The sequence below is a fragment of the Ovis canadensis genome, chromosome 1 (genome assembly GCF_042477335.2).
Source record: "Ovis canadensis isolate MfBH-ARS-UI-01 breed Bighorn chromosome 1, ARS-UI_OviCan_v2, whole genome shotgun sequence".
In the NCBI taxonomy this organism is placed as follows: Eukaryota; Metazoa; Chordata; class Mammalia; order Artiodactyla; family Bovidae; genus Ovis; species Ovis canadensis.
In genome coordinates, this window is record NC_091245.1 from 44,468,048 (window position 1) to 44,612,226 (window position 144,179).

Genomic DNA, 144,179 nt, shown 5'->3' on the forward strand with positions numbered 1-144,179 from the left:
GGGTCTGGTCTCCATACACAAGGGTCTTCTCAACCTCTGAAGCCAAAAGCCTGGTCATTGAGACAGGAGGCTCCCAGACAGTGGGTGGTTCAAGGAGTGCCCAGATCACTCTGATGTCAGGAGAGAAGAAAGGCATTGCTGACACAGTCTCAGAAACCAAGTCATCCCTGTACAACCTAATCAGTCACAAAGCGAAGTGTGATGGGGTGAGAGCAAGCAGCCAACGTCAGAAGGATTCCCATAGCATGAAAGGATGATGGGACCTTCGATGAGTGAGGCATAGACTCACGGGAGTCAGGCTGCATCCACACTTAAGCCGAATTTACCGCATTAAAATATCCTGGTGCAGAAAGGCTGTGAAAGGAGCAGGGTCTGATTGAATCAAAGGAAGGAGGAGTCCACAACAGTCAGAGAGACTAGGATGAGCTGAGGTGCGTTCACTGGTTCACCCAGCAACCCTCCCCAGCTGAATTCCCACACTGCGTTAGGCACTTTCCAGGGAGCTGTGTGTATTGCCTTTAGAAGTACAGGGATGATCCCTCAGGCTTTATCGTGGTTGAGATGTTACTTCTTTCAAGTGCACTCATTCCTCTGTACTTTTATTGTTTGTCCACCAAAAAATCCCTTTGTACTTCCTCTCTTAGCCTCCATGGTTACTCAACAATAGCAAGGTAGAATGTGCTGGAAATGATGGAGACACAGGACATGGTGAACTCTTCACTATAAAAGATTGCATAGGAATTGTCATTCCTTGAGATGCCCCAGTGTGGCCAGGCAGCCTCTCAGAACTTGATCTGTTTGAAAGAGTTGACAATATAGAGTTTCTGGAACTGATAAGATGAGGATGAGACCCATAACCTGCCTTTTAACATTTTTGTAGATTTTCTCAAAGTACCTGCAGGGATCCCAGGGGTGTGACTTCCAAAAGCTTCACCAGCTCTCAGTCATCAGGATTGAGGCATCCTCTCAGTTCTGAGAAATGATTATAATTACCTAGAGGCTGTGAAAGAAACTATTTATTTCATTATTATAGACATTTTCTTCCCCTAAGGGGAAAATGTAGGATTAACACCTGGTGAACCCAATAAGTTAATATAAAACTATTTTCTATGGGAAATATCGATTGTATTTTACCTGTTTGTTGCATATAATGGCAAGTTTAAGGAAATGGCAACCCACTCCAGTATCCTTGCCTGGAAAATCTCATGGACAGAGGAGCCTGGTGGGATGCAGTCCATGGGGTCGCAAAGAGTCAGGCACGACTGAGTAACTAATACTTAATGCTACCCACCCCTTTTCTTATTTTTAAAAAGCAGACAGTTGGGGAATTTTAAACTTATTACACTTATTACTATATTCTTCAAAACTACATAAAAATTTTAAGACAATTCATAAAACATATACATGACCAATAATTAATTTTTGCTCTGGGTTGATAGTCCTTTATTAAAGGCTTTTTCTCACCTCTTGAAGTGTTTCTTGAACTTTCTGCTGATTTTTCAATTGTATTCTACCTGCATTGTTGAAACCAAGAAATTCTTCAGGACAACTGCAAGCTCATTTCATGTTCAAGGAAGAAAGAGAAAACAGAATACATAGAGGGACAGGTTGCCAACTTCTCTTCTTTGACCTCAAGTTTCTCCTCCAGCATCCATTGGTTATTTCTCTCCTATCTCTGGATAAAAGTGACCTTTCACTCTGTCAAAACTAACTCATCAGCTTGTGTCCTTTATCCCAAGTCTCTGACCTTTCCTGGGGCTTCAGCTACTTCATCATCATCTTGACTGCATGGCTGACTCTCACCCTCAATGTCTACAAATCCAGTCCCATTTTCTCCCCAGACTCTGGTTTCTCCTGGAGCCACCATCCTATCTTCCCATCACGAGCACTCACTGACCTTATTCTACATCTAATTTCTGCACTTGCCATGAGGTCCCACATATCAACGCCAAATCCAACATGCCTTATTCAATCTTTCAACACTGCTGAGTTTTTCTCAGGGTGTCTAACTTTCCCTCTTGAATCTGGTTCTTTCTTTGGCTTCGTTGATACTTGGCATGGCTGTGATCACCTACCTCGATTTCTTTCTGTCGCCTCTTGAATGCGGCCGTGCCTGGTTCACCATAGTTATGTGATGTTTTGATGCTCTGCCAACCTCAGCTTCATTCTCAGTGCTGATTGCAAAGCCTCCTGCCCTGACTGGTCTGTTTCTCCTCTTGCTTCTGTTAGCTTGTCATTTCTTCCAGAAGACAGCGTTCAAAACCCAGCCCAAGCAAATCCAAACTTCTCATCTGGCCCACTGTAGTACATCTTTTCTGACTGTGTGCCAGCTCAAAATGGACTCTGCATTCTTCAGAAACTGACCCCAATCCACAGAGTAATCTGCTATCAGCCGTCTGACTTGCTTTCCTGATCACAGTTGATCAGCAAGGGGTAGCCACTTGCCTGAGACTGAGCCACTCCTGTACCTCCCCTACTTCAGAGGCTAGAGAGACAGACAGCGAGTAAATGGTACTGTTTTAGTGGAAAGGTCCAAGAATTACTGGTATTGGTGCTCTTGGAAAGTTCTGCTACAGTCTCTTTTAGGTAAGCTTGCTAGACTTGACTTCTAGTATTGACACAGAGCCTTAGGTGATAGACTCACTGACGCTGCCCCTCCAGGAATCCTTAAAGGGCCAAACCATTCTCTCTCCTCGAAGGGCTTGACATTGACTCTGCTGTTGCTTTTCATGTCCACATTCAGAATGCCCAAACCTTGCCACTTCTATCTCCAAAACTAAGCTGCTCTTCTCCATGTCCTGTACTATTGCCCTGGTTTCAGCCTTTGTGATCTTTTTCCTGGGCTTGTCCAGCCTCTCTCTTGCTCCAGCAGTAATTCTGATCATATCACGTCTCCACATAAAACCCTAGGTAGAGTCTGATCACTCTTCCCACAGCATTAAGGACCCTTCTCATTTTGGCTCACAGATGCATGGGGCTTACCTTCTGCTATTTCCACCCCTTCTAGATGCCAGCCAGGCCTGATGACCAGCCTTATCTAAACATTCTCCATTCTTCACTTCCTCTGTTTTTGTCCTGCTGTTCCCTTTGTCCTTCAGCCCTGGTAAAATTTTACTATTTCTTCTACAAGACCTATATCAGGCCCTTTTCTCATCTCCTTGGAGAAATTCTGCCTTCATCCTCTGGGGCACAAGATTACTTGTCGTATTTTAAGTCTGTCTTCCCTTTCAGACTGTGAGACATGGGCTACATTTAAAGCCTGGCACCACAGTGATCAATCAGAAGTGGATGCTGAGTGCACTGGATCAGACACTATCAAATGTTTACCAGGAGAGGAAAAGGCCTGAGAGATCAGCCAAAACCAAAATATCTCCTCCCATCACTATTTACCACGGCTTTAGCCAAAATCAGGGAAAAGAAGGGATAGAGAAGCAGTGCTGGGTAGGCAAATTAAGTGGATTGTGTCCCAAACCTCCAGGCATCGATGTCTGAAAAACAGGATACTCATGAAAGTGTCTTTAGACTCCAGAAAGAACATATTTACACAGTTTTAGAGTTTAAAATGCATTTCCATACACATTAACTGATCTAATTTTGCACTGCCACCTCATGAAGCAGTTAAAAGTTCATGAATGGCAGTTTGTACATAAGGGAACAGCCAGGTCAGGTGGTTTCAACAAGGTCACACTATGTAATAAATGTCAGACCTCTGCTAGGAAACACTTCTAACCTCCCACCCACTGTTCTTTCTCTGCTGTCTTACATTGCCTTTCCAATGGCAGAGTTAAAGTACAATGAAACAGTCTACTTGGGGAACTGGGCATAGTAGGGGAGTCATAGTCTACTTCTAAATCATTTAACTCCCCTCCCACACACATCCTTTTTGCCACACATGCCATCCAGTGGAGGTTAACCATGCAGTGCAGAAAATGTTACCCTGTTTCCAGAAATATATACTGCCCCCAAAACTTCGATGACAAAATATTTTAATTTTTCATAAAGCTATTTCCCCCCACCCCATAGACACAACTCGAAAAAAGAAATTGCATGCGTGTGTTGTGGCTGAGCAGGAGGACGAGGTGTGCATATACGTACATGCATATACATACAGGTTTATTTAAACGATCAGATCTACACTTTTGGAGGCTGTTTGAAGCATCTTATCAAAAGAAAACACATTTTAAGCAAGAGGTTAAAAAAGTTTTTTAGACCCAAAGGCCATTTAATACAATAAATCCTACTTGGATAGTTTAGCAAACAATTTTTTTTAAAACCCACATCCAACAGACTGGTTAGTACTGGATACTCAGATTTGGTTTCAAAGCTGAAATGCCCCTGGTGTAATAGATCTTCTCATGAAATTCGTTTATTTTATATGATGCCTTAAAAAATAGGGACACATATCGATTGACAACTTAAATATTAACTCGATAGGCTACTTGGTGATATAAATAGGGAAAAAAGTGGTCATGGATTAGGAGTGAGAAGACTATGACACCAGCCTGTCATGGACTGCAAAGAATGTTAAATTCTATCCTAGAACCTAAAACAAGAAAAAAGGAGTCAAATATTCCACTCCATATAGACCCCATCTGGCCCAAACCATTCCCCAAGGAGTTGCACCCCCAACACATGAGGCTTACTAACCACCTGCTACAGATGTTACTATGTCACTAATTAACAATGATCACAGAAAATGTGTCATACCAGAGGTTTTGTTATCATACACAACACTTTAGTGGCTGCAGGAGTCTTTCTCCGAGAACTACTTGTCAGAAGGCAAGCTGACAAATGTCCACACCACTGGTCCAAGAAACCACAGCTAAGAGACAGAGCATTCGTTGGCACGTGGAGCTCTCTGGCACGCTCCCCGTTCTCGTAAAAATGGCTGGGATGTGGCGGACAGTCCCAGTCGGGTGCTGAACCCTCCTACTCCTGGGCCTCCTTGCGGGTCAACTTGTAGATCTCAGTGGGCCCGTCCACGTGGGTGATAGTGGTGGTGAGCTGGAGTTCTTCCCCACTGTGTACACCCAGATCACCTGAAACAGGAATTTTGGTGTTAGATGTGATCAAGGAGGAAGGAGAAAGCAGGGATTTGCCTCACTAACAGCTGCCCAACCAGACCTTTCACATTCTGAGCTTTGAGAGAAAACTATGGCACAGATACCTAAAACTGGGGCTGACTTCCACCCTTTGCACTCAGACTTGGCAGTAATTTCTTAACATTTTTGTCTTCCAAAAAAGATTTTAATAACAGATGAGTCAGCTTACTGCTTATATTATTTATGGTAATTATTAACATTTAACGAGAGCTTACTTTGTGCCTAGTGCTGTTCTCAACACTTTATACACGATCTTTGTCAAATGCTTCATGCTGTTTCTGCATCTATTGAGATGATCATGTGGCTTTGCCTTCTGAGGCAGGCATTCTGGTCTTGCCAGCTTTATAGGTGAGGAAGCTGGGAGGGAGGCCAGGAAGAGGTGCAGACACATGATGGAGATAGGAAGGAAGGTCTGATTCCAAGACCACATACACATTTGCTGTGAATAATTTACAAAGCAGCTATGCCATGTGAAGGCGAAGAAAACCTGCCTATATTTACCAAAAGATTGGATAGGGTACTACATGTAATGCCTTTAGGAATAATTAGGGGGTTTCTCCACCAAGGAAAAAAGTACCAGAAATGTGCTCTGAATTTTCTGTTGCCTCCAGGATTCTATATAACACCAGTGTTTTATTCCTCTGCTAAAATGGCATAACGTGGCCTCTTCTCAACTATCAGGAGAAAAATAAGTTTCTGTGTTATACCCTTAAAGTCTGCTACCTGCCATAAGACATTTAAGTGAATATATAACTGCACGCATGTTTAGCTGCTACAGTCATGTCTGACTCTTTGAAACACCATGGACTGTACTCCGCCAGGCTCCTCTGTCCATGGGATTTCCCAGACAAGAATACTGGAGTGGGTTGTCATTTCCTTTTCTGTGAATATATAACTGGCAAAGGGAAAATGAAAAAACCCACACCCAATGCTTCTCAATTAGACTGTGTATGGGGTGCATGTATATAGTCATATTTGCAGAGAGGAGGACTGGAGAACAAAAGGTTATGGTTATATCTGGGATTTTTATACTTACACATATATACATATGACTTCATAGTTTTGGGGATTAAAACTTTTCCTAGTTCAAAGCATGGAATTAAATACACAAGCTCTGGTTTCCATTGGGATTTCATACCTTTACTTAGAAGAAAGCTCTAGCCTGACCCTCAGGACTAACATCTTGTCACTAGCTTGGACCTGCTGCGCATCCATGAATCTGAAGGCCTTAGGAACCCAGGGACCACCCCACTCACTGGCCCTGCAGGCTGCCTGGCTGGTGCCCTTCATGCGTGCCACATGGTGTTAGGTTTTCACTGCAGACTCTTGGAGGCTGTGGAACTACTTCAGTCTTATGAAGTGCTGGCATGGCAGCTCTCTACCCAGGAGAATCCTTTGTCCTCGAAGGAAGGTCATTAGTTTTGCAGAGACTGCTAATGGCAATTTGGGGCTGTATTAGCAAGTAGCCCACCACCTTCCTCTTTAGTATAGTGGTGAGTATCCCCACCTGTCAGGTGGGAGACCAGGGTTTGATTCCCTGATGGGGACACAACGCGCCCTTTTGGGCTTCCCTGATAGCTCAGCTGGTAAAGAATCTGCCTGCAATGTGAGATACCCCGGTTTGATTCCTGGGTCAGGAAGTTCTCCTGCAGAAGGGATGGGCCACCCACTTTAGTATTCTTGGGCTTCCCTGGTGTCTCAGACAGTAAAGAATCTGCCTGCAATGCAGGAGACCTGGGTTCGATCCCTGGGTTGGGACAATCCCCTGGAGGAGGACATGGCAACCCACTCTAGTATTCTTGCCTGGAGAATCCCCATGGACAGAGGAGCCTGGTGGGCTAGAGTCCATAGGGTTGCAGAGTCGGACATGACTGACTTAGCACAGCACAGCAAGTATCCCATCAAAGGACATGGGGTGGAACAGGTACCAAAGGGGTGTCAATCCAGCCTCCAACACTCCTGACCCTTGGCACAGCACTAATAGGTGGAAAGTCTGCCTAAAGGTTTTACACAGAGCTGCCTGGGGCCACACAGAACCTTTCCCAGGTCACTAACTTGTTTTCTCACTGCTGCAACTTCTGGCTCACTCCTCATTCAAGAACAGGTATAAACCTCAAATTTCTTGCTCAAAGCTAGTTCTGGATTTGCATATCTGGCTGAGCCACCAAAACTTCAAAGCAGATTCCATGATCTGCATGTCTGAAAGTCATCAAAATTTCAAAGAGAGTCCTGACCACCTGAGCAGACCCATTAGCAGCTCCAAGTGTTTACCTAAGAAATCCCTTTCATTGAAGACTTCTTGGAAATAGACATAGAGTGTAATTCTACTTCAGTTTTGAACCGAAGGTGTCAAGTATTTAAGCTTAAAATGTGATTCCAATTAGCAGGTCCTAGAAAATGTGTCTAACCCTACAGATTACATCACATGAAGGAACAAACAAAATTACTTGTTTTGTTTATTTTAACAAATACTGTCCTATGTCTGACTCTATTCTAAACACTTTACAAATATTAATGCATTTAATCCTCATTACCAACCCTTTGATAGAGGTGCTATTTCATCATCCTCATTCTTTTGAAGAAGAAACTGAGGCAGAGAGAGATCAAGTAACTTTCCCAAGGCCCAAGTGGATAACAGCATGTGGGGTTGAAACTGGAGCAATGAGGCTCCAGAATCCAGGCTCCTCAACCTTAAGCTATGCTGACTCTGAAATATTCAAGTTTCCAACTGCCATTGAGACTGCGGGTGAAGTATGAGTCCCCGTGTAATGCATTATCATCATAAATACATACATACAACAACTTGGATGAATTGTTCAGCATATTAATTTTGCTTTTGCATCTGATGAAAGAGAATTTATAGCATACCACATCAGTGCACTGATAGTAAAGAGAGCTATTATTTATGAGTATTTACCGTATACACGATTAGGGGCTTAGCATGCCCAGTATTTCCTACTAAGATGTGAAGACACTGAGGCTCAAATAGGCCATGAATTTCTATAATGTGACCAGGCTTGCTCCCGGCAGAGCTGGAATGAGAGCCCAGATCAATGGGATTCTGGTTAGCAAAATCTATGATCATGCATGGTTTTACTGTATGTACCATGAAGGCCAACATTTTCCCCTTAGGGAACGGATGGGAATATGGCAGTGACATAGCAGTAGTGGGGATCCCATCAAACTCCCTCTTCTGCCAAGGTCTCACTCCATCTGTTACCCTCCCTCTCTTAGCTTCTGCGGCTCAGCACACAAACATGCTCGAAGTCTTTTCCCTTCCAAGCCAAAAAAAAAAAAAAAAAGCCCTTCCAAAAATGTGATATGTTGTTTATTAGGGAGGAAGGGCAGAATAAATGGAAAAGAATAAATTATGAAAGGAAAAGAAAATAATTCTTCAGTTTGCAGTAAGTCTCTTTCCCTAGTTATGGTGTCAATTCATCTCAGCTAATCAAGAATAAGATGAAGGCTTATTTCTAACCATTGTGAAATGAGACCAATCTCTGGCATTGAATGTAATCTCAAAGGACTATCAGTGGATCCATATCACATCCACACATATGCAGCTGCTGCTGGATTTTAACTGCCTGGAATGCATACTGGGGCTGTAGAAAGCTACACAAAATGCACTCTAATGATATAATAAGGAGCACAGCTTCCTAAGATTGGCAGCATTCTAATGACAATCATTTGTATATCTCTGGATCCTTTAGTCAAAAGAAAGGGAACTCCTAATTGAATTTCAAGGCTGTTTCACAAATTTGGGAGAGAGCCACCGTTTTCTAATATTAATATGGGCTACCTAATTCTGTCCTCACAAGCACTAGGATAAATTAACACCTCATTATCCAGATGTGGAAGCCAGACAACTCTTACACCATGAGTTCATATTTATTTCTTGAGGTCACAGTATATATTGGAGTCAGGATTCCAAACCATCTGTGTCCTCTTCGAGACTTTATGTTCTTTCTATAACAGCCCTGCCTTTTCTGTGGAATTTTTTCCCACAACAAATCTCCTCCTATTCACCTTCAAAGCTAAGTTCAAATGATGATGATGTCCCTGGTTCACCGCAAAGTGAAAAAAATCAAGGCACGAGTAATGTTTGTAAAGCAAAATTATTTCCATATCAAGCACTGTTGTTTACTCTTAAGATTACATTCTTTCTGCATTTTGGGTGTTAACAAACTGGTGAATGGTAGGTTTTCTAAATCTTTAAAAAAAAATTTTTTTTTTTTTTTAAGAATGTAAATCACCAGGACAGTATCTGGTATGTAGTTAAGTGATCATTAAAATACCCACCAAGACATCCTTGCATGGGCTGGTCCAGCTGCTCCCTGCTCTGCCTGGTTTCTCATCCCACACCCGAGCACTGGGGTTCCCCACCAGGGCTTAGGGACAAACACACAGCTAGAAAACAGGTGTGCTCTGGGATGACTCAGCCTTTGTGATCCCTTCTGGGCAATAAGGCAGAGTGAGATCTTGGTGAGATAGGGTTCAGGAACCCCGGGTCCAGCCATCTCTCAATTCCTTTCAACCATCAAGACAGTTTATAACAGGCTTGAAGTGTGCCATTTCCTGTCTCCAGACACTCAGCGCCAGGCCTAAGAAGGGAACACATAAAGCCTAGACATTTTGCATGAAATCTTAGCATGATGGCCGGAATCATATGCCATCCCTCTTCATTTGTTGAAGTCCTATTTCCCAGTACCTCAGGATGTGAGCGTTTAGACACAGGGTCTTTAAGGAGGTGACTAGTTTAAAATGAAGCCACTGGGGTGAACCCTAATCCAATGTAACCATAGGGCTATGATTTTTCCAGTAGTCATGTACAGACGTGAGAGTTGGACCATAAAGAAGGCTGAGCATCTAGGAGAATTGATGCTTTCGAACTGTGGTACTGGAGAAGACTCCTGGGAGTCCCTTGGACAGCAAGGTGATCAAATCAGTTAATCCAAAAGGAAATCAACCCTGAATTGGAAGGAGTGATGCTGAAGCCCCAATACTTTGCCACCTGATGTGAAGAGCCAACTCATTGGTAAAGACCCTGATGATGGCCAAGATTGAGGGCAGGAAGAGAAGGAGGCGACAAAGGATGAGATGGGGGGATGGCATCATCGACTCAGTGGACATGAGTTTGAGCAAACTCTAGGAGATGGTGAAGGACAGGTAAGCCTGGCGTGCTGTAGTCCATGGGATCACAGAGTCGAACACAACTTAGCAACTGAACAACTTCTCACGAGAAAAAGAAATTAGGATATAGACACACACGGGGGGAGAACATGTGAAGACACAGGATGTCAAGCCCCACTTCAGAATCCGGGTCCAGTCCAGGGGGCAAGGCCCAGGCTATCACTGCTCACAAACATCAAGGGGAAGCCAGGGAAATCAGGGGTGGGTCCATGTTATCCAGCACACAAGCAGGGGAAGATCGCAACAAAAAGCAGCCGCTGCTTAAGCCTCACAACTCAAACCAAACCTTTACTGAGGCAGCAAAGGCCAAAGCCACCTTCTCCTGTGAAACAAGCAGCTGGAGACCTCAGGGGCCTCCAGAAGCTAAACTGCCACCAAACGGTAGTTCCGAAGGCATGCGGCCCGGGCTTGCTACTGTGGCTTCCAAAAAAGACAGTGTGTCAGACAGAAGCCATTCAGTACAAACAGAAATAGAACGGAATCTGTCGGCAACTAGTGTCTCCTGTTCCCTAGGTCATCCAGTCAGGAACTCCATTTCTTTACTTTTTCTCTAAAACCTTCTGACAAAAATTTCGTAGATGAAATAACACAAAAATGAAACCTAGTATCGAGAATCGTCTGACTTCCTAAGCAGCTCCAACTTTTTTCTCTACGTGAACTGGTAACTGAGGGAATCTGGTCAGTGTGTCTTGTGTGCAGGCAGGGCATCGATGTCGCACCCCTGGGATATGAAGCCTTCTCTAAGGGTTACCACCAGCCTGAGCTGGAGTTCGTTTCTGCCTGGGAAGACATTAGGGATGAGTCACAGAGCGGTTATGGAAACAGGTAAAAGGAAGAGCAGCCTTCTCAGGTGGCACTAGTGGTAAAGAACTCGCCTGCCATGTAGGAGATGTAAGATGCAGGTTCGATCCCTGGGTTGGGAAGATCCTCTGGAGAGGGCATGGCAACCCACTCCAGTGTTCTTGCCTTGGAAATCCCATGAACAGAGAAGCCTGGTGGGATGCAGTCCAGTGGGCTGCAAAGGGTCAGACATGACAGAAGCAGCATTAGCATGCACACACGCAAAAGGAAGAGCTTTAATGAAAACCCAGGAGCAGCAGGGCAGAAAATGTGAATGGTCCTTGAGAGAGAATCTAAAGTATCTTTGCTAGATTAAAAAAGAAAAAGTGTATTATGTTGACTGTATATATGAATATATGCATCCTTATACAGACTAAATGATTGTCTGTAAACAGACGAACACATTGATCGTCTCACATATACAGACTGATCTGAACGTGTTTATTACACCAACAGTGTAGCTACAGTGGATCAACCAGCAGTTTGGAACCCAGAACACCACACCCCTGCAGCACCAATCAGCCGCTGACACATGAAAACATTCTGGCTCGGACAGTTTGGCTGGAGCCGTCCTGCCACGTCCCGGGTTTCAAGAGGCAGAGGAGGAAGTCTCATCTCCCAGACCAGGCTACTGGTTCTGTGAGAGCAAGGACTGTGTCTTTATCGCTCATCCTCTCAAACCCCACACAGTGCTAAGCACTGCGGCACCCACTGCTTCTATGGGTCGCTTTCCAAGCCACACAATAAAGAGAAACAGAATTATGTGAGAGAAAATGTTCTTTGGAAAGCAACCCCTTCTCAAACATGCTTCCCACTTCGTTTCTCTTCACCATTCCTTGACGGAACGAGAGAAGCAAAAATCCAAGCTCTCTACTTTCACTTTCTTCCTACCCATTCCCTCTCCACATATACATACTCCTCGGCATCTCTCTCCATCTCCCAAACAAAATGCTCCTTAATGTCTCTTTCTCTTTCCTTAGCCTCCCTGGCTTCCGCTGCATCAGAAACTGCTTACCAAGTTCCTGGAAATAAGCTTTTTTCCAGCGGTCCACCCAGGATCCATCTCACGAAGGCAAGAACACAACACACCTGGGATTCATTCTCCATAGCAAGAAATCCGAATTCTTGGCTCTGGACCTTAAAAGCTAGAGTGGGGAGGGAGTCCAAGCCATTTAAAAATAAAAACTTTCCACAAGAAAGGGAAAGAAGGCTGGGGGGAGGAGGAAGAACGCCATCCAGAGACGCAGAAAATTTAAAAATACAGTGTATCCCTCTGAGAGTTCATTTTCTAGGTTTCCACGTACTATTCCAAATTAGCTCTTTCCAAGGAGCTCCAAAATCTTGGTAAATGCTCCATAATTCCTGTGATACAGTGTGTGGTCTGGCAGCGGATGAGGAGATGAAAAGACAGCAGAGAAGGAAAACGATCAGAGAACCCAACTTGGATGAGCCCTTTCCAGACACAGCACTGCCCAGGGACTTGAGAAGCACAGAAAGCCACCAGGGGCTCGCTGACTGCTGCAAAGTCACAGCGGGTCATGTCATCGCCACAGAGATGCTGAATTGTGTGACTATTACGTTTATGATCAGAACAGGGTCCCCAAAGAGTCTGCCGCTGGACTGCTTGAATGGTTTTCAACCAGGGCCCTACTGGCATGTTGGGCAGGACCACTCTTTACAATAAAGAACTGTTTTCCTCAATGTTGGACATAGAGCACCCCTAGAATGTAGCCACTACATGCAGGCAGCACATTCCAGTCGTAAACGACAATCCAGAACAACCATGTCTGTTTCCGAACACCTCTTGGCGTGGGATTCGGGGAATATGACTTCCTGTGGAGAACAGCTTTTAGCTTTCTGTGAAATTGCAGATCTGTGTGTTGTGTGGTCTTCAACAGCAACAAATCTACTGGGGAACAAATCAAGTACTTTCCTCAACTGTAAGGTTTAAAGCCTAGGACGGTGGCTGTTGTCCTGGGTGAGAAGTCCTCATGGGAGCCGCCTAGCACCTGGCTCACAGGTCAAGCATCCAGTGTCACTGGGTAGAAGGCAGTCATCCTGCCCCTGTAGGCTTGGCTGCAGCTCTGGCCTCGCATGTGCCTGAAAGTGCTGGGCTTGGGTGAATTCTTACCAGTGTTTGGAAAATCCTTACATGTGACAGAATCACCCCCTGGATGGCCACTATATGAAACAAGGTGCTCGTCTGCCCCTTCCCTGCTAATAGGAAGGAAGTCAATCATAGAAATTTTTGTTCCCAGAAGACTTTAAGAGATTATGTACAGGTGGGAAAAGTGGTGCACAGGGAGGGCAAGCAGTTTGACGAGTCACACAACAAAAACAAGCAGAGCAGTTTACATCCAAACACTGCTGCAGCACACCCTTAACTTTTACCCACTAGGATTATCATTCCAACATCCCGGGAAGTCCAGCTACTGCTATAGGTGTCATTTCCCTGGAAGGTAGGAACTCTACCTACTAGGTTCCTGCTTAATACTCTCAAGTCAAGGACAGGTCCATATGGTTTCTGTCACAGTCCATCCTGTCATGTCCAACAGGACGGTCATGAAATGAAACCGAGATTTTTGTTAACAAGTCCAGAACCTCTTCCTCTGGCATTTTAGAAGGGCATGGGGAGAGAACTGTGGTGCTGAAGACTCTTGAGAGTCCCTTGGACTGCAAGGAGATCAAACCAATCAATCCTAAAGGAAATCAACCCTGAATATTTATTGGAAGGATTGATGTTGAAGCTGCAATACTTTGGCCACCTGACGTGAAGAGCTGACTCATTGGAAAAGACCCTGATGCCGAGAAAGAGTGAAAGAAAAGGAGAAAGGGGTGGCAGAGGATAAGATGGTTAGAGAGCATCACTGACTCAATGGACATAATTTGAGCAAACTCTGAGAGAGAGAGGGGGCAGAGGAGCCTGGCATGCTACAGTTCATGGGTCACAAAGGGTCAGACATGACTTGGCGTCTGAACAACAACAACAACAAAAGAGACCACCTGCTCCCAATCACCATGCATATGTAAAACACAGAGTTCTAGCAGTAGAAAGGAAGCTGAAGCCTACCCAGCTCACATGCTTTCTAGAAAGGAAGCCACTCAAACCAAGAAGTGGGCAGGTGGATAGGTGAGCCAACGGTCTTTACACTTCCCCAGGACCTATAGCCAGAGATACTGAGTATGACAGGAAGTCATGGAGTAGGAAGGAAGAGAACCTTGGTGTCTAGGATGCTTTTGTTTGGAGAGTCAGGTGTAGTACTGCAGACAGTGGGTGAGACCATTCCACTACCCTTGACCCTCAGCACAGATGCCCTCTTTTCCCTGCCCTCTCTCACGTCATCACAGCCCTGTCTCAAGATCACTGGCCCATCTGTGAAATAAGAAAGCTAATCTAGAACTCTTATTTCTAAAGCATTAATGCAGGGCTTCCTTGGTGGTCCAATGGTTAAGAATCCTCCGCCAATGCAGGGGACATGAGTGTGTTTTTTAGAATATCAAAAAGATAGCCTGGAAAAAGGGTTGCAGGGCCAAATGACTTAAGAATTTGGAAATGCTGTTACCCCTACCTATTTTAAAAGACCTAACAGTACAAATTAATATGCTAAAGGCATTAATATATTCTACAGTGAATTACAATAATGCTGATTAAAAATCCAATGATTCTCAAACTTATTTGACCACTAAAACCTACCAGCATCCCATGGCAACAATATTCTATTGAATATAATTTGCCACACGCCAACTGGAGTGATCAGGAGGAAACATTTTGAATAGACCCAAAAGATGAATAGGGTTTTGTCAAGCCCAGATGGAGGTGGGGTATGTCTGGGGAATAGGCATATGGCCAGGGCTTTAGTGGCTCAGACAATGCCAATGCAGGAGACCTGGGTTCAGTCTCTGGGTTGGAACGATCCCCTGGGGAAGCGAATGGCAACCCACTCCGGTACTCTTGACTAGAGAATTCCATGGACAGAGGGCCTGGCAGGCTGTATAGTTCATAGGGTCACAAAGAGTTGGACATGACTGAGTGACTAACACTTTCACTTCAGGGTAAAGCAGGTATGAGAAAAGAGAAGAAAGAATAAAGGTGGAGCCAAACAATGTAGGCTTAAGTATGCAAAGAAAAAGCAGCTATCAGATGCGCTGCTTACCAGGCCACCTCGTCCACGTTACTAGCACTGGCCCAGGCAGCAATGTTCATTTCCCTCTGCCACGGCTGGTAGAGAAGTCCCAGGCAAGTCCCTCCCTTCCCTTGGGTCTCAGTTTCCTCGTCTGCAGAACCGCTAGACTAAGTCCTCCAAGGCTCCTCACAGCATCAGCACCACAGAGAGCACATACCAGCACGTAAGGGGAGGAAGGTGGTGGGGACAGGAGCATGGCCATTGGTTTGGACAAGTCAACAGGCTTACAGGAGAATGAGCAGGGGAAAAATGAAGCCAGTTCCACTTCAACTCAGGGCCCAGTCCCCATCTACCCAGTATCTCAGATCGTGGTTCTCAAACTAGAAGAATAAATTTGGCACAGTCAACTTTGTTCAAATAATTGAGAAAAGCAAATTTAATTTTTGTACTAATACTGGGAGATATTGTAAACTAGAATGTAATATTCCCAATTCATTTTACATATTTTTTCAAAATAAGGATTCATAGAAATATCAGCCCTGTATTGGCTTTTTGTCTTATGGCCCCAGAGTCCCCAGAGGTGCTTGTTCACACTTGGAGAAAACATTTGACTAGGGAACCTGGAGCCTTTGCTGCCTGTCTTGAAGAGTCAGAAGCCTACTTATCCTGAATAAAGCTATGCCAAAGAGACGGGAACTCACCGTTGGATTGGTCTTCCCCATAGTTCTTATGGGATGGCGCGTACAAGAACATCAAAGCAAAGACATACAGGTTCCACATGCCGTAGATGCCAGTGAAAAAGGCACTATTCACTTGGACTGTGACACCGCCCCACTTCCAATGGCCTTCAGTCACCTATGGGAAAGAGAGGTGACATTCAATCGGAACCAATAAGAAACAACTCCAACGTAACAATCACCTAACACAAACACCAAGTCTCTCCCATATACGGAAAAGTGAAGGGCCATGTAAGATTCCATTTTTTTAAAGTTTTCTTTTTAGAAATTTTGGCTGTGGTTGGTCTTCATTGCTACACATGGGCTTTCTCTAGTTGCAGTGAGTGGAGGCTAATCTCTGTTGCAGCGTGCATGCTTCTCATTGTGGTGGCTTCTCACGCTGCAGAGCACAGGTTCTAGGCGCATGGACTTCAGCAGTTGCGGCACATGGGCTTGAGAGCACCCGCTCAGTAGCTGTGGCGCACAGGCTTAGCTGCTCTGCAGCATGCGGAATCTTCCTATACCAGGGACTGAATCGGTGTCCCTTACACTGCAAAGTAGATTCTTAACCACTGGACCACCAAGAAAGCCCCAAGATTCCATTTTTCAATCTGAATCATACTAGGATGAATTAAGGTTAACTGAGGGTTTCCTATGTCAGGCACAAAGTCAATGGTTCTCATCTTGTCTGCACATGAGCATCACCTGGAGAGTATTTCTTTCTGAAACAGTAGTACATTGTTACACCTAATTTAATGAACCTGTATTTGAGTCTAACACTTCTCCACAGTTGTATTTCCTCCCCTGCTATCCATCTTCCCCCTTCTGCAAGGTGGATGTAAACACCTTGCAGGCAAGACCAGTTCTGGTTTGTTTTCTGCCGTATCTTCAGGACCTGATGTACCACAGCATTGATTAAATAAACAAATGGTCCTTGGACTGAGTAGTTTTCCTGGGTGGGGCAGTGTAGAGAAGCAGAAAGACACAGGCTTGAAATCAGAAACCTGGCGTCAAATTCAGGCTCTCCCACTCCCTTTCTGTTTAACGTAAGAGAAGTAAGATTAAGACCCTAGACTTCAGCTTTCTTAGGTACAAAACAAAAACTTGCAGGGTTAACCACTAAGTAGAATTAGGTAAAAATATTTTTAGGAATTTCCTGGCCCACAGAAAACATTCAATAAATCTTATTTTATAATGTTACGTTTATAATTTTATAAGCCACTCACGAAGGTAATTATGAAGCTTTCATATGCTTTACAATTTGGCAAGACTGTTTTGAGGCTGGTTTTGTCTATGTTGATGACATGGTAATTGTTTTAAGGGCTATCTGATGACATATGGATTGCACTAAGAACTGTCAAGAAAACTGTGGAGCACAGGAACTAAAAATTTGTGCTGGTTCTGAGATCAATGAAATGATTTTTGACTACTGCCTGCTACAGGATATCTTGAGAGTAAAAGTCGCTCAGTCATGTCTGACTCTTTGCAACCCCATGAACCATACAGTCCATCGAATTCTCCAGGCCGGAATACTCGAGGGGGTAGCTTTTCCCTTCTCCAGGGAATCTACAACCCAGGGATTGAACTGGGGTCTTCCGCATTGCAGGCGGATTCTTTACCAGCTGAGCCACAAGGGAAGCCCACAGGAAACCTTAAATGGAAATAAAAGAAAGTGTTAGATAGCTGTTTCTGTGATAGCTTAATGAGGCTGGATTACATAATCCATCTCTAGGAGCCCCTCCTTATAGCAGCTAAAGTATAAGATGGCAAACTATCTCTAAATGTTAATAACTTATTCAAGCAGGTTGCTTTCACCTCCTGTTTATGAGGCTGTGGGTCTATATTCATTTGGTACCCTCTGTATAACTCATATGACTTACAGAGCCACCAGGAAGAATAAAGCTATAAGGGCAGGTATTTCCTTCTGAAAGACCTGGAGTGTCAGTTAACCAGGTTAATGAATCATAGACTTATCACTTATTTACTTTTAGTTTGACCTTGGTCATACAGAATTTTTCATTTTTGTGATTCATAAACAAACCACCATCACTAAGCTATTTCCTTTGGGAAATAATTTGCTACATGACATGCTCAGGGAAGTGTTGGCAAAAAAGGATTTCATTAGTGATTTTAGAATAATGCACCAGCATTCAAGCTATTTGGGACTGCTTCTTAGAAACATCACCAAATATCACTCTTCTTACTTTTAAGTACAGTATTCCATGCGTATGGAAGATCTCATTTAGCCTTAATAACAGCTCTATGAGGTAGGCAGGTAACATCTCAACTCATGGGTAAACTGTGACACAGAGAGTATCTTGCCCAAGACTATTCAGCTAGAAAGTTATGGCTCTGACCCACCAAAAGTGGTGGGTGTTCCTAACTACTATACAACACAAGAGTAGGAATATTATCTTAAATAGGATGAGTCTCACTTAGAGAGATTAAGAGGCAACTATAATGTCAGGTCAAATTTCCTTTGAAATTCACTTAATTGGGCATTATGTATATATTTATACAGTATACATATATAGAGAGAGTATATATGCATTATATCTATATTCTATATATATAGTTTGTATACTCCAATCTGTATAAAATATATATGCACTGTATATCTCAGATGTAGTAATGTTTGGTATATAACTGTATATACATGCAAAATACAATTTTACAGTAGAACCACTGAAAATGAAATGCTTATGAGGGACACACTGGAGCCAAGATTGGCTGAAGAAACCGTAGATTCACACCCCCTGCTCATGCCTGCTTCAGGACACGTGCACTTGTTTAGAATGGAGTTGCAGAATTACCCATACTCTGTAATTTGTAATCCCTAAATGCATTATTTCCTGCTGAGGGCAAAGAGTTGAATTTGCATAACTGGACTGTATACATAACGCCACTCTAGTGTTAGGAGACCCCATTGTGCCTTCTTCTCTCCTCTCTCAATTATTTATGCTTGAGACATCCTGAGCTCTGAGTACATTCCCGCTAATACATACCACAATGAGCAGCCTCAACAGAGCAGGCCTTGTGAGTCCAAATCTCATGAATGCTAAGGCAAAGAGGTGCCAGTCACGCCCTTTAAACTTTCAGAGAGAAAAATCAGGTAGCCCCAACCACAAAAAGAAAAAGGAAAATAATCTCCCCTCTACCAAAAGTCTTATTTCTAAAAGTCCCCGTTTTTCCTGATTTCACATTTGAACAATTTACTTCTGTGTGAAACCACCCAATTATACCCCTGTAGCCAAGTGAAGGTCAAATCCCTTTACACCCAGTAGTCTTGACAACCAGCATTCCACTTCACAACAAGATTTCCAGATCCCAGACACAGGCTCTCTTACTGGAAACATTTCCTCTATAAGTAACAGAATGAAGTGATGACATGCCCACCCTCCGCACCCCCTCCCCCCAAAAAAACCCTGCAGACTCACTCTGGGAGTTTGCGCGTATGACTTGACCTGAATGTCAGGTACCTGGAGTCCCCTTCGTGAAGGTCAGCGGCCTTCTCTCCTGCATTGCACTTCTGTTCCCCACTGCCTGCCCCATCTAAATGGAGCGCCTCTTTCTTTTCCAGAGTGAAGGGGCTAAAATACCAGACTGTGCTGTGCCATCGCCCGGTTGCTATGACTGAGGCCATTAAAATGGCAGGCATTAAAGACTGCACCTCAGTACCCAGCTACAAAGCCTCAAGGTCACTGCATTCCACAGCTTCCATCAGCCTTTCATTCCTGGCCTCGGAGCTTCAATATCCTGGCGAGATCCCCTTGCATTATATTTCATGGGGCTTAAATGCAAGCTCTCCCAGCAAGTCTGAGAGTATAATGGGAGTTTTTAATACATTCCTTTTACCTAAGGCTGGGATCTATTTCAAAAAGTTACCCAATAGGTTTCCTTTCAGGTGAGCTCATTGCTGAGACATTCCAAAATGACATTAAAAAATAAATCCTCTGATGACTGTATTAATACAGTACCTGTGGCACTGAGAGTTATGCCTGAAAACGTCTTAGATATCTAAAAATAAACCTTTAAAAAAAAAAAAAACCAGCAGGAGGACTGTAAGGAGCTAATGGAATCCAAAAGACCTCACTGCTACCCTCTTAGACTTGAAATCCACTCCAGGCTGGACTGTTGACTGTTGCAGCAGATATAAAAAGCCAGCCACAGGCTGGAGCCCTGCTAGAAAATACTAGGGCAGTAGAATATCAATCTTTTTCTAAAAGCCACCAAGTCTGCAACTTGGAAGACTGGCCTCCTTTGCTTCAAAAAGGTGCACTAATTAAATATGTACAAGATAAATTTGGGCAACACGTAGCCACCTTCAACACTAGCACAAAGTCCCTCTTGACTTCAGGTGGGAGGGACTCTGCAGAAAGTGGGGTGGGGTGGGACTGTGGGGATGACTTCAGCTTTCTAAAGTTGCAGGGAGACGTCCCTGGCAGGCCAGTGGTTAAGACTCTGTGCTTCCACTACAAGGAGCATGGGTTCAATCCCTGGCTGGGAAACTAAGATCCTGCATGCCACACAACGCAGCCAAAAATAAATAAGTAAGAAAATAAAGTGGTAGAAATACGTGCTGGGAGCAAAAGTGCCCTTTCTTTTTGTCTCCCTGAGAACGTATCTTAGTAATACCTTTTAATCCTCAGCTACCTTCCTCAAGGTTCTGTTTCTCCAAGAGCGTGTCCTGCTCTCTCAGCCTTGCAGAACTGGCTGTATTACGTGTCACCGTGCATTACTGAGGGACTGGAGGACTACAAAGCTTTTTGGCCACATGAAGGAATCAACCAAGGGATAAGTCTGGTCTGAGGCTCTGTTGGAGCCTCAGCTGGTTGAATAAAAAACTTATTCAGAATTTGAAATTCTGAGTGGTAAGTAAAGTTTCCAAAGTTTTATAAACAAACAGTCTGATACAAACACAGCACTGTTATAGGTCAAAGCAAAGGTGGTGAACAGAACTTCCTAAGATATGTATGCGTATTTATTTTTTTCTACTCACTTCAGCCTTCAGCAGCAGCACTAGCTCTGCCCAGCAGACATAGCCAACAGGGCTCTAGAGGTTAGAGGCACCCTTGAGTATCCCTGGATAGAATTCAAGGGTCCATGAACTAGAGTGAGAAAAAATTATATCTTTATTCTCACCAGTCTCTAACTGAAAGGTTACCATTTCTTTCCACTGTGAACAAATAAATTTCCGTAGTATTAGCACCACCTGCAATTTTGTCTCCAATAGAAATCATATTTTCATATCAATACTACAGATCTGAAATATCTGTAAAAGTATAATTGCAAATATATACCATCTATCTATATGATTCACTTTTAAATCCAAGTATTCTGTTTACTTAAAAACACTCAAAGAAGAGGCTTTTGGATATTTGGAAGGTCATGGCCTTCACCCAAGTTTGCCTAAGGGGTCCAGAACACACAAAAAGCTTAGGAGCCCCTCTCCTAAAAGGAAGCTTGCTAGCTGAATGGGGCAAGTCTTGTCATAAGAATATACCTGCACCACTAACATTCTTAATTTTAGCCAAATATAGGGATGACAGAGTAATTGGTAAAGAAAATCAGAAAGATTGGATTCTGGTCCCTAACTTACTGGACATCCTTTGACACGACATTCACCTTGTTGCTATTCATAAGAGGACAGCTATTCATGCTCACAGTGTGCCAGGCAGTCCACAAATCCCTCTATAAGCGTTACTTCATATGGTCCATACAGCCACCTACTTCAGGTGGTACTGTCACCACAGTACCACCATTTTATGGATAAGAAAATTAATCCTTGGAATTGTTAAGTAATCCATTCCAGCTCACCCAGTGGAAGACAGCATCAATGGGAAATGTCTCTAAGGCCATTAAATTTCATATTCTCGCAAACTGGGATATCCTACTTACCCAAAAGACTTCTGTGAAGCTCAAAAGAATGATAGATACGTAAGCTTCCCTGGTGGCTCAGATGGTAAGGAATCTGCCTGAATTCGGGAGACCTGGGTTCAATACTTGGGTTGGGAAGATCCCCTGGAGGAGGGCTTGGCAATCCACTCCAATATTCTTGCCTGGAGAATCCCCATGGACAGAGGAGCCTGGTGGGCTACAGTCCATGGGGTTGCAAAGAGTCGGACTCAACTGAGCTACTAAGCACAGCACATGATTTAAACAGTAGTTTCCACTTTCCAAAACAAGTTACCGATATTTAAAAATCATCATCATGACTGAGATTTTCAAGTATAGCAAAATTTTGAGTTTTGGAAATAACTAGCAAAAGGATCGGAGAAGGCAATGGCACCCCACTCCAGTACTCTTGCCTGGAAAATCCCATGGATGGAGGAGCCTGGTGGGCTACATTCTATGGGGTCACACAGAGTCGGACATGACTGAGCGACTTCACTTTCAGGCACTGGAGAAGGAAATGGCAACCCACTCCAGTGTTCTTGCCTGGAGAATCCCAGGGACGGAGGAGCCTGGTGGGCTGCTGTCTATGGGGTCGCAGAGTCGGACATGACTGAAGCGACTTAGCAGCAGCAGCAGCAGCAAAAGGATAAAGCTCTATCAAGGGGACTTTTGAAATATATTTCATGTTGTAAGCAGCAATATAATTATTATAAAGAATGGCTGACGGACTGTAAAAGGATCTATGTTAATGCTAGATAAGGATCAAATCAAATTAATACTTGCTCATTGTTATTCTTCTATGGAGCTTGAAAAGTTATTCTCTTAAGTGAATGAAACAAGTGCCCTTCAATCTAGCAGCAGGCTTTTATTTACTAACTTTTTCCTCCCATGAGACTGCACTGAAAGGAAAATTCAGTCTGCCTCTGGAAAAGTGATAACAAGTCCTAAATCAGAACAGCCTAAAACAAACAGCTTGATGAGCTGCCCGGCCTAACAGCTTCTTCACTCCTTTCACAGCAGCTTTCTAGAATCTGCTGTAAAGTGCAGGCACCTTTTCAGGACATTCTCATCCTGACCTCCTGGGGTCCACTTACCTGACTAACAATGAAGAAGATGACAGTCATGGCAGCACAGGCCAAGGTGATAAGCATGAGGAACTTGAACCGGAAAATTAGCCCCTGTTAGGAAAGAGAGAGAGAGCAGTTTAACACTCTACCACCGATCCGTTCCTCAAAATATAAACCTATCAAAAGCTAATTTTAAAGAAATCTGTAAAACCAATCTCTAAGAGTGACAGTAAAATAATTTCACATCGTAACATTTCTCCTGCAGAGGTGAATGTGGCCGAAAAATTTATTGGGCCAAATATTTCCTAGCTTCTTATCTCTCATGAAACAGTGATACCAGAGCCTGGGAAATTACATTCACAGCACGTCAGGAGGCTGCTAATTTCCCTGCTAAGCTGGTTATGCTTCTCTGCAAGGGTTCAAAGTTACCAAATCCAAGTTTTCTGCGGTTGTAATAAAATTCTGCTCCAGTGAACAAAAAGAAATGTGCATATTAATCAACATGAAGTGGATTTGGTTGCATTTTCTCATGTGTCATTCCAGTTCGAGTCACGGGCAAAGCTTCTGAAAATACCCCCGCTTTCCAGCAAGGAGTACTGAGGGCACCTGTGTTTCGGGGAGAGAGGCCTCTTATTCAGGGGCTCTTATTTCTGCTGTCCATGAAAACCCTGTAGTTCTGCTGTTTCTGTTTCTCTTTTCACAAAGGAATGAGGCCCATGCCTCCAAGGAAGTGGCATGAGCCCAAGGGATCCTTGAAAAATTAAGAATGTGTTGCCTGCATCAGACATGTCAGTCTGTCTAGTGCGTCTCTTGAATAGGGGCATGATCTGTAAAAAGAGATCACTGAACTAACTCTATGTGAGCACCTGCTGGATATTTTAGGGAAAAGTTGGCTAACTGAAATCAGATCACCTGGGTTGAATCCTACTCTAAAGGCTGATTCTCAGCAAGAGAATTTTAAATAAAGCCTCACTCCAAGCCAAATCCCAATTCTACTAGTCAGGTCTCCTATCTAGTTCGCACCCACATTCCATTCCAAAGCTGAAGAACCTGCTGAACAAGTTTACTCTTTATTGAGGATAGAAAGACATTTATACCACAGAAAACTCTAAGACCTAGATAAGCCAGAAAGCCAGATGCCTCTCAGAGCAGGATTTAGCCTTTTATTTTGCCCAGACAGCCTATAACACATGCGAATCTCTGTGTATTTGAAATAGAGGCTTCCATATCCCCCACATCTCCAGGCATAGTGGGGTGTGTGTGGGTAGGTGGGTGTGTGTGTGTTCTTATCAAGCAGGGGTCAGTGAGCACCAGTTTCTCAATGAGTCCAGAGATGTGCTGTTTCTGGTGAATCTGAGGTTCTTGTTTCGTCACAAAAGAATTCAGACAAGTGATGGATAAGAAGTGAAGTTATTTAGAGAGAAATACTCTACAGACCGAGTGTGGGCTATCTCAGAAAGTGAGAAAAACTTGGGAGAAACACAATCCACAGAGTCTGCTCCAGTTCATAAGGCTTGAGAGTCCCCAAATAGGGCATGGTTAGCTTTTATGGGTTGAGTAATTTCATAAGCTGATGAGTGGGAGGATTATTCCAATTATTTTGGGGAAAGGGTGGAGATTTCCAGGAATTGGGCCACCGCCCACTTTTTGGTCTTTCATGGTTAGCCTCAGAACTGTCCTCGTTCTAGTGGATGTATTACTTAACGTGCCAATGTACTACAATGAGCACATAATGAGGCTCCTACTGGTCTTGGACACTGTTATTTCTAAGTCCTTGTCATATCAAGAACTAGGGCCATATCATTCTTTTAAGGGTTGTGCCCTGCCCCCTTCCCTTCTGCTCCATTCCCCTCTCAGTTTTATACTCATACTCTCATGGGAAGCAGAGGGGCAACTACCTGCTGTAACTGCTTCAAGGCTGAGTAGCGGTGTCGACCCTGCCTGTCAGGGAGTAAAATTCTCTGAGTGCCTGATCTAGGGGCTGCAGGGGCAGGATAGAGTCTTGTTTTAAATTGGTATGGGCTGGAATCCTCATGTAGCCATCATCTTGATGTGGAACTGTTGTAACAGCTTCCATAGACTTTATATGAATCTCCTTGATGATGAAGCACTTTTTGTAACAGCAACAGAGTACAAAAATATCTATAAATGATAAAAGACTTAAAAACACAAGGTTAAACATCTGATTACAGTTTAATTAACAATGAAACTTGGTTACAGTAACCAGAATTACAAATGATTCCGTTTAAATTAACATACCAAATAATCCTAGTCAAATATTTCTCTTTGAGATACCTCAGGGACCCTCTAAAGTATCCCAAAGTTAGCTGGAAATCAAAAGAACTTCAATTAAAATTCAATATTTGGGAAGCTTGTCAAAAAGTTTTAAAACACTTGATCAAATAAGATCTAAGTCACTGTGAGATAGTATTTGTACCTTAACCAAAATGACAATAAAAGATTTTAAAGGCAAAGAAATTTTAAATCTGTTATCATAGGCAATTCAACATTTTAAGAAAACTTGTCCTTTTAACAAAGAGAAAGCCCAAATTCAGGTCCTACACCAACTTACTTTTAAAATTAATTTACTCAATTACATGTATTCCAAACTTAGTCAATTCTGGCCATGGAATTTCCCTTTTCTCAGGGTCCAGTTTCCACAAATCCTCCATGACTGTCTGTATCCATCACTTTATATTTTTCCATCCAGAAACAACTAGAAGACACACTTTCTTTTCCCTTAATAAAATGCAATTCTACTGCTTATAACTTTTTTACTGAAAAGACACAACCCACTTTAAAAGCTTTTTTTTTTTTACATCAAGTTAATTTTCTTATTGACAAATTTGTAAAAGACAGAATGAGGTCTTTTTTGACCTCTAATAAATCTAGGTACAATAAAGGTATTATATTTAATGTTGATGACACTAAAGACATGCCTATATCAATCAAATCAATAAATTTAGGCACCTCCAATCCCAGATATCTGTTTAGTACTGAAAATCTTACAGATGACACGAACCTGAACTTCATTCTGGCCAGTCTTCTGAGTGTTCGTATTACTATAAGCACTTAATTTCCTTTTGGCAATACCATACATCTACAACACAGATATATACAAACATGCAAACACAGATACCTCATAGTTCCCATTTCAAAATTTCAGCCCTGAGTCGGTTACAAAAATGTAAAATCCATCAGTTACAAGGGGTTGGATTCAAACTGGGCTTCTGGCAGTTGGAACAAATCAAGGTCACTTATCTAGATAGCCAGGAAGATCCCCTGGAGAAGGAAATGGCAACCCACTCTAGTACTCTTGCCTGGAGAATCCCATGGACAGAGGAGCTTGGTAGGCTACAGTTCATGGGGTCACAAAGAGTTGGACACGACTGAGTGACTTCACTTTCAAACCCTTTCTTACTGGTGTTTACAGATACTTAGGATTTCCATTTATCCTTGACTAGTCAGTTCTAAATTACCTTACCCCCTTTTTAAAAATTTGCATTTAAAAAGATGCCAGAGATAAGGGCTCCTGAAGACCAGGTAGTATTTGCCGTATTACAGGGAGATTGGCATGGCACCGAAAGCCTGTATTCAATGAATTTTTAGATTAGGGGTTGGGGCCTCATCGAACCTCTGATTTTATGGGGTATTGGTGCCTAGAAGGGAAGTGATTCATTTCCTTTGAGGTGATTTTTATAGGAGTGACAAATTTTGCCTTCCCTGGGATTTCCTATGGATCTATGTTTTTCAGATTCTGAGGGAATATTTTGGATTGGATCATCCATGTCTCATATAATACACAGTCCAGTCAAAAACACTCCTTCACTTTGGTCTTCAGAGAAAGTAAGAGTTGCCCCCAAAGCTAAGAAAAAATCACTTCCCAATAATGGGTTAGGGGTATTCAGGCAAGACAAGAAACTTGAAAGTTTTGAGAGTTAGGTACAAGTTAAAAGGGTGGTAAAATGCTTTAGTATTAGCTTTCTTTTTGCAAAAGAGCAGGTTTCAGGGGCAAGGGACCCAGTGTGAGAAGCCTGGACAGAGTGTTTCCCACGTCCACTAGAAATTGGACAAGCTTACCTGCTAACATCAACGCCCCACCTGTAGTACCTCCCATGTGGTGATGACTGGCTTCTCAGAGCCCTTGGGAGGTCCTAGGTCCTGTCAATCAACCACTGCCATGACCAGCAGGGGGAATTTCCTCACTTCCTTCAGAGCTGGGGGCAATCCCCTCCTCCAGTGCCCCATCTTCTTACAAACTGGGCATGGCAGCTAGGGTGGAGGCTGGGACATGTTTCCACGGCATTCCTTGATCTAGTGTTTAGCGTTCCCACAGCTAAAACATGCTCCCTTTCCTGGTGGGAGTCTTCTGAGAGTACTTCTGGGGTAACCGGAGGTAGGTTAGATCTTGTCATGACAGCTGCCAAAAGCCTGGCTTGTTGTCCTTCCTGAAGTCCTGCATTTCTTCTTTTCCTCCTCAGCATGCTCCTTATTGTTGAAAACACTGAAGGCTGGGTCTATAAGAAGATTGAGAGGGGTCTGGGGCCCCATGGCAAGTTTTTGAAGCTTCTAACAGATGTCAGGGGCTGACTAATGAAGTACGTTGCAAATAATCAAGTCTGAAATAGGGCTGGATTTTCATCTTGGACTTGGGTGATCTCTTACCATAGTTAATAGGTTTAATTATGCATCATTTCATCCCTTTAATGAGGCAAAGGATGCCTACCAGCAACACCAGGCTGGCCTAGCTGATAGTCCCAATTGGGACCCATTAGAGGCGCGGCTCTCAGGCCAACAGGGCATCGATGCGGCTGGGCAATGTGTAATTCATGAGCATATTTTTGAGCCTGTGCCCCAATATGGGCCTTTTCCTCACTGATGCAGCAATGGAAAAGGATAAAATTTACATCCTTCCAGGTAATGTCAAAGGAAAGAGTCAGTGCCTGGAATTCTTCGGTGAACCAGCTAGAGTCCTCTGAGAATCTACCTAAGCAGATGAGGCACTGGTTAAGGTCAGATACGGAATAAGGTGTGTGGAAGCTGGGTAATTCCCTGAGGCATACCTACTATTTTCTGAAGGGGGCAAGGAGGCTCTGGCTGCATTTGTGTGTGGAAATGCAAAGACGCTTTGCATTGAGTGTGGTGGAAGGGCAAAGACGCTTAAAAGGCAGGGCAGAGGCTGAAGATGGCAGAAGAGTGTTGGGACTTGGGTCTTCTCTCTGTGGCTTGTGTTCTTCCAGGGGTGCCACTAGAGGTGGCTTTTGTGTAGTCCGAATGGGTCCCCGTCAGCAAGTTTCCCTAACATGGAAATTGAATAGCTCTGGGTTTTCTCTTAGGGCCATAAAAGCCTGTATAAGGAATTTCTATTCATTTTTCCTGCCTTTTGCAAAAAGATGTCTAACTGTAGGGTGGTACTGTAGCTGAGGCTCCCATTTTCTGGCCAGGCCTCATCAGTTTATACTGGGGCCAGGCTTCATTACAAAAACAAATGAGCTCTTGTGTTTTAAAGAATCTAGAGGGCTTCCCTGGTGGCTCAGTGGTAGAGAATCCGCTTGCCAGTCCAGGAGATGCAGGTTCGATCTCTGGTCTGAGAATATCCCACATGCCATTGAGCAACTAAGCCCGTCTCTAGAGTCCAGGAACCACAGCTGCTGAGCCCACGTGCTACAACCAGTGAAGCCTGAATGCCCTAGAGCCCGTGTTTCACAAGAGAAACCACTGCAATGAGAAGCCCTAGTACCACAGCTAGAAAATAGCTCCTGCTCACTGCATCTAGAGAAAAGGCCCCATGGCGACAAAGGGCCAGCACAGTCAAAAGTAAATAAATAAAATTACTTCTTAGAAAAAGAATCTAGAGAAGACAGGTCCCAGCGACTCAAACTGCACCGCAGGGGTGAGTTCTTGGGGATGCAAGAGGTGTTCCCCATCATTCCTTCAGGGAGAGAATGCTCCTGTACCAGAGAGGAACACTATCACTACAAGATCCCATGGGGGCTCTCTGAGAGCGGACTGGTTCCAAGTGCTCCTGACCACCTATCCTGTCCACTTTATCCACAACAAGTTAGCTACTCGCTGCTGTGGCAGCAGTGGGGCCCGTGTCCTATCCTGACATCCATGGTACCCAGCATGAGTGACCTTCCTGAAGGCTTCTCTATAGATTCTATAGATTAATCCCTCTGTTCCAGGTTATGCTGCTTTTGGAAGGACATCCTCTTGGTTCTGCGTGTGTGCTCACTTGCTAAGTTGTGTCTCTTTGTGACACCATGGACTGTAGCCCACCAGGCTCCTCTGTCCATGGGATTTCCCAGGCAAGAATACTGGAGTGAGTTGCCATTTCCTCCTCCAGGGGATCTTCCCAACCTAGGGGTCGAACCTGCGTCTCCTGTATCAGCAAACAGGTTCTTTACTGCTGCACCACCAGGGAAGCCCCCTCATTATTCTAAGACCTATGTAAGTCCCAGCCTTTTTCTCTAAAAGGCTGGTTAAGTTTTGGAAAACAGGCACTGGCCATTAAGGGAGATGGTGTGTGAAAAAGAAAAAAATAAACCTCTTTCCCCTTCTGTTTTGAGGGCAGCATCCCTGGGGCTTCAGTGCCATCCTCCTCCTGTGCCTTCCCACACGTGCTCTGGTCAGCAGACAGTGGGGCTGGGTGCAGGCACAGATACGGCAGCAGAGGTGGAGACATCACGACTGTAGGTAGGGGGAGAGAGGACCCCAGGACACTGGAAGGACATTCCCAATCACAGGACCCCGAGGGTGTCAAGCACAGCAAATGCAGGTCATTGTTGCATCGTGCCACCCCAGAGGCATAGCTGTGTGTGCAACAACCCAGCTCGAGTCTCCTGCCTTGCCCTACAAGGGCACGGTGGGGTCAGGTGGACCCTAGAGGAGGCCAGCCAACACCAGGAGGGTTACCACCAAGTGGAGCAGGACCACCCCCTGCCGTTCCAACACCCAGAGGTAAAGGGCACCAATGACCTACTATTTGAGGGAGCTCCCAACGGAACTGCAGCCCATGGTACAAACTCTTAGGCTGTATTTCATGCTTTTACACAATTGCACTTGTTAACAGTTACTTATATGGTGGGTAAGGTAAACCCAAAGGGCAAACATCGTATGGCTCGATTCCCATCCTGTGAGGATGGCTGGAGACTTTCCCTGACATGCCCTGTGCATATATAACAGTAAGAAGTGGAAGACCAAGTGGCAAGGTTTGAAAATGCCTGGCAGATCTCTCTTTCCCCATTTCCAGCAGAGTAAGGCAGCACCTCTCAAAGGGCAAGGGAGGTGACAGGCTAAGTCTAAAAGGCGACAGAGTAAGAAAGCAAAAGAGAGAGAGTAAGGGAGAGAGTGGGCAAGTAAGGGCAGGAAGTAAGGCAGTGCCTCTTGAGCGGCATGGAAGCCAGAGGCTGAGGTTTACCCAATCCTCCTGGCTTGCTTCACCAGTATGTTGCTGATGAATTTGAGGTTCTTGCTTTGCCTCAAAAGATTTCAGAGACAAGTGATAGACAAGAAATGGATTTATTTAGAGAAAAACACACTCCACAGACACAGTGTGGGCCATCTCAGAAGGGAAGAGGTACTGAAATATGGTGTGGTTAGTTTTTATGGACTAGGTAAGTTCATAAGCTAGACAGTGGGAGGATTATTCCAATTATTTGGGGAAAGAGGTAAGGATTTCCAGGAATTGGGCCACCACCCACTTTTTGGTCTTTTATGGGTTAGCCTCAGAACTGTCATGGTACTGGTGGGTATGTCATTTAGCTTATACTAATGGCTTAAAGCTCAACATTCAGAAAACGAAGATCATGGCATCAGGTCCCATCACTTCATGGGAAATAGATGGAGAAACAGTGGAAACAGTGTCAGACTTTATTTTGGGGGGCTCCAAAATCACTGCAGATGGTGACAGCAGCCATGAAATTAAAAGACACTTACTCCTTGGAAGAAAAGTTATGACCAACCTAAATAGCATATTCAAAAGCAGAGACATTACTTTGCCGACTATGGTCCATCTAGTCAAGGCTATAGTTTTTCCAGTAGTCATGTATGGATGTGAGAGTTGGACTATGAAGAAGGCTGAGCACCGAAGAATTGATGCTTTTGAACTGTGGTGTTGGAGAAGACTCTTGAGAGTCCCTTGGACTCCAAGGAGATCAACCAATCCATTCTGAAGGAGATCAACCCTGGGATTTCTTTGGAAGGAATGATGCTAAAGCTGAAACTCCAGTACTTTGGCCACCTCATGCGAAGAGTTGACTCATTGGAAGAGACTCTGATGCTGGGAGGGATTGGGAGCAGGAGAAAAAGGGGACGACCCAGGATGAGATGGCTGGATGGCATCCCTGACTCGATGGACGTGAGTCTGAGTGAACTCTGGGAGTTGGTGATGGACAGGGAGGCCTGGTGTGCTGCGATTCATGGGGTTGCAAAGAGTTGGACACGACTGAGCGACTGAACTGAACTGAATGTATTACAGTTAGTGTATAATGAGGCTCAAGGTCTACTGGAAGCCAAATCTTCTGCCATCTTGGACGTAGTTGATTCTAACAGTTTTAGTCATGTGCTATAGCCACACCATTCTTTTACCGTCCTGCCCTCTTCCGCGTTTCCTGCTCACCTCATAGTGCAGCCGCCGGACCTTGCTCATGGCTGGCAGGCTAGACTGCTTCCCGCTGATGTTCCGGAAAACCTGAAAGACCATGAAGCACAGGAACAGGAAGTAGAGGCAGAGGCAGATCCCGGCCACGATGATGAAGGCCATCTGAGGGTGTCTAGTCAAGGAAATGGCCAGCTCGCCATGGACTCAAGCACTCCACTCAAGGGCACCACTCTATGTCTCCAAACATGTAGGCAATTTTCAGGAGGATAAAGTATTAAAACCTGGGTTTCTAATATCAACATCAGAGAGGTTTCCTAACATAGAAGTGCCAGTGAGTGAAGAATGTTCCAAATAGCTTTCTAAGCTGGATAACAAGAGGGACAGAACCTTGTTTTTAGATATACAGACTCTAGGGTCCACCCTAGACCTACTAAATCAGAATCTGCCTTTTAACAAGGTCCTAGGGAGAGTCATATGCACAGTAAGTTTGAAAAGCACTAAAATATTGGATATTTGTTGTAAAATATTGATCAAGTAGAAAGCTGCATTAAAATCACCACATAAGTAAAGACACAGGTGCCCAGGTCCCACTGCACATCTACAGAATCAGGTTTTCCAAGGGCTAGGAAACCAAGTATAACCATGTTTGCAAACCATTGGCCTAGTATCCAGATTTTTATAAAGAGGTTGAGGTACCCTGGATTTGCAGGGCATGGAGTGGGGGTTGGAGGCAGTAGCAGCAACTGTGGCCATAAGGGATGCTGGGCATGAGGCTGAAGGTACTGAAGTGAAACCTTCAAGATGAAGTTCTGTTGCAATCTTCTCTCAACACAAGAAGAATCTTGTCAGATGGAATGTGGAGCAGAGGACACATGGCCAAGGTGGGAGTTGAGGGCGGGGGCAATATACTCTGAGGTTGACCTTCAAAACTTAATCTGACAATTAGCAAGGCTTGGGGTGGAGTGATCTGACTTGGGCGGCAAATGACCAGACTCCAACTTTTTTCTGCTATAACTTCAGGCCAAGTAGCATATTTTAAGAAAAAAATTAAACAAGGGTGAACTCAGCATTTATATTTCACTAAAATGAAAGTGTTAGTCACTCAGTTGTGTCCAACTCTTTGCGACCTCATGGATTGTAGTCCACCAAGCTTCTCTGTCCATGGAATTCTCCTGGCAAGAATACTGGAGTGGGTAGCCATTCCCTTCTCCAGGGAATCTTCCCGACTCAGGGATAGAATCTGGGTCTCCTGCAATGCAGGAAGATTCTTTACCATCTAAGCCACCAAGGAAGCCCCATATTCCACTAAATAATATATTTAATGCAGTTTCTCTTTCTTTCCTTGGAGAAGGAAATGGCAACCCACTCCAGTATTCTTGCCTGGAGAATTCCATGGACAGAGGAGTCTGGCGGGCTACAGCCTATGGGGTTGCAAAGAGTTGGACACAATTGAGCAATTAACTACTACTACACTCCTTTCCTAAAATCAATGGTGCCTTTGAATGAAGGGAAAAGAGTTACTTGCTGCAAGACTTGACTAATTATTTGCCTCCTTGGACCTCCAGCATTTCTGAAAAATGAGGAGTTGAAGCAGACTAAGGATCATAAACAGTCCTCAGGTGGTACAGCTAACTTTTTTTGGTGGGGGGATGGCAGAAATGGGGAGCTCAATTCTCTCATCTTTAAAGCAATGATAATTTTGATCTAGTTTACTCGCAAAGTTCTTGCGATGCTAAGAAGCCAATATAAAGACCATGGCTGGACAAAGCTAATTTATCAGCATATGACAAGATATTATCAAGAAAGAATACAACTCAAGCCTTTCTCTCTTCTCCCTAGGACAGTCTTTTTTTCCTGAAGCACTTAACATATTATTGAGGAAGATAAAATGTTTAAATCCAGCATCCTAAAAGGGATAAGCTAAGATTGTCGCTTCTGCTTCATGAAGATGACTCGGAGAGTTTATGCCAACCAACCAGAAGCCTGGGTGACTCTTCTGGAACTAATCACCTTAGCCTTATCTCCACTTGGTCTTGGAAATGAATAGCAGCGGCATCGGATGCCAGCACACCAAGGTCACTGTGAGAAGTCTGGCACACAGACGATGTCAGTAACGGGGGCCCTGAGACGAACCTCCGTGGCTGCAGGGAAAAACCAGTCATGCTTCAGTCTGTGGTAAACAAGTACATAATAGAGCATTTAGACAGGCAGCGGCAAGACTAGCCACTCCGATGCCTCGGCTGTGTGGACTTGCTGCAACCTCCTTGTTTTGCCTGCTCTCACCCCGGCTTGAAAGCAAGCATTAATTCTCCTCATTATTTGCCTTAATTGTGCTGTTATCATTGGTCTGAAGATCAAAGCCCCGGCTGAGTACACATGGAAAGCATCAGTGAGACTTAGAAAATTATCTTGGGGACCAGGCGGCTACAGGAAGAAACAAAACCCTGAGCCCATCAAGGAAGGATACAGCCAGTTCTGTTCCGACATCTGTAGTCCAGATACTGTAGAAGGGATTCGTCAGTTGTACCCCTCTACAAAGAGAAATGAGACGGAAAAGCAAGACACAATTAATACAGAGGCAAAGGGGAGCTTTCCCTTCTATACACTCTCAGCTTTTCAGCCAGAGGGGTGGTGTCTGTATTCAGGCTAAGTTGCAGAGAATGTAGAGAGAAACAAAGTCTGAAGAATACAATTAGCTCAAATATTTTGCATCTCTAGAGAGCTCTGTCTCTTAATCCCAGTGCTAACCTGAGGATGTGGTCATGTCCATGCTTTCAACCTACAGGCTCCCAATCACCTCCTCCGCCTTTTCAGATACTTTTTCTAAAGAGTTGAAAGCGAACCCAGTGACATGCATTTCCGTCCAGAGTTCCATAGGCCCCCTGCTTACCTCTCACACATGTCAAATATGAAAAGGCAGAAAGAGCCAACAGCAATTGGTCCGACTTGCTTCCAATACCCTGCTATATGATTCCGCTCATGCTGGTCCTGAGGAAAACCAAGTTGAGAAGTGAGAAAAAGATAGGGGAAAGCAAAGCAATTCTACAAGTGAGTCAGTCATCCAACAATCCTTGCTGCCTATCTCCTGTGTATCAAATCATGATATAGATTAAAACAACAACAACACAGTCCTAACAAATGGAAAAAATTTCTCTAAATTGCACATAGTTTTTGATTTTTTTAAAAAAATTACATCACAGAGTCTTATAAATTCTTTCTCAACATCTTCCAGAAATTATCTAAATAACTGATCCATTTGTTGTTTTGCTTTCATAAATACTTTGACCTAATCTCCAGATCACTGACCCTCACCTCTTAATACCGGTCTTCAGCTAAGGACAAAAGATGTTGGGAGTAGTGGTTTGGGACTTCAAAGAGGAAGAAGGCAATTCACGTGGAGATAGAAAAGCAAACGTTTGGTAAACAAATGTTTGCTGGGCCATGCTGAGACAATAAGACAGGTAGTAAACTGATCTTTAAGGCCCTGCCTTGAGTTTTCCTCCACCACCCAGTCCATATTCTTTGCAGGTATCTCTGGTGATACCCTGGTGGCTCAGAGGTTAAAGCGTCTGCCTCCAATGCGGGAGGCCCGGGTTCGAGCCCTGGGTCAGGAAGATCCCCTGGAGAAGGAAATGGCAATCCACTCTAGTATTCTTGCCTGGAGAATCCCATGGATGGAGAAGCCTAGTAGGTTACAGTCCATGGGGTCACAAAGAGTCAGACACGACTGAGCGACTTCACCTTCACCTTCACCTTCACCACCTGGTAATAGCTCTCTTCAGGGAAACAGGTCATCTACCGAAATTCTTTTAGGCAGTTAAGGGGAAGGTCAAAGTTTCTTCCTGTCTTTTTTTTTTTTTGCTCTATTGGGTTTTCATTTCTGCTGGGGCTTTGCTCTGTTGCGGCAAGCAGAGGCCACTCTCTAGTTGTGACGTGTGGGCTTCTTATTGCGGTGGCTTCTCTTTTGCAGAGCATGGGCTCTAGGGCACAAGAGCTTCAGCAGTTGCGGCATGTGGGCTCAGTAGTTGTAGCTCCCGGGCTCTAGAGCACAGGCTCAATAGTTGCGGCACATAAGCTCAGTTGTTCCAAGGCATGTGGGATCCTCCCACATCAGAGATTGAACCCATGTCTCCTGCACTGGCAAGCGGATTCTTTACTACTGAGTCACCAGGGAAGCCCTCTTCCAGTCTTTTGAACCTTGATTGTTTTCAGCTAGAAATAATTCATGCGCCAAAGAGATATTTTGCTTTGTGGTAGCAAATTTCGCTCCCTTACATACCTTAGGTAGTAGAAGTTCTGTGATCCACAAAAGAACCCTTTCAGATTTAAATTGCAATATGACTTATCACCGGTCTTTTTTAAGGTGGGGTAGTTCCCAGAGGACAAAATAAAGACTCGAAAGCATTAAAATATGTTCAAGTGTAAGAGGTTTCTTTCAGTTAGGAAAACAGACAGTCCCCTCCATTCCCATCCATGCTGATGAGGGCTTGTGGTCAGTGCAGCTGCTGGAGAACCCCCAGTGCCACCCAGCTGTAAGAAAAAGCCTCTTTCTCCTCTCACTGCTCTCCTGGAAGGGATGCAAGGCTTCAGAAGCCATAAAATGGAATTTAAAAATAGTCCGTGCTACTACGAGGCTCATGTGCCTAACCCAAGGACCAGGATCCAACTGGCATATCATCCTAGCCACAGCGTGACGGCTGCACCATTCTTATTTTTATCCACGGTATCATCAATGCCTCTTGAAATATGATTTGGTGTCTGTGCAAACTGACACCAGAGAGGTCAGCATTTCTGGGTAACAGGGGTTACTAGGCCACCTGAACACATTGCCAGCTGGAAAGTGCCAGGCCCACATTCTCTGGTGGTTACCTTGGTCCTGGGGATAAGCAGAGCTGAAGTCAAAGGACAAGAAATGTTGATAATCATTAATGTTTGCACATCTACTTGATGCTAAATATTTATTCACATTATCTCATCTAAACCTCACAAAAACCCTACACCTTAGCCTTTAAAACCCATTTTATAGATGAGGAACCTGAGACTGAGAGCAATTAAGTCACGTGCCAGCTAGTTTATAAGTGGTAATGCAGGAAGCTGAACCATGAGTCTGTCTCTGGGGCTCTTGAGCCTCCTCCTATAACCACTAGTTTATTCTGTCTCGCCACTGCCCCTTGCCCAGGGTGCACTTACCATCATGTGCTCACCACAGAAGATGATCCAGAAGGAGAGAAGCATTGCATAGAAGATGCCCTGTCGGATATCACCAAACAACAGCATCCAAGTCCAGTCAAACCCAATGGAGAACCACTCCACTGGGATGTTGATGAAAGTCATGGAAATCCCAAGGGCAAAGATGACTCTGATGGTGAGAAAACATGAGGAAAACTATTTTATTTATCTGGAAGCCAAAACATTTTTTATTTAAAAATCAAAACTCAGTTTTGGGAAATGAGATGCCCCACGTTGGCACTGAAGCCATATGATCAGTTTCTTTGCTCTCATTATAACAAGTATCTACATGGAGAAGCTAAATGTCGTCTTCCGCGCCACTGCAGAATGAACGACTGTTGCATTAATCCTCCTACACAGTAACTGAACCTAACCTGAATGCTCTGAACTTCATCTTGATGCCGCCTCAGATCAAGTGCTTCCTAAATGTTTTCACCCTCCCTTGCCTTCTTACACAGACCTCATTGAATATACCAATAATTATCCTCTCTTACCTATTCAGGGTATCATTAACCTGATCATTAAGAACACTCATTATTATGATATTCTCAGCAACTATGAATCATACAAGCATTTTAATTTCAATAACACATGACTCCAAACGATATGAAATACAAATTATTTTAGCTGCTTGTTTGATTTTTATTTTGCTTTTCTCCCATTAATTGCCACTTCCCTATCAAAATTTCATTTATTTATCCATACTTTCATTCATACCCATGTGTTATTAAACATAAATTATGTATCAGGCATTTTGTTAGGGCCATGGATAGGACCACTTCTATGGTCCAGTTCTAAATGAATAGGACCAGTTCTTTCCTTTATGGATATTCAGTAGCTGAACCAGATAAAGTGTGACAAGCAATATGACAGATGAGTACAATAGATTGCTACCAGGACTTCTTTGACAGAGACAGAAATTAAGCTGAGTTGTAAGTCAAGGTTAGGGAGGTGGAAGGGAATTCCAAACAGAGGCAAGAGCCTGGATGGAGACTAGAAGAGCCTGAAGCATTTGGGGATCTGACTATGGAACATATCAGGAAGTGATAGGCCATGAGACCAGAGAAATATATATAAAAAGGCTGAGCTGGTAAAGAAACTTGAATACCTTATTAGAGAATTTGAAATTTATCCTGAAAGGACTGAGGATCCAATAAGAAGGTTAAAAAATGAAGCAGCATCATTTCATTCATTCACTCAACAAATTCATATTTACTGAGCTCCTACTGTGTGCCAGTCACGATTCTAGATGCTGGGGATATAGAGGTAAACAAAGTAGGCAATGGTCCTGCTCTAGTGATGCTTGTATTCAGATGGGGTGAGCAGAGGGGTAGAGAGGGAATGATGATAAATAGAGAATAAGTATTATGAAGAAGTATAAAAAAAGCCAAGTGGGAGAATGGAGTATGATGGGAGGCAATTTAAATAAGGTAGATGGGGGAAAGCCTATAAGACAGAAATTATACTAGGGCCGAAGGAAATGAGTCATTGAGCCACAAAGCTATCTGGGAAGAAGCATTTCAGATGAGAGGAAAGCAAGTGCAAAGGCCCTAAAGAGAGTGCATGCTGGTCATGTCTGAGCACCATCAAGGTGGATGGCCTGTGGTGAAAAGAATAGGAGATAAAATTAGAGGTGGTGAAGGGCCGGATCACTGAGGGTTTACAGGCCAGAGTAAAGGAAATGAAAAGCCAACAGAAAGCTTTGAACAGAGCAGTTAAATGATCCAATTTCTACTTAAAAGAAAAAGCCTGGCTGCTGTGTGAACAGACTGCAGGAAATAAAATGATGGAAATAAGAGGAGCAGTTAAGAGGCTATTTCAATAATCCAGGTGAGAAATGAGAAATCAGGGGTAGATCAGGGTGGTAGATATGGAAATGGTGAGAATTTCCTGGCATGTTAGAAGAGGGGTGTGAATAAAAGTGGAGTAAAGGATGCCTCCTCCATGTCTGATCAGCTGCTCTTAAACAGCTGAAAGGACAGAGTTGCTATTTTCTAAGATGAAGATGCCCCAAAGAGGAGCCAGTCTGAAGTGGGAGGAAGACAAGTGTTTTTCTTTGTATGTGGTACATTTCTACGTAAATGAAGGTGTTAAGTAAATGGATGAAATACTAGGGTCCAGAGTTGGGAGTAGCTGAAGTTGACCGGGTACATGAAGAGCATCAGAGTACAGAAGGTTTTTAAGGCCACAAGACTAGATGAGATCACCAGGGAAACAAACGTAGCTAGTAAAGAGAAGAGGTCCAAATGTTGCAGGAAGGGGGACCCGTTCCAGGGCCTGAAACTGGGCTCTTGTCTAATGGTCGGAAATGAACTGTCTGAGGAGACACGTGCTTGCAAAGCAAGAGATGTGCCTCCTTAGACAATTCATTTCTGCACATTAGACAAGAGCCCAGTTTTGGGGCCTGGTAGGGGTCCCCCTTCCTGCAACACAGAGACCGAGCCTCAGCTCCAAAGCTTAAGAGGTTGGAAAGATCACTGGAAACAGTCATGGAGACTCAGTGACAGTCAGCAAAAGGGAGAATAACCATGAGAATGTGGAGGAGGCTCTATGAAAAAAAAAGGGAGTGATCAGCTTTGCCAGATGCTGACACTTTAGTTCAGTTCAGTTGCTTGGTCGTGTCCAACTCTTTGTGACCCCATGGACTGCAGCAGGCAAGGACTCCCTGTCCATCACCAACTCCTGGAGCTTGCTCAAACTCATGTCCATTGAGTCAGTGATGCCATCCAACCATATCCTCCTCTGTCATCCCCTCTCCTCTCGCCTTCAATCATTCCCAGCATCAGGGTCTTTTCCAAGGCGTCAGTTCTTCCCATCAGGTGGCCAAAGTACTGGAGCTTCTGCTTGAGCATCAGTCCTTCCAATGAATATTCAGGACTGATTTCCTTTAGGATGGACTGGTTGTTCAAGAGTTTTCTCCAACACCACAGTTCAAAAGCATCAATTCTTCAGTGCTCAGCCGTCTTTACAGTCCAACTCTCACATTCATACATGACTACTGGAGAAACCATAGCTTTGACTAGACAGACATTTGTTGGCAAATAATGCCTCTGCTTTTTAATATGCTGTCTAGGTTGGTCATAGCTTTTCTTCCAAGAAGTAAGCGTCTTTTAATTTCATGGCTGCAGTTACCATCTGCAGTGATTTTGGAGCCCCCAAAATAAAGTTAGTCACTGGTTCCATTGTTTCCCCATCTACTTTCCATGAAGTGATGGGATTGGATGCCATGATCTTCGTTTTCTGAATGTTGAGTTTTAAGCCAACTTTTTCACTCTCCTCTGTCACTTTCATCAAGAGGCTCTTTAGTTCTTCTTTGCCTTCTGCCACAAGGACAGTGTCATCTGTGTATCTGAGGTTATTGATATTTCTCCCAGCAATCTTGATTCTAGCTTGTGCTTCATCCAGTCTGGCATTTCACATGATGTACTCCGCATAGAAGTTAAATAAGCAGGGTGACAATATACAGCCTTGACATACGCCTTTCCTGATTTTGAATTAGTCTGTTGTTCCATGGCCAGTTCTAGCTGTTGCTTCCTCACCTGCATACAGTTTTCTCAGGAGGCAGGTAAGGTGGTCTGGTATTCCTATCTCTTTAAGAATTTTCTACAGTTTGCTGATATACACAGTCAAAGGTTTTAGCATAGTCAATAAAGCAGAAGTAGATGTTTTTCTGGAACTCTCTTGCTTTTTCGATGATCCGATGGATGTTGGCAATTTGATCTCTGGTTGCTCTGCCTTTTCTAAATCCAGCTTGAACATTTGGAAGTTCACAGTTCACGTATTGCTGAAGCCTGGCTTGGCGAATTTTGAGAATTACTTTGCTAACGTGTGAGATGAGCAATTGTGTGGTAGTTTGAACATTCCTTGCATTGCCTTTCTTTGGGATTGGATGAAAACTGACCTTTTCCAGTCCTGTGGCCACTGCTGAGTTTTCCACATTTGCTGGCATATTGAGTGCAGCACTTTCACAGAATCATCTTTCAGGATTTGAAATATCTCAACTGGAATGCCATCACCTCCACTAGCTTTGTTCGTAGTGATGCTTTCTAAAGCCCACTTCACTTCGCATTCCAGGATGTCTGGCTCTAGATGAGTGATCACACCATCGTGATTATCTGAGTCATGAAGATCTTTTTTGTACAGTTCTTCGGTGTATTCTTGCCACCTCTTCTTAATATCTTCTGCTTCTTTTGGGTCCATACCATTTCTGTCCTTTATCGAGCCCATCTTTGCATGGAATGTTCCCTTGGTATCTCTAACTTTCTTGAAGAGATCTCTAGTCTTCCCCATTCTGTTGTTTGCCTCTACTTCTTTGCACTGATCACCGAGGACGGCTTTCCTATCTCTCCTTCCTATTCTTTGGAACTCTTCACTCAGATGGGTATATATTTCCTTTTCTCCTTTGCTTTTTGCTTCTCTTCTTTTCTCAGCTACTTGTAAGGCCTCCTCAGACAATCATTTTGCCTTTTTGCATTTATTTTTCTTAGGGATAGTCTTGATCCTTGTCTCCTGTACAATGTCATGAACCTCTGTCCATAATTCTTCAGGCACTCTGTCTATCAGATCTATTCCCTTGAATCTATTTGTCACTTTCACTGTATAATCATATGGGATTTGATTTAGGTCATATAGTAGATGTGACCTAAATGCTGACAACGAGTCAAAAAAAGTGAGGACTGAGGACTGGATTTGGAAGGCGGGGGTCATTGGTGATCCTGTTAAGAATAATTTTAATAAGGGGTGGAAGGGGCTCAAGAAAAAACAGGAGAAGGTATATACACAAGATTTTTGAGGAATTTTGTTGTAAAGATCAGCTAAGAAATGACACAGTAGCTTTGAGGGGAAGTACACAGAATTCTAACTACAAATGGGGATGGAAGAGTGTGTTTGTATATTAATGGGAATAATCCAACAGAAGGCAAAAAGTCAATAATGTGGGAGAGAAAGGGGCTATCTCTACAGGAAAATCATCCTTGCTGAGAGGGGTTGGGATTCGTGAGCACCAATGCAGTTCATCCACTGTTGCAGAGAAATGTATCTGATGCAGAACGTGAAAGAGCAAAGATGGAACAGAGAGCTGGAAATATGAGAGCAGAAGAGCCCTTAGGATTTAACAATAATTTGCATGTAAAAGCTGAAGGAGAAAAAGGAGTCAAATCTCCAGTCCAAATAACACACTGACCACTTGAACTAGATTCCCAGCAACAGGTGCATGGCAGGCTGTGCCAGTGTTTCTTAAGAGTGCTGCAAAATCAGCTCTTACTTTTCTAGGAGCACTGGGGGTCGAGACATCATGGTGATCCTCCTCCAATACCACACCATAATGATGAAGATGCTGGGTGTAAGGAAGGTCTTCATGGCAAACCACACCTTGGTGAAGCCTCCATTTTGGTGAATTCCCTAGATAGACACCAATCATAACTTTGAAGGTCAATATATCTTGGTGTTATTTTCTACCAGCAGATGCATTTTGAAGAGCAGTAAGTGGAGATCTTTATTGCTGAACTTCCAAGATCAAGAGATTTAACATTCACAGCAGGTAATGTCTTCACACTCGCCTCAACCCCTCCTCAGGCACTGTATAAAACTAAATCAAAAGGCATGAAGATAGCCTCACTCTATCCTAAGGGAATGATTAGGAACATGATCAAAGATTTTTCTCCAAGGTTTGCATTGCAAAATTGGAGCTATCTTAGATGCCCCAAATGATGGCACTGGCATAATATGTTAAGGTGAATACATACTGCGGAAAGCTAAGCAGTACCGCAAAGTATATTTGCATTATATTTATAATATACCATTAAATTTTAAAAAAGCAAAGAATGGAAGAGTCAGTTGAATATGATCTCCTCCCTTTCTTTAAGAGAAGGATTGAGCTCAGTCTCTCAGTTGTGTCTCTCTGTGACCCCATGGACTGTAGCCCACTGGGCTCTTCTGTCCATGGAATTTTCCAGGAAAGAATACTGGAATGGGTTGCCATTTCCTTCTCTAGAAGGGAACAATTTTAAATATATTCATACACATACACACACATAGAAAAAAATCAAGAAGGAGATAATAGTAAAACCTCAAAATGGTTATTTCTCAAGATGGTAGGATACTACAGATAACTTTCATGTTCTATTATGTGTTTATTTGTGCTTCTAATTTTCTACAATAAATATGCAGTTGCTTTTTAGATTAAAAAAAACCTAAATTAGGTTAAAAAAATCTACTCCACATTGTACTTTTTTCCCTACTAAAGAGACAAAATGGTAAGAACCTATACCACAACTGTGATCAGTCAGATTCGCTTACCACCAGCCGAATATCCTTTATCTCTCCAATCCCAACGTTGATTTTCTTCTTCTCATTCACAGGCAGCCGGATATTCAGAAGGTAATACTTATGAGCCACGGACCCAATTTCCATGAAAGGAAGCACATCACATTCATAGTAACGGCCCTCATGTTCTACGGTCTGGAAGAAGAGTTAGAGGGTTTGAGGCAAGGTCACCATTTCCAATAAACTGGGTCTGAATTGTCTTGCCTTTGACTCATATCACCAACTCTAAAAAGCTAAGGCTTAAATGTATACTTCAGAGGTACACATAATAGGGTACCTGGGTTTATATAAGCTGCCACCCTTCCTCCCCAAAATAAAACCCAGCCACATTTGAGGTGGAACCAGAAATCTCAGGTAACAAGTAGGGATTTCTTCTATTTCAACACCTTTCTCAGCTCTTCAGTCCTTATTACAGCCTCACATCAGACTAGTCTGGTCTATAAGGGCTATAAGAACTTTTAATTTACAGCGTACTATCAGATACTGTACAGCTTTGTGGAACAGTCAACTCCTTAAATGTTCAGGAGGAAGTCCTTGCTAATGTTCATCACATTCTTGTATCATGATCATTTATTTACATAGTTTTGGCCTGCAAGAGATGCTACAATAAGGAGGAAACACCTACTTTTTATTGATTTGACCAAAAAAATAGAAGCAGCAACTAAAAGAGCCTTGGAATTGGGGAAGATTCAAAGGGATGAGGGGAATAATGAGATTAGGTTGATAGAGATGACCACTTGGAATTTTCTACCTTTAAATCTTTCTAACTGCCCAAAAGACAAAATGGCAGAAGGGAGTAGAAACTAAATAAACATTTAACACAGTTTCTAGGAAGTCCTTTTTACTTTTTAAAGCTGGCTTAAAACTCAGTTTTTAAAAATCTAAGATCCTGGCATCAGTCCTATCACTTCACGGCAAATAGAAGGGGGAAAGGTGGAAGCAGTGACAGCTTTCTTCTTCTCGAGCTCTAAAATCACTATAGATGGTGACTGCAGCCATGAATTAGAAGACGATTGCTTCTGTGCAGGAAAGTCATGACAAACCTAGACAGTGTGTTAAAAAGCAAAGACATCACTTTGCTGACAAAAATCTGTATAGTTAAGGATACAGACTTTCCAGTAGTCATGTGTGGATGTGGGAGTTGGACCATAAAGAAGGCAGAGCACCGAAAAATTGTGGTGCTGGAGAAGACTCTTGAGAGTCCCTTGCACTGCAAGAAGATCAAACCAGCCACTCTTAAAGGAAATCAACTCTGAATATTCACTGGAAGGACTGATGCTGAAGCTGAAGCTCCAATACTTTGGCTACCTGATGTGAACAGTCGACTCACTGGAAAAGACCCTGATGCTGGGAAAGATTGAAGGCAGAAGAAGAGGGCGACAAAGGATGAGATGTTTGGATGCCATCACCGATTCACTGGACATGAATTTGGGCAAACTTGGGCGAGGGACAGGGAAGCCTGGCGTGCTGCAGTCCATGGGGTCACAAAGAGTTGGACACAATTTGGCAACTGAACAACTATGGCTAGGAAGGCCTCCTGGACTTCCTGCCAAGCAATTTAAGAGGTACCAGCCAGCACATGGCAGTGGGAGATTGGTGAGTAGGGGCACAGCTTGCTTTTGAAAATGAAATTCTGTTCCAACTTCACAGGACACAACACTTTGTGGCTTAGCTGAGGGGTAGGGGAAGCTCACAAGCATGGGCATGGAGAAGCAGGAGCTTCAGCAACTGAGGACTATTTCCCAGTGAACCAGACAAGTGTCTGCCTTCATGCTGGGTTTGTATTTCAGCTTTAAGGTTTGCCTGGTACCTTCTGATGAAGTGATGGAGGGATGGAATTTGGTATTCCTAAGCTTGAATTCTCAGGGCCTCCAAAAGTTTTTGTAAATCTTCAGAGGAAAAAGTCCAGAGGAGAAAGGAAGATAACAAGGAGTCTGTTCTTTCTGTGATCTTGGGGGTGGGGGTGGGGGAGTGGTTTATTAGACAGTCAGAGCTCAAGGGTGCAATAAACATACCTTCATACAGGGACAGAAGACACAAAGGACAAAAACAGGTAGAGTAGGTACAGATCCGGCGTACATTTTTCCACTCTTCCCTTTCCTACTCATGGTAGACATCACTGATTGATCATGATCGTTTTTCATTTTCTAAGGTCTTAGGGGCTCTTATCAGAATGACCAGTTGATTAGACATGCATTTGAAGTTTTAAAAATTCTTTCGTAGAAAGAATCCTTTTCCAAAACTCAGCTGCAAGCTGGGTAAGTCCTCCTATATAGATCTTTCTCTCCCCTTTGCTCCCTTCTCTTCTACTTATAAATCAAGGCAGAAAGGACTCTGCAAAATTGCTGAAAATACAGTATAGGCTCTAATTCAACCTCAGATGAAGGTGAACTAAGGAAGCTGATTACCTACTCTTGTAACAGCAAAAAGTGGATATTCTGATGTGTTTCCAATAAGCTTATTTACAGAAGTTGAGAGTTTGAAGGCAACAAAACTTATTTAGTCTAATGCCACTGTCTTCATTATGTGTCTTACCCAAGGTCCCAAAAGTCATGGCAGAATTGGGTTGAGGACATGAGTCTTGCAAGTCCAGCCTCCAGCTCTGACAGGGAGGAGGACACATGAATGAAGCAGAAAGAAAGGAATGCTGTGGCCTTGGACACGCCTGAAGGTAGGCATTGTGCTATAGTAAGGAGGGCACTGAACTTCAAGCCAAGAGATTCAAATTCTAGTCCTGACCTCACCCCTTACTGGGTAGCTGGGGAAGGTCACCCACCTCATTTGGTATCACTTTCTAAGCATGCATGCATACTTAGTCGCTCAGTCATGTCCAACTCTTTGCAATTCCATGGATTGTAGCCTGCCAGGCTCCCCTCTCCATGGGATTCTCCAGGGAAAAATACTGGAGTGAGTAGCTATTCCCTTCTCCAAGGGATCTTCCTGACCCAGGGATCAAATCTGAATTTCCTGTTTTGCAGGCAGATTCTTTACCATCTGAGCCACCAGGGAAGCCCCCTAAGTAAAGCAAAGAAGGTTTATTTATGTGATCTCTTGATTTCCTTCTAATGCCCCTTCATGGGTCGTCCACTCCCTTGTCTTCCACTCCCCTGTCCCTACACAGAGGGTAACACCACCACATGGGACAAATTTACTTAAATCCAACAGGTCAGAGACACACACAGAGTCCTGGGATCCTGGCCTGTCCTACCTGTCTCAGACAAATTCACCATATCCTGCTGGGGACTTTATGCACTGAGGTTCTGCCTCTGCCAGTATTTAGGACATTTAGAAAGAAAGATTTCCTGCTCTCCCTCCTTTTCCTTTCCCCAGCCCCCTCAGCCCTCCCCTAAATCCAGCATGAGACTGGCTAATTAGGACAAATTACAGCAGGTGGCAACTTGACTTTTATTTTTTTTTTAAACTTCACAATCCACCAGAGACTAAAAAGCTTTAAAGCAATTTCTCATTTAATCTTCAGACTCAAGTCTAAATTTCACTGCAATCAAAAAGCATAGATTTGATGATTCATTTCCTTCACACTTTTCAAGGTTTGGTATCTTTCTTGAAAGAGATCAACATATCCTAAAGATAATCAAGCAACTGTCATTAAGAAGCAGTTTCAGGCTTCTTAACAACCTCCCCTGACTCTGCTTCTCAGTGCCCTCTAAGAGTTTAAGTAAGGTGAGAATGACTTTTTGCTTTTTCTGAGAATGAAATTCCATATGCAAAAGCTTTATATCCTTTAGCTTTAGACATCCAACCAGTCTTACCCTTGAATGATGCAATCAACTTGCAGCAACAGTTAGAAAGGTTTTAATTAATTTCCTCCACTGCATACAAAGATCTACAAATATTACATATCTCTCTTCTGCTACCTCCAGTTCCTCTCTACCATTCCTTTTCATCTATAGATTACCCCCAAGGGCCTACTCAAAACAATTCTGGATCAATTTGGGGTGGGGGGAACCCTACATTTGATCATTAAGGAAAGGATCTACTGAAGTCACTTTCAAACTTTATCAAACTTAAGAGAAGGAATTGAAATCCTATTAAAACACAGGTTCCTTGGTTCTGTGTGAATTTTGATTCTTGTGTTTGGAGTGTGACCTGAAAATCTGCATTTCCTACAAGCTACCAGGTGATGCTGATGCTGTTAATTCTTAGGCCACACTTTCCGTAGCTCTGGTCTAGGAACCCTAGGGAAAGACAGGCTTAACAAATACCAGGTGCCCCAAGAGATGCTTATGTGTAGGGTCATGGTTGGCCCATGAGGGTTTTAGTTAATATGTTTTGTCCTGGTGGCCCATCTAGTGAAACATGTCCCAGACTAGATTCAAGTGGTAAGAGTCGTTCTGTTATCTAGTCCTTACAGAGATTCCACAGGCAGGTATTAATTATTATTTCATTTGGCAAAAGAGAAACTGAAGCTTGAGCAGATAAAGCAAGCTAGCCTGAGGGAATGTAGTCAGTAAATGAAATGGTCTGGAATTGAAGCCAAGTATTTGTTGTTTGCTGTTTATTCACTTGGCCATGTCCAACTCTTTTGGGACCTCATGGACTGTAGCCTGCCAGGCCCCTTGATCCATGGGATTTCCCAGGCAAGAATACTGGAGTGGGCTGCCATTTCCTTTTTCAGAAGATCTTCCTGACCTAGGGATCGAACCCCATCTCCTGCATTATAGGCATATTCTTTACCACTGAGCCACCGGGGAATGCTGTGCTCCAAATCCAGGCCTTTAACCAATGGTAATGAACCTGCACAGCCCCATTTTAGTCCTCTTCAGGGCTGGATGGGGGCATGGTTCTCAGAGGCTTCAACCTGTCATCCTTACCATTCCACAGGAAAACCCAACTTTGCAGTTATAAGCAAAAGGGAAGAACTAAATCGATCAACAGAGCAGGTACTACAAAGTAGCCAAATTCTTCAGCAGCAACTGACCTGAAGTGTCAAGTGATAAACGACATAATCAGGAATGTGCTTCAGTGCAGTCTGGCCTCTCCTCCATTTCATGCAAAGAAAATAAGATGATTTCTGTCCATGAAGGGACATCAGAAGTCACCTAGCTGGTGGTGCTCCCGAGTAACCATGAGTAACAGTAACCACGGCTCCATTTCAACTTCAGAGACTTTGGCAGATGGGGGAACGTGAGTGGGACAGAATCTTGGGGGGGCATGTTTGAGGGCAGGACTTGGCACTGGAAAAGGGCACCCAGTAATTCTGATTTGGTTCTTATACAGTCAAATCCCACTGTCCACTGAGGGTCACTGAGTCCATCCTGGTATTTTAATTCCTCAAGATTCTGAGGCCTTTGTCCAACAGAAAGAGTCTTCCTACACTCAATGCAGGATAGGGACATTCTTCCCTCTTGGTGGTTAAACAAATCTTCCTGGAAGAACCAAAGAAAGGAGAGTCCCACAGACGTGCAAAGAAACTGAGAGGTCACAAGGGAAACTAGACTGCTCCCTCAGGCCCTTCTTTTTGTCTCTGATGTTTGTTCCCTGGGATTGTTAGTCTTCACACCTGCACACTGATTTTGGCAACAGAGATGCCTAAGAAACAGCAGACACACGCATTGATCCAATATGAACAGATTTACCCACCTAAAATTAACTAAGCAACATTCTTCAAACACTTAGCTAATTAACAGAAGAACAAAGAGCTTATTTTTATGGAGGCATTTTAGAGAAGCAACGAAATCACTTCAAACAAACATTCCTTCTTCTGTTCTTTGCTCCTCTGCAGAGACATGAAATATCTAAATTGCCCTCTTCTAGGACAAAGGATGGTGACCACTAATCTTTGTGGGTCATGCATGCTTAGGAACAAGGAATCTGCCTGAGCAAATGTTCCCACATACCTGGAAACCAGATAAAAACCCCATCAACTAGGACATTAAGGAACCCTACCTTGGGGGAGGTGAAGGTACATTTGAGTTTCCGGGGCACTCTCTCATGGGCCATTTCAGTCCACTCAGCAAACATATCATCACGGTAAGCCAGAGAAACATCCATGGAAACTTCTGCATTTTCTCCTGCAAGAGATAAAGGGTGCACAATTCAGAAATGGCTTCTGGAAAGATACTTTGAAAACAGTTTTAAAACTCTTACAGGCTCCACCATGGAAACCAACAAGACAAAAGAGATGTATCAGTTCCTATCAAGCACCAAACCTGACTTTCCAAATTTGAAGACTTAAAAGTCACAGGATGAATGTCTGAGCTGGATGCTGGGTCCCCTCCCATAACCAACTGCTCTGCTAAGGAGTCAAAGAGCTCCCACTGAAATTCCTCTAGAGACGGCAGTCTCATTCTCTCTGAGGCAGTTCCAAATGATCAGGTTCTGACTCAACATGTATCCTCCTTAACTTATACCACTGGTCCTACATCCCCCCATGTAAGTCCCATGGCACATGAGGTCATTTTCCACAAAAGTGCCAAAAATTTGAAACCTACAACTCATCTATTCTCTCCTCTCTGATCAAAATGACAGAGATTTTTTGCCACCTCTCAGATAAATGACAAGTACCTTGGGTGCTTTCTTCAGGAACACTCTAGTCTGAAAGATCCTTTTTAAAATTCCCCCAAGAAGTTCTCAAACGCAGGCTCTCCTGCTTCTCTAAAACTCAAAACTCTTTCTTCAGAGTGTGGACAAAGTTAATTTAAGATGTGAAGGGTTTCTCTAAATTTAAGACTTATACACAGACAAGAATATTAGAATAAGTTCATAATTATGCAAATGAACATTCACATATACTTCTGTATCAGTAAGGACCATGAATGGGTTTAACTTATCACAGAGCTCATTAAAGAGATTAGTTTGATAAAAATTACATCTATCCACTTGGTCTGTTTTATACTTTGTTGAACAAGTTTCAGAACAGAGGAGTCTTAATGGGGGAAAAAAGCACAACTACATTTCTAAAATGATCATGGTGAGCCAGCTCCCATTGGGGTTACGAGACTGGCTCAGTTCTGGGCCCTGGAACCTCAACTCTAGGTCACAAGGGAAACAGGTAAGAATAGCTGCTGTCTAGAAAACTGGGGCTTTACTATCCACTGACCCAGTGTGGCTTGAAGACAATTTGACAGTGCAGTAAATTCCTAGTTCTCTGAGGAAATCTAGACGAGAAAGAAATAACACAGGAAAGAAGGGATCTGAGGCCATTCTGATATAGACAAAACTCTCAGTGAACATCAGTGCCCACTCTTTCATTAGTACCATTTAAATCTTCAATCACTGATAATGAACTATTGGAGAGAAAAAGCTAAAAAAAAAATCCCACTTAAAATGATATCAAAAAGAGTAAAAAAACCTAGGAATAAACTTAACCAAGAAATAAAATAAAATACCTATACTCTGCAAACTATGAAATACTGATGCAAGAAACTAAAGATGGTACAACAAAATGGAGAGATCTCCCATGCTCTTATAATGGAATAATTAACACTGTTAAAATGGCCATGCTACCCAAAGCTATCTACAGATGGAATGCAGTACCTACGAAAATACCCAAGCCCTTTTTCACAGAACTAAAACAAATAATCCTAAAATTGATATGGGACCACAGAAGGCCCCGAACTGCCAAAGCAATCTTGAGAAAAAATAAAGCTGGAGGTATCACCCTCCCAGATTTCAGCTATACCACAAAGCTACAGTAATCAAAAGTGCGGTACTGACACAAAATAGACATATAGATCAACAGAGCAGATAGTGAACCCAGAAATAAACCCACGTACCTATGGTCAATTAATCTATGACAAAGGAAGCAAGAATATACAATGTAGAAAAGATAGTCTCTTCAATAAGCAGTGCTGGAGAAACTTGGACATGTAAAAGAAAGCGATTACAACATTTCCTCAAACTATATACAAAAATAAACTCAAGTTTCTCTTCCGGTCCCACGCGCTTCGGCATCTGAGGGCCCGGGTGCAGACGTGGCCAAGTCCAAGAACCACACCATGCACAACCAGTCCTGAAAATGGCATAGAAACGGCATCAAGAAACCTCGATCACAACGATACAAATCTCTTAAGGGGGTAGACCCCAAGTTCCTGAGGAACATGCGCTTTGCCAAGAAGCACAACAGGAAGGGCCTGAAGAAGGCCGACAATACCAAGTCCATGAGTGCACGTGCTGAGGCCGTCAAGGCCCTGGTGAAGCCCAAGGGGGTCAAGCCCAAAATGCCAACAGGCAGCAGCTGCAACCTCAGCCGACTTGCCTACATCGCCCACCCCAAGCTCGGGAAGTGCACTCCTGCTCGCACCGCCAAGGACCTCAGGCTCTGCCGGCCGAAGTCCCAGGTCAAGACTCCAACCAAGGCCAAGCCACCTGCAGCTGCGGCTCCAAGCTGCCAAGGGTGCCCAGACCCCCACCAAAGCCCTGGAGTAGAGACCTTTATCTGCCAGTGTGAGGACAGAAGGACTGGTGTGACCCCCTGGGTTGCTCTCTGCGTGGGGCTGGTGTCCTCCTGTGCTATTTGTATGAATAAATCTGAGACAGGAAAAAAATCAGTCAATCAATAAATAAACTCAAAATGTATTAAAGACCTAAATGTAGGACATGACACTATAAAGAAGAGAATATAAGCGGGACACTCTTTGACTTAAATCACAGCGGTATTTTTTTTTTTTTGGATCGGTCTCCTAAGGCAAAAAAATAAAAGCAAAAGTAAACAAACTGAAACCTAATTAAACTTTAAAGCTTTTGCATAGCAAAGGAAAGCAATAATAAAATAAGAAGACAACCTATGGAACGGGAGAAAATATTTACAAATGATGCAACCAACAAGGGGTTAGTAGTCAAAATATAAAAACAGGTTGTACAACTCAACATTTTAAAAAAACCAAATAACCCAGTCAAAAAATGGGCAGAAGATCTGAAGACATTTTTCCAAAGAAGTTATTCAGATGGCACATGAAAAGATGCTCAACATCGCTAATTATTAGAGAAATGCAAATCAAAGCACAATGAAATATTACCTACACTTGTCAGAATGGCTAGCACCAAAAAGTCTACAAATAACAAGTGGTGGTGAGGATATAGAGAAAAATGAACCCTGTACTTTGCTGTTGGGAATGTAAATTGGTGCAGCCACTATGGAAAAGAACATGGAGATTCTTCCAAAAACTAAAAACAGAACCGTATGTCACAGCAATTCCACTTCTGGGTATATATCCAGAAAAACCAAAAACACTAATTCAAAAAGATACACATACTCTAATGTTCATAGAAGCAATAGCTTCCACACAAGACATAGAAGCAGCCCAAGTGTCCATCAATAAACGAGTGGATAAAGAAGATGTGGTAGAGGAAGGAGATTCAAGAGGGAGGGCACATATGTATACCTATGGCTGATTCATGTTGAGGTTTGACAGAAAACAACAAAATTCTGTAAAGCAATTATCTTTCAACTAAAAAATAAATAAATAAGATGTGGTACAAATTACACACACACACACACACACTGGAATATTAGTCATAAAAAAGAATGAAATTCTGCCATTTGCAGCAATGTGGATGGATCTAGAGAATATTATGCTTCGTGAAATAAGTCAGGGAAAGACAAATATCGTATGTTATCACTTATATGTGGAATCTAAAATAATACAAACAAACATATGGCAAAACAGAAGTAAATAAAAAAAAGAAAAAAGAAAACTAGCAGTTACCTGTAGGTAGAGGAAACGGGGAGGGACATGTCAGGGGTATGATATTAAGAGATACAAACTACTATGTATAAAACAAACAACAAGGACAATATTGCACAGCACAGAGGATTGTAGCCATTATCCTATGATAACTGTTAATAGAGGATGACACGCAAATGTTATAGCATAGCACGATGCTCATAATGTCATAGCATGAATCTCTATGCTATAAATCTGAAACTAATATTGCAAATCAACTATACTTCAACGAAGAAATAGCTAAAGATAATAAATCCTCAGTCAAATATGGTGAATTGGCCACCTGTGTTTTCTCATCTCACTCCTGAAACTTCACAAAAACAAAACAAAAAACAGGAAAGGAAAATAAAAGCTATTAAATCTCAAGGGGGAAAAATGGTAGTGACATGAGCAGATCAGAGATTGCAACAATTTTTTTGAAGATGAAAAACAGATGAAGTAGGATTTCCTGACAGCCACAAAGATGGGCACAGCTGAAACTCCACAGAAGGGATATTTTGGAAAAGTGAGCCAACGTGTCCAATAGACCGGCAAGCCACTTAGAACTGGAAAGTACCAGGTGTTGCATAAGACAGGAAAGGCAAGATGCTGACAACAGTGGGGTCAAAGTCTATACACAGAATCACTGGAACTCCAATTCTAATCCATCTTCTCAGCTCCACACAGTCCAGGAGGAGACTCTGGACTTGAGGACACCAGGCTGTGCAGAGACCCAGGGCTAAGAATGCAGAATAATAAGCATCTGTATAAGAAACTGTGGGATGCCTGGCTTGGCAGAAGCAATAATCAGTTTGTATATCCTCTTGGTTTAGGAGCCAGAATGACTACAACTGCTCCTTGCTTGGCAGCCTCAGTGGTCCTAAGAAAGAACTGGCCAGAGCTTCCATTTGTGAGTTGAGTATTAGGCACCACGTTACCTCCTTTTCACTTCTAATCCTGGGATTAGGAATTCGGACTGTCAAGTCTGCTGAAAGGGCATTTCCACAGAACTCAATAGTATAAGTATGAATGCTATAAAGGTAGTTATCAGTTCTTGTGTTGAGCTCCTTGGAGGGCCACGGTTCAGGACAGCACTGGCCTTAGGCACAACACAGCAGGAGCAGCCCTGAATCTCAGCCCCAGACTTTTAAAGGGTCCTTCTCCAGGGACTTCACTGCTGGCACAGTGGTTAAGAATCTGCCTTGCAATGAAGGGGGACATGGGTTTAATCCCTTGTCAGGGAACTAAGATTTCACGTGCTGCAGGGCAACTAAACCCATACACAGCAATTAGAGAGTCATGTGGCACAACCAGAGAAGCCCGTAAGCGGCAACCATTGAACCCATGCACTGCAACAAGAGAGGAGGCCACGTGCTGCAGTCAAGAGCACGTGCACCTCAATGAAGGCCAGCACAACAAAAAAAATAAATAAATGAACCAAAGTCTCTCAGTCGTGTCCAACTCTTTGCGACTCCGTGGACTGTAGCCCATCAGGCTCCTCTGTCCACGGGGATTCTCCAAGCAAGAATACTTAAGTGAGTTGCCATGCCCTCCTCCAGGGGATCTTCCCAACCCAGGGATCAAACCCCAGTCTCCTGCGTTGCAGGCAGATTCTTTACCATCTGAGCCACCAGGGAAGCCCAGTGTAAATATATATATATACATATGCTGCTAAGTTGCTTCAGTCGTGTCCAACTCTGTACGACCCCATAGACGGCAGCCCACCAGGCTCCCCCATCCCTGGGATCCTCCAGGCAAGAACAATGGAGTGGCTTGCCATTTCCTTCTCATATATATATATATATATATATATATATATATATATATATATAATTAAAAAACAAATAAAGGGTCCCACTTTGTCCGCTTCTTCTCCAGATGAGAAGACCCTGAAGTGAAAGGGACATGCTCACCAAGAGCCTAACCTCTCCCCCAATTTATAGAACATGGCCCAGGAACTCAGGAATCCAGAACACATAACTCAGACAGCTCTGAGCCTATTTCCACATCCTGGGGAGGAGAACAACTTCCCCAGATCTGGTCTCCCAAAGGGAACTCCACAACCACTTGTGCACCTTTGGGCTCACGAGTGATCAAACGGCTGCTGTTTTTGAGGACACGGACAGAGATTGAGCTTGAAGGGTGGGGTGTCCATACATAAACATAGTCTTTGTGTGGGATGGAGTCAGGGATGGGAAGAAAACACATTGAGAAGCCCATACTCCTTGGTCCATCCCATTTTTGACACAGAATTCCAAGGAGTCCAAGAACCCTAAATTCAAACCCAGACTTCCAGTTCATCATGAAGGTAGATTAGTTACATTTGTGTGATAGGTCTTATTTGGCTCAACAATTTGTTGGTGTGATTTATTACTTTAAAATATGTACACATATGGCAACCATGCCTTCATAGGTACTCTTGCCCTGGGCCCCACAAATGTTAGGGGTGGGCCTTACAGAGGAGGTGCCTCAGGAAGAGAAAGGACCAGACACACTTGCCTCCTGGCCTTCTTCCTATTTCAAGAGTTATTGCTACCTGTTGGGAATCTCCAAACTATTTTAAAATATGTTGTTAAAAACAAAAATTTTAAAGACTGTTTTCATGTACAATTACTTTCTATTAGGCCCTCATGACTTCCGTGCTTTCATTTAAATGACCTCACTAAACAACTCTATAAAGTGGGCATGGGTATTTCCTTTTGATTAGTAAGTAAACCAAGGCCCTCAGATATGAAGTGACTTGCCTAAAGTTGTATTGTTGTTGGTAATATGAGAAAGAGAACTATTTTGAAGCCTTCTTAAAAGACAACCATCTTTTTTGTATTGCTTAAAGAAAATTGGGTTAACTTGTGATGAAAGAAGCCCCTCAAATGAGTCACAAAATATGAACAGGTACGTCTTTAATAAAAACAAGGCTCCATGAGAACACTGTACTCTCTTATCCTCACACCCATCCTATGAGGAAGAAGTCAGCTAGAAAAATTGCCCAAGAACACATCTAGTAAGTGGTAGAGCTGGGCCTTACACCTCAGTCTGGTTCCCCCAGACCCAACCACGCTCTACTATCTTTGTTGGCAGAAACAGAACTCAAAAGAAACCTAATAGTTGAATCAAGCACACTGCAGGCCACTTAACTCTGACCAAACACAACTTTCTAGGGGAGAGAAGCATGCAGGGCTCCCAGGAGACCACTAGGAGCAGGGCTGCAATTCTCTAATCTGAGCAAGGAGAGGAACTCCCAGAACCGACAGAGCTTCAGAAAACTGACCGGAGAAGTGCAAAGGGACCCACCCTGCCTGGAGCTGGAAGCCCAGGGACGCCTGTGTTCCGATCATGGATCTGGCCCTAACTTGGTGTGTGATCAGGGACAGGAGAGCCCTATGTATGCGGGCTGCTGCTAAGTCACTTCAGTCGTGTCTGCTTTCAACTCCAAACCTCAAGAGACAGCACAGGTTATCTTTCCAGACCTGCTGCTTCAAGAGAAGCCAGGTTCAGATGGTTATGCTGCTGCTGCTGCTGCTGCTAAATCACTTCAGTCGTTTCCGACTCCGTGTGACCCCAAAGACAGCAGCCCACCATGCTCCTCTGTCCCCAGGATTCTCCAGGCAAGAACACTGGAGGGGGCTGCCACTTCCTTCTCCTCAGATGGTTATACATCTCTCAACTTTTGAATGTTAATAACTAACTAACTAAAAACAAAATGAAGGGACTTCCCTGGCAGTCTTAGCAGTTAAGAATTTGCCTTGTCATGCAGGGGATGCAGTTTTAATCCCTAGTCGGGGAACTAAGATCCCACATTCAGTGAAGCAACTAAGGCTGTAGGCTGCACCTAGAGAGCCTGCATGGTCTGGAGCCCATGTTCTATACCTAGAGAGTCCACGCATCACAACAAAAGATCCTGCATGATGCAACAAAGATCCCACGTGCCACATCTAAGACTCAATGCAGCCAAACAAAAAATATCTTAAAAACAAAAAAACACCAAAAGGAAACAAAATCTCTGCGCAGGTCAGCTAAGTAAACATCATTCTTTGGGGTGAAGGGAGACACTTTTCATACTGCCCCATACCACTATTCGTTTCTTCCTATTTTACCACCGAATGAAGTTCTTTCTAAACTTTTCTATTTTGTTCATAACATTTGCCACAGGCTCTGCCTAACCCTCATGGATCACCTCCCTACTTTCTGTGCTGTCTAGGGCAGATGTTATCATTCCTGTTCATAAGGCAAAGAAGCCAAGACTCAGCTTCCCCTAGAAGCTCAAGCTTCTAGAAGCTTCAGACTCAAGCTTCTAGAGCTTCATGGCCTGTGGTTCTTATACAGGGAGAATGGCTGGTTCAAGTGACCTGCTAGCCTCCCCTCACAGGACTCTGTGATCTCCCCCCACCCATGGACACTCATAGTTTTTTCACCCTGTTGGAATAGGACTTGCCTCCTAGGACGATGGGGCTTCCCAGGTGGTGCTAGTAGTAAAGAACCCACTTGCCAACATGGGAGACACAAGAGACATGGGTTCCATCCCTAGCTTGGGAAGATCCCTTGGAGAAGGGCACCGCAATCCATTCCAGCATTCTTGCCTGAAGAATCCCATGGACAAAGAAGCCTGGATGGCTACAGTCCTCAGAGTCGCACAGAGTCAGACATGACTGAAGTGACTGAGCACACACCTAGGACTTTGTGATCTTTAAATCAGTTACTACACGAAAAATTCTTAGATCAGTGCTGAAAGCATGACGGGTTTCGGTTCAGTTGCTCAGTCGTGTCCGACTCTTTGCAACCCCATGAATTGCAGCATGCCAGGCCTCCCTGTCCATCACCCAACTCCCAGAGTTCACTCAGACTCACGTCCATCGAGTCCGTGATGCCATCCAGCCATCTCATCCTCTGTCGTCCCCTTTTCCTCCTGCCCCCCATGACGGGTTTAGCTATTGTTTTTATCATTTCATAAGGGATATGAAAGTAAGTCTCATATCTACTTTAATTCAAAATAGTTACTGGGTTTCAGAGACATGAACCTCCCACTATGAACCCATATCCAAACTTGGAGCACAAAACTCAGACAGGAAAACACTGGGCAGAGGACCCAGCAAAGCTTGAAGTCAGCCACCAGTGGATCCAGCCTCCAATGGACCAGAAACAAAGCTCAGCTTTAATGACCATGTTGCAGGTAATAAAGCACGGGTCTCAAGACTCCTACGGTGCTGTTGGGGCAATACTCCCCTCCCCCACCTCCACAGAGAGAATGAAAGTGAAACATTCAATTTGAACTCCTTGGGAGAATGGCAGGAAGGCCAAGACTACCTCTGGCTCCCGGAGAACCTTCTCTATAAGACAAGAATGCTGGTTACACCAGTTCTATGGGGTAAAGCTGTAAAGTATCAGCATAGGGCATTTATAGATTTGAGATGCATGACTTTCCACACCTAAATGAGACCAGCAGCTCTGCTGTCCTGTGGGCTGAGCCTCACATTTCTCAAATGACTTTGGAGATACATTTTGTTTGCATGGAAAATCCATTCTCAATACTGGGAAGGGAGGTATGGAAAGGCACAGCTGGGATTTCCACCCTGTTATGGAAGCCTGACATGAGGAACCTGCACTGCAGGGTTCTGTGGGAGCAGACCCAGACTGAGTACCATTACAGGCAGAAAGATCTGGGCCTTCCCACACTGGGGCACACAGACCAAGCATACCCTTAAGAAGCATTAATCTCTGCATGAGTTTAACCATCCTGCCCTTCATGGGAAAGTGTTTGCCGATCAGTTTTGTGAAGACAAGTAGAAAGCCAGAAAGGTGAGCAAGTCCTAAGCATAAGCCAAAAATGATGGGGGAGGGGGACAAAGAGCTAGGAAACAGTGTGAGCACCCCAAGAAACCCAGGGCAGCTGCTTAATGTCAGAATGGCCCCTGGGAGGAGAGGCTGAAGCTATGAAAGATGAGCCGCCTTTGAGGAATTCATCAGAACACTTCTTACTTACACTTTTGGAAATAGGCATTTGCCAGTCAGGATATTACAAAGAGTGTGGGGGACAAACAAATCCACTTTTCAACTTTATCTTCATGTCTTCTTAGCTAAGTGACTTTTGATTAAGTCTGTTTCCACCTCTGCAATATAGAAACAGCGGGACCTACTTCCCAAGGCTGTTGACAGAGTCACTTGGTATATAAACACTTAAAAATCCTTATTTCTTTTCCATCCAGTCCCATGATGATTAGGTGATATTATTGATCAGTTAAAGAAATTAAAGGGGAAAAGGGGGAGGGCAAGTCACATTAAGAGAAAATAAAGAATTATTTTATGGTTGTCAAAAGCTTGTGAGTACCCTGAGAAACCTTGATTTCCCTGGACCCTTGCCCTGGGAAAAAATTAGAGATTTCAAAATGCTCACACACATTCCCACATTACATAGGGGAGCTGCCAGTCACCAGGTTTGTTTGGGTAACCTCAGAAGGAGGCCGTGCAGGCCAGCCTCCTCCCAGCCTCCTGCAGACATATAATCTGGGGTTATTTATGCCAGCGTTCTTTCCCTGATCAAAAACTCCCTGACCTGGCTTGTATTTTCTTGACGCTTTCAATTAAGGAAATAACAAAACTAACCCTGTCCTATATCCATGGTTAGGTCTGGCAAAAATGGACTCAGCTAATTATAAATTTGGTCCTGGCTGTTTTTTTAAGATGCCCTACAGGCCTGGGTGTGAGGTAGTTATGAAATGAATGAGTACAATTATTTCACAAACCAGACTAACAGTTGAGTTCACCTGTCTCACTTTTACCCCGTCACATCAAGCATTTGCTTTGTGGAGAAATATTTTTCACATGTAAAACATTTTTCTAAGCATTGTCAGAATGATCCCTTGCTATATTCTGAAGCAGTATCTCCTAACTGAAGTAACTTGTCTATGAAAATATGACTAGGACATTGTGGAATGTTCCTCACATCAGGCCCTTTGCAAAGTGACATCTTCTCAGTTAGAAAATATCCACTTAGCCCTACTGCATCCTACTGAACTGCTTAAAGGATATACATTTCGAAAAGTAGCTGGGGCATCAAATGTTTTGTAAATAAATGAATTGGTAGGACAACAGAATATAGAAAAACCACATCCTGGTGTTCACTGAGCTGTAGAGTAGCTCTTTTCCCTTCCTTATTTTATTTAAGCTTCTTGGCTGCATAGCATACAGGATCTTAATTCCCCAACCAGGGAATGAACCCAAACTGCCTGCAGTGGAGATGTGGAGTCTTAACCACCGGACCACTAGGGAAATCCCACTCCTTCCCCTTCCAACTCAGCACACTCATTCTGAGGGGTCTCATCTCTTCCTGGGGCATCAGTCACCTCTCAAGTTCAGATTTCCCTCCTGAGTTTCAAATCTGCATGCCCACTTTCCACTGGATGGATGGCTCTATTTCCACAGTTCACAAAAAAAGCCAAACCACCAAATTCAGTCCATTCTCTGAGCTCATTAAGTCTTAATAGATTTATCTCCCTCTCTGTCCTCATCACCACTCTCCACTTGTTCAAAATGAAAGTGTTAGTCACTCGGTCATGTCTGACTCTTTGCAACCCTATGGACTGTAGCCTGCCAGGCTCCTCTGTCCACGGAATTCTCCAGGCAAGAATACTGGAATGGGTAGCCATTCCCTTCTCCAGGGGATCTTCCAGACCCAGGGATCAAAGCTGGGTATCCGACATTGCAGGCAAATGCTTTACCGTTTGAACCACCAGGGAAGCCCTTATTCAAGGCTAACATCATTTCAGGTCTAGATGACTCAAACACATGCCCCATGTATGTTTCTCATAGATGATTTCTAAAATACTTGCAATGCCTTTACATTGCCCTCAGTCTAATCTTGAAATTCCTTAAATGGCATACAAGACTAAGACCTGGCTCCTGGTTAGCATCTCAGGATCTCATCTCACAACCCCTTTCCTATCCCTGCCTGCTACACTGGTCACCTTAGCCTGCCATCCCACTTTCAGCCTTGAAGATGGGTAAGAGTTCAGGCTCCAGAGAGAGGCAGCCTGGGATCAGGGACCACCTTGGCCACTTGGTGCCTGTGCAATCATTGGCAAGTCACTGAACTTCTCTACAAAGAGGGGGATGACAGTGTGTCCATCTCCTATGGTTGTGAGGATTAAATGTGCTAGTCACTCACACAGCCCTAGCATACAGTAAGTACCCAGCAAATGCTGACTGCTTTTTTAAGGCTTCCCTGATAGCTCAGTTGGTAAAGAATCTGCCTGCAATGCAGGAGACCCTGGTTCAATTCCTGGGTCGGGAAGATCCCCTGAAGAAGGGATAGGTTACCCACTCCAGTATTCTTGGGCTTTCCTTGTGGCTCAGCTGGTAAAGAATCCGCCTGCAATGCAGGAGACCTGGGTTCGATCCCTGGGTTGGGAAAATCCTCTGGGAGAGGGAAAGGCTACCCACTCCAGTATTCTGGCCTGGAGAATTCCATGTACTGTATAGTCCATGGAGTTGCAAAGAATCAGACACAACTGAGCAACTTTTACTTTTCAGTTTCACTAAAAGTTATCTACACTTACTGCACCTGGGGTCCCTGCTAGCACACTGGGTTTTTACCAGGAAGCCTTCTTTGAGAGGGTACATTACAAAAGGGCTTTTCCTCTGGGCTGCAGACAGTCCTCTGAAGATAGTGCTTGGCATCCCCACTCATGCCAGAAGAACACTTGCTCATCTTCTAGAATTCTACAGACTCATTCCCACCTTCCCTCACCCACTAAAACAGAGGGAGGGCTTCTCCCCTTGCTCCTACAGCACCCTATCTGTTGCTGTAACACGTATCCTACTGCAGCTCAGCTACTGACTACATACTTCCCTGTATCGCTTTCCCTGCCCACCTCCCACTTTGAGAGGTTCTGAGAGCCAAGGACTGCCTCCGTCTTGTTCATAGCTACATCACTCATGTCTTTACAAATCATCATTAAATATCTGCCAAATTAATGAGTGAATATAAATTATTCTTTCTCTAAATAGCCTTAGAATCCAAAATTCTCTCTGTCACTCCATCATTTCTATACCACTTGTGTGTAGTCTACAGTCTGCTATTTGAGGGGCATGCACTTTATTTTCCCTACAACCTGCTTCCTTTCTCCCACCCCCATATATATGTGTACACACACACACACACACACACACACACACACACTCAGATAAAAAGGATGTTCTTCAAATTTGGCCAAGGGTATCATCAAGGAGCAATACACCTGCTCTCTAGGACTGGGTGGAAAGAGTGAGCCTGGGGTAGCCATTCCCTTCCTCCTGCTCTATTTGAATTACAACATGGAGTTGTAACAGTGTTCTGCTTGAGAGGGCTAGTAGGGGTAAAGGAGGAGACCACTCCTGAGAGTCCATTGCACTGCAAGGAGATCAAACCAGTCAATCCAAAAGGAAATCAACCTTGAATACTCATTGGAAGGACTGATGCTGAAGCTCCATTACTTTGACCACCTGATGGGAAGATTCAACTCATTGGAAAACACCCTGATTCTGGGAAAAGATTGAAGGCAAAAAGGAGAAGAAGGTGACAGAGGATGTGATGGTTAGATAGCATCACTGACTCAATGAACATGAATTTGGGCAAACTCTAGGAGATAGTGAAGGACAGGGAAACCTGGCGTGTTGCAGTCCATGGGGTCACAAAGAGTCAGACACGACTTAACAACTGACCAACAACAATCATGCCTGTCCACGTCTACAGAGATAAGAGAGTAGACTGAACTACTGGTAAGACTTCAGAGAAGAAAAATCTACAGCAATCATTCAGGTATGACATGTTAGGTCTCTGATAATCTACTCAAGCCAACTTTTCCGGGACATAAAAGAAGTCCATCAGGAACTAAGAAATCGTAACAGCTGATGCTGCCACCAAGATGGAATAATACACCTCTGAAACCTCTAATGCTAGTTGGACCATCCAATCCATGTTTTCTTCCACCAAATGTATTTAAGCACCTACTAGTTTCAAGGCAGACTCATTGCCCTCAATTGTTCACAGTAAGGTAAGGAAGGCAGTTATTTTTCAGTTGCTAAGTCATGTCTGATTCTTTGTGATCCCATGGATTATAACCTGCCAGGTTCCTCTGCCCCAGGTTTCTCAGACAAGAATACTGGAATGGGATGCCATTTCCTTCTCCAGGGGATATTCTCAACCCAGGGATTGAACCACCATTTCCTACATTGGTAGGTAGATTCTTTACTAATGAGCCAGCAGGGAAGGAATATTACCCCATGTGGGTAGTGCTTATGAAATCGATATATTCAATCAGTCCTCTGTATCCACAGATGCAGAACCTGCAGAAATGAAGGCTGACTGTACTGTACCATATAAAGGTGCGGTATATAAAGGACGTGGGCATCTGTGAATTTTGACATTCACAGGGGTCCTGAAACCAATCCCCTGGAGAACCAGTCCATTCTAAAGGAGATCAGCCCTGGGATTTCTTTGGAAGGAATGATGCTAAAGCTGAAGCTCCAGTACTTTGGCCACCTCATGCGAAGAGTTGACTCACTGGAAAAGACTGATATTGGGAGGGATTGGGGGCAGGAGGAGAAGGGGACGACAGAGGATGAGATGGCTGGATGGCATCACTGACTCGACGGACATGAGTCTGAGTGAACTCTGGGAGTTGGTGATGGACAGGAAGGCCTGGCATGCTGCGGTTCATGGGGTCGCAAAGAGTCGGACACGACTGAGCGACTGAACTGAACTGAGGGATATCAAGGGACAACTGTAGTCAGCATAAGCTGTCAAGAGTACTAACTAGGGGGATGAGAAACACATCACAGAATATACAATATTCTGGAGTATCTCATCTACAAGAAATGATGTTTAACTGTTGACTCACAGGATGAGTAAGAGTTCACTAGGTAAGGAAGCAGGAGAAGGAATTATAGGCAGAGGGAACCCATGGCTAAAGAGTCACGAGAACACAAAATAGCACAGTGCAGTCAGAGAAATCAACTCATTCACTACGGCAGGGGATGGGAGATGGAGAAGAGGAAACAGACAAGGTTGGGATGAGGAAGCATCTGCTGAGAAAGAGAAATGTGCTCTGAACACTGCAGCATCTTATTTAGAAGGATGTTTAAGCAAAGAGATCTGGCAGCTGTGTGAAAGGCAGACAGGGATGGGGTGGGGATGGGGGAGGAGGGAGTAGAGAGATCTCGAAAAAACTGAGGCCTGCTGCACTTACACAGCTCTCAGTATGTTTAAGATTATTGACTCTCATAGTAAATGTCACCAGAAGGATCTTCCCTGTTTTCCAAGGAACCTGAACTCAACAATGAACCAATCATTTCCTGACAAAGCTAGAGAAATCAGAACCATCCAAGTTGGCAAGTGTTAAAACACTGGAGAGCAAACGTGGAAACAGCTCTTTCCTATTTGACCATAATCAACATGAATGTGGAGTGAAAACAAACCCGACAGCCAGGGCAGGGAAACGCACAGTGGGCTTCTTTGCTTTCTCCCCAGGACGCCATCAGAGCACAGGGCGTTTAGAAGAACAGCTGACGTGATGGTTATGAAAATCTACCTGCCCTCCCCCCTCCCCACCAAATGCAATTAGAGAAGAGGGCTTCATTCACCCTGAATCTAAAAATAGATGATGGCAGAGTTCACAGACTGACAGCTGCATTCTCATACAGTAACTAGGAGAGGAAAGGGATGGCTAATTTAACTTAACAACCCCCAAAACAAACAGTGCAGAAGTAGTCCAGGATAAAGAGAAAACACAAAGGTCACTTCTTCAAAAGGCTAGAAGAGGAATGGGGTCACTCCGTGGCAGCTTATTAGTCCTCCTAAAACCCTGCTTGAAACCAGGGAAGCAGTGTGCCCAGATCTGCCCAGAGTCCTTCACACAGGAGCTCTAATGGATGAAGATGCAGAAGAAGCTCAAGCAAGATCAGGCAGGAGGGCCAGGATTTGCCCTCTTCTTCCTACATCACCTGGATACCTAAAAGCTAAGAAAGTCACATTTGCTAGATAAGAGCTCTTCCCCACCATCCCTCCCTCCCACTCGACCTTCCTCTAAATCACACTCTGCCTAACCTGGAGCAGGGAAAAAAAAAAAAATCCAGGAAATAAACATGGATCATTAAGGGAAAGAAACCAGGTGTCTCAGAGGAGTAAACCATTTCGGTTTTCCTCTCCTTGGTTCCAAAATGTTTCAGTTTTCTTCCACAGTCTGCCCGGCCCAGGGAGAGGATTACGGTTCGGCTTCAAAAGAAACAAGGACATGCTTGTGAATGGGAAGCGGACTCTCTCTGAGGCTCTCCCACAGATCTGTGCTGGCTCCCGGGGGGCTGCCAGCCAGCTAAATGTCAGATCTCTGTACCCCACATTCCCGCGCAGTACTACCTCCATCGCCCTGGTGACTAAGCTGTTTCAGCAGCTGTGTTATTGCTGGAGTCAGGCCAGTATTATTCGCGCAGAATATTTCATGTGGCTTAGGTGGGAATGGGGGACTTCCCTGGTGGCTCAGATGATAAAGAATCTGCCCGCAATGCAGGAGACCTGGGTTCGATCCCTGGGTTGGGAAGATCCCCTGGAGGAGGGCATGGCAACCCACTCCAGTATCCTTGCCTGGAAAATCCCCATGGACAGAGGAGCCTGGTGGGCTACAGTTCATGGGGTCACAAAGAGTCAGACATGACTGAGCGACTAAGCACACAGGTGGGGACTGGGGTTCTCATTTGCAGATGAAGTCCTCCCCTTGATCATCAGTGAGGGCATTCTCTGAGCTCCAGGAAGCAATGAGACAATATATGGGAGCTGCTCAGGCTTCCAGGAGATAGACAGACTCAACACCACAGAGAGGGTGGAGAAGGCATCTATGTCTGTGAGAGTGAAGGATAACCAAAAACCAGAGCTCTGGGTTGTGGCCCAAAGACCTTCACCACTTCTTCCTCAGTAAGAGCCACTGATGCTCAGAGCAGGTTCCTTCTGCTCTTCCTCCCCAGGCACCTCAGTCTTTCCTTTGAAAGACTCTTTCCTTTCCAGTAATGTTGGCACTCCTCCTGCCCCACCCCATCTCGGTCAATCTTTCCATGCATCTATCTCCCCCAACTTGCCTCTGAATAACACTGAGCCTGGGCAGTGTTCTCCTGAGTGCTTGTCCCTCAGCCCCTGGCCCTTCCCTCTCTCACTGTGTGACTCACCATCATTCACACTCATCTCACCCCTGCAGCAAGTTAGGCCCATTGACTTGTTCATCCCCTCCAACACTCAACATCTCTATCTAGCCTCTTGCCCAGCATGGCGGGTGCGGTAGGCATTCCTTACCAACTGCTAAACAAGCCAACCCAACTCCCTCCCATTGAGGACTGATGGAACACAGGCTGAGGCACGGCACTTGTTACCTTTCTTATCTGTGGGCAGGACCACTTTCCACTTCTGGTCCATTCCAGGCTGCATCTTCCCAAGAGCCCCGCTAGCCTGCTGTTCCTCCTAAGTTGTTCTCACCAATAGCAATCAAGTTACATTTTCTGATGGTGAAGAGATCACAGAAATGTGTTTTCTTGTAAAGGAGGTCTTGTATTTTTAAAAGACATGAAGATTCTCTAACGATTCTCTAAAGATTCTCTCATTTTTGAGTGCCTATCATGTGTAGACATTTTCAGCCGCACCTAGATGCCAGCCAGATATAGAAGATTATCTGGTAATCTCAAAATGAGGAAACTGAGGCATGTAGTCTCAGTGTCAGCGTGGGAGGGAGGCAAACTGAACGGGGTTTGCCTGACTTCATCACTCCAGGCCTCTCCCATTAAGTCATGAGTTAGGAGATGAGACCTGTTTCTTGCTCTGGGAAGTCACTAATTACCTGTACAATTGGAATAAGTCACTTTACACATTGTATTCTTTCATTAAATACTGAAGTTGAACGTATGATGACTAAGGTCCCTCTAGTTCTAACATCTCTTGAACACAGAAAATGGAAACACCACCAGATGCTTAACTGCCTTCTACCTTTGCAGCGCTCTGTTAAAAACAAAGAACAGTAAAAACAATCCCTGCATTCAGGGCACTTGCAGTGGAGCTGGCGAGACCAGGGATAGAAACTTGATGTTGACCAACAGAAAGAGTTAAACAGAAACAAATGTAAAAATACCAGAGTACACGGCAGTCCTGGAGAAAAAACAATGTCATAACTATAAAATGACAAGAGGACATTTCAACAATGGTTTCTTTCCCCCCCCATAAAAATACCTTTGTGCTGTCGCCAGGACAAGCCAGCTACCTAAAGGGATCCTGTCTGTTTCACCGGAAAGCTTTGTTTCCGACAAGTTTCGTAAAGGAAAAAGTAGGCTAGTGAAAGCTTTTTATTTCCAACCCACCTTTTCCTCATTCCCATGAATGAGGAGGGGATAAGAGTGACAGCAGGCAGCCAGGGAGAAAAATAATATGGCTGGTGGGTCCTGACCTCTTGGATTCCTGCCGACAGACAAGCCCGAGAGGCAACATTTAATTGTGAAAAAACCAGCCTTGCTCGCCTCTTATCTTTCTCCTCTGTGACTTAAAACCCACAATTACTGGCAACCCCTAGATTCCGAGTTACTCAGCTGGTGGTGGCAGCGATAGCTGTGTCTGTGGCTGAAAAGCAAAAGGGGAGTTAGATTTTACCTGCCTCGGAAGCCAGCCTTGTGCGAACACAGCCCTAACCCAGCTTTATGACTTCTCCCATTAAAAAGTTCACAGATGCCCTCCTGTTGGGAAGACCACCATGTGAGAAGTCCAGATGGGGGAAAAAAATCGATTTCCAGCTGCTGTATAATTCAAAGGATAAGCTACAAGTCTCAAATCCTGAATTCCACATTTCATTTCAGTACTAAATATGGGATTTTCAATTCTTTTTCTTAAGGATGAAATTCCAAATTTCTTAGCCCAGTCATCAAGGCAACCCACCAATTGGCCTTTCTTTTAGGAGCTTATCTTTTTTTTCCAATATTAAATTCTTTTAACAAGGGAATTTACCATCTTCTCCATACAACATGTCATTTCACAGTATTTCATGGTGGAAAAACAGGGTTCTTAGTCCTGCCTTCCTCAGCTGCAACCCAGATGACTTTGGAGAAGTCACGTAACTTCTATAATCTCCATTTGCAGACCTCTAAGAGGTTTTCTCCCACATACCTCTGGTCCCTTCTTGAATTATTACTCTATTCCCAAATATTTTAATTTACATATTCCTGTTTAGAGTCAAATATAATTAAATCATCCCTTGTGCACATAATCTCCTAAGGGTGCTGAGAATTTCCCCCATCTTCTATTTCATGGTGTTCTCCAGTTGCTTCACTGGTAATCAACATACAACCGGGCACTCAGGGGGTCTACCTGTACCATGAAGGTAGAACCCTTTCCTTGAGATTGATGAACCTCTGAATCCCACAGATGACCTTCTGGTCTTCAGGTGAAATATGAATACAAACTATCTGTATGGGGTCTGTGCACATTCTTCTCTCAAGGTCAAGGTTCTTAATCCAAAGTTAAAAACTGCTGTGCTTCAGTAGTGAAAGGCCTGTGGCTAGCATCTGTTCAGGTCCTTGTTTTACACACTGGGTCCTGCTGCCACCCTTTCTGGGCTACTCTGTTCTCTTAAGAACTTACATTTCTTCTCTCTGCTCAAGTCCAGTAACTCACCTTTATGGAACATTTATTGTGTATACTTCCTATGTAAAAGCCTCATATCTATTACTGTTTCATCCTTAAAACAATCCTAATAAGCATGGTACTACTATTATCTCTATTTTATAGATAAAGAAAATGAAGCACAAGGAAATTCAGAAACTTACTTGCCAAAGGTGTCACATAAATCCGTTAAGTGACAGGTCCAGTTTTTGGCCCAATACTCTGGCTTCAGAACAAAATAAGGCTGCCCTTGGATTGCCCCCTTGCCAACAGATAGTAGAGAGTCACAGATTTCACCATCTCTCATTAAGACTCCACCTTTCAAGGCTCAATTAAAAAACTGTATTCACAGTGAGTTAATCATTTCGCCCTCCTGTGTTCATGGAATATTCTGGGCACTTAGCACTGAACACACTAGTGTGATTTTTTTGTTTCTTTCTCTCCTAACTAGACAGTGAGATCCTAATTCTTCTGAGTGCATCTCAAGTGTTTACTGTTTTGGGGGCTGTGCTAAGTATGGGGACACAAAGATGAACAAGATACAGTCCCTGCCCTCAAAATTCAGTCTTTCAGGATAGAGAGAAGTAAACAAAGAAGGACCATGAGGTTTTTTGAAATTGTATTATGAAAGATAAGGATTTATATCTTAATTTCTGAGTAAAACTTGCCAGCACACAGTAGAAGCCCAGTAAATGACCACTAAATGAATGTAGGACTTTGGAAAGGGGGCCTCAGAAGCTGGGCTGTTAAATTTAAAAGATCTACCATCCCTTTATGAAAACTCTTTGAGGTTATTTATATACTGACTCACCTAAAAACTGCTTCCTGAGTTGGTGTCTATGATACATTTTTTAATGTCAGACTAAAAATACACTTCCAGTACACCAACCCTGTCTGCCTACCCAAGGACTAGAAATGAACACAAGGTAACACGTAACAAAATGAAAGACAAGAAAACTCACTCAACACTAAGTTTACCCACTAACATAAGGGCATCCATCCCCACTTAACAGCATCTTCTAAAATGGTTCACTCTTGAGGGTCTTTGAAGTAACTGAAGGGATACTCATGAGATTTTTATAGTCTAAGAACCTTAAGTGACTCATGGACTTTCAGCAAAAGAGACATAGAGTGGACAGGACCTTAAGGGTCATCTCATATGATTTCCCACTCAGATCAGGAAGCTTCTCCAGGGCACTATCGATGGATTCATGCCACAGAATCAGTGGGATCACGGCACCTGACTCCCAAGATCACTTACGCTTGTAACCCCTCTATTTCTCAGCTAGGAGACTTTGGACAAATCATTTAACTTCTCTCATCCTCAGTTTCCTCTCATTCATAAGGGAGAACTGTTGAGATGATCAGATGAAATAAAAATAAAGTTGTCATACTCAGAGATAATTTGTTTGCAAGCAACAGGATTTTACACACACTAGCTTAAGCAGAAATTAGCCGGAAGGATACAAAGGTATCTTGAGAAGTTCAAGTGCTGACAAGCTTGAGGAACCAGAAGCAGGAAGAGAAAACTGTCAGGGAGAGATTTATCACTTGTATTCGATTGTAATTATACCCCATGGTCCTTCATCTCTACTTTTCTCTTTGTATCCGGTTTTCCCACTCTGCCAACCAACTTTCTCTGCTTCTCCAGGCATGAGACGAATGATGGCTGCCCAGGCAGCCCTCAGGACTTTTCAGTTTAAATGCCAATGAAAGTGAGCCTAGAAATAGTGAACCCCAATTTCTTATAAGACAGAATCTGATTGTTCCCCCTTGGGGCAAGAGCCCATGCTAATCCAATCAGCTATGGCTGAGGGACTGATTATGTGGCCAGGTGCCCATTCAGGACGCATGATGGAAGTCCACACTCTGAGAGAGGAGAAATAGACAAGTTCTGTAAGAAAATGATATGAGGCCAAAGCAAATGGCTGGCAACAGAGACAACCACCAGCATCCCTAGTACAAAAGTACTTTGTAAAGAAATCAACATTAAATGCAAGTTATCACTATGGTCATCACTATGATTGCCCCTTCAACCAGCTCCCACTTGATTGCTACCAATAACAGGCTGCTCACTACCTGGAGAGACAGCCTTTTCATTGCTGAACAATTTCATCTATTAAAACTTATCCACATGGCAGCAATTTTTTAAAAAGACACTAAATTCTTCTATCTTCCCCTAGCCCTTACATTTAAAGAACATATAATCTTGTCTGCTAGGTCAGGCCTGGGCTTTCCCTTGCAGTCATAATATGAATAACCAGTAAGGCAGCAAAGATAGATTCAATGGACAATTACCTTAGGGAACAACCTAAACCAGAACAATTAAAAAACCAGAACCTCCTCTTCCTTCAAAGAATTACTACTACCTCTCCTACTAATACCATGAGCACTAATTTACTAAAGCAAGAGAAGAATCGGAACCATTTTTAGCATCAGTGTGTAGATAGTACGAAGCTATTGAGGAAAGTGTTTTTTCCCATTGTAGAGTCCCTGGCACTTTAAGTAAAATTCTGCTTCGTATAACAAAGGATTTTCTTTCTCCAACTTTCTTCTGCTTTCAGAAGTATCATTCAGAAAATAATTCTACTTCTTATTTTCTTAGGTCACCCCAAACAAAGGTATGATTTTCCATGAAATAACCTCACATTAGCTATGTGATGACTGACTGGCATTTAAATACTGACAACACCCAAAATTAGAAGAGGATGTAAAAAAGCACAAAATGTCTTATATATAGTGGGGCACCATCAAGGAATCTGCTGCTTGTGGTGGCTTTGCTGCTTACATTTTTCATTGATGTCACCAGGCTTTTATTTTAGTAACCAGGATATACTTGTTATGGATGCAAAGAGAATCTCCTCATTTATATTCTAAACTCAGAGCAGGAAATGAGACACGTGGGTGATCTGCAGCTGTGGCACTATAAACAGGACCAGCCTAACTCCTAGTCTAGATTCTAGACTGCACTACATTTCCTGAACTTGAACTTGGGAGATTGAAAAAAAGAAAATATACCATTTTAGAATGACCAGTGCATTCTGTCCAAGAATCTTAAGAGGCCTCAGTTTGATAGAAGCCTCACTGACCTGTATATTTAGTCTACACAGTTGATATACAACCAGGAGATCCTGCTCTGTCTCCAGCCAGCTGTGCTACAGTGGGCAAGTATTGTAAGGTTCCTTCATCTCTTAAATTAGTCCTTTAACATCTGGGGGCCAATTTGAAAATCGGAAAAAAGCCTCAAAACCTCTTATTCCCAAAATGCACATAAGTAAACAGGACTAAAATTTCACACAGTATCAGGGGTTCATACGGTCCTTGAAGTCTACCCATAGAGTCCTTTTAAATTATTAGACCAACAGCATTCTAACCTTTCTTCCAGTGCTCAAAGTCTGCAATCACACAGCGGATGTTAGTAACAATTACTACAAATCATTCAACACCATGGGTGAGTGTTTTGCTAAGACTAGAGACCAATCCAACACAATCTTTTTCTAATGCTAAATTGACCAATAAGCCAGTGGATGACGAGAAGAAAGTGGGAGGGATCTCATATAACAAACTATATGTGTGCTCAGTCGTGTCAGACTCTTCGCAACCCCATGGACCACAGGCCACCAGGCTCCTCTGTTCAGGAGATTATCCAGGCAAAAATACTGGAGTGGGTTGCCATTTCCTCTTTCAGTGGGTCTTCCCAACCCAGGGATTGAACCCGTGTCTCCTATGTCTCCAGCATCAGCAGACGGATTCTTTACCACTGAGCCACCTGGGAAGCCACAGCAAACTATCAACATTTAAAAAATAAATAAATAAAGTCTTGGGAAGGTTTTGAAAGAGTCCAACTCTGTTTCTTTATTGGATTTTTTCACTTGGAAATTCATAACACATAACCATTGAGCCAGAAAGTACAGAGATCCAGACAGCTTTATAGGGATGCTGTCCAAGTCACGGGCTTACACATATCACACCCAAATAAAACAAAGCCAAAGGTTCTCACGCTCCTGCCAATATAAACATGTTCACAATGGTTAATTTCAATTGTTCCTGAAGATTCCCTCAAAGGGAAAGATAATCCATGAATGACAGTAAACAAACATGATGTCTTTAATATTCACTATCTTGGGTTATAATCAACAAAATGTGGTCCTCTCCTGTGATTTTAGTTTCTTTCTATTTTAAGTCAGGTAAGTTACATAAGATGGAGTTGTACTTGTAAATTCTAAGTTCTAGCTTTGGTTTGAAGAGGAAACACAACTCCCTAAGAAAGAGGACTGGCCATGTAAATTCATCTTGAATACTGACCACCTCTCTCCCTTTCCTCACCACCTCAAACCCCACTCCATTTAATGCTGCTGCCTCTTTCTGGTGTGTTTTGAGCTTTCTCAGCTTATCTTCTTTTGAGGGGGTAGGGAGAGAGAAGAGGAAAATTTTGAAGTTTTATTTCTTCCCCCATTGACGCTGGGGTAGGCAAAGAAATTTACAAAGGAACTTTAAAACTCTTGGTGTCACTAGCCTATAATAAAAACTATCCACTCAGACTGTAACATAGTCATAAACCAAAGAAGTCTCTTTTAGGGAAGGTGGTGGAATGGGAGTGGGAGGGTAGAATTAGATTTCTTCTCAGTGACTTGCTTCAACATAGTTTGTTAAAGAGGATAAGCTGATGAAGCATGGAATTCCTGCTGTGTGGATACCATATTACCAACAGTCTGCTCCATCACAGCAGTTACAGTTTTATGGTGTAGAGAATCCTCTGCTCCGTTAAGCTCTCTTTGTGGACTCTTCCCAAGAAGCATCCGAAAATACAGAATTAAGAACCACAACTCTTGCTGATGGTCAACAATAAAGTCACAAAAGGATTCCATCTTTTCCCTTCTATAAATCTGCCCCAATCATTTTAGATAAAGTGACAGTTCATTTTTCACAGTCAGTAGATTGTTCCTTTATCTTAATTATCTTCATCTGGTGTCTACCTAATATTCTGTAACAAGCTACACAAATGAAAGAGTACAATCATTTCATAAAAAGTTAGGCAATTTTCTCCCAGGACACTCAGACATCTAACGTGAAAAATGACTGGGTAATAATGTTGTTCTATATTTTTACTAGAAATATTTCAAAGAAATATTTTCAGTTTAAGAAAAGAAAAATCACTTGTTAGAGAAATAATTTGATCATTTCAATGTAGTCAATTGCAAAAGTGAAACAAGTTAAGACAGTGCTCAATTGCAGAGTACAGCATAGGGCTCAAGGCAAAACATAATGACTTCATTACCTAAGAACAGAATAAATACCCTGGCTTTCCCCATCCACACCATTTATCAGGACTTCTTCAGCCAAAGAGTTTTTTAGACATCTGAAAATCCTAGATTTACTGCTAAAGACAGATCAAATCATCCTGATGCTTTCTGCCAATGAATTTCAGTGCTTCTATTTCAACAGAAAATTTGAAAGCTGGGTAGACACATGTTGAAAAAATAAATAAATACCTTTTCCTTTGGTCTCAGCACCCAAGCTCTTCAAAAGAAGCCCCATAGAGAATCTGAGGTTATGCTAAGTATGTGACTGGCAGTTGTAATCAGTAGAGTGATATTACGTTACAAGCGAGTACCATTTTGGCCATCCCAAACCTGCATTTTTAAAATATCTGTGTAAATTGAGGGATTGATAAAACACCATAAAAAGAAAGGTATACATCCACTCTAGATGATATTTTCAAATAAAATAATTTGTTGTTACAGAACAATCTAAGCCCATCACATAGATAAACATTCGTTTTTTTCCAGAGATTAACCATCCAGACACCAGGTGTTTAGGCTGACTTTTTCCCGACATTTTTTAGTCTACTCACACTCCCTCCATTTTCTAACTCTCCAGAGAAAAAACTGAAGTCCTCTGTCCTTTTCAGCTCTAAAGAAGTACCATGTTTGTGTCCTGACAAACACATTAATCCCATGCCTCTGAAATGTTTAGGTAAAAGTCAACCACTGACCCAAACACAGATTTCAACAGACAGGACTGCTCAGAATTCGTACAGTCATCCCTCATTATCCACAGGAGATTGGTTCTAGGACCACCCGCCACCCCCAAATCCCCACCCAGTGGATACCAAAAGTTATGGATGCTCAAGTCACCTATACAGAACAGTTCAATAGGCCCTCAGTATCCACAGATGAGACACAGAGAGTCACCTTGAGTTGGCATTTACTGAACAGTCCAATTTCCCAGGTGGTGTTAGTAGAAAAAAATCTGCCTGCTAATGCAGGAGACACAGGAGACATGGGTTCGATCCCTGGATCAGGAAGATCCCCTGGAGAAGAAAATGGCAACCCATTCCAGTATTCTCTCCTGGGAAATTCCATGGACAGTAGAGTCTGGCAGCCTACAGTCAATGGGATTGCAAACAGTCGGACAGGACTAAGCAATTAAACAACAGTTTCCAAGTATCTAGAAGTCTCTAGATTCTCTTTGAGTGGCTTTCCCTTCCCAGTTCTTGCAGACTATTGTTTTAAAAATGAAAGTTGCTCAGTCATGTCTTTGCAACCCAATGGACTATACAGTCCATGGAATTCTCCAGGCCAGAATAATGGAGTGGGCAGCCTTTTCCTTCTCCAGGGGATCTTCTCAACCCAGGTCTCCTGCATTGCAGGCAGATTCTTTACCATCTGAGCCACAAGCGAAGCCCAAGAATACTGGAGTGGACAGCCTATCCTTTCTCTAGCAGATCTTCCTGACCCAGGAATCAAACCAGGGTCTTCTGCATTGCAGGAGGTTTCTTTACCAACTGAGCTATCAGGAAAGCCCTTTTAAAACTATCACCATTTACAAGTTGGACTGGTTACTACTTTTCATACTTAGCAATGAATGACAGTAGTAGGTTATTTAAATGTTTGTTTTTAAAAAATCAAAGTAGGGGGACTTCCTCGGGGACCCAGGGGTTAAGACCATGTGCTTCCAAATGCAGGGATGCAGGGGATGCAGGTTCAATCCCTGGTCAGAGAATTAAGATCCCAAATGCAGTGCTGTATAGCACAGCAAATAAATTTTTTAAAAAAAAAATGAAAGTAGGAATTCTGTTTAATACTGCTCTTTCAAGTATACTTATTTTGTATAACAAACGTGGAATATCTTTCTCAAATAAAATATACACATTCTCTAAACACTTTTATTACTATAAATTATAATATCATTATTTCCCCCTCCAAAGACATAGAGATTCCCTAATAGCTCAGTTGGTAAAGAATCCGCCTGCAATGCAGGAGACCCTAGTTCAATTCCTGGGTCAGGAAGATCTCCTGGAGAAGGGATAGGCTACCCATGCCAGTATTCTTGCCTGGAGAATTCCATGGACCGTAAAGTCCATAGAGTCGCATGGAGCCGGACGTGACTGAACAACTTGCACGTTCACTTTCAAGACGTGCGTCTGATGAAATCTTGGAATTGATGAAACGATGACCAGTTTTTAAAGTAAATGTCAATGCTTATTCAGTTTCTGAGGGATAGTCAAGATCTCAAATCCTAGCCAAAATCTGTATCATCTTAAACTGAAAGTTTAAAAGGAATAAACGATTTAGCTCCAAATGACTAAGTGTCACGTAAAATATATAGTCCTTTGATTATTTTGTCTGCTCAAAGACCCTTAAGAGATACATGAACACTCTGCATGTGTGTCTAAAATCCTAACTTTAATAGTCCAGGTGTGAAATCTCTTATTATTTGAAATCTGAAACTCATTTCATAGATTGCCTAGGAAAGCTTAAAGAAAAAACAGGATTGGTCCTGACTTTTCCTTCCATTTGAGGTAATATTGCTAGCACTAAATCTTTAATAAACAGAAAGTCATCCACATATAATAGGATCTTATTAACCACATTCCCAATCTTTTTTCTTCTGCCCTACATACTGCTATCAGAAAGGCATTCAAACAATGATAAAATGTAAAAAGCAGACAGGAGGCTGCACATACTCTTTAATATAAGGATCGGGGGGAAACCTAGACCTCCTATGTCCCATAAATATTATTATATGCATATGTCTATATAACTCAGCAAAGGCATACCATCCCTCTTTAACTGATTTCCTCTTTAGTGTCCATTAGCAAATGGTAAAGAAAATGCACTTAAGGAAAGAATATTCTCATGAACCCAACATATAACATTTTCAAATTAAAGTCAACAGGCCCCATCAGAGCTACTGCTCAAAATAAGAATTTTTTGATCAATTTGGTTTTATTGATGGTTCCAGTTTATTTATTGAAGCAGCTGTTAGTTGTCCATCTTATTAGAATTTTAGTGTGTCCCTGTTAAGTACAGATCTTTACGTTACAAGAAATTAAAGGATGTTGTTTAAGAATCTTTAGTCCACTCTTTTTCTAGATGAAGATAAAATGTATTTTGGAACCTGAAGATGTACTTGGGGGAAAAAAAACATACAATGCATTCACATTTCATTTACATATAGCAGTGTTTTAGTTAAAGCCTCATCAACACAGATATTTTTGATGTTTAGATTTAATATATGACGGGAAGCAATTCCTCTGTGAAGTTATTCAGATATGTAATAGGTTCTGACCACCAGTTAGGATGGAGGGTGTAATTTCCCACACATCCAATAATTCTGACACCACTATCTACCCAGAGATAACATCAGATTCCACAGGTAAAGGGCTCAGCCTCACAAAACTGTCCCTCTCTTCAGATGCCAGTCGCAAGCTCGGTTGAGGCTTCAACTTTCTGATGAGACTGTAGACCAGACCAACAGCTTGACTGCAACCTCAGAAGAGTCAGCCAGAGACTCCCAAGTTAATCTGTGCCCAGATTCCTGACCCAGAGAAACAGGGAGATGATACATGTTTATTGATTTATGCTGCTAAATTTTAGGATAATTTGTTACCCAGCACTAATACAGCCAATACAGAGCAATTATTTAATTCCTATTACAGAGTAAATCATTTCCTTCACCCTTGGAGTTAAGGAGTCTGTCTGGGAACATTATATGGAAATACACAACAGGCAACCAGCCCAGATAACAAAGTACTGTGTCCTTGACCTTCACATCAGAACAGAAATCAGTTAATCTACCCGTGTTAGCTTCCCATGGCTCCTCTAATGATGCTAATTCTCCTTTTCTTGAATACATTCTGGGAACTAGGAATACAAAAACCCAAACCTCAAGGTATACACATTAGTTTTAGTCTCCGTTTTTAACCTCATAGCAAATTTCCCTTCCTGAAACTCAAACATTATACTGTATAGTCCTCTCATTATAGCACTTAGCTTTCTTAATCATATGTTTGTCTGTTTCTCAACCATTTCTTCCCTAGTGATTTCTTCAATCTTGTATCTTCTGTATCTAGTACTTAACACATGGTTGAAACTTGGTAAGTTTGAATGAATAAACGCATTACACAGGCGATGAATGAGCAAGCAAGTCAAGAGGCAAGAGAGTAGGGACACAGGAAGTACCACTTGAATGTGTCAGGCTGTTATTAATATGAAGGTCCAGGTGCACATCAACCACTCCTTCTAGCTAAAATGCTCTTCCAGGGACTTCTCTGGTGGTTCAGTGGCTAAGACACTGCACTCCCAATGCAGTGGGCCCAGGTGTGATCCCTGATCAGGGAATTAAATCCCGCATGCCACAAATAAAGATCCTGCATGCTGCAACAAAGATTGAAGACCCCACATCCCACAACTAAGATGCAGCATAGCCAAAAAACAGAGAGAAATCTAAAATAAATAAATAAACTAAATGAAGAGAAAATGATCTTCCACTTGCACCCACCCTCATCTCCAATTCCTTGTCAGAATTTTCACTCTTTAATGCTCACCTCGAAGATCTGCCTGCTCACCTCTACACACACACAAGTATGCGTGTATGCCAAGGCAGACTTTCCTTTCTCTGCTCTAAAGCCTTCTCTTCATACTCCCACAGCTCCTGGGCACACCTTGGACACTGTACTGTAATGACTGATTATTTGCCTGGCATCTCCACTGTAAGCCCCTTGAAGGACAGGGTCTTCATATGTATCTACATGTCCAGCCATCAGTTCTATGTGTGGTAGCAGTGGGTACTCAAAAACAGTCTGAATTAATGAGTAAGAGATTGAAAGAATTAGGGATAGAATTACATTTTGAAAAATGATCTCAGCATAATCTGTTCCAGATAAAATGTCAATCAGGCATATATACTGTTCTAACACCTAAGTGGAGTAAAATTAATATAATTATGTATCACAATAATTTCTGATACAAGAAAATGAGAATTTAAAAAAGTGCTCTAATCCATGGACAAATTCCCTATTACTATCCCCAGATGTCACAAGTGAATCTGCCTCTCAAAAATCACCAATCTCCCCCTCACAAAATGCTACTGTACCTCATGTCCTCAGAGTCTTGAATCACAGCTGAGCCAACTAGAAAAATAACCTGATTTTATGGGAAAACGGGAGCTCCTGGGTTGGTGCTCCCATTTTGACAGGTATATTTTTCTTAGGCAATGGCTTAATTCAAAGCCTCACCAGAAAAGACATTTGGAAACATGGGACCTTTCAGAAATTCTCAAATCACTCCACGGGGGTGAGCTTCCTTGTGACACTAAGGCAAGGGAGCTTGGCTAGAGCAGGGCTCCTAAGCCAGGCTGCCTGGCTTTGAATTCCAGCCCTTCCACTCTCTGGCCTTCTGACTTTGGGCAACCTCACTGATGCCTGAGTTTTCTCTCCAGAAAGTGAAATAAGACCCACCTTTAGGAACTGGTGGGAAAATAAAATGGGTTAATTCAGGTAGAGTACTCAGAAACGCATCTAGTAAGTAGAAAGCAGTCAATAATCGTCACCAGTAACACTATTATTTCACGCCTATTACAACTGGCTCTGAAAAGGCTGAAAAGCGAAATTCCTCAAGACAGGAGAGGGGTAGGGAGAGTGCACTTACTGATTTGGTTGTTCAGCTTGAATGCAATGTCCAGCTGCAGGATAAATAGCATGAACTGGAACCAAGGACTCATCTCCATGGAAGGGAGGGGGATGTGGACAGAAAACACAATGTCATTGGCTTCAATTTCCCTTGGAATCGCTTCCTCGATGTCTCGGATCTTGTCACATTGGTTGGGTCCCCAAGGCATTAACCATTTTGCCTTGTGATGGTTTTTACGGACATCCACGCATTTCACTGACATGTAGGATACTGCCGTTGTGGGTCCTGGAGCTGAAAAGAGAATGTTTTTCTGTTTTAGAAGAATCATCCATGTAAGTGCCTAATTCTGGCTGACATTCTTTTCACTACTGTCCTCTCTCCATTTTTGACCCTGCCTTCCATAACTTCAGGCTCATTAATACCAAGCGTTAGTTGCTCAGTTGTATCCAGCTCTTTGTGACTCCCATGGACTATAGTCCATCAGGCTCCTCTCTCCATGAAATTCTCCAGGTAAGATTTTCTTTCTCCAGGGGATCTTCCCAATTCAGGAACACAGCCTGGCCTCTGAGTTGCAGGCATATTCTTTACTGTCTGAGCCACCAGGGAAACCTATTAATACCAAGTGAGTAAAAGTTGCTCAGTCGTGTCCAACTCTTTGTGACCCCCATGGACTATACACTCCATGGAATTCTCTAGGCCAGAAGAGTGGAGTGGGTAGCCTTTCCTTTCTCCAGGGGATCTTCCCAACCCAGGGATCAAACGCAGGTCTCCTGCATTGCAGGCAGACTCTTTACCAGCTGAGCCACCAGGAAAGCCCCAAAATACTGGAGTGGGTAGCCTATCCCTTCTCCAGCAGGAATCAAATCAGGGTCTCCTGCATTGCAGGCGGATTTTTTACCAACTGAGCTACCTGGAAGCCCTATTAATACCAAGGGATCTCCCAAATCCAGGTGAGGATCCTTCAGTGATCTCTAGAGGTGTCATAAAGTATACCCGAGAGCCTTCTCATTGTATTCTTTCAATAAATAACTGGTGATTGAAAATATGTGTAGCCAGTTTTGTTTCGTTACCTCCTCACACCAAACAAATGTCACAAGAATCAACTATGCTTCACTTTCACCTGCTTGAAGGCTTGGAGGGCACTGGGGCTTCACAGAACACAGTGTCTGAAGTCAGGAAACCTGGGGTCTGAGGCATGGTCGAATGACTTACTCTTGGGTAATTTGGAATAAATTGGTTAAACAAAGCATATCGCTTCAGGATCCTCATAAGCTGGCTGATGGTTGGTTTCTGAGGCTTTTCTACACTCTGAAATTTTACAACACATCTTTTGATTGAGAGAAAGAATTATTTTGACCTTGGGATCCCATTGAAGGTACCTATCAGAGAGTGGGAACCCAAATACCAACTTGACACTTGAAGGATATACTAAAATATGATCCCTACATTTTGAGAGGCATCATTTAATTTGATAGACCATTAACAACACAATTTTGTAATTATAAAATGGCCATATCACTATAAAAGAAAATTTGCAAACTACAGAAATGTTGAAGTTCAAAACGACATTTACCCAAAATCCTATTTGAGAGAAGGAACCACTGCTGTAAAAATATCAAAATATTATGTTTTTTTCTATCAAGTGTATACGTAGATAAAAATTCATAGAGGAATTAATTTGTATAAGTTTAACATACATAATAATATTAACATGTTTTTATAAAATAGGGTCACACCGTACATAGTTTTGTAGAGTTTTCTTTTCTATTCACTTAGCAAAGCAAAGTAGCACAGTGGTAAATAACACAACCTGTGGAGCCAACCTGCCTGGCTCTGTCATTTCTGGTTGTGCCACCATTAATTCAAGCTAGCAAAGTTAGGGGTGAATTTCTAAACCTGTGTGTGTATTACTTTTACTATCTCTTAAACGGCAATCAGTAGCAACTAACTCTGAGTCACTATATACATTAAACAAGTTAACATATGAAAAGCATTCAGAACAGTGCTTAAAAGTACATGAAAAAATACAAAATTTTAGCTGTTATATGTATTTTCTATATAATTAAAAATTTTCATCTAGTGGTTGCAAAATAATCATGTGATATACCAATTTAGTTTACATACACCCAAGCCCCTTGGTCCAAAAAGTTTGTCTGTAAATAAGAATAATTCTTTGCCTAATATGTTTTGTTAGTAATTTACCTCAGCTCTTCCATCTGCTGCCTTAATTTGTTTATGGCATATTTTAATACTACAGAGAAGTTCCAGATTTCATATATAATCTCTCCTTTATATTTTTTCCACTCTTTTGTATATAGAGAGATTTTCAAATTTCCAGATTCAGTCATCACCTTTATTACTTTCATTTTTTAAAAATTGCTTAGTTGATCCACTTGAAATTTGGTTTGCTACAAGGGATGAGGTGAAAATCTAGTTTTATGTTTCTAAATCTTTAAATTATTCCTTACTGAACAAATGCTTTTTTTTTGTTGATTTATGACAGCACCTTTGTCTTATGTTTACCAACAGATTTTTTCTGGACAACCTACTCTATTCCATTACTGTACTTTTTTCTCTTTTTCCATGTATTGAGCTTTAAATTCATGGCCCAACCAACATGATTTTAAATCTTGTAAATGGATGGTTTATATAAATATCTGATAGAGTAAAACCCCTCCCCTACTCCACCTAATATTTGTATCTTTTGCTGGATTTGACTGAAATTAGATTAACTCTATAAATTAATGTGGACAAAGTCAGCCTCCTTTCCCAACACTTAGTTTTTCCACCCATGGAGTCCATTTTGATATCTCTGAAAATTTTCATTGTTTTCTTCATGGAGATCCTTTGACAATATATTTAAAAATATTTATAAAACTTTTCTCTGAAAGTAGTGAAAGGAAAACATAAATTATGGTTTATGTTCATGGTTTAAATATGTTTAATTTGGTACATACGATACTTGACCTACTGTGCTTTTAGACAATGAACAGAAATCATCTCTTATTTGGAAGAGATCAAATAGCAACTAGAGGAATATGTAAAGTAAGAGAAAAAAATCATTTATGACTAAAGAGTGTGTATTATTTATTAATACTTTGCCCTACTTCTAATACTCAAATACACATTTTTCTATCCCTAAATATCCATCCTAATGGTAAATTTTGAGTAGTAAAACACTATATTCCCAGAAAGTTGGGATAATGCCTACTGAAACTTATCAGAAAACAAAGCATTGCTGAACTCTACCCATTAAGTCCTTCAATGCAGTATCCTGAATACTGCAACACAGAGCTGTCACTAATTCAAACCAGAAAAGTTTTTCTTTACAACTCAAAATGTATCATGAAGACCTTTTATACCTAATCCATCTGAAATCAGACATCTTTTTATTAGAGATATGAATCGATCAAACTCTGGTCATCCTGACTCAGCTAAATAGCCCACCAACATTACAAAGACCAAGTGGCACATTTGACTAAACTCCTTTTAATGTGGTTAGAGGTATAAACAGGGAGACAAAAGTCATGAATTCTATTTTTGGCTAACACACTCAAACTGACTATTTACTGCAGAAAATAGTTACTACATTTTAAAACTTCTATTCTTCCAAAATGAACCTAACCTTTTTTCATTTCTTTTTTTTTAATCCTTTTGAAAAACAAGTCACTCTCTTCTTAGACCAAAATGAAAAATAACTATCTGAGTTTCTACTTAACCTCCAAAGCCACATTCCAAACTTTAATAACAGAGAAGCTGAACACTTTACAGGCACAAAGCCTGCATTTTTAATGGACATGGTGAACGCCTGCCTTTGTAGCAGCCTGAATTATTTTCATTCTTTCATTAGTCTAGTGTTTCTCACATAGAGAAAAATATCCCAGGAATACTAATATTTTCATAAACATCATAACTTGGAGAAGCCACAAGTGCATCCCAAGCTACATGAGAATCACAAGTATTTTTCTCCACTTGAATAAATCTAGTCTAAAAAAACCTTCTGCATAACTTTAAAAACCTGAAGATAATTCAACATTTTCCATTTCTAGGAGTGCTCAAAAGGGAAAACACTTGTTTGAAAAAGTAAACAGATTCTGATAGTTAAACAGAATAATGTTTCCTGAATAATATATTTACAGTTCAAGACAACTTCCTATTCCAGCTAAAAGTGAATTTCCAGGTGTTTCTTAAGTAGAAAGCATATCGATGTAAACCAGAAACAAAGCCTACAGCTACTAGCTGGCTGCCTACTGTAGCAGGTGTTTTCATCAGCTATGGCCAAAATTGTGACTACGCAGGTCCCCAAACAGTGTTTAAAAATCAAAAGAACTCTGATTTCTGTCCTTAAATTGTTTTAGAATTGTGAAAGATTTTATCGTAAGAGAAAAGAATGAGATGGGAGAAGCTGAAATTATCTGTAACCTTTGAACAAGCCACAGTTGACTAACCAACAGTTATACATAAGGAAGGCCTCAGTTAGTCACCAGCGTGGTTTTAGGGATTAATAGTTTGTGTATTTAAGAAGGGGGCTGGATGGATTCAGGTCAACAAACTGAGTCATGTTTGCTCAGGTGAAAGCTAAAAATAACCACTCCTCAGTATTCCTAGGATAGTAATGTAATATCACCCAGCTGCCTTGGCACACATTTTAAATGTCCCCTCTACCCATCCATATAGCATTTAGTTGAAAACAAGTGGCCTAAAGCTACTTCCACATCAGTACAATTTAGTAGAGCAATCAGGCCCAAAATGAATATGCCCAGGCACTGTGGACTGGTTAGTCTATGTGGGTTAATGCCACTCTCACAGGAAGGCACCAAGCTACTCTTTGAAAATACCTTCACAAGCTTATGAAACACCACCCCATTTTAAGGTCAGTCCTCTTTACCATGTCAAACATAAGCTGTATTTTCTATTTTTTAAATCTGTATTTCAACACAGTACTTATTGGCCTCCACCTCTCCACTATAATGGAGAACTGTGAAATCTGACACTATACAACCTTTAATTTTAAAGTGATAGGAAATCAATAAGACTTCTAATTCAAGGCTGTGGAAAACTGAACAAGCACAACTTGAAGCCTCTTTGAAAAGTTGGTGACCTTTCAGTGACATATATTACTAAGGGTCATATTGCATTCACCAAATATGTCTTAAGTACCTACCATACATGAAGTACTTAAGTGAACCTAATAGACACCGCCACATGGAATGTAAAAATAATGGGGAAAACCAACAATACATAAATAATTACAGGAAAAAGTAATTATAGCTGTGGTGATACTATATTTACCCTGACATTACCTGAGAAAGGGCAATAGTTGGATATTTGGGAGGTAGGAGAAATGAATTCACTAGAATGAGGCAAAAATTCCAGTCAACATTACAATGTAACCTTGAAGAAAAACTCAAGTGAACAATGACTAAACCCTACTTCTTTTGGAAGAATATTCATTGACTCCAGTCAGCTTCCTGTTATGGCATCTCAAATGGCTGTCCAGTTTACAAATTGCTATCTGGCCAACCACTACCGCTATCATGCTCAAAGTTGACTCAACATCAAATCATTAGCCCCTACTCCTGCCAAACCCTATAATTAGAGAGTCGGACAAAGATACAAGACTTGGTTGCCCCTAGAAAAGTTAAAATAAAATTAAAACAACATGCTGACATAACACATGGTCTCCATTTAAGCCAACACAGACTATTTATTTCTTTGCTTTATTACAAATAAAGAAGATTCCTTTAGCAATTATCTAGAAGTATTACTATTATGTGGGTACTGTGCTACCTAAAGATAGAGACAAATGACAGCCCCAGAGCCTGAGTTGCTCACACAGTCGAGTGTGGGAGGGTGAGTAGTTGGCAGAGAAGTACATCCTGATTGAAACGAGCCCTTACAGATGTTTGCACAGGATGCATCATTTGTGAAGAGGGCTGGGAGAGCTGCTTGGCTGAGGCCTGGACTTCAAAGAGAGCAGGTGTTCATTAGCCGGTGGAATAGGGGACAGGAGTGGGGAGGCACTGAAGAAGAGCATGTGCTGGGCCAGAAGATATCTAGAAAATCACAGTACAGTCGTCCCTATGTGTCCACTAAGAATTGCTTCCACAACCCCCACAGATACTAAATTCTGAGGATGCGCAAGTCCCTTCTATAAAATGACACAGTATAGTCAGTCCTCCTAATCAGCACACCAATCCCTGGTTGATCTGCAGATACTGAAGGCTAATTGTATGGTCTGTATTTGAGGATTAAATTTAAAAAGTGATCATTTAATAAGTGAAAATGCTGGACCACACCAACCTTGTTACAGCCCTTGGCTGCTTCTGACCAGTGGTACAGTTCTCTCAAGGGCCTTGGCTTCTGCTCCCAAGAGTCTCAGCTTCACTTATACAGCAACATAAAGAAGAGACCCACAAACAACAGAATTTTTATTTGAGGGGGCGGAAATCTTTCCTTCTAAGACATGCTGATATCTTGTAGGTAGCTACAAGGTAGCTAACAGGGTGCCCCAGAAGGAGCGAAGAAAGCAATAGGGTCTCCAAAGAGCTTTGCAGTCTCCATTATCAGGAATAGCCTTCAATGAATGAGAGGAAGATTGTCTTCATTGCAACCAAAATGATATTTCAAGATTAATCTGCTTTCGGTTTCAAGGTGAAGGAATATGGAAACTAGACCAGTAAAAGGGATTATTCATGTTTACAAGCATTAATAACCAGAACCCCTCAAAGTGAAAAAGTAATGATTTTAATTAAAAATAGTCAACCATTTCAGAAATATTTTAGAGAATTTTTATAATAGCATCCAGCTAACAAAAATGAAAAAAACAAAAACCATACACACTGATTTAAAAACACAGTCATTTCATGATGTCTGAACATCAAATCATTATGCTATACACCTTAAACTTATACAGTGCTGTGTGTCAACTACATCTCAATAAAGCTGGACAAAAAAATTTTTTTAATAAAAACATACAGACAACTGCTAACAGATACTTTCTACTGACTCAAGAGGGAGGTTGATTTAACTCTCGAAATCTAGTCTTAATTCAAAATCTGCTGTCATGATCTCTGCACCTCTATAAACATGAAAAATTGATTTATCAATTTTTTATAATCCCATTTATTCTCTTTGTTCCACAAAAGATTTTGGTTTACTAGTGAATATTAAACTATTAATTTTAAAAAGGAGTTGAAGCTGATTTAAAAGGATGGAATTAATGTTTGGGTCATTAAAATTACTTGGTCTATGTCTGTAGGTTAAAAGTAGAGAGTAAATGCAACAGCTGGATAACTTAAGCCCCCACAACTCTCACCTGAACTACTGATACAATACTAAATGGCTCAATATCCATTCTACTTTGTAATATAAAGAAAACTTCCACTGCCTGGCTATGAACAGTATGTATAAGACATTTATAAAAGACTATATACTCAAATTGGTTCTAGGCTTTGCCTATCTGAATATCTATGCTTGCCTAAATGAGAATTTATAAGAAATGCATTAGGCATTTAAGTCCTTTGGACAATACCAGGGTTTGCTTAGAATTCTTTGATTCCAAGAAAGGGCATGAGGGAAAGAGGTACATAAGTGGAAGAAACCAAGGAGACCAGATGAATATCTATTATTTATACAACTACAATTTTTATTCAAAGACCCCACCCCCCCAAAAAACATAAAGGAATCTAGCTAAATTTAGAAATTAGCGTTTAAATGTATTAAATAGAGTTCCCTCAGAGACCGTATCTTTCTCAAATTCAGAAACCTCCTACATTAATTCCAGTTAAAAAAGATACTTGTGGCATATACCATGGGGCCAAAGTAGCCATATCCTATCATCTGGTCTAGTTGTGAGGTTTCAGACACTAGCAATTCCTTGAGCTGATTCTAGTTACTGTTTCCACTAGGTCAGTTTCTAAAAAAGATTTCTTAGTATCTACCACAACATGTACCTCAGTTTTAGAATGTTTCATAATAATGACCACTTCAAAATTTTCAGCCAAACAAAGTGTAAATGCTTGTGTTACACTGACTTTGTGCTTCAGAAGTAACTGACTCGGTCTGTTAATTCCTTTACTGAAACTGCTCTGAAGTTATGATGGTCAGACACTCTACCTCTGCCACTGACTTTGAAGATAAAATTCTCCTATATTTCAACCAGACCAATTAAATCTTACTAGATTACTAAGTGAAATATTATTTTACAATTCAATTTCAATTATTGGAGAACTGAGAGTGGATGTGCAGGGCCAAGATCTGGGGAAGTCATCTTTAGAATTACCCTAGCTATGCCCTAGTGCGTGTAATGGGGTACACTAAGTGATACGTAATTCATTCTTGCCAGCAGTTTTCAGTAAGCAGTAATTAATTATGCTAACATCTGTTCTAGGAAAGCTAAATTTTTAAACATAGCAGAACAATCCTCTACACTAACCTGCCACTACCAACACACACACACACACCCACCCACATAGCAGAGCTGAATGCAAAGTAGTTTGTACTGTATACACACAATTCAAGCATGTATTTTAAAACAGCTCCCTGCAACATAAACTTATGAATAAATGACATTTCAACATCAAAGCTTCATAAATTGTAGCAAACACTTGCTGCAATTCATTCTTTCTTTTAAAAAATATTGAAAAGTCGTATATGTTTATATCTTAGTATGAGAGGATTTTAAATGCTTAGCCGGCAACCTCAATTGTTCTGGAGCCAAAGATGTAACAGCTTTGAAGAATAGAAGAATTACTCTACATTTGTCAGAATCTACACAGCAAACATGAAGCACCACTTGGCTTCCATTATTTGCCTGGCTTGGATCCCGTGGAACTGAGGAGTGCTGGAACCAAGAGGAAAAAAAAAATTAGAGTGCTTTGGGAAACTGAGCCAAATTCTTACATAGTATTTGAAATGCTGTGGTAAACATGAAGTTTCTTTAGGCTCAAGATTAGTGCCAGTTTTTTTTTTTTTTTAATAATAAAATGCACATAAAGAGCCCTGCCAGAAATTTAGCACATAAAATCTGCCAACCATTAGACATGCTAATTGGGGGAGCAATCCTGAATTCAGGTTAAAAAACTTACCCTCAACTTTGGTGTCTGGCAACAAAAAGCGATTATATTAAGAAGCTTGACAAGAGTATATCAAATCACCATTTCTAACCTCTAGCTCTGAAAAATATCTACAATTACTGTTTCTCCATCACTGTAGAAATACTCAGAACACTATAAGCTAAACACACATGAAGTGAACAAAAAAGGCCTCCAAAGAAAAACCAAATGGCTCATCTGTTGATGCTATTGCTCATCACTCGGCAAACCAGTCATCTGGGCTGAATTTTTGACTTTGTGCCAGTGTGTCAAAATCAGCCATCATTCAGCCAAAAGGCTGTGGAATGCAGCCAAGACCACCTATGGAAAGTGAATTATAGCATCTTATAATTTACTACCTTGGCTATGATCTCATAAACCCAGCATGGAGGGCAAACCACCTCTTGTGTGGGAAATCTCTCAGAGTCCCTATAGAGGCCCCCAAAGCTGCTCTGGCAGAGTATTGGGGTAGGAAAGACACCAAGTTAGCCAGCTGGCTCTGCAAGCCGGTGAGCTTGCCACTAGCACATCTGTGGGGTGACACTCTAGGGTTAGAAAATCCTCAAATTAAATCTTCTAAGAGAAACAGCTGCTTTGTTCTGAAGTCTGTATTATACTCTATAATAATGTCACACTTTTATTACCTATAATTATTATCAGACCTGTATTTTTATAAATTACAGATATTCTACTTTTATCGATATTATCAATGTTAAGAATAAACATGAACATTAATATGTGACTTGCACACTGCATTTTACAAAGCGCTTTCAGACACTTGGATTATTAAACAGGTCAAGTTGTCATTATAGTGATCCCCGCAGTATATGAATTAGATTGGTGGTTTTCTCCCACCAGTAAGTGACATAGCTGGGACTGGAATCCTGGTCTTCACTTCACATTTGCTGCTCCTTCTAATACGCCACATTGCCTCGATTGCCAGTTTATTTATTAGCCCTCACTACTTATTAGTACCTGAGAGGTGACTTGCAGAGAATGGTGGCCCACATTAGGGTCCAATGGTGGCTTAGAATGGTGGCTAAGGATGACTGAACAGGACCCTAAGGAGCTCCGCAGGACAGGGCACTACCTAGCACTCCTGCCAGCTTATCTGGAAAGACTACAGTCAGCAACAGACGGCCTCCACCAAGTTCCACAAAATGGTGATGAATAACAGGCTCCCAAAGTGCACTGAACTCACTTGAAGCTAATTTGACTAGAGTTTCGGTTCTAACCTCAAATTCTGGGCCAGCAGTCTGGGATATTTCACGTAGAGAAGATCCAGCTCAAGGAACATATGGTGAAATTGCCATGAAAGAGTCTGTGACAGACCTCGTAGGCAGAATAAGGGCCAAGGATACAAATGAGAGGCAAAGGCTGAATTCAGAGCAACTTAAGGAAGAATTCATTGACAGTTTGGGTAGACAGACAATGGCACAACTTGACTCAGGAAAGGGCGCGCTCTCCACCACATCCATGGAAACATTCAGGAAATAACTGGATAGATAAGAGCCTGAACTAAGTCAGTGACAACAAAATAGGAAAGTCACAATGTGTTAATACATGCAGGATATTAGGGAATGGAAACATTAGGGTCCAATAAAGAGGGTCATGGAGTTTGCTGATTTATTTTTCTCCATATTCTGACCCATGTAGGAAAGGAACAAAAGTACAGGACATGCTAAAGGGTCAAAAATTTAGTGTTGGACAGTACAAGCTGAGGCTAAGGTCAAGCAAGCTCTGTTAATGACTTTATTTGGAATTTCACAAATGCTAAGAATAATCATTTCCCCTTCCCTGATTACTCAAGAAAAAACTGGACCTTATACTCTGTGAATTCCTTAGAACTGGAGGTAAAGGTACATGTTAAGGGTAAACTGAAATTTTAATGGTCACATTCTTAGGAATTGCGTTTTTTAAAACACTGAAATAACAAAAAATTGAGTAAAGTCACTATAGGACTTCTCTGCTTGGTCCAGTGGTTAAGAATCCGTCTGCCAATGCAGGGGACACAGGTTTGAACCCTGCTCTGGGAAGATCCCACATGCCACAGAGCAACTAAGCCCTGCGCCCCAACTGCTGAAGCCCATGAGCCCCAGAGCCCATGCTCTGCAACAAGAGAAGCCACCGCAATGAGAAACCAGAGAACCACAACAAAGAGTAGCTCCCACTCCCTGCAAAAAGAGAAAGCTAATGTGCAGCAAGGAAGACCCAGGACAAAAAAAAAAAAAAAAAGGTAAAGTCACTAAATACAGGTTAAATATTTTCATCAGGTCCAGGTGTCAGCTCAAGTGCCATCTCCTTCATTCAATTTGTTAAACACCTAAAACATGCCAGCATCTAAGGCCTCCACCAATTTCCCATCAGTAACAAATGATCCCTACACAATCTCTGATGCCAATTATCACCTGGTCTGTGTCTCTGTTAGAGCCTTTTACTTTATTTGTAAACATAGCTTCTGAACCTTACAAAATTATAAGTTCCACTGGGGAGGACCAAGTCTTACACAGCATCAAGCATAGAGACTGAATAGGTCCTCCGAACCTGAAGTGAACTATTTACATTGAAGAGTCTTTATGTCATGCTAAACACTTTGTTATGCTTGATTTATCTCACAAGCTTTTATCAAACACCCATTAGATCATTTAAATATGTCCTTGGTGTATCACATCCATGGCCCACCTATACCAAAGTACAATTAAGACTAGCATTCAGAGAGTTTGGGAAGAAGCCACGGCTGCCTTCCGTGATGCCAACATCACAATGGCACACATGCTCATTTCCACTGAGCACATGATGGTTCATGCAGATCTTCATTAACCTATACATGAAATGAATACTGAATTTTGAGGATCAAAATGAACTTGTCCTAAACTGAAACATGCACACCCCAATCCACAGGAAAAAAAAAAAAAGTAAATTCACACATCAAAAGAAGGTGTATAAGACAAACAGCAGACAAGCAAAAAATATGGTAATTTTTGAAAATTTTCTTCCAAAGGGTTTGCAGCCACTATTAAAATTATAGAAGCATGTTTGGATACCACTCTTTAGCATATTTCCTGGAAACTAAAGTTCACAAAGGTAAGATAGTTATTTACCCTGCCAACACTGACCTGAAGGGATCAAGGCCGGCACAACGGAAAGAAAATAGGAGACAAAATGAGATAAAATATTCACATCTTAGACTGAAAGAATCCACCTGCCAAGGCAGGAGACACAGGAGACGTGGGTTCGATCCCTGGGTCGGGAAGATCCCCTGGAAAAGGAAATAGCAACCCACTCCAGTATTCTTGCCTGTGAATTTCAAGCACTTCCTTTTAAAGGCATCAAATCCTACTTTTGAGACCAAATCTACAAAACAGCTCAAACAGAAACCTGCTGCCTGTATGATCTATTTACCTAGCGGCTCTAAATGAGTTTTTCTTTCTGGTCCAATGAATTACATATGAAAGTTCTCAAAAGAGTAGCAGAGGAAAAGCAGTGGAAGACTTGACACTGAAGGGACTGTGGAGCACAGGATGGTATAGAAGTCTTGAGATGACACACGGAGCTTCTAAATGGTGACACGCAAATGCACTTGTGACCGGAGTGAAGATCTAGTTAGGGTAAAGACTCTGAGGGAGTGGGAGTGAGAGAGAGAAGTTAAGGATGTCCAGGTTCCTTGCATGGGCAGTATCATTTGCTAGGATAGGAATCAAAAGAAATTGAATGATATGTCATGTGACAGTCAGACTATATAGAAGCTGGAGTATCAAGCTTATTAAAGAGCTCAGTTTATATGAAGTGGGGGGTGTTACAGCTAAAAGGCCAAATACACAAATGACTAAGATTTGACAGAGTAGTTAGAATTGTTCTAGGTGGTTCCAATGTTGCAAGTTCAAAGGAAGAAAATCTGACAGCAATAAAAATCAGACAGTCCAAAGTTGACCTAACCAGTTGAAGACAAACAATTGCCAACACTTGTGTGAGTAGGAATGCTCCTGTTACTAACACTTGGTAAATGCAAAGAGTACAGAGGATAAGGTGGCTTCCCTGGCAGTCCAGTGGTTAAGAATCCACCCTGCAAGCGGGGGACACTCATTCAGTCTCTGGTCTGGGAAGATCCCGTATGTCACGGACCAACTTAGTCCATGTGCCACAACTACTGAGCCCACATGCAGCAACTACAGAAGTCTGGTCGCCTAGAGCCTGTGCACCCCAACAAGAGAAGCCATCGCACTGAGAAGCCCCTGCTCGCTGCATCTAGAGAAAGCCTGTGTGTAGCAATATAGACCTACCACAGCCAAAAAATAAAATAAATCTTTTAAAAAAACAAAAAATTGCAGAGGACATCTGAGCACTGGATGGGGATGAAAAGACTGCGTTATGGCCTCCATCATTACATTCTATGGGCACTCTTCATATGTTCAGAGCTTCAACTCTGGCCACAAATTGGCTTGCTACTCCTGAATTACTACAAGTTTGAGGATCAGAATCTTGGTGGAATAAATTATTCCAGGGATGGGAATTGTGGCTTTCTAGTACTAGATATACCACTAAGCAGACAAACTATTCAACCAAGCTTGAGCCCCCAGTTCTCTCAACTGTAAAAGGCAGTGTTTTTACTGCTAGACACTCCTAACTTAGAAATGTTTCGACTCTAAAGATAATTTATATATTCTATGTTATGGTGAAACTCATTCTTTTCAAGGTTGAAACATACCCTTTAAAATTAGAATCAATGTATAAGCCGATACTATAGGCTGCCATGCCTTACCCATCTAGCCCCTTCTCTCATTTGCCTTGTTATTTTCACATCTGTTAGTGGAAAAGACTGTAATCTCCTACACTTTGTGTTGCCTATTAAGGCCAAAATGTGCTCTGGGTGTTTTCTATCTTCCAACAACTGGTGATATCAACAAACTACTCCAGAAAGTAAGAGCAAGGTAGAGCCAACTGTATATGTAAAATTTCATTCTGATGAATTCAGCACAATGAAATATACTCCATAATATATACTATGGGAAGTTGGTCCAATCTACTCATAATGAAAACATTTAGGGAAAAAAACAAAAAACTCCATTCCAGCTTCTAGCTGATGGCCCATACACTCACAGTATAACACAACACAAAGACATTCCAATACAATGAAATAATCTGGAGTATGTCCAACCTCTATTTTTCAGGATGATAGAGATAGGCTTAACAGAGCTGAGTCTATTATTCAGAAGAAATGGAAATCGTGGCAAACACCGCTCTAAGATCACGGGCAAAATTTGCTAACAAGACATCAATTCATAACATTCATTTCGATTTTCATTTAAACTGCTGGGTTAATACATTTCAAAATTTATTCAGATTACCCTTTATGAAAAAAAAAGTTCCATAAGAGAAAACAACAATTACTGTGCAGCAAGGGAAATGTTTTCACTGGAAAGATTTTGTAGATTATTGTAGGCACCTACAAAAACAGAATAACAAAATTTAAATTTAAAATTTAAAAAGGGCTCTAGACTCAGAAAAACTTGGGATCAAATTCCAGCTCTATTACTTACTAGCAATTTAGCTGGGCTATTTACTACGTAGCCTTACAAAATGCCAGTTTCTCCTTTGAAAAGTTTGCTGAGAGAACCCACCTCGTAAGTTTGTTGTAAAGACAAAAATCATAAAAAGAGTCCACAGTACCTCGCACATAGCGAGATCTTAATGAGTGTTAACTATTGATAGTAAGGACGCTGCTAGCAGATGGTGAAGAAGAATCTGATGAGAGATGGCAACATACTCCTTGCTCTCTATCCTGTCTCTCCCTCCTCCCTCCAGGGATGTGTTTATCTAAACATTCAAAGAACTAAAAGGTCTGAATCTTGGGTCATTAAAAACAGAGGCTCTCAACAGTCAGAGAGGATACTAACAGAATTTTGACTTGAACATCTAAAATGCCTTTCCCTAAGAAATATCCCAGGGATATCCTAAGTAGCGTGTTGTCTGAACACAGAACTAGCTCTTAATTTTCTCCTCAGCCAAATGAGATTTTAACATCTTTTTTCACATTTTCATAAATTATTAGAAAATAACTATAGCCAAGAGTATTACTGCAGGCCTTCCCTCCTCCTCCCTGCAGATAAAGACAATGCTGGTCTTGCTTGCTCTGCTGCATTGCCTTCACCTGGTCCCCAACAAGCATCCCACTATTGCTGCTAACTGGATTCTTTGAGTTTTCATGACACACAATCAAGAGAAAAGGGACAAGTATAAGAGAAGGGCTTGGATTACGGAGAATTTTACGTGAGGAGGTTTTAGGGGTATTTTGGAAGAGAGAGGTTAGAAGCATCAAAGAAAAGGGGGATTTCCAGAAGCAGCGCTACTGATTATGTCTTCTTTACTGTGTTTCACAGTATGAATAGAGAACTTAAGTTATTATACTATTTTAAATTCATTTTTGGTGGATTGTCCATTTCTCTGACAGAATCACTACTTCAAGATGGATCAGTCAGGTCAGTCATGTCTTTAAATAGGGGCAACATTAAAAGAAAAAGATAACAGGTGCAAAAACTTCATACAAACCTTTGGCAGGACTAATTAGCACATAACACATGACATTGGGAAGATGGAAAGGACTGACATTTTAGAAAGGCAAGTTAGGGGCTGACCATATGAGGTTTGAGCTACAGCTATGCTAGATCATCATTTTATTTCAATGTCTTGTTCAAAGTCTGAGCTCTTTACAACCAGAGAGCTGCACATGCCTATTCCCTCTTAATATTGCTGGCTACCCAGTACCCTTCCCTCCACTCCAGAGTTTCTCCACCTCAGCACTATTGACATTTTTGGCTTGATAAATTTTGTGGGGCTGGTTGTTCTGTGCACTATAGGGTATTTGGCAGGAGCCCTGGCTTCTATTTACCAGTTGCCAGTAGCATCTTCTCCCCTCTCGAATGCAGTGAAAACCAAAAATATCTCTAGACATTGCCAAATATCCTCTGGGGAAGTGGGGATTGTGGGGGGGTGGGGGTGGGGGGACAAAATTAATCCTGGTTGAGAACTCCTGTTTTATCCCAATCCCTCAGACTCAGAAGAAAAATTCATACCCTGCTAAGCCAACCCGTGACACTCCCTTTTCAGAGGTTACAACTCAGGGATTCCGGGCCCTCAATAATCCATAACCATCACAGTTGCCTACATGCTGGACTGGCTGCATTGTGCATCAGGTTGTCATCTACAAATTATAAATGATTATAAAAGTTACCGGTCATTGGGTATTTCTTACATGCCAGGAAGAAGAACAGAGGATTTAACTGGGTTGATTTTCATTCTTATACAGCAGTAAGTGGTAAATATCATTATCTCCATTAAGAGATGAGTAAAATGAGGCTCTGAAAATGTAAATAATTCAACCAAGGTCACAGCCAATAAATGGTTGAGCTGGGGTTTAAACCTAAATCCATCCAGGCGCAGAGTCTCTATCTTAGGTCACACTGTTTTTCCTAATGAGAAAAACCAATGCAGACATATGTGGGAAGTACATTTGGCATGAGTTACACGAGCTAAAATGGGGAGGTCAGTGCAAAGATTGTAATAAAACTCAGTGTTCTCTGAACTAAGCTGATCACCAGTAATAGAGATGTGTTTGTTCTAAGGATACTAATAAATTGAGTTTTGATTTATGGATTTCCTGCTGAAAACAGGAAAATGGTGGTTTCCTGTAAGTAGAAACAAGCAGTATCTGGTTGCCATGGTAACAGAAGTAAACTTAATCTTGACTGAGAATACAATCACCATATAGAAACAAGTATGGTCAGGAATCTTATCAGAAAAGGGTGTTTTCACCTGGAAAAGAGAAAGTCAAAAGAGAGAAATGATATAGTTATCTTATGGAAAAAAAACCAAATGAAGTTTTCAGCCAACACAATATTAGAACTTTTTGGCCCACTCAATATTTGAAAAGTCACCATCTAACAAAAGGGAAGCAGCGCATGTTCTAGGTTATTCTAAAAGGAAAATCCAAAATTCATGAGTGAAAATAACAATGAATTATAATACAACCTGGTAAGGGAAGCCAGTTTTTCACTGAATCATAAGAAAGAACATTTAACCATCATAGCGTTTCAACTAGATTGAAAAATTAAACAATTTTAATTGTCTATTGAGCAACTGTCACTGGAATGGAAAAATACTGGCAGGGAGGTTGTCTCTGTTGGGGAGATCCCAGTGTGGGTAAGGTTGGACTCAACAAATTCTCAGGTCTTCTTATAAAACAAGAATCTCTGTTTTTCTAAAGCTTTGGGAAATTTCAGATTCCAGTGAAAACAGAGGGTGGGAAAGCTGGAGGTCTCCATTAGGCGAAGAGCACCAGCAGTAGCTCATTGTCATAATAGCAAAGGCAGACTCCAATCTTGCCTGGGAAGGAAATATCATTTAGGTGAAACGGGTTAAGAGAGGAAAACCCTGTGGGGACTTTTTTCTGTTCTGAATAGATGGACACGGGATAGTGCAGCAGGGTTTGTTTTTTGTTTTTTTTTTTTTTTAAAAAAAAAAAAAAAAGGATTGTTTCCCAATCCTAAGATACACTGTGATGCATCTTCCTTGGAATTTTCAGCCACCTCTCACTACTGATTTCAAAAATCCATTCTGTATTTTAAAGAAAACAAAAAAAACATCCAGGTAAGGAAAAGGCTCTGAGAGTCCCTTGGACTGAAATCAAGCCTATAAGAAATCAACCCTGAATATTCATTGGAAGGACCGATGCTGAAGCCGAAGCTCCAATACTTTAGCCACCTGATGCGAGGAGCCAACTTACTGGGAAAGACCTTGATGCTGGGAAAGATTGAGGGCAGGAGGAGAAGGGACCACAGAGGATGATATGGCTGGATAGCATCACCAACTCGATGGACATGAGTCTGAGCAAACTCTGGGAGACAGTAAAAGACAAGGAAACCTGGCGTGCTGCAGGCCATGGGGTTGCAAAGAGTCGAAAATGACTTAGTGACTGAATGACAACAAGGGAGTAACTAGAAGAATGAACTATTTCTTCTAAATGCTAATATTGCCTTCGGTTTCACTGTCTTTGACATGCCTCAATGGACAATTCATCACTAGATTCAGGGAATGGATAGGACAGGACTAACCTCTAACTTTCCACTTGGAAAACCAGCCACACTGTAAATTTGTTGGACCTGTCTTGGAAAATGAAACTGTTAAAAAGTCGACTTCTGCTAAGGCCCACAATTTCCCTTGTAAAAGGGAAGAGGTGCTAAAATAATAACAGGTTAAAAAAAAAATACTGATTCATCTTACCATATTAAATATGAATAACACCAAGGGAATTTTCCCTATCTCTTCATCTCCAGGACACACTAAGCATTTACATTCTCATTATTTTGTACCCATTAAGTGGGGAGCAAAGATTATTATCCTCCTTTGATTTCTAAGAAAGGGACTACAGAAAGATTAAACAAGTAACTTGTCCAAGTTGCTCAGTAAATTGAGATGTTTGAAGCTGTCCTTTTAGTATTTGCTTAGTATTACAAAGTGACTGAATCCTAACTCACCGAAATTCCTAAAGCTTCTCTCTTCCCCATTTCCAAACATGCGTGAAATTTTCTGCGAAGCACAAAGCCGCCACCAGGTTGATCATGGACAAGGGGATCCAATCAGGTCAGCAACATGTCTGCAAGAAGCCTGACTTGGTTTTCCAACCAGAATCCACCCACTACTTTATCAAGTGAAGTTGATTCTGCCTGGCCATGTCTGGGAAATTTTTTAACTCCTTGATTAGCTATTAACAATTGGTTTCACTCAGACGAGACAGAGGACAAAATAATAGTGGTTTAAAAAAATGCCTCCACCATTCTGATTACAAAGGAGGCATGATTAACGAAGTTCCCTTTGTGTCCAAGCTCCATTCTGAGAGCCAGAGAAAGAGCTTTCCACCCCCCTGTTTTGATTGCTGAGTCTTTTCCTACTTGTCTCATCACCCACACAATCTGTTCATAGCCCAAAGAGACAATCCAGCCAGTCTGTGGAGAGTTCCTAAAACATTTATGTCGTGAAAGCAGACAGGATGAACAGGACCTCATCTCACAAAGGATGATGGGACATTCAGCAAAAGAGTGCACAAAGGGAAATACAGACGGAAGGCTCTAGGCTGAAAGGATTTGCCCACAATGACTAACACAATGCCTGTCCTTATGGGCATTTGTAAACCTTCTAGTCAATTTACAGCCACCCCCAGGTTTTGTCCCCCAAACCACTGCTTTTAGAAAGCACAGTTTTTAAAGAAAATATAATTATCGAGTTAAAGAGGTCCAAATCGGTGCTTTCAGGATCATTCAGTCTCTCCAGACCTTTCAACATGAAAACAGCAAGTAAGACAAAGATTCTTAGCTCAAAGTTCCTCCTCAACCATGTCAGTGGGGCAAGATATGCATATAAAACAGAGCATTGCCTAGCACATAGTAAGTGCTCACTGAATACTACCTAACATTTTTACCAGATCCTGCTGTTTTATTAACGATATTTTTATATATGTCCTGCCTGTGTACTCAGCTAAAGCAGGGCCACCTTATCTTTCTTTGGTACATTTCAGAAGATAAATTCCCTGCCTTCATACACATCTTCTTATTTACAGATATAGAGATCTGTGGCAAGTTACAGACAAGATACTAAACCTAGTCTCACAGCTGGTGAGAAGTAGGTTCCTTGAGATCTCAGCTCATTAACTTCATGCTTTCTTTCCATGACAAGATAGATGAGCAGATTATCATGATTTATGCCTCAATGTATCTAGACAGATTTCTAATCTGTCAAAGACTCTGAGGACTTACTCAAGACTTTGAGCCCTTGACACAAAGAAAAGAAATGAGTGGTAAAGGCCAACATATTTGGCTTTGAGAAAAACATGCCTCTGTTTTTATTTGCCATGGGAAAGCATTACTAGCTCTACTTAGCAAATAATCAAAGGCAAGAAGAAGCAGAAGGGATTAAATGATGTGTCTAGGGAGGCAAATGGGCCAGATTTCTCTGATACGCTGCTCATAGCTTTTTCTATTAAGTTTATTCTTAATTCAGTACCTTGAATGATATGAATCTTGTCTTGAATTATACACATCAAATTGTGCTTCCAATGACCACCCAGACCACAAAAGCCCAGGTCAAACTCCCTAATTCTTCAAAAAAATTCCTTTTATCTAAAAAATACTTAGAACACTTAGTCTATTTCACTCACTTTGACCTTAACAAATATCTTTATTTTATCGCTCTTGCCTCTCTAGTCAAATTTAAGTTGCCTGAAGGCAAGATGCATGTGCACTTTCCTTCTATAGCCCATGACTAACCCGGCTCAGAGACCGTAGTAACATGTACCAGCTCATTGTTTGTTCTGCCTCACAGACTTCTGGATTTCCAAAGAAACTTCGAGTCATCAAAATACCTACTCAGGTTTCCCAACCATTCCTCTCAAATACTAGTCTACTTGGGTAGTCATTAAAGTTTCTCCTGTGCCTTCAAGAACCTCATTTTAGCTGCTGGGACATCCTCTTGCCGTTCATTTCACACACACACACCCAGCTCAGCAGGAGTACATGTTGCAATGAGCTTTGCTTCAGAGCCAACAGCCTGGCCAAGTTCCAAGAATTGTCACTAATGATGTTTACCAGCCAGTTGGTGCTCCAACAGTGGTGCAACACACACACACACACACACCATTTCAACTACTGCTCTAGTTGGAAGAGCTGTGCCTAACAGAGGTTGGTTCCATGCCTAATTTTATTTTTTAATTGCTACTAAAGGCCTATTCCACCAGACATGAGCAAACTCTCCAAATACACTTTCTATGATAGAGTGGTAGTCTCCACTGATCTATCTTTAACCAAAGGCATAGTAAGTGTATTAGTCTGGGGTCTTTTGGTTGCAAAAGAAAGGAAACCCTGCATCAAGCTGCTTGAGCAAATATTAATCAATAAATTAGTAAAGAGACGATGAAAAATGTCCAGAGACAGAGTGGTCTTCAGATAGTGATTGTTTTGAGAAGTCAAATTATATCAACAAGTCTCATTTCTTTACAGTCACTGAATTCTAGCTTATATTTTACTAGCTTCATTTTCGGGATTCGTGGGAAGGACTCCAACTGTTCCAAGTTCATGTTATCTGAGTTCAAGTTCAATAATAAATAGACAGGACATCTGCTCCTGGTAGCTTCCACAACAAGTCTCAGACTTCATTCTGATTAGACTAAATTGAGCCACGTGCCCGTCACATCCCATCACTGGAGTCAGAGATGAAGAGTCTCAACCTCATGGTCTGAGATTGAGAAAGGGGAGGTACCACAAAGGAAATGCAGAATCCTGCTATCAACGGAATTAGGCTGAACCGAATTCTCCCTAGTAAGTCTTTCCTCTTTCCCTAATAATCTCTAAGAAGTTGTACTACAAAAATGGTCAGCTTTGAAAATAGCATATTAAAAAAAGGAAACAAACAGATAAGTAACAAAGGAGTATAAATAGCCAATAAGCATATGGAAATAGGTTCACTCTCACTAGTAACCAAAGAAATGTAAATTAATAGAAACAATATTCTTGGCACATTGGTAAAATTGCTAAAAAAAAAAAAAAAATGCCCAGTACTGGCCAAGATTCAGGGATTGGAACACTCCCACGATTGACTTATGAGATATACGGGTGGTTATTATTGATTTCAAAGGGCAAGCGGAGATTATTATCAAAATCTTTTAAAATGAGCATGACTTTTTTTTGGGCCATGTGGTATGTGGGATCTTAGTTCCCTGACTAGGGATCAAAGTGCAAAGTCTTAACTCCTGTACTCCCAGGCAAATTCCTTTTGTCTTAATTTTTTGGCATGATTTTTGACCTCAGATAAATTCACAGACGTGAAATTGCTAAAAAAGAAAATAATTAAGGGTATAAATAAAAATTTAACTACAAGGGAGATTTTCCCAGTATTGCTACTATAAAGCCCCCAAGGAGGAAATATCATTAATGTCCAACAGTAGGAGATTAGATAATATAATTATGATAATCCATTCTATAGGCTATCATACCAACATCAGAAATGGCCTTTCAATACGTATTTGTTGGCATGACTTGAAGGGAGAAAGGCACTCCAGGGAAGAGTTACTATAGTCGGTAACCATACAGCATCATTTACTAGCTAAGATTAGTAAATTAATTTCACTCTTATTTCAAGATGCTCCACGGCTCCTTCTGTAAGGTTTTCCATAGGGTTCTAAAGACTGAGATTCTGCTCAGGGAAAGGTCAAAACACCTGGGCACCTTCAATGGCTACAATCTATTGTTCCTTCAAAGATATTTTTTACATATTTGCTTAACAATTATTTAAGAGAGCAGCTGAGTGTTACATGGGGAAATTAAAGACGATGAACCACAGATGGCATGAACTTGTCCTGAAAGATAGTTCTGAAAGTCATGTTTGGTTAACATACAGCAACTTCTACAAAAATTAATTCTCTATATTAAAAAAAAAACAAGCTCTTTTCCCATTCTTTATCCTATCATCATGTAGCAATTACTTTTCAAATCCTCAGAGTAATTCCATGACAAATAGATCTCACCAAATCAATCCCTCTCAAACAAAACCAACTGCAAACACAGCTATTCTCCATTTCAGTTTCCATAACTTAAAAATGAGAATATTCCTGGTAGACTGGCCTGTCTCAGAGTGTTGTTGGGAAGATCAAATGTGATAACTCCTATGAAAGCATGAAGGATAAAAGCACCGTACATATACAAGGTATTAGGCGTATGAATTCATCAGAGGTTTAACATGCACTTAACAAAGCATCTCTGAATCCCTATCTAGTCACTGGCTCTGCATAGCCTTCACATTCTCTTCCCAAAGTCACTTCTGAAAACCAGACATTGATCTGCAGTTTCCTTGCAACAAAAGGACAGGGCCCTCTCTACTTTCAAATTGGAAGAGGGATTATAAAATTGTGGTGTTCCAGGCTGTTGAAACTTAAGATAATTAAGTAATGGAGAGAAATGTCAAAGATAATGCAAAAAGCAGACAGACATGCCTGGTTTAGACTGGAGCCTTAAATAGAAAAAGGCAGTAGCATAAATGAGTAGAGGGTTAAGGGTTTTCATACTATCTCATTCAAGCCACAGAAATTAACAATCCTAAAAGATATAAACTTTTGAGAGTTTGAGAGTGAGAATTCTTTGAGAACCAGCACCCAGTACTACTCTTAGTAATTTAGTGATGTTTTATAGCACTTCAAGTATCTTCCCAAAGGAAAGCAAAAAAAAAAAAAGTTGTTTCTTGGTAAGGCTGTGCCTCTATACTATAGACTTAGTATTTTTTCTACACTCCCTTTATCATTTTTGAAGCATGATAAAAGCTTAAATAAAAAATGGATGGGTCAATAATAAGAATACTGAAGTTCTCAAATGCCCTTCTTTTTAAACCCCACCCCAATTATATCCCTCCCTTGAGGATATTTACAATCCTCTATGACACATGCTCTGTACCTTCTTGGTTCAAGGAAAACACACCTACAGCATTTCAAATTAACTACTGACCCTTACGCTCACACTATAAACAAACCCTTTTCAAAATCTCAATTGCATTGTGTCCACATTGATTAAAGCTTGAAGCCTGGTGACCTCATGTGGTGTTAACTTCTCCCATGCACCAACAGCATTCTGCCTTTCTACTCAATTACCCCCTTTGGTGCCAGAGGATCGCTACCCAATGAACATACACAATGGGCTTCTGCTTCATTACACTAACCAACAGCAGGATAGAAATAAGCAGAAGAGGAATAAACAAGCTAATTTATCATGAAGACAGAGCAAGCTTTCACCAGTCGTGCCATGGAAAACTTCAGTGGTTAACAGGAATATCAATAGTCTGGAGGTTATGTTTATGATCTTACAGATTCCAGACAGAGCCAAATGGACCCTCAGTGATTAAAGAATTTCGTAGATTAGCAGGTGTGAACACATGCACACAAAAACCATACCTTAAAACTCTGGAGTCCTACATAAAACCTACCAAATAATTATTTGGGGAAGCACAACCCAGGGCTTTGGATAATGTAGACTGACACCCTGGTAATTTGCCCCAAGCGTTCAACCTAACTTGGGGGCCCCTCTTATTCATTTTTGACGAGGTGGTCAGGAGGGACCCAGCCTCTTTGTGAGAGGGGTCTGGATGCCCCCCTTCATTAGGCATGGCAAGGACACAGCAGCTGATTGAATTAACAACTTTGGAAGGCTTCAGTCCCAGTTCCCAGACATTAGCACCATCATCCAGAACAAATTAAAAGTCTCACAGCAATTAAGCAGATTTTGAAAATGAATTTCCCATGGTTCAATGGTTCAACAAGCAATCTTGAGTTAAGTATTAGAGAGGAGTTTTAGAAGGAGAGGAGGAACTGACTGCTGAATTTCCAAAGAAAGCACATAATTGGTAGAGGCATAAACAATAAACTTCTGAGCCTCTGCTAACTAGGCTTTTACATTTCTTTTATATAAAATTGGAAATAGTCACAGAAGTGTGAAAGAATAAAAAATTAACATGGAACTGTATTAAATGGTGGATTTTAGGAGGATTCTTTTCCTTTTTCTTTGCTTTTAATTCCTTTAACATCATTGTATTCTTGTTGAAAACAAAATTAGAAGGCAACAAAAATGCATCTTTCTAGTCACTAGAGTTTAATTTCACACAGCAATCTAAACATGACTCTAGAACCACCTACTTCTCCCTGAACCTCTGTATCCAGGTTCAGAGCAGGCAGAAAACCTTTTATGAACTCTGAGAGACTTCACACTGGGAGCTCATTCTTGGATTAAAAGACTAATAATAACATGCAGCACTGGCTATGTGCTTACTGCTTACAAGTTACTACACACACAGTTTTCATTTCACAAGTTATTTCATATAATCCTCACAGCAATGTTATAAAACAAGCACTGTTACTCCTATTTTACCCAAGAGATAGAGGAGGAAACTCTAACTCGGAGTTTAAATAATTTTTCAAGATGACATAGCCAACAAGGGGTATGTGCCTTTTTAAGAACTAGGATTTCTATTCAGTCCTTCCAAACCCTTGCTTACCAAACCCTTATTTAGAATAGCAAACTCTCATTTCCAGTGTGGCTTTACCTAGCCTTTCGAGCAGTAGATAGGTTCATGGGGCATGAACACACATACACAAGTGCCATTATTTTAGAGGGGAAGGCCTGAATGATGATGTGTGACGACCCAAGCAAGGAGGAATTCCTGTGGCCTCTTTCAAGCCTCCGTTTTCTCTTCATCACTCCCCTACCTCTCTCCTGACTCTTGTGCCAGCCTGTGTCCCCTCCCCAACACTCTCACCTCTCGGTGAATGGTGAACAGTAGGTTTGGCTAAGAGAAGTCAAGTCCAGCTTTTGTGTGGCTTCTCCCTGGTTTCTGCTTCCTTCTCTTTCAGTTTACATCTCCTTCTCAAATCTCTGTTCCCACATCTCCACCTAGCTCCACTGGAAAGGCAATAGGCCCAGGTTCCTGTTTGCCTGCAGGCACATAATCTGCACAGCATGTTTCAGTACTGTTCAGGAACCTGGAAGAATGTGTGGATGAACTCATTCCCACCCACCAGACCGACAAGCTGAACACAATGGAATGCAGAGGTGGTTTATTCGAATGTCTTTTGCTTTCTTGTCAAGGGCAGCTATAAAAGCTGACATCATAAATACATTACTGATCTCTAAGAAGAACCATAAATACATCTGCAAAATTTTAGAAAGGAAACTTTGAAAGATGCATTTTCCATCTTTAAAAGCTTTTTTTTAAAATTAAGCAAATCATATATTTTTTAAAAAACAGCCCTCATGGAACAGAAGAAACAGATTTACTTCTTAAAAAAATCACAAAATTCTATTACGGTTCACATTCTCACTTGAATATTCAAAATTCATGCACACGGTGTGCTCCCTTTTTCCAAGCAAACTTTATCAACTAGTATGGACTGTTCAGTTGCTACGTTACATCCCATTCTTTGAGACCCCATGGACTATTGTATGCCTGGCTCCTCTGCCCTTCATTATCTTCTGGAGTTTGCTCAAACTCATGTCCATTTTGGTCGGTGATGTTATCTAATCATCTCATCCTCCACCGCCCTCTTCCCCTTTTGCCTTCAATCTTTCCCAGCATCAGGGTCTTTTCCAATGAGTCAGCTCTTCACATCAGGTGGCCAAAGCACTAGAACTTTAGCTTCAGCATCAGTCCTTTCAATGAATATTCAAGGTTGATTTCCTTTAGGACTGACTGGTTTGATCGCCTTGCAGTCCAAGGGACTCTCAAGAGTCTTCTCCAGTACCACGATTCAAAAGCATCAGTTCTTTGACCAACCAGTATGGATAGCCACATTCGATTTTCTGCCTTTATGGCCAAATAAAGACCAAATACATAAATCAGACCTAGTAGTATAATCAAACTCTGAACTAAAATTTATTAAGCTATCTCCTTTTGTAAAGGATTTTGAAATACTGTAGTTGGCAACATTAGTTGCCTTATCCGTAAGAAGTAATACCCTGATCACTTTTTTTCTGAGTTTGTGCTTTATTACAGTGTTAATATAAACATCTGTCCTTTATAAATTATTGTATTGTCCATGTTTTTTGAAAAATTTCAAACTAGAGTGGTATATATGTGTTTATATGCATTGTATCTAATCTATTCCAGGCAGGTTTTACCTAAGCATGGTTTTAAGGGTAGCTTTTAAGGTTGTTTAGATTTTAAATATCGGAGAAGGCGATGGTACCCCACTCCAGTACTCTTGCCTGGAAAATCCTATGGATGGAGGAGCCTGGTGGGCTGCAGTCTATGGGGTCGCAAAGAGTTGGACACGACTGAGCAACTTCCCTTTCATTTTTCACTTTCATGCATTGGAGAAGGAAATGGCAACCTACTCCAGTGTTCTTGCCTGGAGAATCCCAGGGACAGGGGAGCCTGGTGGGCTGCCGTCTATAGGGTCGCCTAGAGTCGGACATGACTGAAGTGACTTAGTATAATCAATGTAACAGTAGACACAGGTAATGAAACATTCTCCTAGCAGTCTGGAATTTTGGTTCAAACCTTTTCTCCTTGCAACTTCTCTGGACCCTAGTTTCTACAATTAGAGAATAGCCTTAGTTTCTACAACTAGCATCGAGGACCCAGCACAGCCAAAAATGGACAATAAAATTAATATATTTCTTTTTTAGTTATAAAAGACTAGCCCAGAAGAGAGTGTTACAAATTTTAGGGCTGATCTTAAAGTTGAAGTATTTTGACTGCCTCTCTAACAGGTCCAAAATGCAAGGTGCTTATTTTTTCAAAAAGTATTACTGAGTATCTATACCATACCACCCTGTGGTAATCATGGAAAATAAAGATGTGCAAGATAGATGACATGTTATCATGTAGCTTATAGTCTTATAGGAATTATATTTTAACTTTATTTTTTCTTTATAATTCCTTATGATACACCATGGTAATTCTAGCTAAAGTTTCAGAAGTAGTTAATATTTTATAAGGGAAAGATCATTTTTTTCCTTGAAGCTTGACTTTCAAACGTCTTTGTCATTTATGCTCTATCTAGAAGCAAAAACATTTCCCAATGGACAATGACTTCAATTTTATAATGTAAAACAGATGAACAACTGGGATTTGCTATGCAGCAAGCATGGATGGAATCTCTCTTCCACATATTGAGTGATAGTCATTTAAAACTCAAGCTACCTGGGCTCATCTATGCTACAAAGAGCCATGAGTACTGGCAAGCATTTTAAAAGGCAAAATTTAAGATTCAAATTAAATCTTAATGAAAACTATCACTAACTGGATCAAAAAGTTAATTGCTCTAGTTCACCAAATGTGTGGATGACATGCTTCTTGAACTGTCGGCTTGCATGGATTATGCTAAATGGGAAAGCGATCAAGCAGGGTTGCTGGGGTTCTAATTTTATGTAATCCACTAAGAGGCAGAGATAAGCTGCCATGAGCCTAACTAGATGTGGGATGACTGAAAAAAAAAAAACTTTAAAAAGTTAATTTTGTCAACTTCTAATTCAGGGAAATGGCTAATGTATATTGATAAATTGAGCACATATGCGCAGGTAACTTACCTCATTTAAACCCACAACCACCTGTGAAGGAGACATTTTTAGATGAGAAAGTTGAGGTTCATAACATGCATATGGTTTGTCCAAGTTGGATAATGAACCAGACCACACCACCCTGATCAACCCTAAAACCACATGCCATCAGTTAGAAAATCTGATTTTTGAATGCAAGGATCAGTAAGTCTATCGCTGAACAGAAACATAAGAAAACTTTGAGCTAACACCGTGCTTTTTAGTGCAACAATTTCCTAGGAATCTTATAAGCACCCAAGTCATTAAAGACAACTTTCAAATTTCTGTGCCAGTGTTGCCTGGCAGGGAGAGTTACTCTAACATGAGATGCACAGAGAATCAGTGGCTTACCTGGACAGACTTGGTATCAGTACCTAACCACATCCTGACCTGGAAATGTGATCTTCTCAAATATATACTAGTGCTGATTTTGTTTAAATACCAAGTCTAGTGCTCATCTTTCTCCCAAACTATATTTTCTCTCTGTCTTTTTTAACAGGTAGGTGGGAGAGAGAAGAAGGGACATGAAAGAATTACCTAATACTTATGAAAGAAAAAAGAAAATGCTAATTGAACAATGACTTTAGTATACTTTTCGTTTAAAAATCTTGCTGCTGCTGCTAAGTCGCTTCAGTCGTGCGACTCTGTGCGACCCCATAGACGGCAGCCTACCAGGCTCCCCCGTTCCTGGGATTCTCCAGGCAAGAACACTGGAGTGGGTTGCCATTTCCTTCTCCAATGCATGAAAGTTAAGAGTGAAAGTGAAGTCGCTCAGGCTCAGTCATGTCTGGGTCTTCACGACCCCATGGACTGCAGCCTACCAGGCTCCTCCGTCCATGGGATTTTCCAGGCAAGAGTACTGGAGTGGGGTGCCATCGCCTTCTCTGTAAAAAAAAATCTTGGGTGTCTACAAATTATCCTGTTTCTTTCTCTTTTATCACCTATTATCCAGAAACAGCATGTTCTCATAGAGCAGAACTCTGTTCCGTTCGGGCATGTTTAAAGACCAATGCCAGCCAAGGGTTTAACACGGGCTGGCTCATGAGCATGCAAATGCTGTACAATTAGGAGAAAGGGTGCCTGAAAAGATGTCCAAGGCCCTGGAGTTGCCGGACACAGTCAAGAACCTCCCCACCCTACCCAACTCCACCTCACAGTTTTGCAGAAGCTGATCTCTTCTAAGTACAGGTGTGTTCTTTTAAGTGACAGTAAGGCCCCTGGTGCAATCTTTCCAAAGCTTCAGTTAAAATCTTATCTACAACTTCCCATAGCCCAGGCACGCAGGAGCTAAAGTCAGAGCCCATTTCACACAAGCCAGGACTAGCTCAACAGACCAGAGAAAAGAAAGGAATGTGGGGATGTGTCTTTTCTCCACTTGAGGCATTCCATTCTCAGGCGAATTACAACCTAAATGAGAGCAGATAAAATACATAAGAACCTGGTGTAAAAGGAACAGAAAAAAAAGACCTCTGCCTTGACAGAGGGCTGGGTTTCACAAATATGGAACTCAACTTTTTGATTGTGATCACCTAAAGACCATCATGCTAAACACAGACTTTAAAAAAAAAATTCATTATAGTTAAATCAGAGGATTCGAAAAACAGTGCTTTGTGACTCTGCTTAATATCAACAAAAATAAAAGAATTTACCCTGTAATACTTGTACCTCTGAAATCACAAAAATATGCTTGTCTATCACAATGGCCTAAGGCCTTCAACATTTTAAGCCCTATTTTGGCAATTTGAATTTTCAGTTTGCAATTACCTTCAGAGTGAAGAAATCGCAGAAACAAAGCCTAAGCAATTTTGTTGTTTCTTTGGTATGTAAAACAGATCCAAAAAATATAGGGCATGTCATTTCCCCTAAACTCACTACGATTTCAGAATTATGCCTGCCACAAACAGCCCCTGAAAGCACAAAAGTTAGTCACAATATTTTAGACAAGAAGCTTCAGACTGATGAAGTCTTAAAACATGAGAACGGCACTTTGGTTGGATTGGTAAGGACCACAGTACACTTTTTTTTTTTTTTTTTTAATTTACAGTTTCTTAGGCAATACAAAGGGGATATACTACACTCTCAGAAAGCAAGGAATTTAGCTTGTTTTTAAGTATGTAGTATTCTTTAAAATCCACATAGAACAGCTTAACATTCCATACAATCCTATTGCTTCATGAGAAATTAGCTAAGAATATTAAGTACACAAAAGCAAGCAGGAGAGGACAGTAAAGTTATTAATTACTATTTTATTTTCAAGGAACAGAAAAGTCAACAGAGCTTTAAGAACCACAAACTGGAATTTTCTACCCAATAACTCGAAGGTCTGATGATTTTCACCCTGCAACTCGGGAGGAGATACATGCTTGGAGTGCTGACCTTCATTAGAATCTGAGTCTAAACCAAGACTCTAATTGTGTAAACTGAGCCTCTTCCCTTTCTTGGGACTCTGGTCCCTCCTCAAAGGAAATGGGACAATTGATCTCCAAGGCTCTTTCAACTTTGCAATTTAATAGCAGAAAGTTCCACAGCTCCCACTGAGCCCAAATAATACCAAAGTGGACAGATATTGTAGATCCAAAAAGCTGCACCCAAGGCAAGCGTTAAGACCACACAGATTTAAAGTGGAATCAATTAACACGCGCCAGCCTATAATGTAATGAAGCCACTGCAGTGGGGTGGGAGAGGGTTCTAGTGTGACATGATCTGCCTATATCCAGATACCCCACAACCTTGGGAATGCTCCCTTTCTCTTCCTGTGTCCTCCTATTACCTACCACCTGCCTACATCTCTTTGCTGCCAGTGAGTTTCTACGGCAAATCGACCCAACTACTGTACACTTAGAAAATGGCATAACCAAGCTCTATTAAAATTGTGTATAAAGCAAAAGTAATAGACCTGGAGCAAAATGTGCATGTTTTAGGATAACAACTTAGACTCATATCCTTTTTCACTAGTTATCTGCAACAATATTATTATAAATCTACCATCTTGGGAAGGCACCTTATGAGACATAACAATTATAATGAGAATCCACGTTAGAAAGTAGTTGAACTCTGTATGCACTTTCAAACCCAAAATGAGTAATGCTTTGGGTTATTTCACTTCCCTCTGTCTAAATTGATCCATGAATCTGGAGGTGTTTGACAAAGTGGTGGTGACTCAAGAAAGAAAAAGAATAGAAAATAAACGACCTCAAGGCTACATTTTTCCGAATCTAAGAGCAGAGAGGTACAGAGAAAGAAAAGTAGGAGAGACAGATACAGGGTTAAGCAGATATTTTCAGCAAAAAGTCCTCTGAGAATTACATCTCTGGTGGCCCTGACTCCATGAGAACCCAGAGGGTGCCTTGTCCTTGGGATCGTGGCTTCCTTACTACAATCATCCATAAAATAGGAGGCTCTGCCCCACATCACAATTGAGGGCTGGCATCAAGAAGCTTCTGTAACTTATTTGAGATCACGAAGATCACAGATGGTCTGCTGAGTTACAGTCAAGTTCATCTCACCGACATGATGCTGCCCTGACACCAGGGTCTCTCTCTGGGAGGAGCTTAGCCCAAAACTAAAAGCAGCAGTTAATTGGCCCCCAGCCAGCTCTCATGAGCTTAACCTTATTAATCTGGGGCTGGAGGGACAGGGAGCAGGGAGGGGGGATGGACTGCGTCATTTAAGGATCGGTTACCTTCTTCCTAAAGAAAAATCATAATGCCTTGCCAAAACAAATGTAATAACTTGGCCTTTTCTTTCAATCACTTCTGCTTTCTTGGAAATGTGTACTTATGGATAAAGCCTCTGAGTTAATCCAGGGAATTAACTGGAAGATTAAGAAGGCCCTATAATTCCTGTGGGTCAGTGGAAAAAAAACACACACACACACACACACACCCTTTACCAAGGAATATTAAAAGAATAGAGTAGGGAGAAAAAAGAGGGAGCAGAAATTGCACTTGGAGGCCCAGGATTTAAACAGGCTTTGAAGACAGAAACACTAGCTCAATTTGGGAAAAGTGTGTGGCATCAGAAGTAGATTCTGGAAATCCAGGCATAAGCTATGACCCAAAGAGTGTTCTCATGTATTTGTAGCTGTTGTCTAGTCACTAGGCGGAGTCTGATTCTTTTGTGACTCCCTGGACTGTAGCCCACCAGGCTCCTCTGTTTATGGGATTTTCCAGGCAAGAATACCGATATGGGTTAGCATTTCCTACTCTGGGGGATCTTCCCAACTCAGGGATTGAACCTGTGTCTCCTGCTTGGCATGTAGATTTTTTACCACAAAGCCACCTGGGAAGCCCTCTCATATGTTTACAGAGGCCTTAATTTTTCTTTCCTGAGTCCATATCCTACCCCATCTCTTTTCTCCATATCCACCTCTCTTGTATTCAACAGTGATATTCAGGACCTACCGTGTATGCTAAGTCTAGTTGGCCTTCAGGTCAGGAACTCCAATGAGTTTTGTTTCCAACTATCAGTCACTGTCGGCTATGTGCAATCATTTCTTTTGGCGGGGGAGCTGGGGTGTAATTATCTCAGGCTCAGCCTTCCCCAGCATGGCTTGCAAGCACTGGTCAACATTTACAATAGCTGTTGGAAAAGGTTAATATGTTTTTGTTGTCATTGTTCAATCACTAAGTTGTGTTCGACTCTTTGCGACCCCATGGACTGCAGCACACCAAGCTCCTGTGTCCTCTACTATCTCCCTGAGTTTGCTCAAACTCACGCCCATTGAGTTGGTGATGCCCTCTGACCACCTCATCTTCTGTTCCTCCCTTCTTCTCCTGCCCTCAAGCTTTCCCAGCATAATATATTTTAGGAATTGGGATTATTTGTACAGAAAGTAACCAGGTCAGTGAATAGTACCCAGGCAGTAATGGGAGCATGTGGTCTGGGAAAGGGGTAAAATCAGAACAAGCCAGTCTGAACTTTCACCTTCTATTGAATTTGTGCAGAATGTTTCATCACACTTGATTCTTTGTTTCCAGTAGAAACTGAAGGAACAATAGAAGGAGAGTGACATTAGACTTAAGAGCATGGCTTCATTGAGTTCAGGATCATGGACTTGAATGCCAGGCCTCTTATTATCTCTACTAAACCCAAAAAGATCCTGATGTGATTAAGTGAGAACCTAACATTCATCTGAATTCTGGAGAAAGTACCCGCTGCTCTAGGTTGTTATGTTCACTAAATAAATCAACACATCACATAAAATGTTTTCTATAGTCACCCAGTAAATCTTCAAAATGCAACAAATCATAATTGGCCAAATCCTTCACTACTGGTCAGATGACACTCTGATTATTGCTTTTGCTCCTCTACAAAATTTAATTGTGTGTGGAACATGGTGGGGGAGGGAGGGATGGAGGGGAGGGAGAGCTAGTGTTAAAGGGCTAAAGAACCTTAGGGATTTGTGTATTCTAAAACAATAGTCCCCAATGTTTTTAGCACCAGGGACCAGTTTTCATGGAAGACAACTTTTCAACAGAGCCAGGTGGGAGGGGATGGTTTTGGGGTGACTCAAGCACATTACACTTATTGTGCACTTTATTTCTATTATTACATTCGCTCCAACTAAGATCATCAAGCATTAGATCCCAGAAGTTGGGGACCCCTGTTCTAAAACATATCAGCTGCTCTTTTTCTAATTATCAATCCTTTTAGATTAGCCCTATAAGGAAAAGGGAAAAATGCAAAGCATTTCACTATCAAGTCTGAGAACTTCAATGCCTCCAGATCTTCCTCTCGATTCCCATCCCCGTCTGGACACTCTTTCTGGGATCCATCCACATATGGCGCACCTGTCTGTTCTACTGCAACATCATCATACCACCTCCAAGAAAACACAAGACCCATGAAATAGACACGATCACTTCATGTCTCGATGCTCTCTGTCTCCCACCATCTCTTAGAGTCTCTATCAAAACTGAGAGCAATAAATCTTTCAATAGAGAAAATCTACCAGCATTTTTTCCAAAGAACAAAATGTACCTGTTCAAGGTATCAGCATGCAAGCCTCTGGTTTGAAACGCCCTCATTATTAGGCATGGGTGTGTATATAAACAAAAATCATCCTTTGGGGAAAATGAATTTTCAACTTTCAGTATGAAGCTCTTCTTTCAACTGCTCTGCTATTACTGCCAAACCACACCCTCTAAAATCGCTACAGCCTCAGTTGGCTTATTCTCTCCTCTTCCTTTGAAGAAGCCTAGACCTCTATAACTGTTTAAATATGTCAAAACCACTAACTAGAGAAAATAAAATCGAGTAATTTTCCTTAAGGTAGTAGAACTCAAACACCTTGTGGCCGATGAACCTGGCTGCTCAGCCATCTAGATGATTCATAGAATCACAGAGACTGGTTAGAACCTGGAGAAATTGGATGGACTGGCATATGTAGACTTCCCAGAAGTTGTCCTCCTTTAGCCTGGCAAGGCTCTGCTTTATTAAGTACAGCTGGACTCCATTTCACTTATCATCAGATTTTTTTTTTCCTTTACCATGTTACCCAAGGGTTAAAAATGGGAAGTTATTTGCATTTGCAGTCTTATTCATCATGCCCACATTCAAATTATTTCTATTCAGCCCTAGAAGTCAAGGCTTTGGCAGGTAGGTGCAGGAGCACCTAATGGTTGATTATTCTGGATTGACTGGAATCCAATCCTAGCTTTGACCCTGACTAGCTATTAATACAGAGAAGGCAATGGCACCCCACTCCACTACTCTTGCCTGGAAAATCCCATGGACGGAGGAGTCTGGTAGGCTGCAGTCCATGGGGTCGCAAAGAGTCGGACACAACTGAGCGACTTCACTTTCACTTTTCACTTTCATGCAGTGGAGAAGGAAATGGCAACCCACTCCAGTGTTCTTGCCTGGAGAATCCCAGGGACGGCGGGGCTGGGTGGGCTGCCATCTATAGGGTCGCACAGAGTCGGACACAACTGAAGCGACTTAGCAATAGCACCAGCAGCAGCTATTAATAGGCAGCCTTGACCAATTTTACCAGAGCTTTCTGTATCTCAGTTTACTTATGTGTAAAATGAGTACAACAGCATCAATGTGGCAAGCTTTGTGTGGATCAAATTAAATAAAGCCTGGTACACAGTGTACATTTAATGCACATTAAATTATCTATATTGTTAATATATTTATTTCAAGATGAAATATTAATACAGCTATTTGATGACATAATTAACAAGGCTTCTCATTTCACATACTCTCAAATTCTCCATAAATGAGTGAGAACTATCATCATGTTAGAAACCTCATTGTAAGAAATCTTTTGCTAGCGAACCTGGATTAAGAGGGACTCTTTTCTACCTCTAGCTCCCCTATGTTACTCAGGCTTCAAATCTGGTCTTTGCTAAGCACAGTCAGCATTGTAGTCCTATCCTAGGTACACATTAGAATCTAACCAATATTTTGCACACTCTCAGCGAAGGACTTTCATACAATTTCAAGTTCTAAATCTCCATAGAAACATCTTTATGAGGAAGATAAGGTTAGAATCTTTCCTCGGTCTACATGGATTAAAAAAAAATCTTTTTAAAGGCCACATTATTGCAAAATGTCAACCAGCTAGTAAAGACTTTGAGTCTAGGTCTGGGTTCCAGGCAGGGAACTTGAAAATCTTACAAAGCCATACTATTATCTCAAGGAAATGTTTCTTACTCTGAAAAAGAAAAAGGGAAAGTTCCAATCGAAGGCTAGACAGGCTGTACTAAATGATTAGATGAAAGCATGATTAGAGATTGTTAGCACTAGCATTGATTTTGTTGCAATAACCAAGGAGACAGCTTAGTTTTTTAAAAGTTAAATAATGTAATTTCAATCTACAAAAGATTTTGCATTCTTTACAAAAGAATTTCTCAAGTTGCACAGTACTTCTACCAACCATATTAGATACTCTGGTAGTTAACAACAACAAAAAGAAGACATAGCTTAGTCAAATATGAAATGTTACAAAATAAAAAGCAGAATCAAATACAAAAAAATGTGGAGTAACATCAACCAAAAGTCAGTTCATTAGTTATTTTCTCAACAGATACCCAAACACTTAGGACTGCCAAGTATTACATTATTAATATATGCTAAAATAAATACCACGACAAGCTTAAAACCTAATACACTGAGAAACAAACCCTTATACACTTTGTATAACTGTAATTTTATTTAATTTCTTAAAATCCTGCCACTTTCCAATAAATGACAGTAGCAGAAACAAAAACTATTCGTATGAATGGACCATAATCAAAACCATTCGCAGCACCTATTCAAACAATAACAGCATAAGAACATGGGCCAGCTCCTTGAGAAGCAGTAATAAGTCCATGTTAAAACTGAGAAAACTGATAATAAATGTGTATATATGTATGTACATCATACATATATACACACAGAATATTCTCAGCAATAAAAAACAATGAAAGATTGTTCACATACTAAACCTCTGAAAGAAAGTAATCTTTCCTAAAGAAATAATAATGGTCAGTTTGTTGATATTTATTTGGGTTTAAGTTTGGAAGATTCTCATTTATGGGTACACTTAAAACAATGCAATAATTTTCTATTCATCCAATCCTGATCCTTTATACTCTTACCAGTCTTTAGAACAGGTGGGAATGCTGACCTGCTTTTCCAACCATTATATCCCCCAGACATGACTAATCTGAAGCTGAGCAAATTGCACATAATAGACCAGGGAATCAAGTTCATGATTTTTAGTCGGCTGTACTCTTGTTTCAGGGAACATGGTCTTCTCCCCTCCCCCCTTCCACCACCCTGCAGCTGCTTCTCCAGGAACAAAATTCACCAAACGTGAAATCAAAGGAAAATTATTTTTAAATTTTCTGCAGGCTTATTTTTAAGAAGGCTAAAGATTAAGCTATATCTTTAAAAATATTTTCTTTTCCTTCAGGGATTCTTACATTTTTAAATGAATTATAAATACAAAATAAGTTATCCACTTAGGAAACCTTCTCAATACATAAGAAAATAATCAAAAGCATGATTTTATAAAGGCTCAAAGTTTGTACAAAAGCATGGCATGGCATAATTCAGTAAATTCTTAAGTATCTCAAATTCTACCATATTGCTTTCCAGAGCCTTGCTGCAAAATCCCATTAAAGGTTTAGACCCTGGCACAAAACAAACAAACAACAAGTACAAAAACAAACCAAAATTAAAAAGCTCAGCTCTAAGAAGGTTGCTGGAGTTGGGGAAGATCCCTCTTATTTCCTTTTTACCTAGTGTTTAAATTTTCCCCCATCAATTCTATTTTTTTTAAATTTTTATTTTTACTTTATTTTACTTTACAATACTGTATTGTAAAGTAAATTCTAGAAAGCTATAACCAAACACCGGTGTGAATGTCATATAAAACTCTCAAAAGCACTGGGAAGTCATACAATTTCATAACTGAAAGGAATCTTAAACTCGTCTGAAAAGGTTCCTCCTCACCAGCTTAGGTGCACGGTCTGTCAATACTGTTTGGGGGTGGTGGCTGTTTTTGTTTTGCGAATATGTGTGTAGTGTACTTACACCCTTACAATAAGGAGCTTTGCTATTCAGCCCCTCCCCTTTCTAGGCAGTCATGTTTCCTTTCATCTAGGACAACAGTGATCAAAAAGGAACATTATACCGAAATACCAAGGCCAATTCAAAGTGAAAGTTTCACTTTCTCACCTGGCCTCTGCAAATGAATTAGAAAGACACTGCATAAGCAAGACACCTGACATCCTACCATCAATATGGTTGAGCACTGAAAGAGCTCTCCTTTACTGGGGAGGCTGGAAGCAAAGGTTTCTGGACTTAATTTCCACTGCTCCTTTAGCTACTAATTCCACTCGTTCACTTTCTTGAAGTTCCATCCTTTGCTTAGTTTCCTGCCTTCCAGTTTGCTGGGGAAACATATCACTTACCTTTTATTGATATTTATTTCCCATATTTGGGTCTTGGAGCATACCTAAGTTCTTAGATTTAACAGCCCAAAAAAAAAAAAAAAAAAAAACAAACCTCTAAGTGGTTGAGATAAAGGCTAAGCCACTATTCAAAGTGTTTACAATGAAATGGATCTGATCTTTTCAGCCTTCAGGCCAGGACTAGGGACACAGTCTTAGCAACTGAGGAAGGAGGAAAGGTAAGAGGTAAACTTACACAATTTTCCCCAAGAAGTGTTATACAGAGATAGAAAGTTGTCTTGTTCCAGGAAAGCTGGGACTAAAGCAGTTCATTTACTGAGGGGAAATCTAGACTATCACTAACTTTTTGAGATTGTCACCAGGTGCAGTCACTAATCAAGTTCTATTGGAAAAACAACCCTTGGCACAGCTTACTCCAAACGAACTTCTCTTTGAACATACAACCTTTCTGAACCTATGGCAACTCCAGCAGCCACTCGAGACTGCCCTTGGACCTTCTCCTCCATATTAAGATTCCAGAAATGATGCCAGTTCCAGAAGGACTCTAAGAAACCTACAACAGTGGATAATGGGCTAGATCAGCTTTAGAAAAGGAAAAAGAAACACACCAACAAATACCAGGGTACTATGTGTAATGGTTCGCTGCTTGTGCAAAAACCTCAAAGAGGATGAAGGTCAGACAGGGATAATAGGCCAATTTAATTCTGAAAGCACAAGGTGCAAGAAATTTTAATTATGGTCTGCCACTGAAATCACACAAGATCCAATGGCATCTAACTGCAACTGCTCATCAAGGGAGACAAGAGGTATAATTGTAACCGCTGCATAATCACTGTGAGGGCACAGGGAAGGCTGCCTTCAGCTCCCAGTAGAGAATGTATTAAGAGCCTCGAAAAATCCAATACAGGGAAACACGGAGATTGCACTTAGCTAAACAGGAGCTCACGGGATTGGGGCGGGGTGGGGTGGTGGGGGGTAGGTTTTCAAGAATAAAAAAATTAAGCTCTTTGACCCAAACTGAGGATATGAGCTTGGAAAACTCGGAACCTCTTTCTGCTTTGTGGATACATACACAGAGAAAGGCATGTTCTCCTCTAGAAATTTCTCTCCTTGATAAAGCTTCACCCACTCTCCTTTGTTTAAACTGTTAGCTTGAATGTTACAGTGATTTACAGAACCAGATTCCCCTTTCATTTATTCCCATCCAACCCAAGCCTGGAGACAAAACGCCACGCACACGACCCCGGATGCCCAAGCCTGGGCAGTTCTCACAATCACGACGACACCCGCACCACGCGAGCTCTGGAAAAGAGACGCGCGCAGAAAGCCCCTCCGTGGACTCTCCACTCCGTAAAGTTTTACAAATCTGCGAAATAGGGAAGCGAAGCCTTGCATCCGCACCCGCGGCGAAGTTGGCGCTGAAGTTTGCGCCGGGACGTCCTGAATCTCGAGGGGGAGGGGAAAGCGGCTGTGCGGAGGGGCGGGAGGATGGAGATGAGACGGAGACACGGCGAGAAGAAGGGAGTTTTCTGAGTGGAAGGTCCATGAAACCATCTTCTTCACCCGGGAAGCCTGTTTAGCTCGAGAGGTTCGGGCGATACACGCCAGGGGAGGTCTCCCAGGGGGAAGCTGTCACCTGCGGGGGGCTGTGGCGGGGGCCGCCCTCCGAGGCGCCAGGGCAAGACCTGAGGCTCCAGATTCACAGGCTCTCGGGGCTCTAAGAAATGGGGGAAGGGAAATTCCCCAGAGGCCAAAAGCAACACACCTTTCTGATACGCGTTTTCCCCTGACCTCTCCAACTTCCCGCGGCGCTGGCCGAGGACTTTCTCCCACCGAACCTCACCCATCCAAGCTCCCAGCCCAGGCTCGGACTTTGCCAACGGCCACGGCTCGGGGTGGCTTGGAGATGCGGCGAGGAAGCAGAGGGCACGAAGGTCAGGACCCAAAATGCAAACTCTCAACCCCCAGCTGAGACAACCAAAAGCGTTTACACATGCAGAGATCACAGCCCAGTAACAGGGCTCGGGGTTGCGCCGGGCGCAGTTCTCCGACTCTTCAGTTGTTCCTAATAAAGTCGATTACGTTGCCCTCCCGGAGCTGATTAGGAGGGAACCGAGAGGAAAAGGGGGGAACGCGGGAAAAAGCCGGGGGGAGAGCAATCAAGTTTGTAACCCAGCGCTTCCTCGCGCGATCCGTCGCCATGCTTAAGATTCCCACCCCCGCCACCCCCCTCTTTCCTTTCAAGTGGATACTGAAACTAGGCCAAAACTTTTTCCCCTCCTTTTCTCTTAGCCACTAGACTGGATTGTGCCCCACGGAGCCCCATGGAGCTCTGCTTTCTTAAGCACAATAGCCGGACTAATTAGATCATAGAAGCAAGGCAGTGATACTGTAACAAGTAGCCCGAGAGGCAAAGAGGGAAGGGGCCCGAAAAGAGAGAAAGGGGGAAAAGTTTGCAGCTCTCGCACTTACCAATCAAGCCTCCCACCAGAAAGGCGATGATTTGGAACACAAGCAGAATCCCACCAACAATGCACAGCTTCTTGGTGCTCATGTTTTCTATAATTGCCCCAGCCATTTTTGCGCCCCCCTTTTTCTTTCCTCCTTGAAATAAATGTTTTAGGGTGTGCTTTTTGCTCCCTCCCCTCTCACGCTCCCTTCTCCCTCGCCTCCTTTCCAGGCGCTGCAAAACTTCAGGGGTACGGGAGCGCGGCGAGGATGGGACCGGGACGAAAGGCGCCCGCAAGGATTCCCCCGGCTCAGCCGGCTCGGGCTCCCCCAATGCCCGGAGCTGTGATTGTGGCCGCTCCGCCGCCTGTGGACGCTTAAAGGAGCAGGGAAGCGATCACATGACGCCGCCTCCCTCCCTTTCTTCCTCCCTCCCTCTCGCGCTTCCTCCCTCCCTCCCTCCCTCCCTCTCTTCCTCTCCCCCTTGCCCGCCAGTGCGGGGCTCCGAGCTCCGGCGGGTGCTGGTGTCCCGCTCCCGGGTCTGGCTGGCAGCCTGTCCCGCCAGGAACTGGTATCGTTGAGGGGGTTGATGTTGTTGTTTAGTGGGTTCCCCCTACTCCGCTTCCCACACGTTTCCTCTTTTGGTGCGAGATTTAAATCACCCGTGGGCAGCTTTGCAGACCTTTAACTTACGCGTTGACTTTAGGAAACGGTCCCCGCCCCCAACTGCTAGAACTCTCTTTAGGAAAGAGGAGAATTTTTTAAAGGGACCCAATAGATGCTTAAGTCAAAGCACGGAGATGAGGAATAAAGTCTCAGCTGGGCTTCCTTCTGCCAGATCCCAGCCTCGTTATTGGGTAAATACCCAGCAAAATATCCCCGCTGCACCCCTTGAAGAACTCTGCGCTCCAGCCAAACCAGGCCACTGTTCATTACCACATGATCCCCCCACTCCAAAGGTTTCCAGAGCCTTAACTCTGGCTCTTGCCCTAAAAGAATATAGCTTACCCCATCGGAGTTTTTTAAACCTCATTTAAAAACCAACTCATCTGAAAAATCTTGTTTATTTTCTAAACCACTTCCTTTTGATATCTTCAGGCAGTAAGCCCTTACAATTCCTGTGTTTACGTTCTTACCTCCTATTGCAAGGATTTGTGTGTACACGTTTGTCTCCACCATTGAGTTGTAAATTCCTGGGGATAGGGACCGAGTGCTATTCATCTTTGTACCCCCCGTGGTGCTTAACAAAATTCTAACTCTAGTAGGTCCTCCGTAAACTTTTGTGGAATGAATAAATAAATGAATATGAAAGCAAACCCACAGTGTGCATTTCAAAAGCCTGGGACCTTATTTGACTTAGAGGGAACACATACTAAGTTACAATGTTTGTCTTTTTTTTTTTTTGTAAGGATTTATATTTATGCTTAACTTTCAGGGGGAAAGGCAAGTGGGACCCTAGAGATTTCCTGCTCCATCAAGCCTAAATTCCTGGGCCTGGTTGTTCCATGTTCCATAAACTGGCCACTCGGTCAGTATAACTCACACTGCCCAATAGACTCTTGGTTTGGTAACACCCTATTCCCACACATACAAGGTTTCCGCCACCCACCACCCCTTACACACCTAGTTTCTTGATACTCCCCTCCAGCTACACCCTCTTCATGCCAAGGGAATATCCCAAGTCCCGTCTCCTCCTCTTCTCTGTTTCTGATTTTTCATTGCCCTTATAGAAGATGCCATGCAGGTTATGCTTAATAAGTGTTCATTTCTACCCTCCAGCTAGACTAGACACTCCTTAAGGACAGGTGCCAAACTGTATATATATATATATTTCATCTCCTTGAAGTCTAACAGTTTTTAACAGTTATGGGGATACAGTTGCTATTTATTTATTCTTTCTTTTAACCCTTTAATCAATAGGCATATACTTAATTTGTCCTAAGCTTTCTTTTCTAAGTTCTTGAGGGTACCAAGATATGAAGACACTTGCCCTTGTCCTGGAGGAGCCCTAGTCTAGCTGTTATTCACTAAATAGTGATTAACAATCTTTAAAGAACACCAGATCAAATGGCAAATGGGCAGAAGAGGACAGAATTGTGGTTAACAGTTTGACTGGTACCTAAACATAGATGGACCAGCAGTGGATTATTTGTATTTCTTCTTTACCTTTTCAGAACCTTTTACATCTTTTTTCCCCCCTGTCAGGAGGAGGTTCCAGAGCATCATATAAAAGAAGTAAGAATGTCCTCTCACCTCTACTGCTGGTTAACTCTCCATTCTGTGTTCTCATTTCAGCAAGCTGCCAACGTCCACACATTTAAATAATACCGTCTTAGGGTTAGAATATCTTTTTTAATATCAAGGGATATTTCTAAAGTAAGGTTGACAGGATTCAGTATCAAGATTTACTCTCCATTTGATACCATATTTCACTATTTAAGAAGAAATAGTGTCCAATGCTCAAGTAAGAATTGGGTCCATTAGATATTCTTAACTAGTTGCATTGGTTTATTTGTTTAAAATTAGTGAGTTCTCAATTCATTTTCTTATCAGCTGCTACAACACACTGGATCCCCTTAGTTCCCAAATGCATCTCTTCAGAATAACTGGCCTAACTCTTTAGGTTCCAGTGTCCACATCTGGAAACTAGAGACTTGGAATAAAGTAGTGGTTCCTCACAAAGATTATCCCCCTATTGTGAACAGGTACTTATACAACCAATTTAGTTAAAAACAGATATTTCTAATTGCTAATCAATACTTCTAACTTGTCTGAGATTACCAATATTGCCAAACCGAGTGTAGGGCAGACACATATTCATCACCCTGAACTGCTTTAAAAAAAAATTCACAATGTCTATTATGTCTTTATGAATATTAAAAGTGACTATTAGATCCATATTTCCCAAGGGAATAACACAGCTAAGTAGAGACAAGCATGAGCATTTGAGTTGCTGGATCTAGGGTGGCGCCTAGATCCCAGTTCTGCCCTCTTGCTATATGTAATGACTGTAAGCCATTACACAGTCACTTACCCATTCTGAGGCTCAGGTTTCTCATCTGTAAAATGGAGATAGTAATAGTACCTGCCTCACGGTATTCTTGCAAGATATGATGATGATGATAATGATAATTATATTTAGGAGCCCTTATGTGAAAACAAAACCCTTGTATTAAACTGATCACTAACTGATTCTTTCTCAGCTCTAAAATTTTATCATATTATAGTTCTTTTTGGAAACATATTTTAGGAGCTTCCTGAGTGATTAACTCTATTTGACAAAAGTGCTAAGAAGGCCAACATCTGGTATTGAACTCTGAAAAACACTCAGTGATCTTTAAACATTAAAACATCCTATTTTAAATCTACTCCCAATCACCAGTGTGTGTGTATGTTAATCACTCAGTTGTGTCCAACTCTTTGTAACCCCACGGACTGAGCCTCCAGGCTCCTCTGTCCTCGGAATTCTCCAGGTGAGAATACTGGAGTGGGTAGCCATTCTCTTCTCAAAGGGTTTGTGGTCATTGGGTAGTTTATTCAAAAGACAGATAACCCAAGGGTGTAATCCAACTCTGCTAACTGAAATTGATCATTCCAATTTCTTATCATTAGACTTCAAAGTGGGGATCTTGATTTATACATTGATTTATTTGAAGGGTTTGGCATATGGAAGTTCTTAAGGATGTGCAATGCATGTTTATTGAATGGATGAATGAATGAATGAACATATGAATAAATAATAACTGCAGGTGGACTCACTGCAACTCCTCCCCCTCCCCCAGTCCCATTCCTACATAACAGTTACCATCTGGCATACTTCCCTGCACTGAAGTTTGCACACCTATCTATATATGTACTGTGTTGTCACCCCTGGCTTACAAGCTTCTTAGAAACAAGGAGAGTATGACCTGAGCCTTTTTGTCTCTCACAGCCTGGCACAGCAGGTTGCACAGAGAAGGGTTCAGTTCCTTGAGTTGAGAAAGACCCCTCTGGAAGCCAAGGGTGGCATATTATTATTGTCATTGCAGTAAATGTAACATAGAAATAGAAAAGAATTGTATCTACCTACTCAAACACCTAATTTACTTCTCAGAGGGACCTAACAAGAGTAATAACCCCACTCTGAGGCTTCTCATTCTCATAAATAGCTTTTATCCATAAATGGCATCCCCATGGCTCCTCCGCTGTTGGTATTTTCTCATAGTTAGTGCCTGTGAATGTGAGCAGGCATTTTGGGTTCACACTCTATTATTCAGTGTCACTTCTCTCTCTCACTCTCCCTTTCTCTCTCTCTCTCTGTGTCTCTGAATATATTCCATTTCCTTTAAAATACTTATTTTTTTTCCAGACAGAACCACCCTTCCCGTCTTTCTCTGAGTCCCATTGTCTTGTTTTGTGTATATATACAAGACTTTTTCCAATCCCTCCCTTCACACACTAATCTTCAGTAGCAACTATTTAGAACCCAGAGCTTGGAAGATCAGTATTTTACCCTTATCTTTAGATGAATTTGTTTAAGTAATAAATATCCCCACCTCTGCTCCCTTTTACACATCAGCACCTGCCCTGCCGTTCTCCACTTCACCTTTTCTTTTGCATTCCTCATACATTTCAGACATTATTCATGCTTATCTTTAAGTCTTAGTAATTGTATAAATAAGCTTGAGAAAATTACATACCTTTTTGATACTTATTTCTTTTTTTAAAAAAGGTGATAAGATCAACCTTATAGGCTGTGATGAGCATTAAACAAAATAATGTTACAAAGTGCCCAGCACAGAGCAACAAAGTGGGCATTCAACCAACATTTTGCATGTTGTTAAGGAGATTTCTGTTCCCAGATAGGAAAAAAAAAAACAAACAAACAAGAAAACCCCAAAGAACTATGAAACACCTAATTATTGTCTCATAAAATTGTCTCTTTGAAATTGCAACCTGGAAGGGCAGGTAAGAAACTTTATAGGTTTTCAGAGGCCTCTGGTGGGAGGCAGCTGGCAACTTGAAGAAGCCAGTCAACCCCCTGCTGTTTCCCAGGCTTGAAAGAAGCTTCAGCAGAGAGCAGACATGCCTCCAGTGTTGAAACCTCCGAGGTCACAGGTGCTGGATTCCCAGAGCAGGGGTGAGGGAAATGGCTTTCTCCCTCAGCCTGTTTTCATAGGATAAGCCTAATGGGGTCTGAACTGCCTGCTTACCCCACCTCCCCTTTCTATCATGACTGCTGTCCCTCTGCCTCTGACCTTGTAGTCCCCCATGCTTACAAGCTTCTCTCCATCTGCTCCTCCCCACGAGAGTAGTGTGGGAGGAGAGCCTGGAGAGTGATCCTATGATGTGGAGACAACGCTCAACACCTTGACACAGAGTCAGTACACACATTTTGCTGAATGAATGAATGACAAGTGAACCAGCTCCAGTCCCTGGCTATCCAGGGGTTCAAGTCAAAGGCCCTCCACAGGTGGCCAATGGCAGGAAGAGAGGCTCAGACTTAACGTCAGCCCCAGACTATCTGGGGTGAGAATAGGCCCTGACTTGGACCAAAGCCCAATCCTTACCCCATGCTAATTGTAAATTAGCTCAGAATCATCACTAAGGAGCTCAGTATGAAAGACAATCTCCAATAAAAACAGCTTCGGGCGTCTATGTGTAATGTGGGAAAATAAAGGTTGTATGAGGATAAAATACATGGAGGTATTCAAGGACCTTCATATTTCTATTACTTCCCACTAATTAAAGGAAACTGGGATGACTGGAAGTGAGGGAGGGCAGGTAATTTCCCAAATGCAGATATGTGGCAGCAAACAGCCAACAGCAAACAACCCTAATAATAACAGCAACAACAGCAAAAACTTACCTTGATTGCTTCCTATATCCACTAAATGCTTTACATACATTGTCACCATTAATCTGCCCAACAACCTTATGAGGTAGGTACTATTATTTATCATTTTTCAAAAGGGCCCTGGAGAAGGAAATGGCAACCCACTCCAGTATTCTTGCCTGGAAAAGTCCATGGACAGAGGTGTCTGGTGCGCTGCAGTCCACGGGGTTACATGACTGAGCATGTATGCATGAGGGTGGAGGGTGGTGGGTTGGTAGCAATAAGCTGGTAAAACTAAAAATAAAATAAAAAGGGAAAGCCATTTCAGAGAAGTTGACTATTCCCTTGGTCACAGAGCTAGTAATGTGGTGAGTTAAGATTCTAACCAAATTGCCAACATCTGCTGGATCATGGAAAAAGCAAGAGAATTCCAGAAAAACATCTATTTCTGCTTTATTGACTATGCCAAAGCCTTTGACTGTGTGGATCACAATAAACTGTGGAAAATACTTCAAGAGATGGGAATACCAGACCACCTAACCTGCCTCTTGAGAAATCTGTATGCAGGTCAGGAAGCAACAGTTAGAACTGGACATGGAACAACGGACTGGTTCCAAATAGGAAAAGGAGTACGTCAAGGCTGTATATTGTCACCCTGCTTGTTTAGCTTCTATGCAAAGCACATCATGAGAAACGCTGGGTTGGAAGAAACACAAGCTGGAATCAAGATTGCTGGGAGAAATATCAGTAACCTCAGATATGCAGATGACACCACCCTTATGACAGAAAGTGAAGAGGAGCTAAAAAGCCTCTTGATGAAAGTGAAAGAGGAGAGTGAAAAAGCTGGCTTAAAGCTCAACATTCAGAAAACGAAGATCATGGCATTTGGTCCCATCACTTCATGGGAAATAGATGGGTAAACAGTGGAAACAGTGTCAGACTTTATTTTGGGGGCTCCAAAATCACTGCAGATAGTGTGGAAGAAAAGTTATGTCCAATCTAGATAGTATATTCAAAAGCAGAGACATTACTTTGCCGACTAAGGTCCGTCTAGTCAAGGTTTTTCCTGGGGTCATGTATGGATGTGAGAGTTGGACTGTGAAGAAGGCTGAGTGCCAAAGAATTGGTGCTTTTAAACTGTGGTGTTGGAGAAGACTCTTGAAAGTCCCTTGGACTGCAAGGAGATCCAACCAGTCCATTCTGAAGGAGATCAACCCTGGGATTTCTTTGGAAGGAATGATGCTAAAGCTGAAGCTCCAGTACTTTGGCCACCTCATGCGAGGAGTTAACTCATTGGAAAAGACTGATGCTGGGAGGGATTGGGGGCAGGAGGAGAAGGGGACGACAGAGGATGAGATGGCTGGATGGCATCACGGACTCGATGGACGTGAGTCTGAGTGAACTCCGGGAGTTGGTGATGGACAGGGAGGCCTGGCGTGCTGCAATTCATGGGGTCGCAAAGAGTCGGACATGACTGAGCGACTGAACTGAACTGAAGATTCTAAAGTAGGTGCAACACACTGTTCATTCAATCACCAAATATGCACTGAGCTCCTGTGAATGCCAGGAGCTGATCTAGACCTGGGGAAAAGCAGTGAGTGTAACACAGGCCTTGCCCTCATGCCACTTACATTAGAAAGCCCACTTCAGAGCCTCAATTTTTACCTCCTTTATGTCAATCATAGCCTTTGAACTCACCAAGGAAAGAACGCCCTAAGGCTGTGGAGGTAAGTAGAAATTATGTCGTCATTGGGCCGAGTCCTTCTTTCCCATGTTTCCATCAGGAGACAGTCATTCAGAAACACCTTCTCCTGCCAATTCTCAGGCAATCTTTTAGTGTCTTTCAGTTGGCACTGTTCATACACTCAATTCTGTTTTTCCCTCAGCACCTTACGGTCACTTAGGTCAGACTCCATCCAATAAAGCCTTAAATCTTTGCAATTCTTTCTTGCTTGGATCTGCCACTAAGGCTTTTCCAAGTTCAAGATCAATTTTCAAGTCAAATGACTCATAAAAGTAATTGTTAAGCATGATTTCACAGTGTTTTGAGGACATCCTTGTAGAGTACACATTAGCAAAAAATATTCAATGCACAAAATTAAGTTGGCTTAGCTAAGCTGCAAATTGAGTCCTAAAATATTTTTGCCTGATATTTTGTTGTCTTGACTCCAAATTTGAAGTTGCTTTATAAATATTATTCATCTTACAGTATCATTCTATGCGTAAAAATTCCTAATTCTGATATGTGTCTAACCTTTCTAAGAAATCTGATATTCTGAAGCCTGAATGATTCAATGATTTTTTTTCATTTATTTCCTAAAGATTTATTATATATTTACCATCTGCTAAGTGTCTGGCCAGCACTGGAATACAAATACAAGAAGGACAGACATGCTCTTACTCTCATAAAGCTTATAATCTCCGGTAAGTATAAGGGTCTTGGTGATGCAATGGTTCTATTTAGCCAACTCCTAAAGAGTCACTGATGTAAGAGGCCTTGAGGACACCTCTGATGTGAGAAAGGGAAAGGAGAGGGTGTGGGCTCTCCTTGGCTGGATGTATAAGGTCCTCCACAGTCTGGCTGGATTAGACTTCTGGAGAGTAGATACAGTGTAGCAGTGAAGAGCATAGGCTCTGGAGCCAAATTACCTGGGGTCTGAATCCTTGCTTTGCCAATTACCGATTGTGTGCATGGACCAGTTAGGGTAATTGTTTTATCACTCAGTACCCTCATCTGTACAACGGTAATAAAAATGAGATAATTTGTATAAAGTATTTAAAACTGCTTAAAACATTTTAAGTTCAATGAATTTGCTTTAAAAAAAAAAAAAAGAAAGAAAGAAAAAGTAAAAATTTTCCTTTTCTACCAATCCCACAGAAGAGCCCCGGATTCCATTCACTTTATCACATTGGCAAATCCACAAATCACCACATGTTGTTGGATATATATTCATTAGTAATTATTATTGCTATTATTATCACTGTTGCTAATCTATGGGATATCTCCTATATGCCAGGTGCTGTTTGTATAATTATTAGAGCCAGTGTGAGAATCAAGGATAAAGACCAGTTGGAGCTGAGTGGAATTCCTCGGGCAAGTAACTTGACCCCTTAGAGCCTTAGTTAAGTCACCTGAAAATGAAGATGATGGCATCTTCACAAAAGCTATGGAAAGGACTGAATACATGCAATGCAAAGAATCAGGAACTTGATAAATATTCAATAATGAAGAACTAGGGGGAGAGGGAGAGAAAGAAAAGGAGAATAATCTAAGAGGGGGCTGACATTTTTTAGTTAGAAAACTGAGGCTCAGTGTTCTCAACCTCTGTCTTCCCGTTCATCCCTGTTCAGGGACTCTTCCTCACCCCGTGCTGTGCGCCCATCAACTGCAGTTTATCCTGTAATTCTTGTTTAAAACTCTCTCATTGAACAACCCTGCCCTTATTGAGCTGTGGAGCTGTCCATTGGAAAGAGTGGGATACTAAGCTTCCAGGACTGCTTGTTGAAACTATTTTTCCGGTATCACAGATACTTGGAGATATTTGATCTCTCTTGCTTCATAAGCAGATACATTATCTCCTTCGGATGAACCCTTAAATAGCTATGTCTATTATGTTCCTTCACATATGCTACCTGCTATTGTAGTTATTTGGGGACTTATCTACTCCAGTAGGTCACACTTTTTTTTTTTTTTTTAAACAGGACCGTGTTTTACTCAGAAGATCCAGAGGTAAAGACTCCACCTGTCAATGCAGGAGAGACATGGGTTGGATCCCTGAATCAGGAAGATCCCCTGGAAAAGGAAATGGCTGCCCATTCTAGTATTCTTGCCAGGAAAATCCCATGGATAGAGGATCCTGGCAGACTATAGTCCATGGGGTTGCAAAGAGTCAGACACAACTTAGTGACTAAACAACAATAACCCCAGCATCTGCAGTGATTCTTCCAGATCTTTCTTTGTGATCTTTGGCTCTTCACCTCCCTCTTGAAACAGTTGTACTATTTACTGGGAAAGTTGGAGGAAGGAAACACTAGGTATAAACACTCTTCGTCTCCAAATGCATCTGTATTTTCTGATGCCTGGTTTCTTTTTTTCTGTTTTTTTTTTCATATTTATTTATTTATTTTTAGTTTTTTATTTTTTAAATTTTAAAATCTTTAATTCTTACATGCGTTCCCAAACATGAACCCCCCTCCCACCTCCCTCCCCATAACATCTCTCTGGGTCATCCCCATGCACCAGCCCCAAGCATGCTGTATCCTGCATCAGACATAGACTGGCGATTCAATTCTTACATGATAGTATACATGTTAGAATGCCATTCTCCCAAATCATCCCACCCTCTCCCTCTCCCTCTGAGTCCAAAAGTCCGTTATACACATCTGTGTCTTTTTTCCTGTCTTGCATACAGGGTCAACATTGCCATCTTCCTAAGTTCCATATATATGTGTTAGTATACTGTATTGGTGTTTTTCTTTCTGGCTTACTTCACTCTGTATAATTGGCTCCAGTTTCATCCATCTCATCAGAACTGATTCAAATGAATTCTTTTTAACGGCTGAGTAATACTCCATTGTGTATATGTACCACAGCTTTCTTATCCATTCATCTGCTGATGGACATCTAGGTTGTTTCCATGTCCTGGCTATTATAAACAGTGCTGTGATGAACATTGGGGTACATGTGTCTCTTTCAATTCTGGTTTCCTTGGTGTGTATGCCCAGTAGTGGGATTGCTGGGTCATATAGCAGTTCTATTTCCAATTTTTTAAGGAATCTCCACACTGTTCTCCATAGTGGCTGTACTAGTTTGCATTCCCACCAACAGTGTAGGAGGGTTCCCTTTTCTCCACACCCTCTCCAGCATTTATTGCTTGCAGATTTTTGGATCGCAGCCATTCTGACTGGTGTGAAGTGGTACCTCATTGTGGTTTTGATTTGCATTTCTCTAATAATGAGTGATGTTGAGCATCTTTTCATGTGTTTGTTAGCCATCTGTATGTCTTTGGAGAAATGTCTATTTAGTTCTTTGGCCCATTTTTTGATTGGGTCATTTATTTTTCTGGAATTGAGCTGCAGAAGTTGCTTGTATATTTTTGAGATTAGTTGTTTGTCAGTTGCTTCATTTGCTATTATTTTCTCCCATTCAGAAGGCTGTCTTTTCACTGCCTATATTGCTTATATTTTCCTTTGTTGTGCAGAAGCTTTTAATTTTAATTAGATCCCATTTGTTTATTTTTGCTTTTATTTCCAGAATTCTGGGAGGTGGATCATAGAGGATCCTGCTGTGATTTATGTCTGAGAGTGTTTTGCCTATGTTCTCCTCTAGGAGTTTTATAGTTTCTGATCTTACATTTAGATCTTTAATCCATTTTGAGTTTATTTTTGTGTGCGGTGTTAGAAAGTGACCTAGTTTCATTCTTTTACAAGTGGTTGACCAGTTTTTCCAGCACCACTTGTTAAAGAGATTGTCTTTACTCCATTGTATATTCTTGCCTCCTTTGTCAAAGATAAGGTGTCCATATGTGTGTGGACTTATCTCTGGGCTTTCTATTTTGTTCCATTGATCTATATGTCTGTCTTTGTGCCAGTACCATACTGTCTTGATGACTGTGGCTTTGTAGTAGAGCCTGAAGTCAGGCAAGTTGATTCCTCCAGTTCCATTCTTCTTTGTCAAGATTGCTTTGGCTATTCGAGGTTTTTTTGTATTTCCATACAAATCTTGAAATTATTTGTTCTAGTTCTGTGAAAAATGTGGCTGGTAGCTTGATAGGGATTGCGTTGAATTTGTAAATTGCTTTGGGTAGTATTCTCATTTTCACTATATTGATTCTTCCGATCCATGAACATGGTATATTTCTCCATCTATTAGTGTCCTCTTTGATTTCTTTCATCAGTGTTTTATAGTTTTCTATATATAGGTCTTTAGTTTCTTTAGGTAGATATATTCCTAAGTATTTTATTCTTTTCGTTGCAATGGTGAATAGAATTGTTTCCTTAATTTCTTTTTCTACTTTCTCATTATTCGTGTATAGGAATGCAAGGGATTTCTGTGTGTTGATTTTATATCCTGCAACTTTACTATATTCATTGATTAGGTCTAGTAATTTTCTGGTGGAGTCTTTAGGGTTTTCCATGTAGAGGATCATGTCATCTGCAAACAGTGAGAGTTTTACTTCTTCTTTTCCAATTTGGATTCCTTTTATTTCTTTTTCTGCTCTGATTGCTGTGGCCAAAACATCCAGAACTATGTTGAATAGTAGTGGTGAAAGTGGACACCCTTGTCTTGTTCCTGACTTTAGGGGAAATGCTTTCAATTTTTCACCATTGAGGATAATGTTTGCTGTGGGTTTGTCATATATAGCTTTTATTATGTTGAGGTATGTTCCTTCTATTCCTGCTTTCTGGAGAGTTTTTAACATAAATGGATGTTGAATTTTGTCAAAGGCCTTCTCTGCATCTATTGAGATAATCATATGGTTTTTATTTTTCAATTTGTTAATGTGGTGAATTACATTGATTGATTTGCGGATATTGAAGAATCCTTGCATCCCTGGGATAAAGCCCACTTGGTCATAGTGTATGATCTTTTTAATGTGTTGTTGGATTCTGATTGCTAGAATTTTGTTGAGGATTTTTGCATCTATGTTCATCAGTGATATTGGCCTTTAGTTTTCTTTTTTTGTGACATCTTTGTCAGGTTTTGGTATTAGGGTAATGGTGGCCTCATAGAATGAGTTTGGAAGTTTACCTTCCTCTGCAATTTTCTGGAAGAGTTTGAGGAGGATAGGTGTTAGCGCTTCTCGAAATTTTTGGTAGAATTCAGCTGTGAAGCCGTCTGGACCTGGGCTTTTGTTTGCTGGAAGATTTCTGATTACAGTTTCAATGTCCGTGCTTGTGATGGGTCTGTTAAGATTTTCTATTTCTTCCTGGTTCAGTTTTGGAAAATTGTACTTTTCTAAGAATTTGTCCATTTCTTCCACGTTGTCCATTTTATTGGCATACAACTGCTGATAGTAGTCTCTTATGATCCTTTGTATTTCTGTGTTGTCTGTTGTGATCTCTTCATTTTCATTTCTAATTTTATTGATTTGATTTTTCTCTCTTTGCTTCTTGATGAGTCTGGCTAATGGTTTGTCAATTTTATTTATCCTTTCAAAGAACCAGCTTTTGGCTTTGTTGATTTTTGCTATGGTCTCTTTTGTTTCTTTTGCATTTATTTCTGCCCTAATTTTTAAGATTTCTTTCCTTCTACTAACTCTGGGGTTCTCCAATTCTTCCTTTTCTATTGCTTTAGTTGTAGAGTTAGGTTATTTATTTGACTTTTTTCTTGTTTCTTGAGGTATGCCTGTATTGCTATGAACTTTCCTCTTAGCACTGCTTTTATAGTGTCCCACAGGTTTTGGGTTGTTGTGTTTTCATTTTCATTAGTTTCTATGCATATTTTGATTTCTTTTTTGATTTCTTCTGTGATTTTTTGGTTATTCAGAAGTGTGTTGTTCAACCTCCATATGTTGGAATTTTTAATAGTTTTTCTCCTGTAATTGAGATCTAATCTTAATGCATTATGGTCAGAAAAGATGCTTGGAATGATTTCGATTTTTTTTGAATTTATCAAGTTTAGATTTATGGCCCAGGATGTGATCTATCCTGGAGAAGGTTCCATGAGTATTTGAAAAAAAGGTGAAATTCATTGTTTTGGGGTGAAATGTCCTATAGATATCAATTAGGTCTAACTGATCTAATGTATCATTTAAAGTTTGCGTTTCTTTGTTAATTTTCTGTTTAGTTGATCTGTCCATAGGTGTGAGTGGGGTATTAAAGTCTCCCACTATTATTGTGTTATTGTTGATTTCCCCTTTCATACTTGTTAGCATTTGTCTTACATATTGCGGTGCTCCTATATTGGGTGCATATATATTTATAATTGTTATATCTTCTTCTTGGATTGATCCTTTGATCATTATGTAGTGGCCTTCTTTGTCTCTTTTCACAGCCTTTGTTTTAAAGTCTATTTTATCGGATATGAGTATTGCCACTCCTGCTTTCTTTTGGTCTCTATTTGCGTGGTATATCTTTTTCCAGCCCTTCACTTTCAGTCTGTATGTGTCCCTTGTTTTGAGGTGGGTCTCTTGTAAGCAGCATATAGAGGGGTCTTGTTTTTGTATCCATTCGGCCAGTCTTTGTCTTTTGGTTGGGGCGTTCAACCCATTTACGTTTAAGGTAATTATTGATATGTATGATCCCGTTACCATTTCCTTTATTGTTTTGGGTTCGGGTTTATACACCCTTTTCGTGTTTCCTGTCTAGAGAATATCCTTTAGAATTTGTTGGAGAGCTGGTTTGGTGGTGCTGAATTCTCTCAGCTTTTGCATGTCTGTAAAGCTTTTGATTTCTCCTTCGTATTTGAATGAGATCCTTGCTGGGTACAGTAATCTGGGCTCTAGGTTATTGTCTTTCATCACTTTAAGTATGTCTTGCCATTCCCTCCTGGCCTGAAGAGTTTCTATTGAAAGATCAGCTGTTATCCTTATGGGAATCCCCTTGTGTGTTATTTGTTGTTTTTCCCTTGCTGCTTTTAATATTTGTTCTTTGTGTTTGATCTTTGTTAATTTGATTAATATGTGTCTTGGGGTGTTTCGCCTTGGGTTTATCCTATTTGGAACTCTCTGTGTTTCTTGGACTTGGGTGATTATTTCCTTCCCCATTTTAGGGAAGTTTTCAACTGTTATCTCCTCAAGGATTTTCTCATGATCTTTCTTTCTGTCTTCTTCTTCTGGGACTCCTATAATTCGAATGTTGGAGTGTTTCATATTGCCCTGGAGGTCTCTGAGATTGTCCTCATTTCTTTTAATTCGTTTTTCTTGTTTCCTCTCTGATTCATTTATTTCTACCATTCTATTTCACTAATCCTATCTTCTGCCTCCGTTATTCTACTATTTGTTGCCTCCAGAGTGTTTCTGATCTCATTTATTGCATTATTCATTATATTTTGACTCTTTTTTATTTCTTCTAGGTCCTTGTTAAACCTTTCTTGCATCTTCTCAATCCTTGTCTCTAGGCTATTTATCTGTGATTCCATTTTGATTTCAAGATTTTGGATCATTTTCACTATCAATATTCAGAATTCCTTCTCTGGTAGAGTCCCTACTTCTTCCTCTTTTGTTTGGTTTGGTGGGCAACTCTCCTGTTCCTTTACCTGCTGAGTATTCCTCTGTCTCTTCATCTTGATTACATTGCTGCGTTTGAGGTGGCCTTTTTATATTCTGGTAATTTGTGGAGTTCTCTTTATTATGGAGCTTCCTCACTGTGGGTGGGGTTCTATCAGTGGCTTGTCAAGGTTTCCTGGTTAGGGAGGCTTGTGTTGGAGTTCTGGTGGGTGGAGCTGGGTTTCTTCTCTCTGGAGTGCAGTGGAGTGACCCGTAATGGGTTATGAGACATCAAAGGTTTGGGGATAATTTTGAGCTGCCTGTATATTGAAGCTCAGGGGAGTGTTCCTGTGTTGCTGGAGAATTTGTGTGGTATGTCTTATTTTGGAATTTGTTGGCCCTTGGGTGGAGCTTGGTTTTGGTGTAGGTATGAAGGCATTTGATGAGCTCCTATTGCTTAATGTTCCCTGAATTCAAGAGTTCTCTAATGTTTTCAGGCTTTGGATTTAAGCCTCCTGCTTCTGGTTTTCAGTTTTATTTTTACAGTAGCCTCTAGACTTCTCCATCTATACAGCACTGATGATAAAACATCTAGGTTAAAGATGAAAAGTTTCTCCACATTGAGGGACACTCAGAGAGGTTCACTGAGTTACAAGGAGAAGAGAAGATGGAGGGGGTAGTTAGAGGTAACTGGAATGAGATGCGGTGAGATCAAAAGAGGAGAGAGCAAGCTAGCCAGTAGTCACTTTCTTATGTGCTCTCTATAGTCTGGACCGCTCAGAGGTATTTACAGAGTAATACGGGGCAGAGGAGAGGGAGGAAGTAGACAGAGGTGACCAGGAGGATAAGAGAGAGGAATGAGAAGGAGAGAGACAAATCCTGCCAGTAACCAGTTCCTTAGGTGTTCTCCACCGTCTGGAACACACAGAGATTCACAGAGTTGGATAGAGAAGAGATGGGGGAGAAAAGAGACAGAGGCCACCTGGTGGAGAAAAAGGAGAGTCCAGAGGAGGAGAGAGTGATCAAGCCAGTAATCTTGCTCTCAGGTAAACTTGGGTAGTGAAGTTTGGGTTTTTAAATGTACAAAATTGACAACAAAAACCTAAGAGCAAAGATTAAAAATCTGTTTTTGAAGACAATGGTCTGCTTTTCTGGTTGCCTGATGTCCTCTGCCAGCCTACAGAAGATGTTTTGTGGAGTTTGTTCGGCGTTGAAATGTTCTTTTGAGGAATTTGTGAGGGAGAAAGTGGTCTTCCCGTCCTATTCCTCCGCCATCTTTCCCTCCTCCTGATGCCTGGTTTCTAAAGAAGCAATGAACCTCTCTTGAGCAAAGCATACAACTTTACTGATGCATATCCATTTTTATTTGTGCTCTTAGACATATTTTAGAGAGCTAGCCAGCACAGCCTAAGGGTTAAACGTGTGTTCTGTTTAGCCCCTGCCTCCAGGGTGAGTGGTGTTTGGTGGTTTAGCCGCTAAGTCGTGTCCGACTCTTTGCGACCCCATGGACTGTAGTCTGCCAGGCTCCTCTGTCCATGGGATTCTCCAGACAAGAATCCAGGGTGAAAAAAAAAAAAAAAAAGAATCCAGGGTGAGAATAAGGATTAAATGAGTTAGTCTGTGGAAAGTACTTAGTAGATAGAGTACTTAGCACATGGAATACAATCAGTAATTGTTGTGTGCGTGTGTGCTAAGTCACTTCAGTCGTGTCTGACTCTGTGTAACCCTATGGACTGTAGCCCACCAGGCTCCTCTGTCCATGGGATTCTCTAGGCAAAAATACTGGAGTGGGTTGCCATGCCCTCCTCCAGGGGATCTTCCTTACCCAGGGATGGAACCTGGGTCTCCTGCATTGCAGGCAATTTCTTTACTGTCTGAGCCACCGCGAAAGCCCCCAGAATTGTTAGCTATTATTATTAACCTTCCATCATCTTCTACAACTAGCTTCTTTAATAATCTTCTTTCATCCCTTTCTTCGGAGAAGGTAATGGCACCCCACTCCAGTACTCTTGCCTGGAAAATCCCATGGAGGGAGGAGCCTGGTAGGCTGCAGTCCATGGGGTCATGAATAGTCGGACATGACTGAGCAACTTCACTTTCACTTTTCACTTTCCTGCATTGGAGAAGGAAATGGCAACCCAGTCCAGTGTTCTTGCCTGGAGAATCCCAGGGACAGGGAAGCCTGATGGTCTGCCGTCTATGGGGTCGCATAGGGTCAGACACGACTGAAGTGACTTAGCAGCAGCAGTAGCAGCCTCCCTTTCTTCAATCTTATTCTCAAATCTCAAATTCTAAAAAAGTATCCTTCTAACCATGCACTCTGCTTAATCCATCATCTTCACTGGCTTCTTTCTTTTGGTTGTGAACCAAATTTCTGGAAAGAATAGTTCATATTTACTGGCTTTATAACCTAATTTCCCGTTTCTTCCCTGATTTACTGCAGGCAATCTAGATTCCAGACCCAGTACTCCACTGACTCTGTTCTGACAAAAATCACCAGTGACTTCTTCGGTCTTCATCCTACTTGATGTCCTTTTGGAAAAACTCCCCCTACCTCAGCTTTGATATTAATAACTTTACTTTCTCAATTATCCCCCTGTATCTCTAACATCCCCTTCACCCTCTTTCAGTAGCTCCATTTCCTCTGTTCACTCCCTGAATGTTAATATTCCTGAGTATTCTTTCCTTTACCTTATTTCTTCTCATAGACTATGTGAGTGAATCTGGATCTTTGGCCCTGACCTCTTGACTGAACTATAGACTCATAGAGCTAATCACTCGTTAGGTATCTCTGCCCTGACAATCCACGTGCATCTCTAAACCAACATGATGTCTTCCCTATCTCACTTAATGGCCCACCAACCAGTTAGCCAAGTTACACGTCTCAAGGCAACCCTCAAGGCAATTATTACCTCCATTTCCAATCAGTTATCTAGACCAGATTCTGTCTCCCTTATTCATAATGAGCTACCTTTGCCTCTCCATTCTCACCATGTCTCTGCAAATCCAGAGCCTCATTATTTCTCCAACTTGGGACTGTTGAGGACCTTCCTCATCAATTGTCCACTCTCTAGTTTCTTACTATAGATAATCCAGTGTGCCACAGTTTCCAAGTATGATAATTATAAAACAGGTCTATTTCCCTCACTTTCTGAATATAATTTTGCAGTATTTTCCCACTGCCTGCAAATAAAGCCTACTTTTTAAACGTTTGTCTAGCAAAATTCCACTGAATACTCTAAGATCTAGTTTCTTTGTACTACTTTTGTTCCCAGGCTAACCAAGGCACTTCTTTTGTACCTTACTGTGTATAATCTGCAGTCTAGCTCATATCTCTCCTCCTGTGACATAATCACTGGGATAGACTAGTTGACCCCTAAAGGTGATGTCACCAAGCTATAATGGTATCTCTCCTGTTGTATTACCTGCTTAAAAGTGCTTGCTATCCAGAGACCCAAATGGAAACCTAGAAGTTGTCCTAGATTTCTCATTTATATATGTAGTCAATAGATACTAACAATATTACCTGCCAGGCATCATAAATAATGCATCATCATAATAACACCAAATATTATACCACACTTACTATGTGACAGGCCTTGTTTGAAGTTAGATAGGTATATAGAGATAGATAGATATGATGTACAAATATATAACACAGAACTAATAGAGTATACAAATATTAATATGTATATCAAATAGCTGTAGTGAGTATTAAGTGTTCTAAGTGTACTTTTATACATATCAGTTAGAACAGTTATCCTCACAATAACCATTTGAGATACATGCTCTTATTTTACTTTAGATGGTAGGGAAACTTTAATTTAGAGAGGATTACCAATTTACTCAAGATCACACAGTTAATAAACCATGGAGCTGGGCTGTGAACCCAATCAGGATAGCACCAAATTCCTTTCTTAACAGTTGCTCTTTTCTGCCTTTGATTCAAGTAGCAGTAATAGCAGCATCCCCTAAAGTTTTCTATGTAAGGAGCACAGTTCTGAATATATTACATGCATTACTTCATTCAGTCCTTACAATGCCTTCTGTGAGCTAGGTGCTCTTGGTGCCATTTTTCACCTTGATTTCCTGTATAGATAAACTTAAAGAAAACTGGATCAGAATTCAAACTGGAAACCCTGGAAATGAAATAGTTCAAAAGAGTAGCTTGTACTCTTTAAAAGGCTTGTTTCAGAATTCCTTGGACTTTTCTCTCTCTTTCAGATAATTTAACATAAACTGTTAGATACCTTTCCAATATGAGAGTTAGGGTCCTTTTTATCCATTCAGTCATCTACCTATTAAGCAAACATTTATTGAATATCTACTGTCTGAAAGACACTGAATACTCCAGAGAATATTTCTTCTCTTCAGAAAATAAAAAAAAAATCTAGAAAGTGAAAGAGACATAAAAGGCAACAAGTATAATGAAGTATAACAGGTAGAATTATAGAGAGGTTAAAAAAACAGATTCTAGTGACTATAACCATGGGAAACAGAAATGCAACAAGGGTGGAGGAGTGATGCTCTCATTACGATTATAGATCTTTAAAAGCTATCATTTGAAGCCATGTTTATTATTGGGCTGGGAATAATAACACTTCTATGTTTGTATAGCACCAATTCTGTACAATTTTAAGATAATATCTTAGTAATCTTCACAACCTTGGAGGTCTGACCAATTATAATTATCACCATTTGCCATACGGGAAAGCAGAAGTACCAGGTAGGGAAGGCAGAAATTCAGGGTTGCTCAAAAAGTTACTGGTGGACCTAGAAATGGAATTCTAATTTTCTGTAGCTCATTGAAGTGTCCAGAATAATAAGATCATGTGAATTCCACACTCTCTCCCCATTTCTCTCCTTTTCATGGAAAAGTAGAGCAAAATGTTATAGCTGAAAAGGCTAAAGTGGAGCTAAGGACAACTGGATACAGTGATGAGCTCTGCAGGAAATGCTGGATGAATTCTGGTACAGATTTGTGATAACGAGTAGGACTGATGTTTTGGGGATAACTCAGGCTGTCTGCCAGAAGGAAACTTTGTTTTGGCTTTAAAGTTGATGTATATAGGTATAACTTAGAGTAAATTATATAAATCATGGGTGTACACATTGATAATGTCTACAAATGAATACTGTATTTGTTCGCTAGACACACCATAACAAAATACAATAGACTGGGTGACTTAAGTAACAGAAATTAATTTTTTCACAGTTTTGGAGGCTGTAAGTACAACATTAAAGTGCTGTCAGAGTTACATGCCTCTGAAGCTTCTCTTCTGGCTTGCAGATAGCCACTCTCTTACTGTCCCTTCACATGATCTTTGCTCTGTGGGCTTGTATCCCTGAGGTCCCCACCTCTTTTTCTCAGTCATTCTAGATTAGTGAGTGAGTGAAAGTCACTCAGTCATGCCCGACTCTTTGCAAGTCTATGGACTGTCCATGGAATTCTCCAGGCCAGAATACTGGAGTGGGTAGCCTTTCCCTTCTCCAGGAGATCTTCCCAACCCAGGGATCGAACCCAGGTCTCCTGCACTGCAAGTGGATTCTTTACCAGCTGAGCCACAAGAGAAGCCCAAGAATACTGGAGTGGGTAGCCTATCCCCTCTGCAGGGGATCTTCCCAACCCTGGAATTGAACTGGGGTCTCCTGCATTGCAGGCGGATTCTTGACCAACTGAGCTATCAGGGAAGCCCTAATACTAGATTAAGGCTGTTCCCAAATGGTGTCTTAATTTAATCACCCTTATCTTCAAATAAAGTTACATCCCTAGATACTGGGGTGAGGGTGGAACTTTAACATACGAATTTGGAGGAGGACACAATTCAACCATAGAAGATACATATATAAGATACAGCCTAGATCAAGATATAGAACATTCCCTTGATCTCAGAAGGCTCTTCTGTACTTTCATCTAGTCAATCATTCTCCAGTGCTAATAGCTTTTCATCTTTATCACTATTGATATATTTTTTCCTGTTTCAGAACTCCATAATATTTACATGCTTGTTATCATTTTGACCACTATTTTTTCCCTCAAGATGATATATTTGAGGTTAATCCATATTATTTCATGTAGCAGTATTTTATTTCATTTTGTTGTGTACATATATTATAATTTATATAATATTTGAGTTGCTCCCAATTTTTGGCTTGTGATAAAGCTGCTGCAAGCATTCTTGTGTATGTCTTTCGGTGGACATAATCATCCCTTTCTGTAGAGTATATAGCAAAAGTGGAATTGCTAGGCTACAAATATATAGGTGTATTTAATGCCACTGTCTATGGGGTTGCACAGAAGTGACTTAGCAGCAGCAGCAGCAGTGTTAATAAATACTGTAGAATAACTTTCCAAAGAAGCTATACCAACACATACTCACACTAGCAATGTAAGTTCCAGTTGTTGAACATCTTGATCAACACTTAGCATTATCCGTCTCTAATTTTAGTCATTTTGATGGGATGTATATCATTGAAGTTTTAATTTGCATTTCCCTGATGACTAATGCTGTTGACTTTTGGTCACTTGATATCCTCTTTTGTCAACTGTTGTTTAAGTCTTCTTTCCATGTTTTAATTGGTTGACTTTTTTCTTAATTTCCAGTTTTTTGTATATTCTGGATACAGACCCTTTTTCAGGATTTGTATTACAAGTATCTTCTCTTGGTCTATGGCGTCTCTTTTTTTTCTTTTTAAATGGTGTCTTTTCATGAATAGACATTCTTAGTGTTAATTAAGTTCAATGTTTCAATCTTCCTTTTACAGGTTGTCTTGATGTTCCATTTTAAGAAATCTTGTCTAACTCCAAAGTCATGAAGATATTCTCCTGTGTTCTCTTCTAGAAATGTGATTGCTTTATTTTCATGTAAAAGATTATGATTCATCTCAAATTAGTTTTCCTGTATGTTTATCCAGTTGATCCAGTACCATTTGTCTCTCACTGAATTGCAGTAGTGGCTATGTAGCTAATTGTGTGTGTGCGTGCTCAGTCATGTCCAACTCTTTGTGACCCCATAGACTTAGCCTGCCAGGCTCCTCTGTTCAAGGGGTTTTCCAGGCTCCTCCTCCAGGGGATCTCCCTGACCCAGGGATCAAATACCTAGAAGAGAACTTGAGATAATATTAATTCATAAATAATTTTGGCTTGGGAAAGGCTGTTTCTAAAGTTCTTTTCAAACTTCTCAAGTTACTCAAAAATATTTAATACCCAAATTTTATAATTTAAATTTTAAATTATTAAATTAAATTTTTATCAATTTTAAAACAATCCAATAAAAAGGACAAAAAGAAAGATAAGAACAGATTGAAAAAATATTTTTTGTACATATGACAAAGCATCCTTAATATACAAGAAATTATCACAAGTAAACAAAAGATAAATAACCAATAGAATGAATGGGCAAGGGAGACCATGGGGGAGGAAATCTTAACAGAAAACAGGCACGTAAAAAGATACCCAGCCATATTCATATATTTTAGTTATACAAATTAAAACAGTAATAGTCATTTTTTTCTATTCAATTAAAAATTAAAAGTTTAGATAAGTTCAAGGCTGAAGGGAAGTAGGTATTACTATGTACTGCTGATAGTGTAAATGGTTAGAAAGCTTTTATAGGAAATTTTTCACCAGGCATTTCACAATTTTGTTGCAGTATTGCTTTTAATAGTGTAAACAGGCTGAGTTGTGTTTCCCTAAAATTCATATGTGGGAACGCTAACCACTGGGGCCCCTGAATGTGACTGTATTTGGAGATACGACTTTGAAGGAGGTGACTCAGTTAAGATGAGGTTGTTAGGATGGCCCCTAGTCTAATTCAACTGGTGTGCTCCTAAGAAGAGGACATTAGGACACCAACAGATGCGCAAAGGGAAGAGCTCGAGGAGACAGAGGGAGAGCACGGTCATGTACCGCACGAGAAGCGAGACCTCAGAAGAAAGCAGCCCTTCAGACACCTTAGTCTTGCAATTCTGGCCTCCAAACTGTGAGAAAATAAATTTCTGTTGTTTAAGCCCCTAGTCTGTGGTATTGAGTCATGGCAACCCTTGGAAACTAACACACACGGTAATTTTCGATGGCTGTAAAAGGAAGAAAATGTCACCAACAGTTATCTCCAAAAAAATGGGATTATAGAGGAGGAAGGATAGAAGGTAGAGAAATTTTGTTTTACCTTATACCTCCCTATGCTGTTAATATTTAAAATATCAAACCCATATTATTACTGTTGTAATAAAATAGTTAACTTTAAAAAACAATGGAAATTTTTTATTGTCTCTGTGCATCAGTATTTAAAGAATCAAGAAAAATGCCAAGAAATCTCCTTTGTGAGCATAAAACGTTTCTCTTGTCTTGCTTATTTTTGATTTGCCATTTCTTCATGGTCTAGCTTTGAAAATAAATGTAATTCATTTTGACTTTTTTGTTTGGTTCAGTTGCTAGTAGTTCAGCAGTATTGTTTTCTATTGCTTTTCTTTTATAAATCTTTGGATTTATTTCTTCTTTCAAAACTTGAGAAATCATAATTTCGTGCACTCAAGAATTGCATCAGAGTATTTAGAAAAATCCCTCAGCTTAAAGTTGAGTTCTTCATTTTTCCAGAAGACATCAACCAATCTACTGTAACATGAAATGAGTAATAACCATGCTGTTGTAATAACCCTCTCTTTTAATTACAATCTAGGAAAAAAGGGTTAGGGATAAATATATGGTAGACAGCACTGTTATTGGGCAATATTCCACTCTAAACACAAGTCTACAGCTCTACTTAAAATCCCCTTAGAAACATGATTCTCAGATAACTAAGGGAACGCAAAAATGGTATAGCCACTAATTATTAGTTGACATTAAATGTTAATATAACTTTATTGCCAACATTTGTTTTCTTTATTTTTGGAGAATATTATTGAAGTCTAAGTAACTATCTCAGGGTAAAAACATGGTAGTATGGATTAGTAAATAAATGAAAAATGTGACATTTAATTAACCCACTTTAAAATTGCTCAGACGTTCTTCAAACAGAGGTTAAAGTAGGAATGGATAAAATACTGTAGCTGAATGGCAGGAACCTCCTTGGGGCTTAACCCTCCAAGCTTTCTCACAATTGGCTGGCATCATCTATAGCCTTCACTGACATTATAATCCAATTGAATAAGCATTATTTTATGGGCCTCCTATGGGTCTGAAACTTTTGTTAGGTCCTATAAGGGCAAGAAAAGAAGTAAATGAAATCTGAAACAGCCAAGGCACCATGGAGAACGTTAGGAATCACACACCACAGTAGTGTTTGCCTGACTTAAGCAGAGGGGAAGCCATCCTTACTTCAG

The 144,179-nt window shown here is 41.5% G+C and overlaps 1 protein-coding gene across 1 annotated transcript; it reads right to left on the reverse strand.

Annotated features, from left to right (window-relative positions):
* Positions 1-3,969: 3,969 nt before the first annotated feature.
* Positions 3,970-120,353, reverse strand: WLS (Wnt ligand secretion mediator). Its single transcript, XM_069564179.1, has 12 exons — positions 119,919-120,353; positions 79,341-79,613; positions 48,997-49,121; positions 43,063-43,224; positions 42,029-42,165; positions 36,727-36,895; positions 34,427-34,524; positions 34,004-34,067; positions 31,555-31,698; positions 22,962-23,045; positions 15,958-16,111; positions 3,970-5,039 (listed from the first exon to the last, which is right to left on the reverse strand). Exons 1-12 carry the CDS (start codon positions 120,022-120,024, stop codon positions 4,930-4,932), a joined length of 1,626 nt encoding a protein of 541 aa, XP_069420280.1. The 5' UTR covers positions 120,025-120,353; the 3' UTR covers positions 3,970-4,929.
* Positions 120,354-144,179: the final 23,826 nt, after the last annotated feature.

Excerpts from the sequence above, each read along its gene's own strand:
- WLS (XM_069564179.1), bottom strand. The coding sequence starts at position 120,024 with ATGGCTGGGGCAATTATAGAAAACATGAGCACCAAGAAGCTGTGCATT. Across the intron at positions 36,896-42,028 it reads CCCCCAGTGCTCCTAGAAAA|AGTCATCTTTGCCCTTGGGA; the intron begins GTAAGAGCTGAT and ends TCTCACCATCAG. Across the intron at positions 31,699-34,003 it reads ATGTCGGAACAGAACTGGCT|ATGGCCTTCATCATCGTGGC; the intron begins GTATCCTTCCTT and ends AGACACCCTCAG.